This window comes from Malaclemys terrapin, chromosome 2 (genome assembly GCF_027887155.1).
Source record: "Malaclemys terrapin pileata isolate rMalTer1 chromosome 2, rMalTer1.hap1, whole genome shotgun sequence".
NCBI classification, from domain to species: Eukaryota; Metazoa; Chordata; order Testudines; family Emydidae; genus Malaclemys; species Malaclemys terrapin.
Window position 1 is genome coordinate 229,202,097 of NC_071506.1, and position 144,179 is coordinate 229,346,275.

At 44.7% G+C, this 144,179-nt stretch overlaps 1 pseudogene; it reads right to left on the bottom strand.

Moving 5' to 3' along the window:
- Positions 1-24,262: 24,262 nt before the first annotated feature.
- On the bottom strand, positions 24,263-119,271 carry LOC128831327 (ATP-dependent translocase ABCB1-like; annotated as a pseudogene).
- Positions 119,272-144,179: the final 24,908 nt, after the last annotated feature.

A 144,179-nucleotide genomic window follows, 5' to 3' on the forward strand; every position in this document is an offset into this window, starting at 1 on the left:
CTTCCTGTTCTTCTTTTTGCCTCATGGTGATTGCTCTGGTTTGATGCAGCTGGACACTTCCCATAACTGTGGACTATGGCTAACAGGCATGATATGGTCCAAAATGAAACATAACAAAACATTTAAGTTTAGGTTTTGTAATGACCCAACCACTCCCAGTCTTTATTCAGGCCTAATCTGATGGTATCGAGTTTGCAAATTAATTCCAGTTCTGCAGTTTCACGTTGGAGTCCATTTTCTAAGTGAAGCTGCAGAACTGGAATTGATTTGCAAACTCGATACCATCAGATTAGGCCTGAATCCAAAGTGAACTTAATTTCCCGAATACTAATCTAAACTTAATTTCCCCAATACTAATTTCTCCCTATTGTTATTCACACCTTCTTGTCAATTGTCTGTAATGGGCCACTCTCTTACCACTTCAAAAGTTATTTTTCCTCCCTTGGTATCCTGCTGTTAATTGAGTTATCTCGTTAGATTGACCTCACACTTGGTAAAGCAACCCCCATCCTTCCATGTATTTATACCTGCTCCTGTATTTTTCACTCCATGCATCTGATGATGTGAATTCTAGCTCAGGAAAGCTTATGCCCAAATAAATCTGTTAGTCTCTAAGGTGCCACAAGAACTCCTTGTTGTTTTTGCTAATACGGACTAACATGGCTACCACCCTAAAACCAGTTCATATTTGTCTTTACTCATACTATATGGAGTAGTAAGGACTTTATTTAAATCTGATCTGATTAAACAGCGTATCAGAAACTATGACAATAAGATTACGCTGAGACAAAAACGACATTAAGATGGGGTTAAGGTTGAGTGTTCATAGCAGTAATTTAGGGTAAAATACTTTACAGGGATGTTGTAATTGTCCTCAAAACAAGCAATAGAAACTCAAGAAAGTCATAGTTAAAGTTCCATTTAAAAAAAATCAAAACCTGTTCAAAATGTGGAAATCCTCAGGTAAGGCACTCAAGCAATCTTACTTTGTCCTGATTAAACTGATTATTAAAGACATTAGATTTTTCTTTATTTTGAACTCATGGGATATGGTGGTCCTAAGCAGCTCCTGTAGAGAGAGAATCCTCCCATAGCCAGTTGTGGTTCCTTTATGTCCCCTATATGCCACTAGAGTGGCGTACAGGAGCTGGGATCGGAATTGGGCTTCATGTTTTTGTTGAGTACTTTATAGGTGCTATGTGTTTGTGGGATGGCTGAGTGGAGAATGAAAATATGCGACTTTCTAGGCAAAGCTGTATTTTTTTTTGGAAGAAGGAAAGTCTGTGGGCAAAGAAATGAGACCACACGAGAGGCTCTGATTTTGTGGCTGGAAATGCTTTCTGAAGATTTAGGGTTGAATTCTGCAGCCTTTTATTATGCAATTTCCCATTAAAGCCAAGGGACAAATTCGGGGCGCCTTACATTTCCTCCATCCTCATCATGAAATGAACTAGCTTGGCTATTTAAGTGCAGGGAATAGGACCTTTTCCCAGGAGGACTGGTCATCAGGGCTTACATACAAGAGGTAGCATTGGTTTAACTAATTGTACAATCCCATCCAACCCCCTGGGTACATACTCCGGCAGCTGCCCTGACCATACTGTTAATTTTAGGAGCTAGCTCAAGCACAGCTAGCATGTGTACATCTACCCAAGCTGGGAATCACCCCTCGCATAGATGCGCTCTGTATGGGTAACTAACATCACGTTGGCACGTGTTCACATGACATCTGTGTGTGATGGTTTACGCAACTGACCAGACTGAATAGACAACTTGTAATAACAAAGGTTAATTTCTTTCTTAAGATCCTATGCATGATTAAAAGAATCCACTGAAAAAAAATGTAGGAATTTCCTATGATTCATCAAACCGTTTGCTCCCTTCCCACCTGCTCATCACTAGCCAACTTTTGTTTACTTACAAAACTTTTTCAATGTGTATACCTCTCCAAAAGTGATTATGTCTGCTTCACAAGGATGTATCAGACATTTACTTGTAACAAGCAAGCTCATGGATACATTTATATAGTAGGAACATTTAAAATTATTACTAAAATGTAATTAATTACTATGGATGCAGAAAGATTTTATTAGTGTCAAGTATCACTGCCATGTCATGAAATTGAATGCATGAATGAAAAACAATTGCAAATGTTATTTAAAAGGTGGTGGGGAGGAATGAAAAACATAACATTGGAAAACCCCTAAAAGAATTGGCACACAGGTATGGAAAAAGTTGCTTTAGGTCTCAAAGTGTGTGTGAAATAAGAAAGTGGAAAAAAAATAGGAATGTGAGTCTTAACAGGGAACCCTGTTTATTCCAACTAAAACTACATTACCAAGTATTAAAAGTAAATCACGTTACAGAGGTCTCTTCACTTCACTCTTGCATCATAAAAGTGACCCATTAAAGTTTTGTTTTCATGCTCACTGTTGCCGATGTGTTATGCACTTCATTTATAGTAAATAAAACACTAAGCCCATTAATACTTCATAAATTGATAGTGGTTTGATCCAGTTTCCTCTGAAGCAACAAAAACTAAATTGCCAGGTGTGTTCATACGAATAGCAGATATGAAAATGAAAATTCTACTTATCACCTGAGGGGAAGGTTCATAAGAACGGGCAAGTTGTGGGTAAGAATTGTCACAGAAGTGGTTTGTTTTAAACAGAAGTTTTACTTAAAATTGTTCAAAGATCAAAATAATGTCCCACCAGCACACCCAAGAGAAAAAAAAATCTGTATCCCAGGCTCTCTGGTTATTCACTCAGTCATTCTTGTAAAATGTTCTGGGTGCTACTGCTGCTGTAAACTACAATAACTTTCCCATTTTATATACTCAATAACAATAACTCTGCTTTTCAGAGCTTTACTCCTGCATCTACCCCTCCAAAAGCCAGGGAACTGATTTTTCCTCATCCTAGAAATACTCACCAACAGCATGCCTGTAAAATGTGTGAAACCATTTATTCCCTATTGCCCTTGGGGTCTGAATCCCATTTTTTGTTGTTGTTGTTTTTTTTGTTCCAAGGTGGACCCCAAAGACTATTTCTAGAGGCTGGTATTCTGACTCAGCAATCCCTTCCTGGCATACCAGACATTCAACACCTGCTCCCCTTTTAATGTAGTGCTTCCTCCCATAATTACAGACAGGTACAAAACTTTGCCACCTTGCTATCTACCCTCTTTTCCAGATCATTTATGAATACACCTCTACCCTGATATAACGCGGCCCAATATAACATGAATTTGGATATAACGCGGTAAAGCAGTGCTCTGGGGGGGGGCGGGGCTGTGTGCTCCGGCGGATCAAAGCAAGTTCGATATAACGTGGTGTGACAGACCCAGATCAGTGGGGTACAGAAGTCTGGTAGAGGGCAAATATACTGGTCACTGGATGAGTAGTTTTCTGTTCCCTGAGTGACCAGACTTATTGGGATCCAGGAAGTGGGCGGGCAAAGCCCGCCCACTGCTAAAGGATGCCCCCCAGCCTAAGGGGGGGTCCACAGGACCTGGAGACCAAAAAATTACTGGGGACAACTAATAAAAGAACAGGGACAGGAGTGAGGTCAAAGGGTCAAACGAAGCGAACCAGACGGGGACACCGAGCAGAGAACCCCGGACAGCACCCACTCACTGCTCCTCGAGGGCATCAAGGAAGCCAGTGGACGCCGCCCAGAGGAACTCTGCCCGGATACGTGAAAGAACGGAGGACTTGAAATACGCCCCACAGTCACAGGAAACTCCATCGGCCAACCTCCTCACTCTGGTTTTATAGATGGCCAGTTTTGCTAGGGCCAGAAGGAGGTTGACCAGGAGGTCCCGCGACTTTGTGGGGCGACGGATAGGGAGTGCATAAATAAAAAGGTGAGGAGAAAAGTGCAACCAAAATCTTAACAAAATATCCGTGAGGAGCCGGAATAGGGGCTGCAGCCTGGCGCACTCCAGCTAAACATGTGCCAGGGTCTCCCTCATACCGCAAAAGGGGCAGGTGTCTGGGATAGGGGTAAACCGCGCCAAGTACACGCCCGTGCTCATGGCTCCGTGAAGGAGCCGCCAACTGATGTCCCTGGTGGGCTTCGGGATCAGAGCAGAATAAAGGCTGGCCCACCGGGGCTCCTCACCCTCCAGAGGTGGCAGAAGGTCCTGCCACTTCGTATCAGGGCGGGACGCGAGGGTGAGGACATGAAGAACATGGAGCATGAGCGTGTATAGATGTTTCCTTGGCGCGGTCCGGAACAGAACCGGCTGCAGATGGTGCAGCCGGCTCATGGCGAATGGACGGGGAGGGGGCCGGTTGGGTCCACGGGGCAGTTGCCCGATGAAAAAGTCTGGAGGGCTCGGAGTGGAGGGTGGGCGGGGCGTGCCCTCTCGCAGGACCCGGTCGAGATAATCCTGAGCAGTGGGCGGGAAAGCGGCCCTCACCTCCTGACGTACGCGCCGGGAAGTACGAGGTCTGGAGAGCCCCATGCACTGAGCGAGCGTCAGGGGATCCAGCCAGTCTCCCCGGTCGTAGTCCAGGAGGTCTCCGACTTTGGTGACTTCTGCCAGGACCAACCTCTGGCGCACCATGGGGGACTCCGCCACCTGCACATGAAGCTGGGGGTTGTGTAGCAGGGGCTCCGCGAGGAGATCTGCCCCCACGGACCTGGTCACTGAAAACAGTTTCCAGGTCCAGAGGAGGTCCTGGTAGAAGACCGGCAGCTCGGAGAGGCCTCGCGGAAGACCTCTCGGATGGAGACAAAGGAGCTGCCGGTCATATCGGAGCCCTCGGAAGCGGCGCAGGAAAGCATGCGCCAATACGCTCCATGCCGGACTACCTGCATCATAAAGGAGCCTCTGCAGGACCTGGAGGCGGAAGACGTGGACCTGAGCGTGCAGACACTTCAGGCCCTGCCCTCCCTCCTCCAGGGGTAGATGGAAAACCCCCGCAGAGACCCAGTGCAGTCCTGGGCAGCAGCCTCCGATGTTAGGAAGAAGACGACCTTTCCGTACATCTTGGAGGCCGCCACAATGGCTGTGGGCCCCACCACCCTCGCCAACGCCCGCACGTAGGTCTCCACGTGGGGCGAGGTGGGTACCAGGAGGCAACGGACACCATGCTTCCTGGTCAAGGTGGGGAAGGGGCCCCGGCCACTATAGATGGTAGCAGAGGCGGTGGATGGGGGAGATGACGTAGCGGCAGGCGGGGGGGCCACCGCCACCTGGGCGTATGCCCTGGGAGCTGGGGGTGGGACACCCATGGAGCTGATGGAGGGAACAGCAGGGAGGGAAGCCGCAGCTTGTTGCGGGGCCGTGGCAGTGGGGGCACCCCCTGCCATGGACGGCCTGGCTTTTTTAGCCAGGCCTTTACCCTTCTTCGTGCCCTGGCCCTTCCTGCCGGCTGGGGGGACTCCCCCAGAGTCAGAGGGGGCGAGGGACATGGCAGCAGCGGAGGTCACCTCGTTACCCACCGCTGCCGGCGCTCCAGCAGGGATGGTAGTAGGTGGCTCGGCAGCGGCGGTTGAGGTAGAGGCTAGGGGGGATGATGGTGGGGCGGGTGGAGGAGGGGCAGCAAGGTCTGCCCGAGGGGTCTCACTCTCCTCGTCCCCTGCCATAAGGAGGATGGGGGGAGAGCAAACACTGGAGGGGTGGTAGGGAAAGGGGAAGCAGGTCGACCACTCCTCCCCGCTAGGCTGTAGGCAGGGGAGGAGGGCGCCAAAAAAGGGGGGGGGTGGATGGGGGGGCTATCAAGGGCTAGGGGTCAGTCACTGACTCAGGGAAGGTTTCCGGCTCCTCTTGTTGCTCCCAATTGACCTGGACTGTGGTTTCTTCCAGAGGGGAAGGTCTCTGGGCTGTTTCCCAACCCACATGGTGAATCTCTGAGGCAAGAAAATCCGCCAATAAGTGCAGGACCCACCAAGATAGAAAGAGGAACTTTGTCACAGTGGTTTCACCTATAATGCAGTAAGATTTTTTTGGCTCCCAAGGACAGCGTTATAGTGGGGTAGAGGTGTATGTTGAACTGCACTGGTACCAGTATAGATCTTTGGGGTACCCTGCTATTCACCTTTCTCCATTGTGAAAACTGACCATTTTTTCCTAAACTTTACTTCCTATCTTTGAACTGATCCATGAGAGGACCGTCTTTCTTATCCCACCATTGCCTATTTTGCTTAAAACCCTTTGCTGAAAGTCCAAATACACTATATGCACTGGATCAACCTTATCCACATGTTTGTTGACCCCCTCAAAGAATTCTAATAGATCGGTGAGATATGATTTCCCCTTAAAGTGCTGTGTTGACTCTTCCCCAACAAATCATGTTCATCTAGGTGTCTGATACTTCTGTTCTTTACTATAATTTCAACTAATTTGCATGGTACTGAAGTTAAGCTTACTGGCCTGTAATTGCCAGGATCATCTCTGGAACCTTTTAAAAAAAAATCAGTGTTACATTAGCTGTCTGCCAGTCACCTAGTACAGAGACTGATTTAAGTGATAGGTTACATACCACAGTTAGTAGGTCTGCAACATCATGTCTGAGTTCCTTCAGGACTTTTAGGTGAATACCATCTGGCCCTGGTGACTTATTAATTTATCAATTTCTTCCAAAACTTCCTCTACTGATACATCAATGTGGGACAGTTCCTCAGATCTGTCACCAAAAAAGAACAGCTCATGTGTGGGAATCTCCTGCACATCCTCTGCACAGAAGATCGGTGCAAAGAATTCATTTAGTTTCTTTGCAATGACCTGGTCTTCCGTAAGTGCTCCTTTAGCTCCTCAATCATCCTGTGGCTCCACTGATTGTCTGGTAGGCTTCCTCCTTCTGGAGTACTTAAAAAAATTGCTGTTAGTTTTTGTGTCTTTTGCTAATTGTGCTTCAAATTATTTTTTGGCCTTCTAGTTACACTTTCAAAACTTGCCAGATTTTATGCTCCGTTCTATTTTCCTCAGTAGGAGTTGACTTCCATTTTTTAAAAGATGTCTTTTTGTCTCTAACTGTCTCTTTTGCTCTGTTGGTTAGCCATGGTGGCATATCTTTGGTCCTCTTACTGTTTCTTTATTATTATTTGGGTGTATACATGTAGTTTGAGCCTCTATTATGATGTTTTAAAGTTTTCATGAAGCTTGCAGGCATTGCATTCTTGTGATTGTTCCGTTTAATTTCCATTTAACTTGCCTCCTCGTATTTGTATAGTCCCCTTTTAGTGTTGCAGGACTCACCCCTGCGGCGCCTCCTGCTGGTCATCTCAGGAATTAGCTCGCCAGCCTCCGGAGCACCCTCTGCAGGCCGGTGTCCCGCTGCCACTTGGCCCCCCCCCCGTGTCCCTCCATGGACTCCGGTGCCCGTTTTCTGGGGTGTTGTCCCCTGACAGTAACCCCTCACAGCCTCAGGTTCTCCCCCTCCCAGAGGAACCCCCACCCACTATCCCCACTTCGCCTCAGTATTAGGCTACTGCCAGTCCCTGTCTAGCCCCTTGCTCACTGGGGTGGACTGCAATGTAAGCCACTCATCATAGGCAAAGGGGTTCGGACCTGCTGCCTCTGCCTACCCATAGGTTGCCCCCTGCAACCCTGCACCTATTTGGCCTGTCGTCAGGCCTGCAGCCTGGGGCTTTCCAGGCCAGAGCTCCCAGCTTCTCTGGCCCTTCCGCAGCCCTGCTCCAATCTAGGTTCCTTGCTTGGCACCTTGCAGCCAGGCCCTTCTCCCTCTACAGGCAGAGGAAGACTGACTGGGCCCTGGCTCACAGCCTCTTATAGAGGCCAGCTGGGCCTGATTGGGGCATGGCTGCAGCTGAGCCTACTTTCCCCAATCAGCCCAGCCTTCTTCCCCAGCCACAGCCCTCTCCCAGGGCTGATTTTAACCCTGTCAGGGCTGGAGCGGGTAACCACCACGCTACACCCCTTTTTTAACTTAAATGCTACTGTGGTGGGTTTTTTTGGTATTTCTCCCTCTACGAGGATGTTAAATTTAATGATATTATTGTTGCTATTAATTGAGCAATTCTGCTATATCACCTTTTGGACCAGATTCTGTACTCTATTTAGGATTAAACCAAGAATTGCCTCTCCTCTTGTGAGTTCCAGGAGTAGCTGCTCCAAGAAGCTGTCATTAATGGTGTCTAGACATTTTATTTCTGCATCCCATCCTGAGGTGACATGTACCCAGTCAATATGGGGATAGTTGAAATCTCCCATTATTGTTATTGAGTTTTCTGTTTCTGTAGCCTCTCTAATCTCCCTAAGCATTTCACAATCACCATCACAGTCAGGTGCTCAATAGTATATTTTGACTGCTATACTCTTATTATTCAAGCATGAAATTTCTATCCATAGAGATTCTATGGTAGTTTGATTTATTTAAGATTTTTACTATCATAGAACTGAAAGGGACCTCGAGAGGTCATCTAGTCCAGTCCCCTGCAATCAAGTCAGAACTAAGTATTATCTAGACCAGGTGTTGACAACGTTTGGCACACGGCTCGCCAGGGTAAGCACCCTGGTGCGCCAGGCCAGTTTATTTACCTGCTGATGCGGCAGGTTCAGCCGATCGCGGCACCCACTGGCCGCGGTTTGCCGTCCCGGGCCAATGGAGGCGGCGGAAAGAGGCGCGGGTGAGCCGGCCCCTGATCTAGACCATCCCTGACAGGTATTTGTCTAACCTGCTTTTAAAAAGCCCCAATGATGGAGATTCCACCACATCCCTAGGCAGTTTATTCCAGTGCTTAACCACCATGACAGTTAGGAATTTTTTCCTAATGTCCAACCTAAACCACCCTTGCTGCAATTTAAGCCCATTGCTTCTTGTCCTATCCTCAGAGGTTAAGAAGAACAATTTTTCTCCCTCCTCCTTGTAACAACCTTTTATGTACTTGAAAACTGTTATGTCCCCTCTCAGTCTTCTCTTTTCCAGACAAAACAAACCCAATTTTTTCAATCTTCCTTTATAGGTCATGTTTTCTAGACCTTTAATCATTTTTGTTGCTCTTCTCTGGACTTTCTCCAATTTGTCCACATCCTTCCTCAAATGTGGCACCCAGAACTGGACACAATACTCCAGTTGAGGTCTAATCAGCATGGAGTAGAGCAGAAGAATTACTTCTCATGTCTTGCTTACAACACTCCTGCTAATACATCCCAGAATGATATTTGCTTTTTTGGCAACAGTTTTACACTGACTCATATTTAGCTTATGGTCCACTCTGACCCCCAGATACCTTTCTGCAGTACTCCTTCCTAGGAAGTTATTTCCCATTTTGCATGTGTGCAACTGATTGTTCTTTCCTAAATGGAGTACTTTGCATTTGTCCTTATTAAATTTCATCCTATTTATTTCAGACCATTTCTCCAGGTTGTCCAGATCATTTTGAATCCTATCCTCCAAAAAACTTGCAACCCCTCCCAGCTTGGTATTGTCCGCAAACTTTATAAGTGTACTCTCTATGCCATTATCTAAATCATTGATTAAGAAATTGAAAAGAACCGGACCCAGAACTGATCCCTGCGGGACCCCACTTCTTATGCCCATCCAGCATGACTATGAACCACTGATAACTACTCTCTGGGAATGGTTTTCCTACCAGTTATGCACCCACCTTGTAGTAGCTCCATCTAAGTTGTATTTCTCTAGTTTGTTTATGAGAAGTTCATGTGAGACAGTATCAAAAGCTTTACTAAAGCCAAGACATACCACGTCTACAATTCCCCCCCCATCCACAAGGCTTGTTACCCTGTCAAAGAAAACTATCAGGTTGGTTTGATACAATTTGTTCTTGACAAATCCATGTTGACTGTTACTTATCACCTTATTCTCATCTAGACATTTGCAAATTGATTGCTTTATTATTTGCTCCATTATCTTTTGAGGGAGTATCCCTGGCTCACTATCTCTCTGACCCATTTGTCTATGGTTGATGAAAACCATTCCTCCAGGAAATGGGGAATCCTGCCCCCTAGTTTCAGTTTTGGGCAGATGTCTTCAAGATCTTTCTCCAAGTAAATTCTGGGAGAGGGGAAAGGGCTGAGGTCCCTCCAGACTATCCCCTGGACCTCTATTCCACTGTTTTCCTTTGGGGAATCTGTCATACCTTTGCTGGTATCTCTGGGAGGATGAGGTGTGAAAGAAGCATCTCTGTCTGAAGGCAGGTCTACACGCTCTCCAGTGGGCACTTAGTGGGGCAGGAGAGACTGTTTGGTTTTGCCACATTGTCAGCCAGCAGCTTCTCCAGCTTTTCTCCAAAAAGGAGGAAGCCTGTAAACTTAGCCAAGCATAGGACCTGCTTAGAGTTAGAGTCCATCTTCTAGGGTCAGAGCCATAGCTGCCAGCTGGCTACATGGCTTGGGTAGAGAAACTTATTGCATCCATTGAAGCATTAGGTACAAATGCTGTTGCTAAGGACACTTTTGTTAAAGTGGAGCCTGTCATTTAGGCTTGGAGCCCTTCCAGCCAGGAAAGGAACTGCTCTTGCAAAGCAGGTAGCTGCCAGGGACACTCAGAGGGTGGCCTCCATCTTTCTATCCATGGGATCCTTAGGGTAGAACTCCCTTCTGAGAGAATAACCATATCCCTGGCGAGGGATACTACAGTGGCACCAACCTTCAGCATCTCAGCAATAGACCCCCTTTGGTTTCTGAATGTTTAGAGAACCTGAAGACACTATTGTTAATGTGCGTGCCCTGATCCTTCTTGTTCCATTCATCCCTAATCAAAGGAGGAGTGAAGGGGTTTCACAGCCTCAGGGGAGGAATTTGAGGGGAGGAATTTACTCTGAGGCTTGATCTCAGTAGACCACTCAAGCTGGATGTGAATCGTGGAAACAACATTGTTGCACACAGCTTGAAATTTCAAAGGTGGAAAAAAATATTCTGCATTCCCACCCTTTCTGTTTGGATTCAGAACCAGACAGCTCACCTTCCTCAGTGGAGGAAGAGAGTCAGAGGACTCTGTCTCCTGGATTTTTTGTGTGCCTTTTCTTTCCCTTTTTGGAACCTTTTTGGGTGCTTTGGGAGCTTAGACGCTCTGCTGCAGCTTTGGTGACGGCTTTTGCTGCTTGCCTTCCATTGGTTCTGAAGCACTCTTGAGAGGTCTGTCTCAGAATCCTCTCCCGCTGGCACCCATTCCTCTTGGGAGTTGTATGAGTCCTGCTGGTCAGCTTGGGAGGGAGTGGGAGCTGATTAGAAGCCCTGCTTCTTTCTCCAGGGCTCTGAGGATCCACTGTTAGACATGGGGGGGATTTGTGGCCCTCCAAGTTTCCCCTCTTTGTTCTGTTGGGGCCTCTGGGACTTACCCCCTGAGTAGAGTGGTCAGGGAGTATCCTCCTCGCTTATGGAGCCTCTCCCTGCTGTGCACCCAGGTTCCTGGTCCATTTTATCCCTGCTGGGGTTGCGACTGCCTTGGTGGGTGTAATGGGGTTTGCTCACCACTCTGGCACCTCCTGCTGGAGGTCTTTGGAATTAGCTCTGTATGGTAGTGCACCCTCTTCGGGTGGTGCCTCACCACCGTCACTCCTGCTCTAGCATCTACATTTCTCCAAGGACCAGAGCCTCCTCTTCAGTGACACAGCCCTCCGGCCTTGCCACACACTGGGGTTCCCCCTTCTGGGGGACCTGCAGTCCTCTGTTCAGCCACTTCCCTTAGTGGCAACTGGAGCGAATTGTCTGGCCACTTGCTCGTGGCCCCAGCATCCTCTTTGCCCTGGCCTCAGGGCCTCAGCCTGTAAACCCCAGTAGCCAGCCAGGAGCTGTCTCTCGCTCCCCCAGTCCCTGCTCACAGCACTGCTTTGTCCAGGGTGCTGGCAATTCTCTCAGCTCTCCAGAGACAGTCTTTCCTCCCTGGGCTCCCAGGAGAGAACTGCCCTCCTCTGCCCTGCAGCTCCCTTTTTATGTGGGCCTTCTTGGCCATGATTGGCTGCTCCCTTCAGCCCTTTTCTGATAGTCTATGCAGGAGGCAGCCACCCTGGGCTCTATTAACCCCGTAGAGGCCAATATGGGGCAGGCGCCCCATCACACACTCTCCCCCTCAAGCCTACAATTCTTGGGGGTAGGAAGGTCTCATGCTTGTCACTACTCTGAGATGCCCCTTTAGGTTATCCTGCTGTTGCTTGGTTTCCTTCAGCCAGAGACACACATCTTCCTTCTTCTTTATAGTATCCCTAAATTCTTACCTCAGGTTTGCCAGGTCTCCTTCTGCCCTTAGGCTGCCACTGCTAATTGGGATTGTATTTTGGACTCCCCCAGTCCTTTTTCTGTCAGAGTCTAGGTACCCACAGTAGTCTGTTCCACCACTGTGTTTGTTCCTACCTCTCCCTGGGCCCCCTCTGTCCCAGTCATTTTGTCCGTGACCTCCTTACTACCTCCTACTGAGTGTGGGAGATGACTCCCTGGCAGGTCTACAGCCGTCACCGCTGCATCCACCCTGACAGTCTCTGATCCAACCTGGTTCCCGGACACACCTTTCCTATCCTGCCTTCTCTTAAGGGGGCAATACCTTTTTATTTGTATGCCCCCCCCCAATCGCACCAAAAGCAAGCTCCTTGTCTCTTCTTGGCCATGGGTCTCCCATAGTCATTCCCTTGTTCAGCCCCATCCTCTGGACTAGCCATGACCCTGCAACTTATGAAAGGGCACTCCCTCTGTAGGTGCCCCTGTGGCCCACAGACCCAACATGCCCATTCTCTCTTTGTTCTCCTGATGGGGGGGGGGGGATTATTCTGGGCTCTCGATCCTACCCACTCTCTGAGGCTTCAGTCCCCCATCCCAGTAGGGGCAATCTCTTTTCCAGTGTCCTTGCCACCCACAGACATAACAATCAGTCAGCCCAGCCACCGGTCTCCTGGTCCTGGTACCTGGCTTCTCCTCATGGTCTCTGTGGCTTCTATTAAACTTTCTCCATAGGAGCTTTGCCACGGCCTGCTGTTGCTTAACCAGGTTCCCAAATAAGTCTGGAGGTACCACTGTGTCTCCCATTCCTTCTGTTGGTTCTCCTGGATTTCATGCAGCAGGGTCTCGAACCTTCAGTGCTGTCTGTCAGTCCCTTTCTACCAGGGTACTGACCCCAGAGTCCAGCCTGGGATGGCACAACAACCCTCTGCAAAGAAGACCTCTGCATACTCTGGATCCATCGTCCCCACCTTCAATATCTCGCCTTTACTCCTCTCAAACACCCGTGTACCTGGGCAATCATCCCAACAGTCCTCTCTCCTCCCCTTATCTCAGGGGTGACCTTGTGCCCACATTCTCCACCACATGTAATGGGGTTCACTCACCACTCTGGTGCCTCCTGCTGGATGTCTTTGGAATTAGCTCTGCATGGTAGTGTGCCCTCTTCAGGTGGTGCCTCACTGCCATCACTCCTGCTCTAGGACCCACATCTCTCCAAGGACCACAGCATCCTCTTCAATGGCACAGCCCTCTGACCATGCCACACACTGGGTTTCCCCCTTCTGGGGGACCTGCAGTCCTCTGTTAAGCCACTTCCCTTAGTGGCAACTGCAAATTGTCTGGCCACCTGTTCATGGCCCCAGCATCCTCTTTGCCCTTGCCTCGGGGCCTCAGCCTGTAAACCCCAGTAGCCAGCTAGGAGCTGTCTCTCACTCCCCTGGTCCCTGCTTGCAGCACTGCTCTGTCCAGGATGCTGGCAGTTCTCTCAGCCCTCACAAAGGGTATGTCTACACTACGAAATTAGGTCAAATTTATAGAAGTCATTTTTTTAGAAATCGTTTTTATACCGTCGATTGTGTGTCCGCACACAAAATGCTCTAAATGCATTACGTCAGCGGACTGCATCCACAGTACCGAGGCTGGGTTGAGATCCCAATGCCTGATGGGGCAAAAACAGTGTTTTTCCTGGGTTACCTGTGCAAATGCCATACCATGGCAAGCATGGAGCCCGCTCAGCTCACCATCACCATACGTCTCCTGGGTGCTGGCAGACGTGGTACTGCATTGCTACACAGCAGCAGTTCATTGCCTTTTGGCAACAGATGGTGCATTACGATTGGTAGCCATAGTCGTCATACTCCTGGGAGCTCTTTTAGCCGAACTCGGTGAGGTGGGTCGGGGCACCTGGGCAGACATGGGAGTGACTCAGCCAGGTCATTCCCTTTTCAAGTTTCATCTCATGGAGACTCAGTCCTGCCAGCAGTCGTACTGCACCATCTTCTGGCGAGCAACCAGGAGATGATGATGGCTAGCAGTCGTACTGCACCGTCTGCTGCCAGCCTAAGATGAATAAGATAGATGGAGTGGATCAAAACAAGAAATAGACCAGATTTTTTTGGTATTCATTTGCTTCCCCCACCCCACCCTCTGTGAAATCAACGGCCTGCTAAACCTACGGTTTTGAGTTCAATCCTTGAGGGGGCCATTCTGTGTGACAGTTGTTTGTGTTTCTCCTTGATGCAAAGCCACCCCGTTTGTTGATTTTAATTCCCTGTAAGCCAACCCTGAAAGCCACATCGTCAGTCGCCCCTACCACCATCAGAGCAACGGCAATCATTTCGCGCCTTTTTTCAGTGCAGATGCCATAGTACTGGGAACATGGAGCCCGCTCAGATCAACGTGGCAATTATGAGCACTGTAAACACACATTATCCAGCAGGATATGCAGAACCAGAACATGCCAAAGCAAAACCAGGCAAGGAGGCGATGGCAGCGCGGTGACGAGAGTTATGAGGACATGGACATAGACTTCTCACAAAGTATGGGCCCCGGCAATGTGCACATCATGGTGTTAATTGGGCAGGTTCATGGCATGGAATGCTGACTGTGGGCCTGGGAAACAAGCACAGACTGGTGGGACCGCATAGTGTTGCAGATCTAAAATGATTCCCAGTGGCTGTGAAACTTTTGCATACATACGGGCACTTTTATGGAACTTTGTGACTTGCTTTCCCCTGCCTTGAAGCGCCAGGATACCAAGATGAGAGCAGCCCTCACAGTTGAGAAGCGAGTGGCGATACCCTGTCGAAGCTTGCAACGCCAGAGAGCTACCGGTTAGTCAGGGATCAATTTGGAGTGGGCAAATCTACTATGGGGGCTGCTGTGATCCCAGTAGCCAACGCAATCAAAGAACTGCTGATATCAAGGGTAGTGACTCTGGGAAAAGTGCAGGCCATAGTGGATGGCTTTGCTGCAATGGGATTCCCTAAATGTGGTGGGGCGATAGACGGAACCCATATCCCTATCGTGGCACTGGAGTACCAACCCAGCGAGTACATAACCACAAGGGGTACTTTTCCATGGTGCTGCAAGCCCTGGTGGATCACAAGGGACGTTTCACCATCATCAACATGGGATGTTCGGGAAAGGTACATGATGCTCGCATCTTCGGGAACTCTGGTCTGTTTCAAAAGCTGCAGGAAGGGACTTTCTTCCCAGACCAGAAAATAACCGTTGGGGATGTTGAAATGCCTATAGTTATCCTTGGACACAGCCAATGCCATGGCTCATGAAGCCATACAGACAGTCTGGACAGTAGTCAGGATCTGTTCAACTATAGGCTGAGCAAGGGCAGAATGGTGGTAGAATGTGCATTTGGATGTTTAAAAGCGTGCTGGCGCAGTTTACTGACTCAGATAGACCTCAGCGAAACCAATATTCCCATTGTTATTACTGCTTGCTGTGCGCTGCACAATATCTGTGAGAGTAAGGGGGAAACGTTTATGGCAGGGTGGGAGGTCGAGGCAAATCGTCTGGCCGCTGATTATGTGCAGCCAGACACCAGCGTGGTTAGAAGAGTACAGGAGGGCACGGTCCGCATCAAAGAAGCTTTGAAAACCAGTTTCATGACTGGGCAGGCTACGGTGTGACAGTTCTGTTTGTTTCTCCTTGATGAACTCCCCGCGCCCTTGGTTCACTCTACTTCCCTGTAAGCTAACCACCCTCCCCTCCCCCTTTGATCACCACTTTCAGAGGCAATAAAGTCATTGTTGCTTCACATTCATGCATTCTTTACTAATTCATCACACAAATAGGGGGATAACTGCCAAGGTAGCCCGGGAGGGGTGGTGGAGGAGGGAAGCACCGGGTGGGGTGGTGGAGGAGGGAAGGACAAGGCCACACTGCACTTTAAAACGTATTGAATGCCAGCCTTCTGTTGCTTGGGCAATCCTCTGGGGTGGAGTGGCTGGGTGACCGGAGGCCCCCCCACCACATTCTTGAGCATCTGGGTGAGGAGGCTATGGAACTTGGTGAGGAGGATGGTTGGTTACACAGGGGCTGTAGCGGCGGTCTGTGCTCCTGCTGCCTTTCCTGCAGCTCAACCATATGCTGCAGCATATGAGATTGATCCTCCAACAGCCTGAGCATTGACTACTGCCTTCTGTCAGCAATCTGACGCCACCGATCATCTTCAGTCTGCCACTTACTTTCTTTAGCCCACCACCTTTCCTCATGTTCATATTGTGCTTTCCTGCACTCTGACATTGTCTGCCTTCACGCATTGTGCTGTGCTCTGTCAGTGTGGGAGGACAGCATGAGCTCAGAGAACATTTCATCCCAAGTGTGTTTTTTTCGCCTTCTAATCTTCGCTAGCCTCTGCGAAGGAGAAACATATGCAGCTGGTGGAGGAAAAAAAAGGGAGAGTGGTATTTAAAAAGTCACATTTTATAGAACAATGGGTACACTCTTTCATGGTAAACCTTTCTGTTAACATTACATAGCACATGTGCTTTCGTAATAAGGTCGCATTTTGCCTCTTATTGAGGGTATGCCGGTTTGGTGTGAGAGATCACTCATGCAGGACCGGGCAACACAATTCGGCTTGCAGGCAGCCATGGAAAGTCACAATCTTTTGGCTTCTTTAACCTTCATAACATGTGAGAATGGCTTTACCCCACCCCCCACCACGTGGCTAACAGTGGGGAACATTTCTTTTCAGCCACAGGCAAACAGCCCAGCAGGATCGGGCACCTCTGAATGTCCGCTTAATAAAGCCACCCTATTTCAACCAGGTGACCATGAATGATAACACTCTCCTGAGGATAACACATAAAGAATGGATATTGTTTGAATTCCAGCAAACACTGGGACCATACGCTGCAATGCTTTGTTCTGCAATGCTTTGTTCTATGCGCTACTGGACTGGCGTGGTAAAGTGTCCTACCATGGAGGACGGAATAAGGCTGCCCTCCCAAGAAATCATTTGCAAAGGCTTTGGGAGTACATCCAGGAGAGCTTTATGGAGATGTCCCTGGAGGATTTCCGCTCCCTCCCCAGACACGTTAAGAGACTTTTCCAGTAGCTGTCCTGGCCGAGAATGCCAGGACAAATTAATCATTAAACACACTTGCTTTTAAACCATGTCTAATATTTACAAAGGTACACTCACCAGAGGTCCCTTCTCCACCTTCAGGGTCCGGGAGCCCGCCTTGGGTGAGTTCGGGGGGTACTGGCTCCAGATCCACAGTGAGAAACTGTTGGGAAAACTGGTTTCTCAGCTTTCTTGCTGTAAGCTATCATCTTCCTCGTCCCCAAAACCCGCTTCCATGTTGCTTTCTACTCCATTGACGGAGTCAAAGCACAAGGTTGGGGTAGTGGTGGCTGCACCCCTCAGAATGGCATGCAGCTCATCATAGAAGCGGCATGTTTGGGGCCTTGACCCAGAGTGGGCGTTTGCCTCTCTGGTTTTTTTGTAGGCTTGCCTGAGCTCCTTAATTTTCACGCGGCAGTGCTGCGAGTCCCTGTTATAGCCTCTGTCCTTCATGCCCTTGGAAATTTTTTCAAATGTTTTGGCATTTTGTTTACTGGAACAGAGTTCAGCTAGCACAGATTAGTCTACCCATACAGCGATCAAATCCTGTACCTCCCGTTCGGTCCATGCTGGAGCTCTTTTGCGATTCTGGGACTCCATAGTCACCTCTGCTGATGAGCTCTGCATGGTCACCTGTGATGATCAGCTCACAACGCTGGCCAAACAGGAAATAAAATTCAAAAGTTCGTGGGACGTTTCCTGTCTACCTGGCCAGTGCATCTGAGTTGAGAGCGCTGTCCACAGCGGTCACAATGGAGCACTCTGGGGTAGCTTCCGGAGGTCAATACTGTCAAATTGCATCCACACTACCCCAAATTTGACCTGGCAAGGCCGATTTCAGTGCTAATCCCCCCGTCGGGGGTGGAATAAAGAAATCATTTTAAGAGCCCTTTAAGTCGAAAAAAAAAGGGCTTCGTTGTGTGGATGGGTGCAGAATTAAATCGAGGTAATATTGCTAAATTTAACCTAAAATTGTAGTGTAGACCAGGCTAAAGTCTTTCCACCCTGGGCTCGTAGCAGAGAACTGCCCTCCTCTGCCCTGCAGCTCCCTTTTTATATGGGCCTGCTTGGCTGCTTCCTTCACCCTTTCTGTGGTTGGTTGCCTCCTGCACAGCCTTCCTTGGGCTCTATTAACCCCTTAGAGCCCAGTGTGGGGCAGGCACCCCACCACAGTGGGGAAGGGAACCGACCTGCCTGTTTGACTCCTAGCCTCAGGACCTAACAGAGTCAGGGAGGGCAGGAAAGGCTGGAAGCAGGCAGCCTCACCTATAGAGCACTTCTTGGATTAAACCCTGTGCTTTCTTGGCTACTCTGCCATGCCTGCAAGGGGCAGGGGAGCTGGCACTGCAGCAGAGCTCAGAGATGGTTAATCCCCCTAGCGGTTAACTGACCCAGGGAGGAGAGGAATCTTGGAGAGGGAGAACGCTGCTCCCCACTGCCCAAAAGCTGGGCATAAACAGCTCAAATTGCAAAGTACAGGCAGGAGCAACAGAAAATGCCCCAGTCTGGTGCAGTGGAGGCAGAGACTCTGGCAGCAAGCAGGAGCAGAGGAGGTATGGCCAAAGCATGTGGAGTTGATCTGCCTCCACGAAGCTGCAGAGAGAGGAGAGCAGCCTGGATGCCCAGAATTGTGGGAGACACTGGGCTGCAGAAAGTACTCGATACGAGCCCCTTAACCACTGACTTGTACAGTGTGTGTGTTAGTAGTGAAAGGACTGTTTCTACCATTAGGGTTACTATGGCAGTGAGTTCCACATACACTGGCATTTAAGTGGCAGGGGCTGGCACAGTGGTAATCATGCAACAGTTAACTGCTTGAAATAAGTCTAATTGAAATGGTAACTTTAGTGCCTGTGCCCCGTGGGAGGACTTATATGGGTGGACATGAAGTATGTTACAGGTGTGCGAGGCTACAGGGCGAGCAGCCTGATAAATTTCTCTAGTGTAAGCAAAGCCTGTCTTCAAATGGAGACTCTTCCTTTTGAAAAGTTTTTGCTCTGTCATTGTGTCCCTTTTTTCTCCTGGTGTAGGAGAATGAAGCAAGACACTGCCAGATCTCTGTATGTGCCATTTGAACCCCTTTCTCCTTTAGGGTATTTTGTAGCTGTTTTTCAGCACCATTGCATCTATTATCCACGGCGTAGTTCTATGTTATAATGTAGATCAAGAACAGGCATTTTTGTGTCACAAGGGTAGCTATTTTCCTCGTGTAGACAAGGTGTTTGAGAGAGATAAGATGAGTGAAATAAGCGCTCTTATTGGACCATTGTCTGGTGGTGAAAGGGACAAGCTTTCAAGGTTACACAGACCTTACACAGAGATCTTCTTCCTCCTGAAGAAGACCCCTGTCAAAGCTTGAAAGCTTGTCTCTCTCTCACCAAGAGAAGTTGGTCCAATAAGAGAGATTTTCTCATCCCCCTTGGGTCTCTAGCCCAATGTCTACACAGCAATGAAACATCTCCGCAGCCTGAGCCCTGGGATCCTGAGTCGGCTGACATGGGCCAGCTGAGGGTATCTAGTTGCTGTGTAGACATATCCTAATAGCCTGGGACCAACACGTCTACAACAACACGGTGTACAAGGTCTTTGAGAGCACTTTCACGTCAAACCCTCCAGAAATGTCAGGTGAATAGACCTTAATGATTCTGCAGAGTACTTTCATGGTTCCCCTAATTGGGAAAAGTCATATCCCATTAACATTTAACCAGACCAGCTCTTGAGTGACAGGAATTTTCCTAACTACTGGTATGACATAAGACCGAAAAGCTCTCCATTAGCCAGACATATTCACAATTATAAACACATAAGTAAAAAAGTCATTGGTACAATATATGTCTATTACAGCCAAGAATAGACAGATTATTTATTGCCTGTCATGGATTGTGTCACAGAATTTCATAAACTCGCTCAGAATTTAAATTAGACTCATAAAGCTAATCCCTGGAAAATAAAGACACACTGATTTACCATTTCAGCTGAATTGAATAAACTCTTATTATTTTTTCATTTCCCTAAATTATAGCAAATCTGTTTTTAACAGGGAGAAAGTTTCTAAGGATCTGAGGATTGCAAATGGTCATTCCAATGAAATTCTTCCTTATCCCCATAAGGCCATCATGAAGTAGCTTCTGTATGCAGTTATACAATCCTCTGCAGCTTTGAGATTGGTGTGAATAGGAGTTTTATAGACTGTAGAGGAGGTGAAACATTTGGGAAGGAAATGATGCTAAATGTTAAACATAGCTACCACTGTGGAAATTGTTTGGCTGACAACCTGGTGACAGGTAATCCGAAAGTATGGATATCAGGGGAATGGGGAACTTCAGCACCCTTTGGGATTGCCCTACACTCATGCAAATAAGAATACAAGGACATTTAACTCCTTAACACCAGCAGAATTGGCATCTCCTACTGTCAGTTTGTCTAAGTATTTATACTATGCTCCTCACCATGGCTGCAGTTTGAATTAGCATGTATCAGTGTAAATTTGATTCCTGACCCCAAAGAGTTCATCAAATTTGACAGCAACTTATGCTGAATTTACAGGTGAGTTGAATGGTTAATTATGTTTTGGCTGCTCTCCAATATCTTGGTGCACTTTTTCTCTCTCAGGACTTCATACATTAGCAATAACCTAGCATGCTTAGATAAGCACTAACTAGGGTGACCAGATGTCCCTATCAGTCCCAATTTTTGGGTCTTTTTCTATTACCCCTCACCTCCTGTCCCAATTTTTCACATTTGCTGTCTGGTCATCCTAGCACTAATATAACATACGTTGCATCATACATGTTTTATGCCCCTCCCCCTTCTTCAATGGGTTTGAGATGCCATTAGAGTCAGTGAGTAGATGTCGGCTGATGTTTTTCCAGAATGCTGGTGACAACCAGCATTGTGGGCCAGGCTCATGGCCATACTGGTGCAAACTGGCCACATTGGGCAGGGGAGGAATCCTCTTAAGTAGGGGAACCCTCTGGCCGTGCAGCCCAGACAGCCTTCAAACTGGCCAAGACATGCTCTAGTGCTGCAGAGTGGCAAAGATGCTGCCCAGTGTAGCAGCTGTGGCCAGGCAGAAGCGGGTGGGGTTAAAATGCCATTTTAGCCTACAGGTCCTCTGGCGTGGCTCCTATGTCTTGTACCAGGTTGTTGCCTGTCGGTTCCAGAATTTGGCAGCTGCAAAGGTGGCTCAATACCACATTTGCCTCTTCACTGCTGGCCAGTATCTAGACCACTTTGCAGGCTGTCTGGGGCTGTCTCTCCAGCTGATCTGGACTGGAAAATGCAAGTGGGTATCCTTCACTGGTGGGGTAAAACTGGGGTAAATATTAGAGCAGGCTGGTGGGGGGTGATTATGGTGGATTGGGAGAAGCTACCAGAGAATATGGCTGATTATGGGCCCCCCCGACATGAGGGGGAGTGTTTGGCCATCATTTGTTACCATTAATGCTTGCACCACAGAGATCTGGTTAGATTGATGCAGCACAGCTCACATACGTGAACAGGCATTTGACTGTATGGGGTTTCTGTTGGAAATCTGAAGAAGTGAAGAGTTTGTTCTGTTTTCTTGGTCACTGGCTGTTTTATGTCGTCTGGGATTTGCTTTTGTTGTGTTGTGTTGTATTGCTCTGCATTGTAATTATAATGGGAGACTGATATTGGTGTGCTTTATTATATTTACACTGAAAATAAATAAATATTGGTTCTTTTAAGTAGTGGGGGTGCAAAATTGTGGAAGACGAAGTGAACCGACCCATGTTACCTTCATCGTATTTGCCATTTTCCTGTTAAATTTCCTCCTTCGAAATACAAGTGAAGAAGCCAGATGTATACAGTGGGAGGATTTCCAGATTCATTTTTTAAGAAGTGAGGTGCAGCCACAGAGCTGTGTCCTTTCTCCACACAGAAGATCAGCATCATTGAACGCACACTCCAAGCATAGACTAAAATACACTAACTAGCAAGAGCTGGTTGTTCTGGCCCCAGCAACTTCTAATCCCACAATATTTTAAAGAATGATCTGATACTTGATACCTCCAGGCCTTTTATTTCAAAATGATTTTTCCAGCAATACAGACTTGATTGAATTTGGCTGGCTATTGCCACAGAAGAATGCACTGATGAACAACGTTAAGCAACATGCCAAGAATGATGTACGTACAGTCATCTTCCTGTACATCATATGTAATTCTGACACCTTTCTCTAAGATGGCAAAATGATAGGACCACATGTCTAATGGATGTGGCAGCTCATATGTACTGTCGGTTGATCGAAGCAAAGCCCTTTTCTAAAGCTTTGATGTCCAATTGTGCATGTCTCCTCAAATGTTTTGCCCAACTCTATTAAAACAAGTTCAAAGTTATCACATTGGAAACAGATTGAGCATTAAAGCATTTTGGCCTCTACTCTACATTATCTGTGTTGATCTGACTATGAGATCCCATTAACTAGCTACAGATGTTCTATAGTTCATACATTACGTGGCCTTAAAATAAACTTGGGTTAGGGTTAGGCAATTCTCTCTGTGTAATATTTGAATGATTTTCTACATTTTTTATTATAGGCTTCACCTTCACCTTCACTTAACAATTGGTTCCAGTGTAAAAACAAAACCAGACAAAGGGACACATTTGATCCCAGTTTGGATAACGGGGAAATACTTGTGAGAACAGCCATTGATTTCTCTATAACCAGAAGTGAAAACTCACTTTCCTGTACACGTCATGGTGGTGCCAGCAGAAACTGACCAGCCCTTCCCAATGTGTCTACAGAGGATCAATGGCCCATAGTGGGAGTAGCCCTTCCTGGTAGCTGCTGAGAAAAGCTGATTGGGGATGAGGATGAATGGGGAAGAGTATTTTGGCAAGGTTGAGAGCAAAGTTTATATGTTTTTTATATTTTGTTTCCCTCATAGACCTAGAAGCAGGGAAACAAAAGGGGCAAAAGACATTATAATTATTTTTAATTTCTGTCTGTCACAAGTAAGCAGAGGCATCTGAAAGTGTGAAATATTCCAAGCTCCTGTAGGGTGTAAATACTAAACAAAAATCAAAGGTGGTTTTGATTTTGTCCTTGGCAAACCAAAAGGTGAGTTTGCCAGAAGCAAACCCAAAACAGAGCTGCCTGAGTCTGTCTGTCTATCTGTCTCTCTAATAAGTAGATGACATAGGTTCCTCAATTGTTGTTTAAGCATGATGGTTGACTATATTAAGGAAAAACACTCTGATCATAAATAAAATATTATAACAGAGCTGTGTAAACCACTATGACTATACATGGATCAATAAACATTTCTAAAATTCCATTTAAAAAGCTGAAAAAAATGTTTAAATCTAACTTCATAAGGTAAACCTCCCCCCCTCGCCCCCCACACAGTTTTTTGATAAATAGCTATTTACATGGTTGACATTAATCAGCTCCAAAAGGAGCTATCATGGTCATTGGGTGAATAATAATTATTTTTAAGTCTTTTTGAAATACCCTTAATGGTTTCAAAAGAACCAGTAAGTTCTGTGAGGTCAATAATACAGGTTTTAACAATAATTTATAAACAAACATTTTGTGATCTAGTTTGTCAATACACCTCTACTCCCATATAACGCTGTCCTCGGCAGCCAAAAAATCTTACCGCATTATGTGAAACCGTATTATGTTGAACTTGCTTTGATTCGCTGGAGTGCGCAGCCCCGCCCTCACAGAGCACTGCTTTACCGTGTTATATTCGAATTCGTGTTATATCGGGTCACATTATATCGGGATAGAGGTGTATATATTTCCACGAAAGGCTTGTAATCATTAATATAAAAGCAGATTGAAATTAACCAACACGCCCCAAAGGATTTTACCAATAGGATTAAGTAACACTAAAGCTGTGACACAAGTTAAAAATAAATGTCTTGTCTCTGTTTTTTACTACATGCCTGTGTATTGAACCTGCAGACATTTCAGGAATGAGGTGCATCCTTAATATTACTTAGCTGTGGGTTGTGTGTGTATTTATATAAATAGATTAGTTTATAACATTAATGTTAATGAGAAACTTGTGCATTTACAAGTGCATAGTAATGTCCTTCCTTTGCCAGCAGCTGGCTGTGAGTCCCTTGTTCCACTACTTTTCCATTATGAATCACTGCTATGACATCAGCGTTCTGGACGGTCGTCAAGCAGTGAGCAATAATAATGCAGGTTCGACCCTTCCTGGCATTGTCCAAGGCTTTCTGGACAATCTGTGGACAGATGCAGTGAAAAACTTATTAGTTGGAGAATCTTCCCATTCCTAGGTAACACCTTTGCCTTTATAGTTCACATTATCACGTGGGTGTTCCTCACTGGGGTTTAGGAGTCAGTACTTCCCATGCATGAAGGAGGCCTCAAACACAGGGGCCTGATATTACAACCTTTATTTGTGTGAGTAATTCCACTGAAGTCATTGAGACTACTCTCATGAACACAGGCTAGCAGAACGAGCTCCATAAGGATCTAGTTGGACCAACATAAAACTTAGATTAACATGCAACACAACTAATCTGCAGAGGTGTAATGAACTGTCTGTTATATTGGCTGCTTACCAAATGTGTGTGTTATATTTGACATTGCATCCTGTCTGTTTCCAACTACATGCCAAATTTAGAGAAACTAAAACTTGCCCATTCATTGATAGTACCAGCAATGCCAGACACTTCTTGTTGTCCATAAAAATCCAAAGTTCAGGATCCTGACATCTGGCTCACAACTGGATGGCGGTTTGCACGGTGGCATTTTTCACTTCTACTGCGTCCCCACCCAAATGAACAGTTTATTCGTCCCTATGGCGTCTCCCCCTCTCCTGGAGATGGGGGATGCGGTGAGGAAGCTCAGCCAGCTGAGCAGCAGGGGACAGCTTAATTACTCTCTCTTCACTGCACAACATCTCCGGAGAGGTGGCAGGTGTTGCTGAAGCCTTTTTTCCAAGCCAGCTGCTCCTGCCTGTCGCCTCTAACCCTCTGAACACAGGTGGACCAAAGGACTGGGAAGCGGACAGAGGCAGGACAACATTAAACTTCTTCATTGCTCCATTCTGTCCTGACAGCCAGTAGTTCTACTGGCAGAGTGGATCCCTCTGGGTCTCTGTAGCAACACCTGCTCACCCAGACAGAGCAGGAAATAGTGCAGAAAGAGACCCACTTTGCTGCTAGGGCTGCTGGCTGAAGGGAAGAGGATGGAGCTGCTGACTTGCCTTACAAGGCCTCCTCTAGTAGATCACGGTCTACTGTTTGAAGACACCTGTCTCAAACTCAAAGTTGTTAATTATGAATGGGATTTTCCAAAGTGCTCAGCACTGGCCTAACTGTGAACCCATTAAAAGTCCCATTGACTTCATAACTGACTTTGAAGGAACTGAGGCAGGCCAAAACTGAGGAATTCTGAAAATCCCACTTTGTCTCCAGCCCCAAGTGTTGCTGACTACCATCAGCTCCCAATTTAGACACCAGGAGTTGAAGGCACTCTACACCTTGCAAAAGCAGGTCAGACAGAGAGTGAGCTAAGGGTTGTTCTGTGGAACTTTCAAAATTGTATTGTAGATGGGCGCCTGTGTTCTTGCAGTGAAGCGTTTGAACCCCGTAATTTTGTGTATATTACAAATGGTAGAATGCATATTACTAACCTTTTCACTTTCCGTGTCAAGAGCAGATGTGGCTTCATCCAGAAGCAGAACTGCTGGCTTACGAACTAGAGCACGAGCAATTGCAATTCTTTGTTTCTGACCTCCAGAAAGTTGTGCTCCTTTGTCACCCACTCGGGTGTTATACTTCTGTATAAGTAAATATTCATTGTGAAGGAAAGTTAGAAACAGAACGTTATATTTTTAATAGCAGATAATGTACTGTCTTAAGCATTTCCACCATGAAAGTAAAAAGAATAATGTAATGGTTTGTAATAAAAAATAAAATTTTATAAGATTTTATTAACTGTTTGAATCAAAATGCATATCTACAGCTACACGATTGATAACTGCTCTGTAATGAAAATTCATTTCAGCATTAGAAAAAGACTAACTCCCAAGTGGTGCAACCACTGATGTGTCTAGTCAAAGACACTTGTACTTAAGCATATAGAGCTCAAGTGACTTTTATAATTTCCAGGCCCTAGAGACCCACACTCAGGAGGTGATCCTTTATTTCTTACACATCCAAAACTTTCTTCTAAGTATATTTTTATAATCTAGGTGGTAATGAAAAAGAAAAAGTTTTTTTCAACTTTCAATTGTCATTTTCAATTCCATGCAACTCTACAGGAAGCCCGATTTCTTTGCGCTTTTCTAACGTTCTTCTCCACTTTGAGAACTAAGTCCATGGCAAACATGAAGGTTAAGATGTACTTGAAACATTTTACCTTTCAGATAAGACTAAAACTAGAGAAAGTTTCTGCCAAAAAAGAAAAAAGAATTGGCAAAGTTTATGAGGAAATGAAAATAAAGGTTTAGAATCAAATGTCTCTTTTATAGTTGTTATATAACATCACTGTGGTAGCGGAAAACAAGAAAACTGGAGCGCAGATTTTGCATTTAAATTAGCTAATTATGACTGCGTCTGTGTTAATACATATTGCAAGTTACATTTTTAAACATCAGCTTCCTATTTTCCTCTTTGAGAATTGTATACACAAGAAAATAACCTTTTTTTAAAAAAAACAAAAAAAGCATATTGTTTTGCATTAATGGGAGTTGCTTAGATAAGTCACAGTGAATATTTACCCCACACTGAGACTGGAAAGACATTTTCATTTACCTCTGGGAGATTTTCTATGAAGGTGTGAATATTTGCTGCTTTAGCTGCCTCTTCAACTTCCTCCTGACTGACAACCCTACTGTTGTCTCCGTACTGGATATTTTCAGCAATGCTGCAGTCAAACAAAATAGGCTCCTGTGACACAATACCCAATTTGGACCTTAACCATTGCAAATGCAAAGACTTGGTATCGAACCCGTCTGCAAACTAGAAACAGAAAAAGGGAAAAATCATTCCCTGCAGAATGCAATACTCCTCCTCAGACGTACAATGTAAATGTAAAACACCAATCTGTAAAAATCCTCTGACCTGTGTTAGAGTTACAGTAAAAGTAAAGTGGTCAGTGAACCACTTCTGATCAAATAATAGATGATCGGCTCTTTCATCCAAAATTGAACTGAACCAAAACTCTGAAAATTCTAAAGAAGCTCAGATAACCTTTTCCTCTCAGAAGTATTTTTTTTTGTGCACGCCTTCTCTGCTAGCTCCGTAGTAGATGTGGAATTGCCAATCTATAACGAGATCTGCCTACAGAATTTCCATCTTTACTGATGATGGCAGGTACCAGAGATCTCATGAGAAAGTCTGTTCATGAGCTTCTTAGACCTAGACGGTTGAAGAGCTCCAATAAGAATCCACATATTTGGGCATTTATTCAAACATCTTTTGACTCACCATCTCTAGGCTATTCGTCTTGGAGCTCCCATCATCATTAATAGGACTTGCATAAAAGTCCCATCAAGTGATGAATTAGACCTCAAATTGTGTCATGTTAACATGACTACAGGACTAGGGACAAGGGTTACATTATGGGAAGTATATTCTTATGCCCCCTCCAATATATTAAATAAATCAACAAAGAGATGCAATCTAGTGATCTAAAGCCAGGATGGGTAGTCAGAAGATCCAAAGTTCTACTCCTGGCTCTACCTTAAGCAAGTCCCAAGTCTTCTCTACCTACCTGGACCCATAAAAACACTTATCCACCTCAAAGGGGTGTTTTGCAGATGACTTAATGTTTGTAAAATACTTTGAAGAACAGTTCTATAAGCTCTTAGCGTTAACAGCCTCACAAATCTTTTCTTACCACTTGTCCTGCCACAGGGTCATAAAATCTCTCCAGCAGCTGAATGGATGTGCTTTTGCCACAACCACTGCTCCCCACCAAGGCTAGCGTCTGTCCTTTATTAACCTTCATGCTGAGTCCTTGCAAAACTTGAGCTTCTGGTCTTGTAGGGTATACAAAATGGATGTCCCTGAATTAAATGTTGCCATCAAATTGACTCTAGAAACATTAGAAAATATAAATGTATGACCGAAGACCTGACTATCTTGTACAGAAGCATCAAACACAACTCAGTATGGTCATTTAAATGAAGGCATTGACAAGTCAATTAGAAATGGTATGGCACTGTCAAACCCAGAGCATTTCTGTCAGTTTATTATTGCTTAAATATGCGGTGCGATTGGATTGATATCTTCTATGTACAGGACCTCCTTCTTGAGTTGTTCTTTTCTTCATCTCTCTTTCTCATTTATATCATTCCTTTTCAGCCTGGTCCGCAAGGACTATCATTACTTTAGGTAAGTAAACAACCCTAATACCTCTCTTTTATGTCATCATTGCATATAATCCAGACACTATCATTGTGTGAAGAAAACATGCCCCTGGGAGTTCACTCCCTAAATAGTGTAATTTAAACACATAGTCCAGAGGATGAACATAGTACAAGGTGAACATCAGATCTCAGATTAGGTTAAACATTTTTACTTTGGTGGATTATTCATAGTTTTCAAGGACAACTATGTTTTAAGTGTAGGTTTGAATAAGGAAAGTGTAGCTGATTGGCTCTTTTATGTAGGAAGGGAGCTCTGAGTATAAGAGGTAGCAAGGAAGAAGACTTGAAGACAAGGGTGAGTGAAGGAGATGTTAGCAGAGACTGTGGGAGCCTCCCCTGATGCCTAGGGGATGGGACAGCTCCAGGACCACAATACCAGCACTGTGAGTACAGTGGGCTCTTACAGCACCTAGAGAACTGGACTTTCAAGGTTCATACTCTTTGGGGCAAATCTTAACTTCACTGAAGTCGAAGGCAGCTGCTTCACTGGCATCAGGATTTGGCCCAGAGTGGTTTCACTTTCAATTAACATCTTTATCCGCAAGAAGATATTTCCCCTGGAGCATTAGTAGTCTGGGCATGTGGAGCTGATTCAGGAAAGTGGTCAAGCACATGTGTGACTTAAAGTTGTGCACATGAGTTACAGGCATGCTTACAGTATGTGCCTGAGTCCTTTTCTGAATCGAGGTCACTATCCAAAAGCTAGAATTCTAAAGCAATTTCAAGTTTCTGAAAGTCTGGTTCTGCTTGTAAAAGCATTTATGAAAAGCACTGAGAGACAATATGAAATGTGTTCAGTTTACAAATACAAAGATGAGTTTCTAACTGTCAACACTGGACTTTGAGAGACAACCTGGGTTCTTTCCATCTCACGTATAATCACCAGGAACAAAAGATTCTGCAGGTCAAGTTACGTCCTCATTAATACTTGTGCAACCACTTTGACTTGAATGAGGTTACTCAAATGTAGTATGCGGCGTTCTTATAGCCGTGTCGGTCCCAGGATATTAGAGAGTCAAGGTGGGTGAAGTAATATCTTTTATTGGACCAACTTCTGTTGGTGAGAGAGACAAGCTTTCAAGCTTATACAGAACTGAAGAAGAGCTCTGTGTAAGCTCGACAGCTTGTCTCTCTCACCAACAGAATTTGGTCCAATGAAAGATATTAACTCACCCACCTTGACTCTCTGTTACACAGATGTAACAGACTGGAACTTAGCAAACAAGTCTGCTGCTGATGCACAAGAAGGAATAGAATCTAACTCACTCTCCCCCACAGCTGCATAATTTACAGGAGTAAAAAGCAGTGAAAACATACTTGTATTGCTAAAGAAAGCAGTTATAACTCTAGGCTTCTCTTCACTTCCAGGGAGATCGATACTACCACAATTAATTCGCAGGTGTCGATAGCAGAGTGCTCTCTGATTGACTCTGGTACTCCACCGGAACGAGAAGAGTAAGGTAAGTCGATGGGAGAGCATATTCCGTCCACGCAGCACAGTGAAGACACCGCGGTAAGTCGACCTAAGCTACATTGAACCCAATTACATTATTCACGTAGCTGGAGTAGCGTAACTTAGGTTGACTTACCCCAATAGTGTAGACAAGGCCTCAGAATACATCCAACGGACAGAACAGGTGAATGAAATGTCATTCTTCCAGTCATTTTTCAGAACAGAACCACACTTAAAAGTATTCTATTAATTTCTCAAGCAAAAAAGTATTAAATGGCACTGGGCAAATATAAATTTTTTTAGTTACTGCTGTTAAATTTTATCCTACCTGTCTGGTCCTGTCTTCTGTGACATTGCAAAAGGCAATTTAACAAGATTAATACAATTAAGGACAATACAGAACCACCAGGTTTGTTAGTTTCAAGGACTTTCTGAATGACCTTACCAGTTTTGTACCCTCTTCACTATAGCTGTCAATTAAGGGTTTCCAATCCAAAAGCTGAAAGATTCGTTGGGCAGAAACTTTAGCTTGGCCAAAATCTGGTGCCAAAGAAGTGGACAGCCCAACACTTATAACACCATATAGAACTGAAAAAAAGGCTCTGAAAACCAAACAAAAACATCTTTCAGTTCATCTAAAGAGAGACTTTTTTATTATTGTTCATAATTACAAATATTATTTTCCTTTTTTAAAATAAACAGACTTAACACTATCTATAAATCTGAGAATTGTGACATTTTTAGAACTTTATGGCTTAGAAAAATTACACACAAAGGATTAGAAACAGAGGTTTACAGCTACAAATATTTTTATGGGCGACTAATGGTACGTAATTTCTCCACGCAGAAGCATTTCACAAAGCCCGTTGTCTGCAATGAAGTGTCAGCAGTAAAAGTTTCTCCCATAGTAAATAAACTGAGCCAGGCTCTATACATGCCAACACAACTGTTTCAAGCTTCCTCTCCCAGAAATAACCCTTCTGCCTGAATTGAACTCCTGACCAGATTCTAAACTGTTGGACCTCTTGCACTATTGCCTCAGTAACTAGACTGATATACAATTACCATGTGTTGAAATCACTGCCTTTGAACTGATGTATACTCACATAAATACATTTTCAAAGTTTGTATAACAATTAGCAATGAGCCATGCCCCGAATCTGAAGATTGTTGCATTGAGAAAGAAGTTTGCACATTAGGCTATTCCATAGATAAGTCCATATAGTGGGGCTTTTGTTAGAGAGTCCCTGATAAAAGAAAAGATTTATGTTAAAAGAAAAAATTGTCATGAAATGCCAAGAGCAGAGACTGGCTGGAAGAAGATCAGACCTTTGGATTGGAGTGGCAAACCCTATACCTCACTCACTCAACTAAATAATAATAATAATTAATAAAGCTGCACACTAGGGGCTCCATGAAGGTGCCTCTGGAGAGAACTTATGGCAAATGAGATCCCTTCATCCCAACTAGCTGTTTGCTGTATTGGACCTTACGATAAAATTACCTTTAATAGTCATAACATTTTAACACTGGAATGCTGGTTTCTAGAATAAATGTTTATGGATGGCCAAAGCAATCTGACACAAAGCAAATTGATAATTTCCATAAGTCCCTTATGATCTTTGAATGCTTGAATTTTTGGACAATTTGGATAAATGTAGTGGTCACCATAGAAAAGTCAATGTCTACAACACAGCATAACTGAAGCACTGCAGATATTGCCTGTTCTGAGTACAGGAGGGGAAAAACTAGCAACTCAGACCCCACTGTACAGTGGTGACTTTTAAATGGTGACCAATGTTGTTGTGTGGGATGGTAAAACTAGATCACCTTAATTATGTGCAGACCTTGCTGTGACAAAGAAACTGGTTCTAGTTCTGACAAAATGATTTTTCAACAGAAAACGCAATTTCTGCCTATTTGAAAATTTCCATTGGGAAAAAAGTAACAAAATATTTTATTCTGGGTTGGTTTGACCTGAATTGAAATATTTCTGCTTTGCACCCATAGCCATGTGACTCCAATAATGTATTATGCCACTCATTTCAGAGGGGAGACCACACTGCATCATGGGAGATGTAGTCCAACCAGGGAGCCCGGCCCATAAGAGAGGCAATGTTCCAAAACAGGGAAATGCAGTTTGATGTTGAACTAGATAGAAACAAAAACTTTCAGATCAGTTAAACAAAAGAAAAATTTAATATTTCAATTATTTAGGAATATAAAAATATTTTGATTGGAGAAAAAAAAAAGCAAAAATGGAATGATTTGCCATTTCTAAATTGAAATTTTTCTAAAAAAACCTTTTCTTTCCGTGAAAAAAATTGATATATTTTCACATTTTGTCCCACTTCAGAGCAAAAGAGAGGTTGAAATATTACAATTTACCACAGGATGGAAATTCAGATTTTCACTTATCTCTAGTGCTCATATATTTTTTAAATGTTTCCCAAAATAGTTTCTCTATAAATCATAATATTGTGATACAATGATCTGAGAGGACTAGAGACAAGTGGTAAGCTGAGAATCCCATTTCTCCAATGAAATATAGATTTTTTTTCTCATACCGATTACGGTTTATAGAATATTGAATCATTAAACTGTCATTTCTAGAGGACTATCGTTTTCAATCCCTGCTTTTACTTAAAACATATTTAAGGGGAAAGAAACAAAATGGATGGTAGATCATTTCATTTAAATAAAATGGAGACTAGGAAAATGTCTGACATATTTGGATATTAGACATTAGCCCCTGGAGTGATTAACTTGTGGAGTGTGACTGAAAAGGCCAAAGGGGAAAAAGAAATGCACCTTATTTCAAGACCGGCAAGTCCTTACTTGTAGTAGAAGTCATAATACATGGTGATGTTATGTAGTATAAAGTCTTTGCCACTTGACCTATGAAACTCATTCTGCTGCAGTACTTGTGAAGCAAGTAAACATCCCATATTCATGTTAATAAAAACTTTATACCAGGTCATTACATTCTCTCTCACACACAAAATTACATTGCACACAATAGCATCTAAGAACGTATTTTAAAGAAACTGAGTAAAAACATTTTACAGTGCCAAAATCTTTTCAAATTATTTATGTGTTTAATATTTTCAGTCTGCAAATGAATGTAATATGAACAAATCTTGAGTAGTTTTAAATTAAGAAAATATGTATTCGTTGCTTTTAAAAAACAGAATTGTTTGAGAGCAAATCCTACCTGTATGGACCATTCAAACTTGCATTATATCTCTCATAGAATGCATCTTCACTAGTTAATGAAGCCACAGTTCTTATATTTTCAACCGCTTCTGTTGAAATCTAAATTGGGAGACAAGACAGATATGAAGTATTCACTTATGTTTGAGTCTCCTCCTACCACTACGTAGTTAGCACATCTGTAGCACTTTCATCTTTCGCTCTCCAAGTGTTTTTCTGTTTAAAAAAGAGGAAATATCATTCTCAGGGAAACTGAGGCACAACTATTAAATTATTTGCCTAAGGTCACACAGTGGTCTTTCTACTAAGCCAATGTGGCTGCTATGTGATTCCTAAGTACTTCTCCCCCCAGTACATTTTGTTGCACAGCAGCATTAGCTGGCACGATAGAAGTCATTAAAAGGTAAGAAGTTGCTCCTTGCTCTGAGTACACACATCCCAGGCAGCAGCTCACTGGAGGGCTGCATGCTACCTTGGTTATGCAGCCTGAGCGGCACATTGAGCTGGGTGAGCCCCACACTCCTACTACCCACCCCCAGTGGGGACTCCTGCTCCTGCTTCTGCCAGGCTTCCCCAGCCATGTGCCAGGCCATCCCAGTCCACCCCTCCTCCACACCAGGCCCTTCCCCCACACACTTTGGCCAGCACTCCCACAGGGTGACGTGTATCTTAATTTTTCATTTTCTGGATTTCAGATGTTTAAATTTGCATATTCTTTAGCCCTCCTGATCCTGGGTTCATTGGGGGGCAAGGTGAGAGGCTCAGAAACTCCAAGAAGAGCAGGGTCCCTAGATCCCAGCTCACATGGAGGAGCAGGGCTCCCCTAGATCCAAGCACACACAGAAGGGGAGAATTCAGGGCTGACAGCCCACCCCCAAATCCTCAACTTCCTCTGCCACCCCTCACATTCCCCATCCTCTCCCCTCACACTCCAATTCCCACCCTCCCCCTTATTTGAGCCCCCAACCCTTCTTCCCTTCCCCACCACCCATCCTCATTTATCCCCCTCCTCATGTGCCGGCTTCCTCCTTTCCCCAGGGGTGCTCAAACCCCCACTCAGCTCCACGCCCCACCCACTCCACCCCTTCCACCCCAACCCTGCCTCTTCCCACCCTGCTTATTCCCACCCTGTTCCTCCCCCTCTCCCAAGCACACCTCATCCCCACTGCTTCCCCTTTCACCCCAGCACCTCCTGCACACCGCGGAACAGCAGATTGTGGTGGGCAGGAAGCGCTGGGAGGGAGGGGAAAGGAGTTAATCAGCGGGGCCACCGGTGGGTGGGAGGCGCTGGGGGGGATGGGAGGGAGCTGGCTGCCAGTGTGTGTTAAGCATCCACCAATTTTTTTCCACCCACAGAGTCAGCACCTGTGCCCCCATCCCTTGCTCTAGACCCCAAACAGCCCCTTCTTCCCACTTACTCTTACACGGCAATAACCCCTTGTAATTAATTTTCTTTTCAAACACAGTTTGATAGCCTTCTTAATTATCGGCTGTGCTCAGAGTCCATTTCTCCAAATTAAAACAAAAGTTTACACTATTTTCAGATTTCTGCTCAGGGTGGGGTTAGAACTTCAAAGCTGCTAAAATCTGTGAACTCAATTTTTTTCCCCTGAAGGCTGTGGGGAACCCCATACTCAAATGACCCCATCTTTGGATCACTCACCCTACCTGATGCTTTCATGACACATAGCAAATTTCAAGACAATCTGTGTAAACACAGATTTTAGCATACTTAGTAGTCATCCTTTAAACAGGAAGGGCTTCCCCACCTTAGCTAGAGCAGAGCTGGTGCTCAGTTATAATGCTGTATAAAATTAGAAGGCCAATGGGGCAGAGGTGCTCCACACATCCATCAGCATCATCATAGTCTCAGAGAGCTGTGGAGTGGCCCATTCATCTCAATGAGATGTTCTCACCTGAAAGTGAACACCCAGCCTGAATTCAGCCAGAATCTAGTTCTGAGTAGGGTGACCAGACAGCAAGTGTGAAAAATCAGGATGGGGGTGGGGAGTAATAGGCACCTATATAAGACAAAGCCCCCAATATCAGGACAGTCCCTATAAAATTGAGACACCTGGTCACCTAGCTCTGAGACATCTGAACAGCTCCATTCATGCCAGTGGATTTTCCCATTCCCCCTCCCCAATACTGTTTCTCACATGCCCATTCTCAGCTCCTCACCCTTCTCTCAGCAGTGTGTTCTTGGGGCATGCTCTGAGCATGCCTGTTCTAAGCTTCCCCCTCAGAGCACCCGGACTTCCCTGATCCAAGCTCACCTCGGGAGAGGTAGAGAGAAAGGGCCAGACAAAGCACCCCAGATTCCAATTCACGTGAGGAGGTAGGGAGAGGGGCTTAGATATCTCTAGAAAGCAATGCCTACTGCAGATCCTGGCTCACATGAGAGGGGGCATGGAAGGCAGATAGATCCACACGGCTGGGCAAGGCAGCTTCAGAGCCTGGCAAACAGAGGTGGGTCAGGAGCAGGGCTCAGACCCCGCCAGAGAGGCAAGCCCCCCCGCCAAATTCCACCTCACATGCAGAGGTGGGGAGAGGGGCTAAGACTCCCCTAGAGAGCTAGTGGGTCCCCCAGATTCAGGCACACACACAAAAGGGACAGACAGGGAGAATGTGGAGCTGCCCCTATTACCCCCAGACGCTCTGCAAAAAACCCTCATGTCTGCTTCCCAGTATCCATTCCCCAAACCCAACCTCCTCTACCACCCGTTCCCATTTATCTCCCTCCCCATAATCCCGCCTCTTCTCCTTGCAGGCCCAAGCCCCTCTCACCCTATTCCCTTAACTCCTTCCTCCCCTACAATGCTCCTCTCTTGCCAGCAAGCATTTGCACGCCTATTTTTTAAAACAAAAATACTTTGATGACATTACACCCCCCTCCAAAATAGAAGCCTGATAGTAACAGATTTTAGCAACATGCCAGCCAAGCTTTCCCAGGTTTTCAGCAAAGGGGGACCATGAACTGTCACTAGTTGGGGGAGTTCAGGAACAAACACTTACTGTGCATTTCTTCAGTCTATCCAGCTGCTTTGACCATAGTCTATCTGCAAATCCTTTGGAGTTCGCTTTACATACGTGCTCAGTGTAACTTGTGGAGTGCTTGACCTTTACTCAAGAGCCTACGTGGATGGCCAAACTCTTGCTAATAATGTTCTGAATCTTGCTTCCCCCAAAGGGCTAGTGGATGCCATGCATTCTCTGGGGTCACCCTCGAGTGAGACCCTTGTGCCAGGATCAGACCCGTGGTCTGATCTCTAGATGTGGGCAAAAAAACATTACTAGCAGGAACCTTTAGAAAAGCTGATTATTGGGTGGGAAACGGCATCTCGTGAACCCCTTGGTCAAATGACCCCTAATTTGGATCACTACACATATCTTGCACCCCCATAAGGTTCACCAATTTATAGTGGTGCACCTCAGGAGATGGCAGGGTAGGGTTAGTGACCCAAAGCTGACATCTGTTGAGCTAGATGTTCTGGAGATATAAGCCCTAAAACAGCCATTTTTAAAAAAAGGTTCTAGGTGGTCGGTGTTTTAAAAAAAACAAACGTAGAGCTAGAACTCTAGATCTAGAATTCATAGGTAGATACTAAGACCTGGAAGATGAATCACAGACCACTGGATGGCTGTGAACTCACCCTTCAATTAACACTGCTAAAGATAAGTTGATTACAACACCCACCTAAGACAAAAGGAATTTTGAACTGAGTGGCTGGAGATTGCTACAATGTGAGAGTCATAGGTGGTAATTTCATTTTGGGAGAAATGCAATCAAACCGTTTGGGTGGAAAATTGGATGTATAAACTTTCTTGGAATGAGAGTTGACAAACCTCCAGGATTGTCCTGGAGTTTCCAGGAATTAAAGTATCAGAGGAGTAGCCATGTTAGTCTGTAGCCACAGAGCCACCAGGCTCCACGTTGTTTTTCAGGAATTAAAGATTAATATTTAAAGATTGGGTCATTCGATGAAACCTCCAGGAATAGGTTCAACCAAAATTGGCAACCCTGCTGGGAGGGGGCATTGGGGTAAATAGGAATAGGTGGTAGGGGAGGTAAGAGGTTGGAGGTTCAGGTGATGGAGGCATGTGACCCCCCACCTCTGCCAGTGCACCCCAGCCCTGCACTGCAACCCCCTGTGCCCCCTCTGTCAATAAACTCAAGCCATCCTGCACCTCAACCTTCCTGCACCCCAAACCCGAGCTTGGTCTTGACATCCTAACCCCCTGCATCCCACAACTGTCTTTGCACCCCAATCCCCCATGCACCCCACCTTTCCTGCAGCCCGAGCCCTTCCAGTGTACCCCAACCTTCCTATACCCCAGCTCTACCAGTGCACCTGACCCGTTGCACCTCTCAGCTCTGTCAGTGCACCCCAACACTACAGGAAAGCTACTGGACACACATTGATGGGGAAATTGGAGGGTTCATGGCTGACCAGAAACCATTACAAGCTCTGACACTACACTGTTCTTGGAGATGGGATACATCTCTGAGAAAAGGGTCAGAGGATTTCTCTCTCAAACATAAAATTGTCGGTGTTTTGGAACACAAACCCTATCTGTGATTTCTCCCACCAGCCTGCTACAAACCTCACCCTCTAGCCATTCTGAAACATGACCAGGAACGCTATGCCACTGGAACACAGCTGTCCTTCACCCCAGGCACTGCATGTGAGTCAGATTAGAGGAGGGAGGGAGTGACAGCAATAGAAAAGTTAGTACACAGGGAGTGAAAACTTCAGGGAGAGGTGTTCCCTGCTTGCAATAGGGAGGCCTCTGTATGGTAGTGGGGATGGGGGAACGCAGTGACTGGGTCAGAGGTATGGCGGGGGAGGTGTGCTGAAGCAGGGCTGGTGAGGCACAGCTGATGAATGTGTGTGCCAGGGGGTGCAGCTGGCTCAGAATGCTAATTGTGGAACACTAGATGTACAACTGCCTCTATGGCCACTACCTCCTAACGCCACCAGAGCTTTTCCTGTTTAAAAAAAAAAAAAAAAAAAACTTGGAAATTCCATGGCAAAGAACAACGTTAAATGCAGAGTTAAGGTTGGTTGTGGGTATGTCGTACCCCTGCAGAATGCTGTGTGGAACAAAACTCAAACTACTGAAAACCAGGAGATGCACAAGTAAGCGTGTGCATGTAAGATTATTTCTGCCCTCTTTCCACAGTGCCAAGTTAACACACACCTTTGCTCTGCCAACCCTGCAGCTGCTGACATGTACAAGCTCTTCACCTCCTTTTACAGCCCATTCACTGTCACCCACAGGATTCTATCTAACAATATTACAGGACAAGAAAAAAATAAAAAAAGGCTGCCCACCTCATGTTCCATCTGTTCCATAGAGCTGGCAGTAGCCAATGAGAATTGTTTGCATATACTCCAGATGCAATCAGGATGCTACATGTACCTACACTAAAGGGTGGAGACAGTAGTTGGGCCTGCTTCTTAAGTGTGTTGGTGATGTGAGGACATGGGGATCATTCTGAGGTATGTGAGAGAGCAGAGCAGAGCTTAGGACAGGAGGAACTCTGTTTGCCACCCTCCAATGTCTGAACAAAGGGAGGAGCTAGGTATGTACCTTCAGGATCCTGTGTGCATCAGTACAGTGCAGAATTGTGTATATCATTGCAGGGCACAGGGGCTGTATTAGAAAGGGTATTTTCAGTAGCGAGCTGGCATATGAGCAATCTAAGCATTTATTATCTATGCACACTCCAGGCAAAGTGAGTGTGCTCAGTGGCAGATGGAGTTGTGCTGAAGAGCGGAGGAAGTAGTTAGCTCTGCTTGATAGGTGGGTTAGCGAGATCTGTGGATGACTTGGAGATGTGTGACAGAGCAGTGACTGAGATAGGAGATCTATGTGTGTGTGTGGAAAGGCGGGAGGTGCATGTGTACCTTCAGGATGAAGTATGTCTCAGTTCTATGTGGAATTGTGTAGGTTATGTCAGTAACGGGGCACGGGGCTTTAATTACAAAGGATATTGCCAGCTGTGAGGTGGAATTTGAAAGGATTCTAATGCTTTCAGGATGGCTAAGTGAAAGCATAGGTTGAGATGGTATCCTGTATGTAACAGTAGCCCTACACTTAAGCTGGGAGGTGCGAGTCCCAGCTCACATAGATGTACCCACTATGCATAGCTAAGGTGGCACGAGCAGTGGCTTGAGCTACCCGCATGAGTACAAACTCACCCAGACCTCCTGAGCACATACTACTTGTGAGGCTCGCCCAAGCCACCGTCCTGGCTACACTGCTCTCTTTAGTGCACTAGCTCAAGCAGAGCTAGCATGGGTATGTCTATGAGACCTGGGAATCACATCTCCCAGCTGAGATGTACTATCAGGGCACGGGAGCTGTAAAAGGCTGTAAAGTGGTTCTCACATTGTACATGTATGATATTCTTTCTGGGGAGTTGGCTCAGTGTAACAGTGTACGCCACAATCTGGAACTTTCTGAATCTTTATAGTGCCCAGGGCCAGTGAGAGTACGTGCACAGTGAGGCATAGCTGAAAGAGGCTAGAGGGAAGCTAGCATGGTCAACCTTCCCCTACCCATTTTTGTCCTTTCATAGTGTTAGATGGAATCCTGTGGGTGACATTGAATGGACTGTAGAAGAAAGTGAACAGCTTGAACGTTTCAGCAACTATGGGGTCGGTAGAGTAAAGGTATGTGTGTTAACAGGGAGCACTGGGGAATTACTGAAAGAGGGCAGAGTTAAGGCATCATCGGCAAATTTAACTCTGCAATTCCTGATGTTCAGAAGTTTGAGTTTTGCTCAACTCCAGGTTCTCCAAGGGGACGATATGCCATCAAGCAACCTTAACTTTGTGTTAACATAATTGTTTTGCCATTGAATTTCAAGGAAATATGAGTAACTGCGTGGATTTTAAAGCAATAAGAAACGTCCTCCTCAATCTTAACTAGAGTGGAGCTAGCATCCCACTATAATAGAATCTCTCTCTTTAGCACTGTTTTATTTAATATATTTCAGAGTAATTTCTGTAGACAATCATCACTGACAATGTTGTCCTTAGAACAATATAACATTATACCCATTTAGTTTATATTGGAGAGCTTACTCTTCCAGCCTCTTCCAAAGCTTTTTGATCTTTTGATGCCTGACCAGCCACAGAGCTCAGTCGAATAGCATTTGCAGCAATAATGAAAGGAATGCAGGCCAGGATAAGCAAAGTTAATCGCCAGTCATATACAAAAGCAATAATGATGGCGGTCAGAAGGGTAGAGGCAGTTTTAGCAAACAAGCCAAGTCGGCTTCCAGTAGCCTATGAAAAGCAAAAGAGTTCAAAGTTAGAGTTAATTCCTGACACACAAAACAGAGATCAAATGTATGAAATCATTGTTCACTCCTGATCAAATATTCAGAGGGAGAAAAATCATAAATGTTGTGCATTTAAAATCGACAATAATATATACAAAAACCCATATGGACAATTACATATGCAAATACCCCTAGCTGTGGGTGAGGTTCAGGAAGCCTGATGAAAATGTGGCCACATGGGCTCAATTCAACAAAAAATATCAGGGTCCTCCTGTGCCACAACAAGGCACAGAAATCAAGAAAAGCCAACAGCCTCTAATTTGGGGCATGTCAGGTATTGGGTGCCCAGCTTAAGGTACCGAGGTCCTGATTTTCATAGGTGCTGTACATCAGCTGAACATAATGGAAGCTGCAGGTTCCTTTAATTAGACACTTTGTTTTCAGCAGTGTTAGCAGCAGGAAATGAGCGTTCACACCAAAGAGCTCTTCTCTCCCTGAGGATCTGCACATCCATGTCATCAAGAAATGTAAAAGTGATAATTGGCACACCGGATCTGTGTAAACTGTGACAATACTCATGGCTCAGCTGAGCAAATAGTGGATTTTACAGCTGGGGGCCAAATTGGAAAAATCGGGGAAAAAATTGATTCGATTAGATTTGAAACAATTTAAAAAAAATTTTTTTTGTCGAATAAAAAATAATTTCAAATTGACCAAAACATTCTGGTTGACTAAAAACTCCCCTTGCTCCCACACACACACATTTTTTGGTATTGTCTCTCTCTCTCCTCTTTTTTATTTGGACAAATTTGAAAATGAAATGCCATTTCAAAACAAAAGTAGAAATGGCATATTTTTAAATGGTCAAAATGAAACATTTAGACTTAAAACAAATCTCCCTTCCTATCTCTTTTGACTGTCAATTTTTGCCTTAATTCATGAAGAGATTTGGGGTCCCTAAAAATACAGATTTAAGCAAAAATACCATTCACTGAAAACACGTTGGCCAGCTCTACTCATGCCTGCAGATGAAATGGAAAGTTTTGTGGAAACAATCCATCTTTCAAATATCGTACTGTGGACAAACCAAGAAAACCTTGGGTGGGAAGTATGAGTCTTTCTTTGCTAGCCAGAGGCTTTCCTGCCCTCAAGAGACTTGTGTTCAATAAAATTATAAAACCACACCAATGGCAAGATGAATTATTGCCATGTACTCTAGGGGCTTATACATAAAGATCACTTTGAGACTTCAGCTAGCACAACATATGGCTACCCACTTACTTAGCAGTAGCGGTGTTGGTTCCAGGCGATTAGAGAGACAAGGTAGGTGAGGTAATATCTTTTATTGGACCAACTTCTGTTGATGAAGAAAACCTAACGAAGAGTTCTGTGTAAGCTCGAACGCTTGCCTCTCACCAACAGAAGTTGGTCCAATACATATTACCTCACCCACCTTGTCTCTCACTCACTGATATTTCTTTGTTCTCCAGAGCACAGGTTCTCACCCTCTTTCTTTCTGACTGAGCCCCTCACCCCCAACATGCTATAAAAACTTAATGGCTCATCTGTGCCACAATAACTGGTTTTCTGCATATAAAAGCCAGGGCCAGCATTATGGGGTAGCAAGCAGGGCAATTACCTGGGGCCCCATGTCACAGGGCCCCCCGTGAAGCTACATTGTTCAGGCTTTGGCTTCATCCCCATGTGGTGGGGCTCAGGGCCCTGGGCTTCAGCCCCATGAGGTGGAGGCTTTGGCTTTCTGCCCTTGATCCCAGTTTAATCCTGGCCCTGTTTGGCAGACTCCCCGAAAACCTGCTCGCAGCCAGTTGAGAACCACTGCTCCGGAGAATGCAATGTTCTCATGTTCATTTTGATCTATTAAGCTTTTTTATAGTTTGGATCTCATACATCACCTTCTTCCTGTTTTACCTTGACAGCTGGGATGATGGACCTTATCCTCAAGAATTAAGTTGCAGTTTTTAAAGATTCAAGTAATTGTACGTTCCATCAAATATTTGATTGATTCCCCCTCTGTGCTGGCCAGTAAAGAGGAGATGGGAGGGAGTATGAAATCTAGTGAGTCTGAGGATCTAGTGAGTCTAGTGAATCTGGGAGTTAAGGAAGGATTTTTTTTTTTTTTTTAAACAAGTGAAGTAGAAATGTAATGTTATTTTAAACTATTGAATAAATCAGTAAATTTATTACTCTTTGCTCATGAGTGAATTTATTTTTAAAAGTATGGCTGATGCGTCAGAATTTTTTGGATGGGGTCGTGTGGTGGGAAGGAAAGGGGAGATTGGCAAATTCTGCAGAATTTTCCACTTACCTGCAGGGATTGTCAGTGGCTCCTATTCTACACCACTCCCTGAAGTCACACAGTCCCTAGTGCTCCTGCCATCACTGATACTCTGTATTAATGACAACTCACTTCACCCCATAAAGCCCCATACACTCTCTTGTGTATGAAATGCAGTGGACAGAGCTGGGAAGAAGAAATGTACCCATGTCAACATGAGGCCAGGGCATTGTCTGCAATGCAATTCTCCCACAACTACAGCTCCTCCAAGCAACCGAATTTTTTTACTTAGACGCTTACAGCAAGGAAATGGAAGGTGTATGAACATCTGCCGAAGCTTCAATAAATGTCATAATTTGGGAATAGTGAAACTGTTTCCAAGACTATTTAAATATGTCAGACAGCCTCTAGAGTAGATTTACCAATTCGTTTTCCAAAATAACTTAATCGTCCCTTGCCAACACTGTAATTCATATTTGTAAGCAAAATGTAAAACAAAAACTAACATACCCCTTTTATTTGTGAAGCATCTGTAGCTAGTCTGGTTACCAAAACCCCTACGGCATTTTTATGATCGTCGTACCACCCAATCTCCTGCAAGGGAATAGATGGTTCAGTTATTTTTGCTTTTGCAAATGAAATGTTCTTATCGTAACTCAGACTTGTCAGGGTCATTAGTACAATGTATGGACATTTAAAGCTTGACTAGCATGTGTGTGGGGGGAAGAGAGCGAGCCAACATAAGCACTAAGATACTCACTCTTCTTTTGTGATGAATAACATTTGTCAGATATACTGAAAACTATCTTAAAATAAACTATTCTTACCCTCAGAACATTAAACTCTTAATAATCCAGGTGCTAACAACTTCAAAGATTTTAGAATTTAGAGTCAAGAATGTGGCATGCACCATAATGACAGGTTTCAAAGGGCTAGCCGTGTGTCAGTTTCATTGCACCATAATGAGAGTGCCTTCCACACCCATACCAACATCTAATAGGCACAGTGCTCCTCTCCTACACCTTTTATATTACACTGACTTCTGTAGAGCTATTCCTGATCGATATGGGTGCATGTGGGAGAAGAATCAACTTTATTATCTTTAAAGGTAGTGGAAAAGAAGGAGAGGTTTGGGTTTTTTTTGTAATTTTCCCTCTCCTCCCCTATCCCCTTAGAATGCTCCTTTACATATGCAGAACCCTGTGATACCAAGCACTACCAATGGGTGTGCAGTGTGCCTAATCATTCACACACAGAGAATTCTCTGCAAGGAACAAATAGAGGTGTGTCCTTTCCCAGGGATCCATCAGCAAGGAGTATCCAAGGACAGTCGTGTTCCAATAGTATAATTGTAAATCAGTCCTGTTCCAGCTGGTCATCTTCACTAGAGAAACCACTCTAGTGAGCAAAGATAATGCTTTGAGAACATATACCTGTTATGATATGGTCCATTTGCTATGGAGTTTGATGCAAACAGACCTAAACCTATTTATCTAAACATTTATATCATGACCATCAGGGTGAGATAGAGATTTAACTTCTGTTTTGTTAATCTTTGCAAATATACCAATGCACTCAGATACATGCATGTTTTATACACTCTTCAGCATGGTCGATATTGAAAGAGATGGCACCAAAATTAGTCAGCTCTCCTAGCAGCACTGAGTTAATCTGTACATGCTTTTGCTTTATTTTGCTTCGCACGTGTGCTCAGAGACTTGCCGCTTGTGCATTGTTAAAGTTTCACTAAAAGGATGGGTTGTCTCCAAGCTGTATTGGAGGAAGGCTCTACACAGGCTGCATGGAACTAGGAATTTTCATGGTGTTATACAAACATCAGCCCACAAAAGCCATCTGGCTCACATGGCAGGAGTGCTGCATATTTGCTGCCTATCGCTCTGACCCAGAAACATGGCCCATACCTGTTGAAGCAATGCTTTGAATGACAAAGATCGCAATCTCTTGGTCAGAACTTCCCCAGACTTTCCAAACATGAATCCCTGAAAAGGGAGAATGGGAAATAAAACAGTTGAATTGTATGTGCTGGGCTGTACAGTCATATTTAGAACAACCTGCTGTAAATGTGATGATATTTCAACCGTTCAGCCACACAGTTTACAGAACCAACACAGTGTTTTAGTACATGGTTTCAGATGTTAGTTTAAAGCAGGTGAAAGGTACCACACACATTCCTGGAAACTGAAGTTTCCTCGTACTGCCCCCCGACACGCTTCCGCAGCCAGCTGCAGAGGTCAGCAGTGGAGTCACCTTCCCTGCTTACTCATTCCTTAGCCTCACTACTCACTCTGCTATCTAACAGTGCCGACTGGGCCAGTAGTTTTTGTAACATACACACCAATGTAGTGGAACTGGGCTGTGCCCAAACGCATTCCCCCTAGGACACAGAACAGTCGGCAGCACCTTTCAGGCATTGCTGCCCTGGGCTGCTTGGTAACTGGCAATCGGGAAGGGTAAGGCTCTGTATTCCATATCAGCCACTTGAGTCATTCAGTGTCTTGGCTCTGGAACAGTTTATAAGAAACACAATGAATACAAAGTTGCATTATGTCCCCAACATAGCCTCTCAACCAGATCTGAAAATCTTGACCATAATGTATGTGACCAGATACTCAGCTTTGACTTTTCAATGTAGTGACGTTTACCTGGATTATGTGTGTTACTAAGCTGATCACTCCCAGTACAAGAAACATTAGAGAAAGCAATGTGGTGTTTGTGCTCCTTTTTTCAGGATCTGTTTCTTGAAAACCCTATGTAAGAAAAGCACAAAGTGATCACTAGTTACAATAGCTCTGGAAACACTGTAGAAACTATTGAACTTCACCTTCTCTCAGCTCTTCCCCGGCACCTGAACTCTGCCACCTTTCAGCTTTCTGCTGCTGGCCAGGAGGTCACTCCACCTCTCCCAGCTGACCTGCCTCTCATCAGCTGCTCCTTCTCCAACCCTCCACCAGACCCTCTCCTCATTTGTCTGTGAGCTGCAGTGCCACTAAATCCTGCCTCCAGGCTGCCACTTCACCAGCTTTTATCTGCCTTCCACTGAATGCTGTCACTCTGTCAGACCATCCACCTCCCCTCCAGCTGATTACAGCACCCCTCTTCTCTTGCCTGAAGATAAAAGATTCCCTAAACATCTTGTTTGAACCATTCTCCCTGCCTGCTGCTCCAACTCCTAGTAACTTAGAATCATAGAATACCAGGGTTGGAAGGCACCTCAGGAGATGATTTAGTCCAACCCCCTGCTCAAAGCAGGACCAATCCTCAGGCAGATCTTTACTCCAGTTCCCTAAATGGCCCCCTGAAGGATTGAACTCACAACCCTGGTTTTAGCAGGCCAACGCTCAAACCACTGAGCTATCCCCCCCCCCCAACAATCATATGCTAGAATCCAAAGGAAGTCTCCATTTCTTTCTTGCAATGATTCAGGAATCAAGGGGTTAATTATTCAGACAGTCCCATAGATGTCCCTGGTACTTACAAACATGTTGGAATTCAAGGTACCTTGAAGGAGCTTACTGTCTGAAGAGAATGGGTACAATGCAATGAGTAGGGTCAGGTACAAGGCAGGGAGTCTGCACAACAGTGGAGAGTGGTAAAGGAAAACTGAGTTTGATAAGGGAACGTGATTTGCTTCACTGGAAAGGTGAAGTCATTCCACATACGGGGCTAGAAAATAGGCAACAAGTGGGGAGAGGAGATCAAGGGCTTTTTCAAGTTCCTACTGAAGTCAATGGAAAGACTTGTAGAGTCCAGTGACAGAGGGAGTAGAAGGAGGCTCTAAGGCATCACTAGAGACGACTAGCTGGAGGGTCAGGCAGGATTTAAAGTTCTGCATTTGTGCCTGGTTCATTAGTTTACCATACAGTTCTGAACTTACCCCAATGATTTTTCCATATATAACAGAAAATGCAGGGTGGATACCACCAGAGAAGGCAGCAGCAATCACGCCAAAGAATATATGCAGCCACTCAGGTTTGTTCAGAGCCAGAATTCTGGAATAAGGCACAGCCGGGAGATTTTCCTCCTATATAAAAGAGAGAAAATTCAACTATTCACTGAAAGTTGTGGAACATGACAATTTCCTCAGCTGGGGGTAAATCAGTAAACTATCCTAGCAACTGTTCACAGATAATTTGCCCCAGCCTCCAATGTACACACTGAATGAGCAAACATATTGAAGATTTGCCACTCTGTAATTTAAGGTTTTAAAACTGCAACTGCAAGTCAAAAAAATCTGTAGGCATAAATTTAACAAAAGGCTAACTGGGGGGTGGATGGGATGGTGTCTATATAGTTGAGTGAAATGTCAAATAGGGTCAGTGACCATGGATTGCAACACATAAATCGTTATAACAACCTAAAAGTCTCACTGTTCTTTTTGTGCTCAGATGAGTCTAGTTCAGCCTCTGCTAAATGCTAGTAGGTTGGCAGTAATAAAATTGGGTCTACTTATGTCAGTTAGTCTGTTTTGGCTTTTACAAAATACAGACTATGAACAATTACCAGATGCATGGAAAAGGCATATGAAACAGTGATTTAGGCTTCATCTCGCTTGAAAAATTCATGGCAGCTCAGTTCAACTTCACTGAACTATTCAAAAATGTCCATACATTTGTTGAGGAAGTTGTAGAAAATGAAATGAAAACATAGAAACTGGTACAAATTATTAGATGAGGTTCTGAGCCAGTTGCGATGACCTCGCCTGGTTATCTTTGCCTGTGTTTCAGAGACTGGAAAAGCCTGCCCACATTGCAACCATACAAGCATGCTGAACTTCGTGACATAAATAATTTCATGTCTTCCCATCAGATTTCTTCAATTTACTGCAAACAGTATGAATTCTGAAGCCATGTATCTTGCCATCTATTTCCTCTGACAAGGCCCAAATGCAACGGTTATGAATAGATAAAAAGTGTGTTCTGGACTTCTGGGCGATACATTGTAAAAATACATTCAGTTGCTGCTTATTGTTTGCATCGTGTTCTACCAGTAGACTGTACTACAATAAAAAAAGAGCTCTTAGAGCAGGATTTCTTCTCTGGTGGGTGAAGAAAATTAGGTCATCTAAATGTGTTTAAGGATCACAGGGCTGGCTGGGCTCAGCTCCCCCCTCCAGGCCAAACCTGAGCAGTGCTGCAACCTCTGAGGTTGCAACACCCAGAGTAGGGAGCCAAGCCCAGCTAGCCTGCGGAACAGGAGCTAGGGTCTGTCTCAAGAGGCGAGACTGATTTGTTTACACTTGTGTGTTCCCTGAAGATTCCCAATTCAAGTATTCAGATCAATGCTGCATATGACAGAATCATAGCAAAGGTGACATGGCTTAAGACCTTTTTAAAAAAGAAAATAGAATGACCTTTGTTCCTATTCTCACAAGCTATCATTAAACTTTAGGATTAAACTGAATTTTAACACTAACCTCTTTCTCCTTTGTTTTCTTCTTTTCAGATGACCTTTTCTTAGAAGAGGTCTTTCTGCTTTTATGCCTTCTGAATCTCTTAGAAATGCTTCCCATCTCAATGATTCCTGATTCTTCAAAACCACCAAGATCAGTCAGGTCCTACATCTTGAGATCATCTAGATCCTCTTCTTCATAGTCTTTATCTTGTCTCTCTTCATCGCTTTCTGATGTCTCACTTTGAGTATTTCCACCATGACCCTAGTGACAAGCAAGGAATAGTGATACACAGTCAGAGGACAGTTTGCAGCGAGGGGAAGGAACAGTATACTTGGCATGGAAACAAATAAAAACACCACCACTTCGGTTACATGGTCACTTTCACATAGTAATTTATATGTCCCCACCCCCCCCACTATCTATATAGTTCTGTGATGATGTCATCCACCTCTTTTGCTCAGTTATGTTTTTGACTCATTACATTGGGTAAATGTGAAGCACTGTTACTGGTGAAAAACAACCACTTCCAAGTCATAAACAAGATTGACTGATCAACTTTCACTAAACTAGAAAACATGCAGAAACTGCAAAGCGAAAATGGCCCAGCCGTTTGAGTGCAGAACCTGCATGTGTCAGCAACAGTATCAGTGAGATCATGGGCGCCGACACTGTGGGTGCTCTGTGGCTCAAGCAGACACCAAAAAAAATAAGGGGTGTTCAGCACTCGCAGGGCTGGATAATCTTTTGTGGGCCCCAGCACCTGGACTGTGGCCCCACCCCAATGTCCCTCCCACGATTGGCCTCTTCCTCCCCAAGTCGCCACCCGCATTCGACCCACAGGCCCCACTCTTGCTCACCCTCTTCCCAATGAGGCCCGCCTGTGCTCTACCCAGAGGTGCCACCCCTGCTCAGCCTCCCTCCCGCCCCCGAGGCACTGCCCACAGGTCACATGGGAGGGGAAGGGGATGGGGACGGAGAGGAGCACCCACCAGCAAATACATAAATCAGCACCTGTTGAGTGAGATATACAGATAATTTTCTGGAGTAGAGAGATGGCCAGTACATCTGAAGCATTTAGTCAGGAGTGCTCGATCACATCTCATTACCTGCTGCATCACAAGAGAAGAGTAGACACCCTTCTGTGTCATGAGTTCATTGTGTGTTCCCTGTTCAACAACAACACCGTTGTGAAATCCAGCAATAATGTCAGCTGTCCGGATTGTGGAGAGCCGGTGAGCTATCACAATGGTGGTACGTCCAGCCCTAGCCTTACCGGGGGTGGGGGGGGGGAAAATGAGAGATTTACTTTAAAATGTGGTGAAAAAAAACCCCAGAAAATTCCTACCTAACAGCACAGCAATAGTGTGGAAAATACAAGTGTAAAAGCCCTGCTGACCCTTTATAGCTGATGATTATTTCCATGCATGCCGTCTGATTTAACAGCCAAAGGACACTTCTGATTACAAAATCCACATTTATAATAATGACAGGGAAACGTGGATTAATTTTATAGACTGTGCAGGTACCCAATGCCTATAGCTAAGGTTGCCCGATTGTTCCAATTGTAAGACCCGTTGTCAGATGCTTATAACTTTGCCAAGATTTAATTATTTGGGCCGAACCTTTCCATGCTGGTATCTGCCTCAGATGGTTTTTAATTTCAGCAAAAATGGTTCAATGATTTCCCAGAATGAGGTTAGAGAAAAATAATGTTTTTTTGTCCAGATTAAAAAATTCTTATAACTGTTTAATTGAGAAGCGTTATCACCTAAATGCTTGCGAGCAGGGACTTGAAATTTGGAGGAGATGGGCATGTCTCACTGGTACCAGGGATGTGCCTTTTACCATTCCCATGAAAATCTGTCCAAATTTGGCCGAGTTATGAGGCTCTGAAAATGTCAATTTGCATGTGCTCAGTAGAGACTTATTAGAGTTCAGCAGCTAAATTCCCCAAAGACACAGCCTGAGCTCGCTGCATTGTATGACAGGAGTGCACATGCACCATCCCCACAGAGTGACTAAACATGTTCCAGCCCAGGATTATGGGGGCTGAACAGGACTTTGCCTGCAATTTCTCCTCGCCATAGTCAGGGGGAGTTGTGGCCCCAGACACAGGAAACAAGAGTAGGGATAGCAGAAAGAACAGTGATTATGGAAGGAATCAAAGTTATGGAGTAAAGGATGCTCTTGTCTGCAGGAAACCCATCTTATTTGTTGCAGAAGTTGTAAGGTGTGTAGTGAATGAGGAAGGGGATTGCAGGAAAAGAAAGGATGGTCTCATTATTGTTGTAGCAGCTGAGTATTGCCCTAGAGAATTGGATTCTATCCCGATCTCTGTGCTGAGCATTCACGGCTGCAACTGAAGTCAATGGGAGATGTATTTTTAACATATATAGCGCTGTATAATGCAAAATTCTCTGAAATATTGAGTCCTGGGCATCGCAGATCATGCACCCAAAAGTAGTATCAGGGGGTAGCCGTGTTAGTCTGTATCTACAAAAACAACAAGGAGTCTGGTGGCACCTTAAAGACTAACTATCTGTTAGTCTTTAAGGTGCCACCAGACTCCTTGTTGTTTTCCAAAAGTAGTATGCACTTTTAACATTAACATCTCTGTGCTTCAGTTCCCCGTCTGTAATATGGGAGTAATACTACCACACTACCTGTCGGGGGTGTTGTGAAGATAAATTCATTAGTGTTTATGAAGCATTCAGATACTAGAGTGATGAGAGGTATAGAAAAGCCCATGAGGAAGTTAATAATTTTGTTTTCAGAGCAGGGTTTGAATGGCATGGGGGCACACATTGAATGCTGAGGATAAAAAGAAATATTGACTAGCACTGAATGTTGACTAGCACCATCCTGTGCACTGAATGAAGCATGGGTCTTGTGGAAAAAATAGTATGTGATCATGTAACCGAAGACTGTCCCCTAATGCAGATGCACAAGGGGACCAAATTAATGTTGGTACCAGGCAACTTTAATTCTGTCATTCCCTAAATTTTGAGTGCTTGACTTTGGAACCTTAATGTTCTTTTCATGTAGTGTGTGTGAGTAATTCAGTATAAATAATGATATTACCTATACTACCCTCAATTACACCGTGAGCTACCGCTGATATTAGGGTTGCCAACTCTGACTGAAGCTATTCCAGGAGATTTTTTTTTCCCCCCAACACGACAATATCATTTTCTTAAAATATCCTATTAAAATCTCCTGGATTGCTTTCAATGGTCACAGGGAGATCAATGCCAATTCTGGGAGACTCCAAGCCAATCCGGGAGGGTTGGCAACCCTAACTGATATCAATGTGGTCAGATGGGTATAAGTGAAGGCAGAATTTAGGCCCACAGACTTAAAATTTATTGCAGATAAATGCTGTGGGTCATATAGTGCCCTGGAGCCACACACAGAACTTATGCTATTCTGTGTTTACTATTACGGAGTACTAATGGGAGGCTGGCTCTTTTATAGAGTATCAGGGGGTAGCCGTGTTAGTCTGTATCTACAAAAACAACAAAGAGTCTGGTGGCACCTTAAAGACTAACAGATTTATTTGGGCATAAGCTTTCGTGAGTAAAAACCTCACTTCTTCGGATGCATAGCTATGCATCCGAAGAAGTGAGGTTTTTACTCACGAAATCTTATGCCCAAATAAATCTGTTAGTCTTTAAGGTGCCACCAGACTCTTTGTTGTCTTTTATAGAGCTTATTTTTTATGATACACCACTGGTTATATACAAATACACGTCAGAAACTGAAAGCAGTGCTGCAGCCCAGTCCTGTAGGCCTCACTCAGGCGAAGTTCCAGATTCTGTCTCTGACTCACCATGTGTCCACTTAACCTGTCCGTGCCTCAGTTTCCTCATTAGCAAAATGGAAAAAATAATTCCTAACTCCCAGCAGTGTTATGAAGATTATTAAAACACCTCTTTAGCGATTGGAGAAGATACAGTGCTGGATAAGCACAATGTATTTTTATTATTGCCTTGTAGAAATCCATACAATGCTGGCACCTTGCTTTGATAATGTAGGAGTAAAATTCCTGATGCCACATTCACAGTTTACCACCAGGCAAGCAATTGTGATGTGAGGCAGGATGTGGTGGAGACCAGCATTAAAGAAAACTTCTGTCTACATGCAAATATCCTGGCAATCAGGAAACAGAGCCTGTGATTGCTTTAGGGTTGCCCCCTGTCTGGGTTTTATCCGGACAGTCTGTTTTTTGGCTTCTTTGTCCAGGTGCCATTTAGGGTTTCCAGGTGCCCAGTTTTTGGAGACCAAAAGCTCAGTTACTGCAGGGCGGGGAGAAGTGCTGGGTCATTAACGCACACCAGCCTCTGCTCAGCGAGGCCGCCTCCTACCTGCAGGCAAGCTCCTTGAGATGCTCCAGCAAGCAATGGGAGGTGTGGGAAGAGGAACGTGTGATGGAGGCTGGGCCTCAGGGGAAGAGGTGGAAGGGGGGAGGGGTTTCAGGGGTGGCAACCCGAGATTGCTTAATGGAGTTTTGATTAAATATGACAGGGTCATATCCTGACACCAAAATTTGAGCATGCATCCCTACTGATTCCAATGCCCTCCTTGAAACCAGCGGAGAGCTGTGCTTAAAAACGGATGACATGCTATATCCTTTAATGTCATGCTTGCCATACGGTTATTGTGCTTCTTAATACTGATTGATAACTCTAGCAATAGGATTCCTACCTTATCAAGAGCTGCTTGCACAATAGATTCACTCTGAGTGTCCAGAGCAGACGTGGCTTCATCCAGCAGCAGAATCCTGGGATTCCTTGCCAGGGCACGGGCAATAGCAATTCGCTGTTTCTGCCCTCCGCTCAGCTGAGCTCCCCTTTCCCCCACCATGGTGTTAAATTTCTGAGAAAACCAGGGGAGCATAGAGATTGCAGAAGGGGTCAGTTGAAATCCTTTTAAGCTCCCCACTCCCATCATATTGTTACTATCACAAACAGAAATTCCCTCTTTTAAAAGTTTTACGATGGATGCTCCAATAAACGCTTTAAGAATAATGATTTCTAAAAGAACTGTCTTGGCCAATTACGTTCAGTGTTTTTTCCCTTTGAGGCAGAGGCAGTTTAAAATTCTTAATGATCGGTTTACATTTTTGGCTCTGTCTCACCTTCTAGTTGGCCAGGAATTAGTATGTGGTGTGATGGTTTTCTATTAGCTTAAAGAATGTACTCTACAATTAGATTTTTCAATTATTATAAAAAAGAAGCAACTGAAGTGAAAAAACAGACAAAACTAGAAGGAAGGAATCCAGCCATTTGATTGGCTAAGAATACTAACCAGTGACTACTAAGGACTACATCAAAGCAATTTTGTTTGCCAATCTCAACCCAGTTTAAAAAACAAATAACAAAAGATGGGAATATTGGAAGTGGGAAAAGATAGATAGTAGCTAGCAGAAGAAAACAGAATAAAAACAATCTGGTAAATTGAAAAAACTCTCATTGTCCATAGAAATTCTGTATCCACCCTATTAAAAAATGTTGCCACATGACATATAATTAGTATTGTAAATTAAGACCATTGTGGACCAAATTGTCAACTGGAATAAATGACAAAACAGCAGTGAAAAGCTAGTGAAGCACCATTTATTTGTACCAGCAGAGAATTTGGGCCACAAAAATTCAGAAGAACCGAGAGAGAGAGAGAAACCAAAGTATTTGTCATAATTATAAGGTGCTCAAAAGTACATCAACTCACATCAGGCAGTCTGGATATAAAGTCAAAAGCATTGGCTTCTTTAGCTGCTTTCTCAATTTCAGAATCAGTAATACCCACTCTGCCTCAGCGAATGTTCTCAGCTATTGTTGCAGCAAACAAAATAGGCTCCTGGCTTACAAGGCCAATACGTTCTCTTAGCCACTTTATATTAAGTGTCCGAATATCTCGTCCATCTAACGTAACCTGAGTGGAAAGGCATAAATGAAGAGTTTGGGGAAATGTATTATGTTTAAAATAATTAGTTGTTATAATGGTATAATAATAATAAATAATAATAATAATAATAATAAAATAATTGACAAGTATTTGTTTAGCAAATAGTTATTCTCACGTGGAATAAAGCAATAAAATTTAAACAAAATGACCAGGAGGAATTAAAAATATATCTTCACAATCACCTCAGACTAGAAGAATGGAAGGAGCAGGATAAACAAAAAGAATATCCCCAAATATTTAAATCCAAATTTTGACTTCCCTTAATATCAGTAAAGTCCTATCTAGGTTTTTACAATATTCTCATCATCATGGCATACAAGTAATGAAAAATCAGTTTCAGAATTTCGTTGGATGCTACGTATCTTTTGTTCTTTCAAGAATCCAATTTTTTGTAATGTCATTTTAAAGTATAGGTTTAATCTAGTCAGGAAACTAATCTTCATCCTAGTAACCAGGAATATCAACAGTTCATCCAAACTAACCTCTCCTTGGACTGGATCATAGAATCTCTGTAGCAGCTGAATAGCAATACTTTTGCCACAGCCACTGGAGCCAACCAGAGCGATGGTCTTCCCCGATTGAACTTTCAGGTTCAGGCCCTTGAGAATCTGGAAATAGAATCTTTATATGTTAGTCCAATAAATATAGAGCTACTTAAATAAATGGTTTGTTTAGAAAAAGGTCCATTAAGATGCTTGGCATCATGATCAAGCCAATAATGAGAGGTCTGGTCTAACAGTGTACTGAACTCCCAGGCCTGCTTTTAGTCCTTTGTTCCAATCCTGGTTGGAAAGCACTTCGAAGATGACAAGGCACTTTTTATATTGCTAATAACAATCTTGCTTTGTTCTCTTCTTATTCTATAAAGACTGACCTAAGAAAAAAAACTTTGGCTCTGAAAACAAAGTGGGTGTTTTAATATCCCCAATGGAATGAAGAGTCAGGGTTCGACAATCTCTAGAATTTACTAGGGAGGGATTAGTTATGGAGTAATGACACTTTTGTTGCTATGTTCACATTTAGAAACATTTTACCTCAGTCCGTTTATCCCATCTTATAAATGTCTAATATTATTAGTGGCCAAAATATTTGTCTCCTATGGGAACTCTTATGTATATTGATATTTAGGCTGATTTATGACTACACAATTTTTGCAATAGAAGATCAAAACAACAGTAATATTGTTCTTGTCTCCTTATACTATACCAGAAGAGCTCCAGTTTTCCAGTAAGCTAATAGCAGATGAGCTTTGGTGTTTGCTTGATCAAGCAATAACATCATTCTCCACCCCTTTAACATCATTTCTCATCACGACCATCCCATCTCTATCCTGCCTTTTTAGGTAAGGCAGGAAAGGGCATGTCAAGTTAACGCTGACAATAACTAGAATCTTCAGCTCTCTGTGACCCGGTTCATTCCAAATTTAGGTACGAAATGGAGATTGCCTTGATCTTGTATGTTGATCATCTTTGGTTGGTGACTGATGAGAACCAGGTATCCAGGATGATTCTTTTAGCTTTGCCAGCTACCTGAGATACCATTGATAATGAGCCGCTGCTGACACAGGGTGAACTCTGGAAGGGATGGATGGAATCATTCTTGAATGGCTCCATCCCATTCCAGCCACAGACCCAAACTGTGGCTCATCCGGCCCAGGACTTCTCTGCTGTACAGTGATGTGGGATTCTGTCTTGTCACCCTCCTGCTCAGTTTGTATGCAAGACCATTAGGGGAAGACAGTGAGACAGTACAGACTACATTGTCTTCAGTATTCAGATAACATAGCTCTAGGTCTCTGTTTCATCAGACCCAGCTGGGAGAAATTGACTGGCTTAGCCAGCAAGTTACAGGGTGGGTTTGATGCAGGCAAGTCAGCTATGACTCATCTCAGAGATGACTGAATTTATACTTGTAGGTTGGAGGAACCCATCCGAAGAACTGGCACAGCTAACAGCAGCACACTCAGGTGAGTTTGTAACCTGTTGGATCCAGAGCTGCTTTTGCACGCAGGAAGCAGTAGTGGCTAATAGCATTTTGCTTGACTTTTACACTTGGCCAGAAGATTCTGAACTTTCAATTCTGGTACAGATGTCAATCCAGAGAGAAGTATTGGGATTACTGCAAAGTACCATACATGGGACTCTACAATAAGATGACTCTCCTCACAAACTTCAGCTGGTGGAGAGTATGGCAGTCTGTTTCTTAGAGGGCATTTTCTGTAGGGAGAATCTTTCCTCCATGCTCTGTGATCTACACTGGCTTCCATTTCGCTGTCAGGAGTGATTTAGAATAACGGCTTTAACCTTAAAATAGGTTGAGTCCTGGCTATCTCTAAGATTACCTCTCCCCACATGGGATATCACAGCAGCGGAGGTCTTCTGAAGCACTGACATAAACAGCTTTCTGGGTTTAACCACATGAGGGCTGGAGGTGAGGCATTCTTGGTGGGAGAGCTTGAAAGAAGAATTTGCTTCTGATTCAATTCACCAGAGGCCAAATTTACCACCTTCAGGTTATGCTGTAAGCCCCATTTGTTCTCTTTTGCTTTTTCCAGCAGGTAAAAATGAAGAAAAGGTGGATGATGGTGGTGAAGACAGAGCTTTAGTTTTGGAAGTACATTCATCCTGCTTTATTGTTGTATTTTTATAACTATGATAACAACATTTAGCTCTTACATAGTACATTTCATCCATATATCTCAAAGGACTTTAAAGAGGAGGTCAGTATTACTATCCCCATTTTACAGATGGGGAAACTGAGGAAGAAGAGGTGAAGTGACTTGCCAAGTGTTACTTTGCAAGCCAGTGGCAGAGCTGAGAATAGAATCCTGGTCTCCTGAATCCTCACCCAATGTTCTTTCAACTAAACCACACTGTGGTGCATAAATACCCAGAGTACAGGATGGACACTAAAAAAAAAACTGAATTAAAATAAACACATTAAATTGATAAAATATCAGTTTTCTTTTTGGTCACACAGATAATGGCAGCAGCTTTTCACTGCAAAGATGAATTTTAAATGATCACTTACTTTAACATCAGGTCTAGATGGGTAACTGAAATGGATGTTTTTGAATTCAATGTCTCCTTTGAGCTTGTCAGGTCTGTATCCTTCCTTGGCACTGCTATCTAGAAGACGGTGCTGGAGAGAGATTTTGAAAAGGTATTACACATTTCTGTGATTTTACAGTTGTGGCTTTAGAAGGATAAGTTGTTTAGGACAATAAAAGAAACACTGCAACACTACATAGCAGTTTAACTGATTACTGGTTGCTTATTTCACCCCAGAGGATTCTGCATATCAGTGAAATGCAATCCTTCTGTATACCTTGCAAAGCATTTTGGGATAGGGGACAAGGAAAGAACAGGAGGAAATAGAATAATAAAAAATCAACTATACCTTAAATCATCCATCTCCCAACATTTACCATGGGCCCAAATCCCTTAGCTCCCTCCCAGTATCTGCCTAGGCAGAATGTGGGTTGAGAATCAGTTCTTGGAGGAGTGATGCAGCCTGTAATTGTTGGTTGGCTTAAAATGCACAAGCAAAATAAATAAACTGGGGATTTATTACAAAGTCTTCATCCCTAAGAAGATGCCATCATCCTGAGGCTCCCTGGTCTGAATTCCAATGGAAAATTAGCCCGGCACTAAATAGCCTGACCTGGAATTGCTCCTCCACTTCCCAGGTTGCTGCTCTCTGTTGGACTGACACTTTTCAATGACCCAGTAACCACTGGCAGAGTTCAAATCTTCTCTTTGAGTAGGAATGGGTAGTTTAAAGGGGACCTCCTAGGCCCTCTATGCTCCACTCCAAGACCAGCACAACCAAAAATAAAACCAAACCCTTTGTCTCTGAATTCTGATTGGTTCTGGTAGTAGCTTCCAGCTTGTTCCATCTCCATCCAGGACTCTAGGCAATCTGGAAAACAGAGTCCTGAGCCTCTGTAGCCATTGTTGCTGTAGTCCAGGGCGAGTCCCCTAAAGACGTGCTTAGGGTAATAGGTCAGGAACAACCAACTCCAGAGGTGGTTACACAGAGTTTGATCACCCTTAATTTAGTTTCTCTGGGCAAAATTCCGCCCTTTGTTATATCCACACAAGCTCACTGAAACCGATCGGCATTTATGGCCATAACAGAAGACAAAACTCAGCCCTTTGTTCTAACCTAATATGAACCTGAGACTGCAGATATATAACAAACTGCTGTACAAAATTCTAAGAGTTAGTTACTGAAAGTGTGGTATCCCTCTTCCCCAGCAACAGTATTACCATAGCTTTCAACAGCACTGTTAATCTCCAAATCAAAAGCAGTTGAACTGAAATCATGTCTACTCCATATACTTGTGTTTTAAAGAGCAATGTCATTTCACTTAGCTCTTCACCACTTACTCAAATAAATAAAATAATTAAATAAATAAGGGAATGACAAACCTAACAGGAAAGAGGGCCCCAATCTGTAAAGTTGAGCTATAGCTCTGAATTTCCCCCAAGTTTGCAATAAGCACACTTAGGGCTTTGGTTAAGGCTTGTGTCTTCTTAATATGAATAGAAATGTCATCTTATTTTTGTTTTCAGTGGTATGAGTCTATAGAGTTCATCCACTTTTTGAATTTTTTGAGAAATAAATCAGAAATTTCAGACTGCTAGAAAAGCGACTTTAAGTACCTTATTGATAACCTTGTACACTTCATAGGCAGCACCTCGAGCATTGGCAACACTTTCCAAGTATGGGGAACTCTGTCCGAGAAAAAATGCGCTACGGAGCACAGAGAATACTACCTACAGGGAACAAAAACAGGAGCTAGCGTACAGTGGTTCCAGACCTGCAGTTTCCTTAGTGCTAAATGTCATGGTAATCCTGGTGGTTCTGTAAGAGCTTTTCCAGAAAAAAATATAAAAAAAGAAAATCAAAACTAAGATTTCAGGCTGTATTTTTCCAGCTCCCCCAGTTTTTATTCTTTCGCTGGATTTGACACAGGAAGTGGTGAATGTAGCTATTGGGTGCAGCCACAGGCCCTTTAACAGTTGGATTAGCTTTTTTTGTTGCTGTTGCTTTCACTAACTCCCATTAAGAGAATAAATAGTGAAATTAGACATCTCTCCATCTCTTTGCAATATTAAAAACCTCAGTGTCCTCAAAGAGAGTTAATCCAATTTCCTGAGGCCCCAATCCTTCAAAGTGCATGCTTAACATTATGCCTTGTGACTAGTTCCACTGAATTCAAGTTCTCATCAGAAGTCAATGGGGCTACTCATAGTGCATAAAGCACGTACCTAAGTCTTTGCAGGATCAGGGCCTTATTCCTTTCCAAAGGAAAAATAATCTAAACGTATTGGTAAAGTACAATAATCCCTTGCAGGGATTTAAAAAAAAAAAAAAAAAGAAAGATGGTCACATGGCTGTGACACTGGCAGACCAGATGCCAGCTCATGCCAAAGTTCCAGACCTCACTGAATGCTTACAGATGCATAGCTGGAAGCCAGGTCCATTCACTTGTGTATTAGTATAGATCAAAGTGATTGTTAAATGTATCAGAATGTATTTGGCGTTTAAACTTCATGAAAACTAATGGGATGTTAATACATTGTTTTAACTAATGCATTGTTTTCACTATCTGGATCCTGTTATAATGCTGTAGCAAACATTCACATAGTGTATGCCCCTGTCGGTAAATAACCCATCAAATGAGAAAGAAACCTTGTGGAATGCAAATGAAGAACTTTGACAGAAAAGTGTTAATTTCAAAGCAAGTGGTCATTATGTGTGATGATTGAAGGTCAAAGACTCCAAATGTATTCCTTACTCTCTACCATCAAAGGAAAAGCCCACATGGCTATTGACCCCATCAGCTTGTTTTCTGTGGGAAGAAAACTATGAGTATGGATCCAGGGAAAAATCCTTCATCTCTGCACTGTTTGGATTCTAACAGGGCAGAATAAATGAACATGGAGATGGAGACTCCCTGAGTTATTCTGGGTAGCCCTGAAAGACTTTTAGGAAACTGGCAGAACACTACATCTCTGCTACCATTTGGAATTATAGGCTGACTCATCTGTACATATATTTTATCTGCTTTAAGCTCTCAATAACTCTTATTACCTTTTCTTAGCTAATAAACCTTTAGTTAGTTTACTATAGAATTGTCTACTAGCGTTGTCTTTGGTATAAAAATTAGGATAACAATTGATCTGGGGTAAGTGATTAGTCTCTGGGACTGGAAGCAACCTGAATGTGGTGTGATTTTTGGTGTAAATGACCTTTTATCACGAAGTCAAGTTTGTCTGGGTGGCAAGATAGACTGGAGAGTCTGTCTGTGAGTCCATGGTAAGACTGGTATAATGATCCCAGAATTCACATTTGTTACTGGCTTGGTGAAATCTAATTATAGAACACACCACCCGTTCGGGGTGTCTGCCCTGTTTTCTGACAGCCTGCTCTGAGGTAGGCATTCATGGTCGTGAACCACTCCAGACACTGACCAAATGAGATATTTGTTATGGAACTTTGAGGTCTTAAATATGTAGATTCAACATCTCTGTTGATTTATATTAAACATATTTTAACATTTAGTCCTATGGGTACTTTGTGCCCGAGTAGAAATTATAGAGCTTTTTACTCAGTACTTAAACAACAAAGCATTTTCTCTAATGTATAGACCATTTTTAAAAAGTTTGTCTCAGCTAATCGGACTATACTGTGCTATACTTACAATTAACACACATCTGATATCATAATTCTCTTTCTCCTCCACAGTGAGTTTGGTTCCGTACCAAAATGCAAGAGCAAAGGCTCCAAAGGAAATAAACTCTGTGAAAGCCAAAGATGTGTAGGTGGTAATGGATTTTTTTACACCAACTTTCCTAGCATTCTCTAGGCTAACATCGTATCTGAAAAGAGATGATAAATGTTAAATTTGGTATGTACCCAGATGACATTCAGTTCCCTAGCTTCCTTTCATGCTTCCAGGGTTTTCTGCCGTAAAAATCAATTATCTAGATTCTTAGATGGTGTGAATCAACACAGCTTCATTGATTTTACATCAACAGAGGATCTGGCCCAATAATTGTCAACTGTAGGTCTGCCTTCTGGTGTTATTTCACTGAATGTGGCTGCTCTGAGTGAATTATCAGGCACACAGATAAACATGATATGTTGGGGAACAGTCAAGATGGCTTTTGTAAATGGAAATTGTGCCTCACTGATCTATTACAATTCTTTGAGAGTTTCAGCAAGGCTGTGGACAAGGGTGATCCAGTTGATGCAGTGTACTTGGACTTTCAGAAAGCCTTTGACAAGGTCCCACACCAAAGGCTCTTAAGCAAAGACCTGGGATAAGAGTAATAGGAAACCCTTCATGTAACATAAGAACCAGGGGTCACCCAATGAAATTAATAGGTAGTAGTTTTAAAACTTACAAAATGAAGTACTTCTTCACATAATGCAGTCAACAACTCATTGCCAGGCTAAAAGTATAACTGGGTTCAAGAAAGAATAAGATAAGGTCATGGAGGCTAGGTCCATCAATGGCTATTAGCCAAGATGGTTGGGGTGGAACCCTATGCTGTGTATGTCCCTAAATGTCTGAGTGCCAGAATCAGGGACTGGATGACGGGATGGGTCACTCAAAAATTGCCCTGTTCAGTTCATTTACTCTGAAGTATCTGGCACTGGACACTGTCAGAAAACAGGATTCTGGACTAGATGGACCATTGGTCTGATGGCCATTCTTACGTAATATTGGAAAAATTGGCATGAAATCAACAATATGAAATTCAATAAAATCAACTGCAAAGTACTACACTTAGGAAGGAAAAATCAAATGCACAAATACAAAATGGGGAATAACTGGCTTGGCAGTAGTACTGCAGAAAAGGATCTCGGAATTCAAGTACTTCACAAATTGAATATGAACCAACAATGTGATATAGTTGTGAAAAAAGATAATATTCTGGGGTGCACTCAGGGGAGTATCATATTTAAGACATGGGAGGCAACTGTTCCACTCTACTTGTCTCTGGTGAGGCCTCTGCCAGAGTACTGTATCGATTTAGGAAAGGTGTGGACAAACTAGAGGAAGTCTAGAAGAGAGCAACAAAAATGATAAAAAGTTTAGAAAACCTGAGGAAAAAGATGGTTACACATCTTTGTAACTGTTGTTCTTTGAGATGTGTTGCTCATATCGATTCCAGTTAGGTGCGCGCGCCGCAGGCACGATCGTCGGAAGATTTTTACCCTAGCAACACTCGGTGGGTTGGCTGAGGTGCCCCCTGGAGTGGCGCACTTGTGGCACCAGATATATGCCCCTGCCGACCCAGCGCCCCCTCAGTTCCTTCTTGCCGGCTACTCCGACAGAGGGGAAGGAGGGTGGGTTTGGAATGGATATGAGCAACACATCTCGAAGAACAACAGTTACAAAGGTGAGCAACCGTCTTTTCTTCTTCGAGTGCTTGCTCATATCCATTCCAAATAGGTGACTCCCAAGCCTTACCTAGGAGGTGGGGTCAGAGTGAGATGTCGCGGAGTAAAGGACCGCTGAACCAAATGCCCCATCACCCCTGGAATGCTGCACTATGTCATAGTGGGAAGTGAAGGTATGCACGGATGACGAAGTTGCTGCCCTACAGATCTCCTGTATGGGCACATGAGCCAGGAAGGCGGAGGACGAAGCTTGAGCCCGAGTGGAGTGGGCGGTCAGGTGTGTAGCTGGGACATAAGCTAAGTCATAGCACTCATGGATACATGATGTAATCGAGGACGAGATGTGCTGGGTGGAGACCGGGAGGCCCTTCATCCAGTCTGCCACCACTACGAACACCTGGGTCGTCTTTCTAAAAGGTTTCGTTCGCTTGATGTAAAAGGCGAGGGCCCTGCAAACATCTAGGGAGTGCAGCTGTTGCTCCCATCAAGAGGCGTGCGGCTTCGGATAAAAGACTGGAAGGAAGATGTCTTGGTTGACATGGAAGGCAGACACCACCTTAGGAAGGAAGGTGGGGTGTGGTCGCAGCTGTACCTTGTCCTTATGAAACACTGTATACGGTGATTCCGATGTGAGAGCTCTAAGCTCCGATACACATCTCGCCGAGGTTATAGCTACGAGGAAGGCTGTCTTCCAGGAAAGGTACAGGAGTGAGCAGGTCACTATGGGCTCAAAGGGAGCACCCATGAGCCTGGAGAGGACCAGGTTAAGATCCCCTGAGAAATCTAGTGACCATAGGATTGGAGAAGATAGAATGCCTGTCCTCACCCGGGCGGAACGCTGAAATAGCTGCCAGGTGCACTCTGATGGAGGATATAGCCAAGCCCTGCTGTTTTAAGGAGAAGAGATAGTCCAAGATGACAGGAACTGGGGCCCGTAGGGGAGTCTTATGATTCCGGGTGCACCAGTAAGAAAAACGTTTCCACTTGGCTAAGTATGTGGATCTGGTTGAGGGCTTTCTGCTACCCAAAAGTACCTGCTGAACCAAGTGAGAGCAGCACAGTTCAGATTGGTTTAGCCATGCAGCATACACGCTGTGAGGTGGAGAGATTGCAGGTCGGGGTGATGGAGCGGTCCACGATCTTGAGTGATTAGGTCTGGCCACAGTGAGAGTGGAATCGGAGTGTCCACTGACAGTTCGAGGAGAGTGGTATACCAGTGCTGCCTGGGCCACGCCAGGGCGATCAAAATCAGCCAGGCTCTGTCCCTGCAGAGTTTGAGCAGGACCCTGTGGACTAGTGGGAATGGAGGAAAGGCACAGCACAGGTGAGGCTTCCACTGTATTAGGAAGGTGTCCAAGAGAGAGCCCAGGGAGTGACCTTGGAGAGAGCAGAACACCTGGCATTTCCGATTGTCACGGGAGGTGAATAGGTCTATCAGGGGAAATCCCCACCTCCGGAAGACAGAATGGATAACATCCGGGCGAACCGACCACTCGTGAGCCAGGAATGATCTGCTGAGGCAGTCCGCTAAGGTGTTCTGGACTCCCGGAAGAAACGATGCCATCAGATGGATCAAGAGGGCTATGCAGAATTCCCACAGACGAGTGGCCTCCTGACAGAGGGGAGACGATCGGGCTCCCCCTTGCTTGTTGATATAAAACATGGCAGTTATGTTGTGTGTGAGGACTGCAACGCAACGGCCTTGAATGTGTTGTCAGAATGCTTGACATGCCAGGCACACTGCTCTGAGCTCCTGTACATTGATGTGTAGGGATAACTCTGCTGCCGACCATAGTCCCGGTGTACGGAGATTCCTGAGGTGGGCCCCCCATCCCAGGGATGACGCGTCCGTGACCAGGGACACGGAGGGCTGTGGGGCATGAAATGGCACCCCTTCGCACACTACCTTGTGGTCCAACCACCAGTCTAAAGAGGCTAATATTCCTGGTGGAATGGCAACTAACGTGTGCAAACTGTCCTGACTTGGTCGGTAAATTGTTGATAGCCAGGCCTGCAGCGGGCGTAGTCGTAGCCTGGCGTGTCTGGTCACATACGTGCAAGATGCCATGTGTCCCAGGAGGGATAGGCATATTTTCACGGTTGAGGTCGAGAAAGTCTGCAGGCCGCGGATGAAGTTCGCTATGGACTGGAAGCTCACGTCCGGCAGAAGTGCCCGGGCTAGGCCAGAATCTAAGACTGCTCCTACGAATTCTATCCTCTGGGTTGGTACCAGAGTAGAGTTCGCGAGGTTGAACAGTAGGCTTAGTTGATTGAACATGGCTATGGTGGTCTGAACATGAGACTGCACCTGATCTCTGGAGCGACCTCGAATGAGCCAGTAGTCGCAATACGGGAACACTTGGATCCGTTGTCGACGAAGGGAAGCAGCTACAACAGCCATGCACTTTGTAAACACCTTGGGGGCCATGGAGAGACCGAAAGGGAGGACAGTGAATTGGAAGTGCTGTTGGTTGACCACAAAGCGGAGGAAACGCCTGTGGGGCGGGTAAATCGCTATGTGGAAATACGTGTCCTTCATGTTGAGGGCGGCGTACCAGTCTCCAGGAAGGGAATAATGGTCCTCAGGGAAACCATGCGGAACTTCAACTTTACCATGAATTTGTTGAGTCCGCGCAGGTCCAGAATGGGCCGTAGCCCCCCTTTTGCCTTGGGGATTAGGAAGTAACGGGAGTAAAAGCCCCTGCCCCGCAGTTCTCTTGGAACCTCTTCTATCGCCCCGATAGCCAGGAGCAACTGCACCTTCTGTAGGAGGAGTTGCTTGTGAGAGGTGTCCCTGAAGAAGGACGGGGAGGGAGGGTGGGAAGGGGGGGAACAAAACAAATTGGAGACAGTATCCACTTTCCACCATGCGTAGGACCCAGCGGTCTGATGTTATGTGGGACCTCACAGGGAGGAAATAGGAGAGCCGGTTGGAGAAGGGTGGAAAAGGATCCTGAAAGGAGATGGTGCTCCACCCTCGGGCGCACCTTCAAAAGTTTTGCTTGGGCCCCGCCGAAGGTTTGGGGGGGGCCCTGCTTCTGACCCATCTGAGGGCCAGATTGTCTCCTCCTACCACCCCGGCCATGTCTTCTCGAGGAGTCCTGCCTTGGCCAAAGGGGAGGGTAGAATCTCTGGGGCTGCGGCCTGAAGGGCCTTCTCTGAGTTACCGGCGTATGCATGTCCAGTGAACGCATGATGGCCCGGTTGTCCTTCAGACTCTGCAGCCTTGAGTCTCTCTTTTCAGAGAACAGACCCTGGCCCTCGAAGGGTAGGTCCTGGAGCATCTGTTGCAACTCTGGTGGTAATCCAGAGACCTGCAGCCATGAGATGCAGCGTATGGCTATGCCCGAGGCCAGGGTCCTAGCCGCCAAGTGCGCCGCGTCCAGAGAGGCTTGTAAGGAGGTTCTGGCCACCTTCTTGCCCTCCTCTACTAGAGCTCCAAACTCTTCTCTGGACTCCTGTGGGACCAACTCTTTGAATTTGGACATAGACACCCACGAATTATAGTCATAACGTCTCAGGAGTGCCTGTTGGTTGGCCACCCTGAGCTGCAAGCCTCCCGCCGAGTAAACCTTGCGCCCAAACAATTCTAGGCGCCTAGCATCCTTCGACTTAGGCGCAGGGGCCTGTTGGCCGTGGCGTTCCTGCTCATTGACTGAAGCCATGACAAGGGAGCATGGTTGGGGGTGTGTGTAAAGGAACCCATATTCCTGAGAGGGAACAAAGTACTTCCTTTCCACGCCTTTGGCCGTCGGTGGCAACTGCCAGATTGTTCTGGCGGTGGCCTGTATAGTCCGTATGATGGGGAGGGCCACTCAGGACGGTGTCTCCACTGACAGAATGTCCACCACAGGGTCCTCTACCTCCACCACTTTCTCCACTTGGAGGTTCCTATTGCGCGCTACTCTGCGGAGCAGTTCCTGGTGGGCGCGGAGGTCCATAGGGGGAGGACCAGTAACTGTAGTGCCCGCCACCGCCTCATCCGGTGAGGACGAGGAAGATACCCCCAGGGCTAAGGGAGCCTGGGTGAGGTCCTCTTCTGGAGGGTGGTCAAGGTCTGTGACATTAGCAGGGTGGGCCTTCAATGGCACTGAAGCAGTTGCCTCAGCATCCCCTGGGGGGGGAGGGGCGAGATACTGTGGCCTCCAGTACTCGTGGCTCCGAAGGAGTGGAACGAGAGGCCCTCGAAGAAGCCCCTTGGACTTGATGGTATGCCCAAGGGTCCAAAAGGACCACTGTGGGGGTTCCTGGCCTGGGTCCTGGCCTTCTTCCAGCCACGGGCCTGCATCGCCCTTGCCCTAGTACAGGGCATGGAAGCCACCTTGAGAGCGTGACGATGCAGAAGCAGAGCGGGACGGCCAAGACGGTGCCGAGTCCCCGCTCCCTCTCAGAAAGAAACTAATCTAATCTAACTACTACAACTGTTAAACAAAACAACTATTAACAACTACTTATCACTAATGAGAACTATTAACAAGAAGGAAAAACACATGCTAGGGAAAGTGGAGAACAGCTAGCTGTGCTCCACAGTTCCAACGACCGTCACAGGTGGTAAGAAGGAACTGAGGGTGCGCTGGGTCGGCAGGGGCATATATCTGGTGCCATAAGCGCGCCACTCGAGAGGGTGCCTCAGCCGAGCCACCGAGTGTTGCTAGGGTAAAAATCTTCCGACGATTGTGCACGCAGCGCGCGCGCACCTAATTGGAATCAATATGAGCAAACACTTGAAGAAGAAGGTTAAAAGAACAGGGCAAGTTGGTCTTGAAAATTGAAGACTAAGCAGGGACCTGGCTAACAGTCTTCAAATATGCTAAGGAGGGTTACAAAGAGGAGGGTGATCAATTGTTCTCCATAGCCACAGAAGACAGGACAAGAAATAATCAGGGTAATTTGCAGCAAGGGAGGTTTAGGTTAGATATTAGGAAAAACTGTCTAAATATTAGGATAGTTAAGTACTGGAATGTGTTACCAAGGAAGGTTGTGGAATCCCCATTATTGGAGATTTTTAAGAACTGGTTAGACAAACATCTATCAGAGATGGCCTAGGTATACTTGCCCCTGCCTCAGTGCAGGGGGCTGGAACTGATGATCTCTCAAGGTCCCTTCCAGCCCTACATTTCTAGGATTCTATGAATATCAGCTCGCAAAGGTAAGAATTAGTGCTCACTCATTTGTTGAAGAAAAAGTGCTTTAGATAAAAGTAAACAAGTAAACAGAAGCCAGAATCCTCGTTTACTCCACAACCTGGCAGTAGTTCTCTCTTGCTGAACGCTGTTGGAAGCCAGGAACTATTCTCATAAGCTAAGTTACCAAGATATATGCCAATAGCAAGCAATCAAATATAAATTAAGCACCATATTATGCTAGTTAATCTTTGTCCTTGTCTCACAAGGGTTAACAGTTAATGAAAAAAAACACTTTTTGCTTGCGATTCCTTTACAAGCTTATGGTTTTCCATCAATCAATAACAGCTTCTGTTCACTCAGAAGCTAGCTAATCCCCTTTAGCTTCTCAAGGGCATTACAGAAAGCACTGCTCAGCCCAGCAATGTTCTCAGAACTTTTCAGGAGGACGTACATATCATTTTATTGTTCAATGACATGCTCAGAAGCTTTGTACAAACCTCTCGACACATATGTACAAAAATGCCCTGACCAAAAGTGGGAAGGCCCATAACGATGTGCAATTAATTTCTTCCACATGAACCGCTCAGATATTATTGGTGCTGTTCAGATTAGATCAAGAAGAGGATTATTTGCAAAGCACTAAGCATGCACTTAACGTTAAACATGTGGGTAGCCGCCTTGAAGTCGATGACATAGGAAAGTGATAGGCAATTTTACCTAATGTCATGATCCAGTAAAGCATGAGCTTAACTGTAAACACTTTAATCAATGATTTCAGTGGGAGTGTGCATGTGCTTAAAGTATTTGCAGAAGTGCTTTGTTGGACTGAAGCCTTAGATAAGATGGCATTTTCTATAGCTTCAGCTTCCAAATTCAGCTTCAGGTTAGCGTCAGAGGGAAATTGGGCCTTACAATGCCCCTCCATAATGTAGGTCAATTGAGTGATTGCAAATATTCATGGATGACAGAAAACATCTCCCTCCATATGCTCATATTTATCTTCATCTGAACTGCTCAGCTGTCTGGGGGGATAAACTGAGAGATCATCTTTGATTTTTTTAAAATAATCACATCACTTTCCCAAATATTATGTACAATCAATAATTAGTTAAAAACCACTCACTTTGCTAATGCCTTCATCTGTCCATTGAAAGTAACAACTGTTCTGACAGCAGTCAAAATTTCTTCTGCCACAGCTCCTGCTCTAGCATAAGCAGTCAGCTCTTTTGTAGTGAAGGATGCCAGGAACTGGAAAATTTGGAGGTTGGGGGAATGGGAAAGTATTTTATTGCAATCTATTTAAGTGGTGTAAATTATGTACTGATACAAGGGGTGATCAAGCAGTTAGGGAAAGAGCCTGGAATTTAGGAGACTTGAGTTCAAGTCCCCATTCACAGTTTTCCTGTGCACCTTTGGGTAAGTAACTTCTCTCCGTGTTTCACTTCTCCATGTGTAACATGGGAATCCCCTATCTTGCATGGTGTTGTGAGGCTAAATACAGTGAAGCTTGTGTGGCACTCAGAAACTATAGTAATGGAGGCCATGTAAATAACTTAGCTATCTTAATTATAGGTCACAATCCTGTTTCTTCCTCCACCATTTTCAGTGCTTGGGTGGGGAAAAGGGGGAGAGAAAACAAAATACAACCTATAAATGGAAACACTTGGTAAATTTTTCTGTGTATTACAAGCAATATCTACTAATGGGGTCACAGTTGATGAATGCTGATCATCCGCTTCCCATGTGGTGAGTGGTGGTGACTGGAAGCAGTCCAGGCCTCCATGGCATGCCAATGCCTGCCTGCTGATGCTCAGTGTAGACAGAGCTCTGCAAATTTTGGGGCAGGAGCCAGTGAAGTAGGAGAAGGGCTGCTCTCCATGGTCTCCAAACTTTGGGGTCATGTTGCTTTGGGGTTCACTCCCTCTCAATCTGTTTTTAGAAGTAGAATTCTTATTTGTTTTTCCCCAGCACTTACGACTGATCCAACTGCTGCTGCTGCAGAAAGGAGAGGGCTAACTGACAACATCACCAAAGTCAGTTTCCACCCGTAGACAAATCCTATAACAATCCCTGTCAGAAATGTGGCAAAGAATTGTACAAATATACAGAACTTGTCCCCGATGCCTTCCTGGATGGTGTTAATGTCACTGTTAATTAAAAAAAGAGATTTGTTAACTTTGATGAATGCCTCCTCCTCACACATTTTTCTGTTTTGCTGGAGAGAAGCTTGTCAGAAGTTTAAGTGTTCAAATCATTGGTCAGTAGGAATTTTGGACATGGGTACTGAACAGCAGTAATGGCTCTTTGTGGGGCTAGGAACTAGCAGATCACAACTCATTTTCTGTGATGTAACCTCTAGATAGACTTCTGCCATTGCTATCCCAGCTCATTCACATGTGACCCAATACATTTATGTAATATCCAAAAGGAATAATCTATACAAAAACAAAAATTCACCCCCAAAATCTTTACATTACTTTTTCCTCAAAGTTCCCCTATGTATCCTATCTTCTTCAATTTTGATATTAGATTTTAAGATCTTTGAGGCAAGGCATATCTCCATTTTACATCCTATACAGTGACAAGCACAGTGTTAGTAAATTATTATTTAGAAAACCATTGAGTCTCACACTAATTTTCTCTTGCTATTTACATATGTGGGAGCTAGAATTGGTGAAATTCAAGCCTCTCTCATTCCCTTCAGGATTCACATCTTCCAAAAACTGGGCATATCCCTCCCTGCAAAAATTAAAACTGGAGAAACTCTTCATACCCTGATCATACCCTCCTCTGAATCCCTGCACAAGGGACCTGATCCAAAGATTCCTAATGATTTTAATTGGTTTTGGATCAGGTTCAAAATGATAACAGTGCCCATAACTATGAGTGCAGTTTCATTTCATACAATGTCAGGGGTTTCAGTGTTCGTAAACTAGCTGGAGACAGCAGAACTGTTTATCTACAGTAGTTTGCAAAATAGCTCAGACACTACAAAGCCAATGTCAGAGGAGTAAAATATTGCATTTCACAGGATAAGTCCTTGCAATGGAAATGTCACTGAAACTGAAAATGAAGTGAAAAATGATAACAAATCCGTCCCTCAGACAGCAGTAATATTTTGGGACTCAGTTAAAAAGGTTTCCTGGAAATCCCCTGTAGCTAATTCTATAAAGGTAAACATCAGTCTTCTTTTTGGCTCGTGTTCCTGGTGCACAGATAAATAGAGCCTTCTCACTCTGTCAGTCGGGTGTTGAACGTTCCAATCTGGCTGGTATCAAACCAAGCCATCTCCTGATGAAGTATTGTGAAAAAAAACTTTTGTCGGATTCTTGCGGTCTGTCTTGTAGCTGAGGTCAAAAATGTCCAGACTTGGACGGTGCTCAGTATCACTACAGCAAAGCCAATACCCGCATAGTAGTAGGCAAACCTGTAGTAAAACAATAAAAGTCCATAAGGTCAATTGCATCTTGCAAGATAGTTAGACACATCAGGTCATGTTCAACCCTGCTGAAGTAAATGAGATGTAACTGAGGGCCAAATTTGGCTTACAGCCTAATGGACAAAAAAATATAGAAACTACACTGTACTATTCTTATGAAAATAATTGCAGAGGTTCTTACCTGTTCATTTCAGCTTCTATATCCAAACCTGGAATTGCTGGACAAGTAGAGCTACTATTCATCACAGCTGAAAGATTAACTGTAACAAAGAAAAATATTCAGTTTTATTAGAACAGGCATAACACAAATCATGGCGGTTTTAGGCCATAATCTTATGGGTGTTTTGTAGGACACTACACTCCCTGCAACAGCTCTGTAGATTTATAACTTTCATGGTGACCATCATCCTTTCAGTGGAGGATCAAACAGGGCAAACTTCTGAGTCAGCTCAGAGGGTTACTGTAGAGTGATGTCATGGATTTAGCTCACTACATCAGTGGGCACTGGTCAGATCATAGCTTCATCTGATCTGACCTTCGGATTCCAACAGTGGCAAATATCTGATATTTCAGGATTGATAACTCCCCCTTCTACCTCACACAAAGCAAAATTCATTCATGCAGATACCATAAATCCGACTTTTATACACCACTTAGGTTCCACCCAAGTCTCAAAACGGGGCCCAAGTTGGGTCCAAGCAGTGGCTCAGCCTTTTGCTGGCTGTCCGCAAAAAGGTAAATTTCACTAATAATGCACCAAACCAAATGTGCAAAACTGTTCAGACCTGGGAGAAATAGGAAATCCCTTCCAGGTGTCAGCACATATTTTAGGGTAAGTTTTGATTGCCCTTATCATAAGCTTAGCTCATATGGAGGCAAAATAGTATTAATGGTCATATTTTGTTGTTTTAAAAATCCAATCACAAAACTTGATTTGGTGACCTCCTGGGACAGTGAATTCCATGGGATTAACTATAAGCTATAGAAAGTAGTAAATCATTTTACACAGTTACCAAATGTAATTTATCAAGTGTCTATTTTGCTACTGTACTATACAGCAGGGTAAAAAGGAAGGACTGCTCAGAATTCACTATGCTCTTCATTGCTTTTAACACCACAGCAGCACTCCATCCTGAACCTCTGCCAAGCCAGTAAATAAGAGACCCTAACAAATATTTTCAGAAGTTGAACAAACTTTATTTACCTGAAGACAGATTTATTGCTTGGCCAATCGTCACAAAGCTGTTTGTCATCTCTCCAATGACAACGATAATAAGTGGCAGCCCTGTTCCATTTGCAACAGCTGCAATCAAGCCTATTATCATCAAAATGATATCCAGCCAATCGGCATACCCAAACTACATGAATATAAAGAAAAAGGTATTAATTGAAGGTTGACAAATACACATAATTGTCACAATATCCTACAAAGACACACAGAATAGGATTTGTTTTTACATAGCAGCATTCTCAATTTGGGTATCCCAAAGCACTTTATGAAGCAATGAATTAGATAATGTGAAGGCAAACACAACACTTGGGATACACTTTGAAAAAGCTTACACACAGTTTTAGGCCAGTTTTTATTGAGGGAGTTAGGACATGTTGGCAGGATGAATCCCCTAATCTGCAGAAAAAAGAATATATCTTACATTTTTCACAAAGTGATAACATCACCTGTGCAACTCACTGCCTCCCTGTGTGCATTCTACTACATCCCATATTTACTCAGTGCATTTAAAATGTAAACAAGAACAGGTAGTTGACAAACATTTGGCTGTTGCCTACCAATAGAAACGGGTATGCAGCAGTTATCACATTTAAGAAAAACACAGCATTTGTTTCCCTGGATAATTCATGAGACATTATGCACGAATGGTAAAATTATCTCCAGTTGAGAGAGCCAGGGCAAGGCCCTACTTACAGTACATGCTTCACTTCAGTCCTTAACATGGGTGAATTTCACTCCATCATGGTGCTAGTACTGAAACATCGTCAAGCACTGGCAGTTAGCTGTGGGGGGGGGGGATCTTTGCACAACAGGCCATATTTTTAAAGAGGGAAGCCTGAGATCAACGCACAAAAATGGCTGTGCGGCAATACTAAATTTAGCACAGACCTCTTTCCTCTCTTTCGAAATGCAGTAATGTGCAACCACAATAGTCTGTCACCATAACGTACAACAGGCAAAGAAAAGGAACAATGAGAAATATAAATCAAACCAATAAACTATGCACTAACCAATTTCAAAACACCAACCATCTTTTCCTTTGACTTCTCATTTTTCTTTCTAAAGAGATTAATGCAAAATTAATCCAGGCCCTTTCTTGAAAGGCAGGGCAAGAAATTTAACAGCGTATTAAGATCAAGGAACCCCTACTTTTTTTTGTTCTGTAACTGGTCATTTTGCTCAGGTTTTTCATCATGTTGGAAAGTAGGATTGCCATAGCCATTCCTTGCAGATTCTGTGGAGGAGAAAGTAGGTTTTGCTTTCAAAAATAGTAAGGTCTTTTAAGTCAGCTTCTTATGAAGCATATTAAATCCCTTTCTGAATTATCTGAGTACCAAAACAGTTGATTTTTTTAAAGCAGGAAAACTACACTTTTTCTCATGCTCTTGAAACAGCTCAGTAACTTTCAATTTTTTGCTCCCCAAAGATAACACCCAAGCGGAGAACAAACATCATTTTCAGCCCAAAAAATTAATTTTAAGGGAAATCATTAAAGACTAACTTGGGACTCAGTCTTACAAAAACTGAGGGTATGCCTAAGTGTATGTCTACACTAGAAGTGCTATAGTGGCACAGCTGTAGTTATGCTCTCTGTAGCATATACACTTACTACAATGATGGAAGGGATTAGTGAATCCACCTGCTAGATTGATGGAAGAGTTCTTCTGTCAACATAATGGTGTCTACACTGGGGCTTAGGTCGGCTTAGCTATGTCTCGCAAGGGCATGAATTTTTCACACCTCTGAGAAATGTAGCTAGGTGGACCTAACTTTTAGGCGTAGACCAGGCCTTTGTCTTTTCAGGATTGGAGCCTCAGAGTGGAACAGGCATCTTATTATTTGTTGGTATTTCAGTAGTACCTACAGCCCTCAACCCTACTGTGCTATGACTGTACAAACACAAGCAAAAAAAGAGGATCTCCGCCCAAAAGAGTTTATAATCAAGAAATAAGATGAGAAATAACAAGTGGATGAAAGAAACAGGCAGAGGTATCACAACGGAATAGTGAGGTGACTGTGAACTATAGGATAAAAGATGGTCACAATACACCAACTGTCTGTCCTATCTCAACCTGAACTATAACTACTGTGTTTTCCAACACTAGTTTTTAGAACACCTTTGTAGAGACTTATAGGACACTATTATGTTTGTTTTGATTATAGAACAATTCAAATGCAATTAACTGGTTTCTGACTCACATAATGGAGCATTTGCACGCTTAGGCCCCATTGCTGATGCATGTAAATAACTTTAGGCATGTGAGCAGCCACATTGAAACTCAATGGGACTTTTCATGTGCATAAATGTTTGCAGGATGGGAGCCTTAGTTATTGTTAAGTTAGAGTGCCTCACGAGGCACACGAGGGTCACTTAAGTTGGTAGAAAGGCCACACAGAACTACGCCCAGCCAGTGCTGTGATTAAGTTAAAAGAAAAATGCATGTATTCAGTGCTCGCTAAGAATATTTTCTGAATGCTGTTTCCTCCACAGAGATTCCCAAGAAGGTCCATACTCGCTGGGTAAAGACACCACAGAAGAAAGCTTAATACCCAAAGTAGCATGATTTGTGGAGGACGATGGGAGGGCTGATCTGTTTTTCCATAGACAAATCCCTCCTGGCTACTAGACAAGATTCAAAATGTGGCTTAGTTTTGTGGCAATGGAGTACATCCTTCCAACAACTAGCCTAACATTCAAAAGAAGAAACAACTAACCGAAAAACTTACTAGGATCAAGTGGTTCCTTTTCTGTGTAATTTATGAAATCGTCCTTCATTGTGTTATTCTGTTGTATGGTTATTAGACTTGCAGAAGTAAATCACTTTGGGTAAAATCTGCATACACAAGAAAACAGCACAACCTTTCAGAGACAATAGCCATTCAAAGAGTTCACATTAAGATAGGTTTATGTTTCTTTATTGTTTCCTTTCAACAACTTTTCCTAGAGAAGAAAAAATAGTTATCATTACATACTACTTTTACATCAGGGTAAATTACTTTTCTAAAGAACTATGTCCTAATTTTTAACAATGAACAACAATGTGGCCTGCTTCCTGGGAGTACTCAGGGCTGTGGCCACCTGCCCTTAGCACCAGAAAGCCTTGTCTGTGCCTGATGGGGGTCAGCTCCCCAACTCCAGTGGCCACAGGCAACACAAACACTCCCCTCTAGGCCTAGCCAGGCCCTGCTGTCTCTTTACAGGTTAGCGATAGGCACATTCCAACCCCTGAGCTCTCCAAGCATCTCCCTGAAGTGTGAAGCCCCTGCTCCACTGCAAACTCACGGTATTTACAGATTTGCTGTTTGGAAAGGAATAGTACACCCCAGCTTACCAGTTCCAGCTCAGATCACCTCTTTGCTTAACACACGACACTTAGATATGTTTATAGTGAAAACGAGCAAAAGTTTATTTAACAAAAAGTAGAGATGTAACCCCCCTTTCAGTGCTGGCTTAGTACCTGAATGCAGTGCAAACAGGAGTTGGGTACCTCACAGCTTTCGGACAGTTCCAAAGTTTCGGTCACCCTGGGCTCATTTCACTGTGCTGCTGGTAGGTGCCTGCCTCCCCCTCCTGGTATGCTAAAGGATCAAGCTACTTGGCAGTGCTTCCAGTGAGACAAGGGATAACCACACGAACGCTGTGGCTACAGCACTTGAACTCAAACTCACACAAGCAACATTAAAAACAATAACTATACACTTTATGTAAGGATTTGACCAAAGAGAAATAGACAATCAGTGAAAATATTAAATGATTTGAGATCAATAATGCTTTGTAATTACTAAAGGCTCTGCCAAGAGGCATGCTAGGGTCACGTGATCTCACACTCTTTCAATGTTCCTAAACAAAAGTGTCTCTTCTCACGCCCACTCCAAGTTCTGTCTGTTCCCCATGTCTCAGTTGGTGCATGTGGAGACATGTTGCAGGCCTGTAAGGATATGCTGATAGAAACACACTTTATTGTACTAGGAATTAGCAGCGCAGGTCTTGATGATCCAGGTAAATGAAAATCCTTCCGCAAATGCAATGTGCCTTCATGGTGCAAAATTACAACCCAACTGCCCATATAACTCTAAGGGCTTGGCTACACTTGCGAGTTAGAGCACATTAAAGCAGCCACGGGTGCCCTCGCTCACTACCTGTCCACACTGGCAAGGCACGTAGAGCGCTCTGACTCCGCAGCTAGAGCGCTCCTGGTACTCCACCTCGGCGAGTGGAATAACGTTTGATGCGCCCCTGCTGGAGTGCTGCGGCGCCAGTGTGAATGGGGTGTTGCATTACTATACTCTGATCGGCCTCCAGAAATGTCCCATAACCCCCTTAAGTCAAGTGGCCACTCTTGTCATTGTTTTGGAATCACTGCAGGAATTCGGATATGCCCTTTCAAAGCTCCGTTTCTGACAGCCGGCATGCTTATCTGCTCCGAGGCAAAGCAACCATTACAGTGGAATGCTGCGTGCGAGAGAGAGGGGGAGGAAAGGGGGTCTGCTGCTGTCTGAACTTACAAGACAGCATGCTAGCATGCTCTCAGCCCCCCAAAAACCCACTCTCTCTGCCCCCACGTACATACAACACACTCCCTGTCACACTCCACCCCAATGTCACCCCTGTCACACTCCAATGAAATTTAATGTGGATAAAAGTAAAGTAATGCACATTGGGAAAAATAATCCCAACTATACATACAATATGATGGTGGCCAATTTAGCTACAACTAATCAGGAAAAAGATCTTGGAGCCATCGTGGATAGTTCTCTGAAGACAGTCACGCAGTGTGCAGTCAAAAAAGCAAACAGGATGTTAGGAATCATTAAAAAGGGGATAAAGAATAAGACGGAGAATATCTTATTGCCCTTGTATAAATCCATGGTATGCCACATCTTGAATACTGCGTACAGATGTGGTCTCCTCATCTCAAAAAAGATATACTGGCATTAGAAAAGGTTCAGAGAAGAGCAAGTAAAATAATTAGGGGTTTGGAATGGATCCCATATGAGGAGAGATTAAAGAGGCTAGGACTCTTCAGCTTGGAAAAGAGGAGACTAACGGGGGATATGATAGAGGTAAATAAAATCATGAGTGATGTGGAGAAAGTGAATAAGGAAAAGTTATTTACTTGTTCCCATAATATAAGAACGAGGGGCCACCAAATGAAATTAATGGGCAGCAGGTTTAAAACAAATAAAAGGAAGTTCTTCTTCACACAGTGCACAGTCAACTTATGGAACTCCTTGCCTGAGGAGGTTGTGAAGGCTAGGACTATAACAGGGTTTAAAAGAGAACTGGATAAATTCATGGAGGTTAAGTCCATTAATGGCTATTAGCCAGGATGGGTAAGGAATGGTGTCCCTAGCCTCTGTTTGTCAGAGGGTGGTGATGGACGTCATGAGAGATATCACTTGATCATTACCTGTTCGGTTCACTCCCTCTGGGGCACCTGACACTGGCCACTGTCGGTAGACAGATTACTGGGCTGGATGGACCTTTGGTCTGACCCAGTATGGCCATTCTTATGTTCTTATGCTCCGTTAGATGAGGCCAGACAATGTTAGTGGCTTATTGAAGGAATGCACAAACACATAAAGATTACCCCAGGAACTGTGTGCAATAGGAACCTCTGAACGATAGTGCTATACAAAGGCCATCGGATGTAGCTAACTGCCACAGAGAGCAGTCTCACGTCACTACAGTGTGAGAAACTGCTATCTGTAGGAATTAGTTTCATCGGATTGCAGTGTTACAGGTCTCCCATGACAGTCTCATAAACAAACGATGGAAATGCAACCTAAATGGAGCTAAAATAAGATGGGTGCAAAACTAGTTGGAAAACAGTTCCGACAGTTACCAGTGATTCACAGGCTGAAAGGGCTGAGTCAGGCTGAAAGGGCATAACAAATGGGTCTCTCTAAGATTAGTTCTGGATAAGTTTCTATTCAAAATCTGAATCAGTGATTGAGATAATGGCATAGAGTACAAGTATAAAGTTTGTGAATGATAATAAGCTGCACACATACTAAATGGAAAATGACTTCCTAGGAAGGATGACTGTGGAAAGGGGTCTGGGGGTCATAGTGGACCACAAGCTGGATAGGAGTACTGTGGAAAGGGATATTTTCCAAAAAACAGAACATCACTCTGGGATAGCCACTCTACTCTGCGCTGATTAGGTCTCAACTGTAGTAAAAATTGGAGAGAGTCCAAAGAAGGGGGAAAAAATAAGGTCTAGAAAACATGACCTATGAGGGAAGAAGCATCTTTTTACGAAAGCTGTTTCTTACAACCTATACGTATAAATAACTGCTACAGATAGCACATTTCCACACGTAGCAATTTCACATATATTATAGTGCAAGAAACTGCTACCTGTAGGCATTTGCTACATCAGGTATCAGTTTACTACAATAGCAGTTTCTTATAATCCATTTCCTATCGGTAAATGCTACTAGTAACAGTCCTACCCAGAGCAGCTTAATACACTACACCTGTCTGATCCCGCAGGGCGGACAGGATCGGACCCTCTTACTTTCACCCACCCCCATTCCCCCGCAGTGGCCACGGTCCCTTTGCTTTCAGTCCCAGCGGCCAGGGCTCCCTTGGTGCGTGTCCCTCCGATCTGCCATTGGCCATGGAGCGCGCAGCCCCCAGAGACGCGGCCCCGCTCCTGCCGGGGAAGGTGCCCCGCTGCCCGCGTGTGGCGGCCGGGGAGCGCCGCTGAGCCCCCGTGGGAGGAGAGCGAGGAGGGGCTGGGCGGGGGCTTTGCTCGGACACGCCGCTGGCGCCAGGGAGCTTCCCCATCGCTCAGCCCTGGGCCGACCCCAGGCGGCTCCTGCCCGGGGCGGGGGGTGTGACTGTGGAGGCAGCTCGGTAAAGCCTGTCTCGGGGGATGGGAGAGATTCCGCAGCAGGAGACTGTCCCCGTCCCAGCGGTTCTGAGCCTCACCTGCCCGCTGCTCCCTGCGCTGCTCCCAGAGCGGGTGTGACTGCGGAGTGCCCACACCTGCCTTCACTCCCTAACCAAGGCAGAGTCCCCGGTGTGGTGTGTCCCAGACGCTGCTCTTCCGAAATCTCAGTGTCCGCCTTACCCTGCCCCTTATAAACAGCAGGCTGCTTCCCGCTGCCCAGTTTTCAGCTACCTTGTTTCCCTTCCTCCACGTACCGCAGGATCAGGTTTCAAGGTAATGCTCTGGGGCCCCCTTTCCACATCTCCTATCAGTGATTCCTTCCCCACAGTTACCCCCCCGCCCAAAAGAAGAAAACCATTTCTGGTGAGGACATGCCGCTCTGGGGACCAGAAATGGGTAAAAGGACTAAAGCCTCCAATTGTGGTTCTTTCCTGCTTAAATGTCTCCTAAAAAGTTCAGAGAGTTAATTAAGAAAAACACCTCAAAGCTCAGATTCTTCAGCACGCTTGTAGGGATGTCTATCAGTTATAGGGGAAAACTTACGCACATCTTACAGTACCCTGTGGCTCCCCACCCCTTTCCACTGTGCAAAAACAAAATCATCATCCTCATCATGCTGGAATCTGAGTGCCCAAGGATTTTGGAAAGTCAGGGAAACTAGTGGTAGTTTTGCCTGATTAAGGAGTTCAGGCAGGGGCGATGATTCCTCTTTTCTTTCCCCTCCACAAGGTCCAGGGTAAAATGATATAATTCCCTTTGAAAGAAAAGGCAATGTTTCCCATTGCTTTCTTCACCACACCACCACCACCTTTTACTTTCCAGCTGGACTTCAATATTGCTCAAAACTCTACACCTCAAGTATGTTTATTTCTAGGGCCCCATGCTCTCATTACCATTATATTATTTTTTATGCTAGGCATTGTACAAAACACATTGTGACAGGGACTGCCTCTTCCTAAGAGTTTAACAACTCCTTGACTTCTAGATCTCAGAAGTCTGTGTCTGTAGATTAGCAGGGGGAAAAGGTGAGAAGCACAAATACATGATTGTCCCCAGCCCCAAACTGTGTTAATCTCAATGGAATTTTTGTCATTTCAGTGGTAACAGGAACTCCTGCATGCACACTAGGAGTGTTTTGCAGGTGTAGTATACTGGTATAGCTTTACTGGCAAAGACTTTTCAAGAGTAGACCTGGCCATAGGTTTAGTTGTGCTCATGGTTGAGCTCAGATACCATAGCAATGAATGCCATATAAGAATATAAGCAGAATTAAATAGGAATGATTCTGCAATATTAGGCTAAGACTTAGCTTAATATTTGCTGTGGTTTGGATACTTAAATGGCAACTTAACCACCCCCCCTTTTTTTTTTTTTGCTTTTACACTCCCCCCTTTGTGCTTTTTTTTTAGCATAACTAACATTTTTAAATTTTTAATTGCATTAAGCTTTGTATTTTTGTTTTTAGTTTAGGAGGATTAGAATTAGCCCTATACGTTTTAACTGGATATAACCATAATGCATGATTAGTATTGTGATAAAGTTCCTCCTCTAGCTTGGTGGGTCCTGCACTTATTGGTGGATTTGCTCGCTTCAGAGATTCACCCTATGGGTCAGGAAACAGTCCAGAGACCTTCCCCTCTAGTAGAAGCTGTAGTCCAGGTTAATTCCTCCTGTGTTTGATCAGGAATTGAGAGGTATGGGGGGGGGGGGGAGAACCCAGGCCCGCCCTCTACTCTGGGTTCTAGTCCAGGGCCCTGTGGACTGCAGCTGTTTAGAGTGCCTCCTGATACAGTTGCACAACACCTACAACTCCCTGGGCTACTTCCCCATGGCCTCCTCCCAACATCTTCTTTGTCCTCACCACCGCACCTTCCTCCTGATGTCTGATAATGCTTGTACTTCTCAGTCCTCCAGCAGCATGCCTACTCACTCTCAGCTTCTTGCAGGCCTCTTGCTCCCACTTCCCCCAACTCATACTCTCTTCCTCTAGCTCCCCCTGCCTTCACTGGAGTGAGCCCTTTTATAGCATCAGAGGGGCCTTAATTAGAGTCAGGTGCTTAACTGCCTCACCTGAGTCTTAGCAGGTTAATTGGAGTCAGGTGGTCTATTAGCCTGGCACAGCCCCTGCTCACTCAGGGAACAGAAAACTACTTATCCAGTGGCCAGTACATCTCCTTTCTGCTACTCTGCTGTTCCCAACTGGTCTGGGTCTATCACAGTATGAACATGAAAGGCATTTTTGTTATTACATTTATTACAACAACATATTTTTAGACTAAATAAAAGCAATACACCCATTAATGTTTTTATTGTAATAATATGCTGGGGGTGTTTTACTGCCTTAGTTATATAGCACATTACATTATAATTAGTACATAAAATAAACACTTTATAGGCTATATGAAAAGCATGTTTTTTAATTTAATATATATTTTGAAGCACATGGATTTGACCCTGCAAGTTCAAAATTTTTTGAACCTTTAGTAGGAGTAAACACAAATTTTGAAATTTGGTTAGATATTAAAGTGGTTTAATTAAAAATTTGATACCTAAGGTTTGATTGTAGGACTTGTTTGCAGGCTAATAAATAATTTGATTTTTTGTGGTTATAGTGAAATTTTTTTAGATATTATGGTGATTTAATTTTACATGCATTTTTTTTATGGGCTTGGCAGGCTTTGGTATGTGGGAGCCTACACCTCTCCTATCGGCCCATATGCTTGGAAGGAAGGAGCACTGTGAGTACTTGCACATTTATTTTGAAAATTGTTAAGTACGTTTTTATGGCCACAAATTAGATGGCATTTTTGAAGTACTAGTAAGGGCAGTGGGCCACGCTTGATGCTTGAGATTATTGTGAATGGCTATTAGTTGGTCATTTAGGAAATTTTGAATTTTTGAACATGCTAGATTTTATTGCAATTTTTTTTGCCTTAGTGATTTTTAATATTATTTTAGTTTAATAACCCAAAAGCTGTTAACAAAGGGCAGAAATAACATGTAATTTACCAACTGTAGCTTGCACTTGGGTTAGCTGTCCTTTAGTAATAAGACCAGTGGCTTTTTTTAGTTGCTTTAATTTTTTATTATGTTGTTGGTCCTTAAGAATATTTCAAATTGCTGCTGCACTATTTGCACCATTTTATACATGGTTAGCTAAGCTTTTTTTTTTTTTTTTTTTTTTTTAAGAGGAGACCTTGCTGTGCTAGCCAAATAGCAGCCCCTTTGAGCAATTTAGATACATTAAAATCATTTGAAAGCTGTGTAGGGGCAGGGTAAATTTTACAGCTTTCAATGTGGCATTAATTATTGTTATTTGATATTTTAGTATATTTTTGGGGGGATAGCATTATATTATATTTATTGTTTAAATATTTTTAGGTACTTTTGAGAGGCATTAACATTAATAGCATAGGAAGGGGTATTTTGTAATATGGTACAGGTTAAATTATTAGTTACTGCGATTATTTTAGTACATGTAAAATTTTTAGTAGCAGAACATACTCTTTGAGTAGGAGTTTGATTATTTATTAATTGGGTAACCAAAACATTAAGGACTTTTTTTATATATACTATACACTATTTGTTTGGCCATTCTATTAACTGCATTATAAAACTTTAATTTTAAATTTTTGAAGCTTATTTGTAGTGATGTTATATATTTTTATTTGTTTTGATTAGTTTTTTTTCTATTTAATTGTTTGCTTATATGGGATATTTTGAACTTTAGTAATTTATTTAAATATTGTTTACAACAATTATTTTTAAAGTGTGAAGGCTTTGGCCATTGGGTTTTATTAGATATATGGAATTATTTGTATTTGGATGTATTACAGGGGTAATAGTGTAATGGAGGAGATGGCAGGAGTAGTGGCAACAAGGTGTCTTTGGTATTTGTTATTTAAAATTTAATTAGGGAGGGCAATACATGCTGAAGATACTTATTTAAAAACACAGGGCGCAGCCTGTAGAGTAAACCCCAACATTTAATTAATATCACATTCCTAAGCATGGGTTTTACAAGGTTTTTTTTTTTTTTTTTTGCCAGTGTATAATTTTGTGTTTTTTTCTACTATTAGGGTTAGTTAATAATATTTGGGGGAGTTAGGAATTTTTGGACTTTGGCAATTTTAGCGGAGCGAGTATTTTAATTTTTTTTTAAGCAATTGTGGCTTAGCATTATACAGGGGAGAGGTTACCAGCACATTACCCTGTAGTGCTTTGGTTTTTGTAGCAAAATACTGAATTCAGGTTAGCTTTGTCAGTGGACAAGGGAGAGGTTACTAGCACATTACCTTATTTTTCTCTTTTGCTGTTTAGGAGGAAAAGAAATACTAGAAGGAGAGACAGGCTGATTAATACTAGGAGTGGAATTATTTTGAGGCGGAGGGTTTCTTTTTGCAGTGAGAAACATGGGTCCAGGCAGTTAGTTTTTGGCACTTTACAGTGGTGTTGGTCTTTAGCAGGACTTGGTAAGGGCTTTTTTAGTGTGGAGCCAAAGCAGTTTTTTATTGGTGGACCTTTACATAGATCCAATTTTTTGGTTTCAAGGAGTGGCAGAGCTGCTAGGGTTTTTGGGTAGCGCTTTTTTTATTTCTGAGAAAGGAAACCTAACACATTGTATTAATGCTTGGCAGTGTTTTGCAGATTTTACAGCTGCTTGGGCATATTTAAGTCCCCTTTTTTTTTTGGTTAGCCAATTTTTAGCTGTGAGCAGCGTCTTTGAACAGGGCTAGCATTTTATTTTTGGACTAAGCTTGCTAGCTATGGTTTTTTTGTTTTGGTTGGTTCGTTTTGGGGGGAAAGCTTTTTGTTTGTTTGTTGCAGGGGGTTGGCTTTTTTTAATTTATAGGAAATTTCTACTACGATGCATTGGGTTTTTTTCTCTTTTTTTTTTTTAAACCTGAGGGCGTCATCGCAACCCCTTAGTCCGGAATGAACGCACTTGTGTTCTTTTTTGAGGGCGTTACCACAACCCCTCAACTCAATAGGTCTGACCTAAGCCACACATTGTTGCCCCAGGGTAAGCCAACACATTTCCCAGTCCTGCATACGCATATTACTGACCTTACATGGGGCAACCAATTCCCCAACACTGTTCTGCGTCTGATCTTGTTGCATAAACAGGGCCGGCTCCAGGCACCAGCTTAACAAGCAGGTGCTTGGGGTGGCCAAGGGAGAGGGGTGGCAACTGCGGCAATTCGGGGGCGGCAGGTGCCTCACTCCCTCTAGGTGCAAAGGACCTGCCGCTGAACTGCTGCCACCGATCGCGGCTTTTTTTTTTTCCTCCAATTGCCACTGCTGATTGCGGGGGGTTTTTTTTTGTTTTGTTTTTGTTTTTTGCGCTTGGGGCAGCAGAAATGCTGGAGCTGGCCTGTGCATAAGCAAAAGTTCGCATGGCATGAGCCCAAAGGGACAGACGGCCTCACAGTCAGTCCTCCTCTGACACCCCAGCAGAGATTTCAAAAGGTCTCGACGCCTGGGGTTTGTAGGGGAACGGTCCATAGTAGTGGTCACTGCCTCAGCCAGGCGTAGCCATCTGAGTCAGACGGCACCAAATATTGTGGAAGAAACAAACTTTACTTTTAGGTTGGAAGCAATAAAATTAGAGACGGGTTTATTTAGGACATGCAATTGCAAGGGAAGAACACAGCTGACAGAGAGCATCTTTGCCTTAGTTTTTTTAAAGTACAAGCAATATTACACAAGCATTTATACATTTTAGTGGCATGCATTAATTTAACACATTTGCAGTTTATGTTATGTTTTGCTTTTTTTTTAATTTTTGTTTTTAATTATTGCTATTTTAAGGCTGGGTCACACTGACTATTTTGCTGTTTTTATTTGCTTTTGATGTGAGCCCTGCTTTTACAGGCTCCACAATATTAGGCTAAAACTTAGCTTAACAGATGCTTTGTTTTTGATACTTAAATGGCAACTTAAACTTTTTTTTTTTTTTTTGCTTTTACACTGTCATGATCCACAACACTATAGTTTACAATCCTGTCTCTGTCGTATTTTGGGCCATTCCTCTAGAATACTGTAGACTGTTTGGTTTATGATTTAAGGAAGGTGTGCGCTTTGGAAGGAAGAATACCATTTCCCTTTGTAGGTGTTCTATTTTATCAAACCACTCAATTTTAAAAATCATCTTTGGTTAGAAATAGAAAATCTTCAGGCCCAAATGTCAGACTTTGAGGCCAGAAGCGACAACCGGATCATCTAGTCTGACCTGCTGTATATCACAGGCCACCAACACCCAGGCATTTAACCCAACAACTGTAATTAGACCAAAATATTAAATCCCTCAGGAGATTAAACTGTCACAGGCAGAGAATAGGAGGCGCGGAGGTGCACCAGGCATGGCAAGGAATTGAGTTAATAAGATATACCCTGATGATTCTAACACAAGAACTCCACCACATGCTGCAGAGGAAGGCAACCCCCTCCCGCCGCCAGCTCACTGCCAATCTGACCTGGGGAAGATGCCTTCCCAACTCCACATATGGTGGTCAGTTAGACCCTGAGCATGTGAGCAAGAGCCAGCTGGCTAAGCACATAAGAAAATTTTCAGTAACAACTGGGAGCAGGGCCCACCTCATCCAGTGTCCCATCTCCAGCCATGGCCATCTCTGATGCTTTAGAGGAAGGAGATAAACACCAGAATACAATGCGGGGCTGGGGAAAATCCCTGCAGGTGACCAGCTGAGGTCCTTAAGCATGATATTTTAGGAACATAAAACATGAACCAGAAGGGACACTCAGGGCTGTGAAGCCAGCTCCCCGAACCAACCACATCATACAATCCCACTCATAAATTTGTCCAGCTCTCTCTTAAAATTAAGTTGCTTGTCCCAGAAACTCCTATTGTGAGGCTGTTCCAGAACTTCACTGTATTTGATTGCCCTTCCAAGAGGCAGCTGCTAATGGGAAGGGCCTAATCATTACAGTGCAGCATCAGTCAAGTTGAGTTAACTAGCATCAGCCCTAACTGGCTAGACTGGAGAGTGGTATCTGCTTAAAGGAAATACTGGTTACAGCTGGACTATACCCACTATAGCATTCATAAAAAACAACAAGCTACACTTCGTTTTCTTGAAGTGATTGAGCTGAAAATACCCCAATGTGTGGCAACTCTCACATTAATATATCTGCATGTGGCAATGGTAAGATAATAAATACAGTTTTCGGCTTACCACCCCCACCCCTGATATAGTAGGCAAAGACCAGGAAGATAGAATTCCTTAGGTGCCTCTCCCAGCAGTACCCAGACTTAGTTGGTGTTGGACAACTGTTACAGAGTTAAGAGTTTGGTGGCTAAATCCTTCCTTCAGTTACAACCATGCAACCCGTGTGGGGTTAGAGTTGTGTAACTGAGGGCAGAATTTAGCCCATTGTACCAATTCTAGTTGATAGTGTAAGCTACTACATTTTACAGAGACACATAATTAGTACTCCACCACCACAACCAACAAAAATTCCTTCTGCTCCAATATTTGTTAAAAATCAGGAGCTGGGGTGGAAACTGAGGGCACAACACTCTGAAGTTTCGTAAGTCACCTCCACAATCCCAGCATCCCCCACTGTCACACGCACCTTCCCTAGTTCTAGGGCATTATTGTGAAACATAAAATACAACATTTATTATGACTCCAACGAGAGACTGCTGAGCTGGAATTGATATGCAAACTAGATACAATCAACTTAGGTTTGAATAAGGACTGGGAATGGCTGAGCCATTACAAACATTGAATCTCTCTCTCCTTGTAAGTATTCTCACACTTCTTATCAAACTGTCTGTACTGGGCTATCTTGATTATCACTTCAAAAGTTTTTTTCCCCCCACTTACTCAATTGGCCTCTCAGAGTTGGTAAGACAACTCCCTGTTCATGCTCTCTCTCTCTCTCTCTCTCTCTGTGTGTATATTATATATGTTCCACTCTATATGCATCTGAAGAAGTGGGCTGTAGCCCACGAAAATTTATTAGAGCATAAGCTTCTTAGTCTCTAAGGTGCCACAAGTACTCCTGTTCTCTTTGCGGATACAGACTAACATGGCTGCTACTCTGAAACATTTATGACATTTATAGTCTGGATGTAGCACCTCAAGGCCCCAGCAAAGCGAATTCTTATTAACTAAACTAAAATTTATTAAAAAACTAGAGAGAGAGTATGGTTAAAAGATCAATATACATACAGGCATGAATTCAATTCACTGAGGTGCAGATTCATAGCAGAGATGGTGAGCTTTGTAGTTGCAAAGAGTGATTTCAGAAATAGTTCATAGGTTATAGTCCGATGTCCAAATATCATATTCAGGGCGTACCAGCATAACTGGGATCTCGGTCTTGCGACTCAAAATTCTCCTGATGAAGTCCAAGTAGATCTGAAATGACAGAATCAAGACCCAAAGATCTTTTATACAATTTCATGTCTTTTGACAAGTTGGAGTTCCTCAGGGAACAAAAGGTAATTAGGATGACTTTGAAGGAGGTCCATCACTGGTACTTAGCTATACGAATTAACATAAGGCCATTTGCTTGTTCCTCCTCCATTCACAGTACATTTCAAAGAGAGATGAATACCAAGATATCACATGTTTACAATTCATTTAAATGATAGGATGTTCTTTTGACCTCTGAATTATCAGAATACAGCACAGACAGGGACAGTTGATTACATTGTCAACCCTACTCATACATATGTAAACACACAAAATCACAAACATTATCTCCCCACATGTCTTTTAGGGTTATTTATTTTGCAGGATATTTAACCACTTCTAGCAGTGCGTCACAGCACCTATATCCCCACCCCTGAGAAAAAAAGTGTTCCAATTTTTCACACTTGTTATCTGGTTACACTAGCTTCAAGTCCCTTTCATCCAGGGGGGATCCCAGTATAAAATCCAAGCGTGTTTAAGATGTCCTTATGTGCATCATGAATCTCACAATCATGTCACTGAATCAAATTGCTGCCTTGCCAAAAGTGGCAAGAATGGAATGGATTTCTATTTTCTGTGAGGATGTCCACGGGCATTGACTTTCAGTCAATGTCTAATATTTAATCTAGGTAGGGGAATGGCAGAATAAGAGGCTAAAAGTAATAGTACTTGGCATTTCCAGAAAACCTTTCATCAGAGGCTCTCATACTGTTCAAATACAGGAGTGGTAAATTTAACTCAAACATACCTAAGAAACCCAAAGGAAATGTAAAAATAAGTTCACTATCTTGGTAATCCTTATGGGTACTTACTGGCTGTGTTATTCTCTTTGGAGGACAAATGCCTGGGAGGTCGCCTGGCGTGGGGAATCTGCGGGTCGACGGGAGATGAGAGCACGGGTCTGTGATCAGGGCCGAACGACAAACAAAGTTACAGAGCCCAGCCCCTGGTGAGGGCGGGGCAGCAAAGAGTCTCTGACTCAGGCCTGCACTCAGGCTGTGCAGCAACACAGTTGAGCCTCCTAACTGTAGCTGAGGGCCAACAAGTGCAGGCTTCTTGCCTAAGAGAGGGGGAGACTGCCACCCACGGATTCGGGTGGCAGGGGGGACGCAGCCCCATCCACTCCCCTGCGTCCCAGCAGGGCCCTAGCAGTGCCAGAGCGGTCTGCCACTGGGTCAGCGGGGATCCTGAGCGCACCACACTGACTCACTTGCTGACAGTATTGCAGCCAGACAGGGGTCGGCTACCTCTGGGCCACTTCTTAACTCTCCCTCAGGGCATACCTAGCTCTATGGAGGGTCATCCATGTTGTCAGGGAATAGGGTGACCAGATGTCCCAATTTTACAGGGACAGTCCCGATTTTTGGGTCTTTTTCGTATATAGGCTCCTATTACCCCCCACCCCCATCCCGATTTTTCACATTTGCTGTCTGGTCACCCTAATCAGGGAACAAGGCCTCTGTCAGGCTTGCAGCTCCTCCGTGTTTGGGTCTCTAAATGGCCCTGGCCACTCCAGATTTCTCAGGGTCTGTGGCAGCCTCCCAGCTCAGTAGCTTGCCGGAAGCCTCTGGCAGCAGGGCCCCAATTGAGTTTTCTGACCCGACTTTTGTACTTCCTGTCCTGCCCACTGACTTCCAGCAGAAGGGTTGAGTGTGGCGTGGCTCTGCCCACCAGGGTTCAGTGAGGGGCCCCTCCCGCTCCAGGTCTGTGGGCAGCCAATCCGCCTCACTACAGTCAGTCGAAAGTGATGTTTTTGTTTTAGGATATAAATGGTGCAAGATTTCCACTTCAGAAAATTATTTTTAAATCTAAAAAGAGCTGTATTTGCACTGCCAAGGACCTCCTGCAGAGACTGAATAATTTATGAAAAATTAAGAACCTCAGCAAAAAGGAATAGATCTTCAAATTTTGAACAGTGCTTCAGAAGAACTGCAAAATTAAAGCCGGAATTTATCTAGTTCCTTGGAATTAGTAGCAAGCAATACTCCTGCTTCTGAAGAAATGAGATCATCTGAAAGCAAATGGAAGGAGTTATGTGAGGAAGCTGAACACATAGCCAAGGAACCTGAAATTGCCTTTTCCCTCAGGCAGTAGCAAAAGTTGACCTCAGCACTGCAAACCAGCAAGGCCACAAAGAACAAAAAATATACTCCAAGCTGGCACAGCTCTTTGTTTCTTGCACACAGGATCAGTCGTCTGCATATGATGTTCTGAAGAATGGTCAACAATATATAAAAAACGGTTTCTACTGTCCTGTGCTGGATGAATTCTTGCTAAGCTTGTCAAATGATTCACCTCTAACTCTAGTTAGCTCTGATTTTTTTTACATTTTATCCTTCAAAAAGATCCATGAGTTTATAAGGGCCTAAGTAGCTCCTGGGCCCTTGCTCAAAGTTGGGCTCCCCCACCCTTCCACCCGCAAAATCTGAAATATCACCCCTACAGCAGATTGCTTAGAATGGAGTTAATAATGCAGACACTGCCACGGTCTGTAAAGCTGTATTCTAGTCTAAAATCTGGAATATTGATAAAATACATGTTCTGAAAAAGAACTAATTTGACAACAGTTAACCACATATGAACAAAAAGACTATACTTACACTACAGTCAATTCAATTTTTAATCTTTCTGGAATAAAATCACTTTCATTCCAGAATATTACTGCACATCCAAAATGAAGTAAGGAATTTAACTCTAAGGGGTTTGACTCAGCTCCCATTGAAATCTATGTTCAAACTCCATTGCTGAAAGATCAGTCCTTTAGGCTTGGCCTATAAAGCTACTTATGTCAACCTAACGAGGTTAGTGTCTACACTACAGCCTTGCTCCTGCTGATGCAAGTTCCCTACTACACCAACACAATAACTCCACCTCCAGGAGAGGCATAGGGCTGATGTTATTGTAATTAGGGCAAGGCAGTGTCTGTGTAGACACTGCTCCTTATGTCAACTGTTGGCTGTCAGTCTTGTCAATTTCATAGTTCCTCTGGAGCCATGAAATTAACAAGAAAGTCAGCTCCTGGCTCCCCAGCTGGGTGGCTGGTCTCTGCTCCAAGTCAGGCTGCCACCCAGGGTCCCAGCTTGGGCTGCCGCCCAGGTTCCCCACTGGAGCCCTGCTGCCCCCTGAGGTCCTGGCTGCCTGTTCCCCACTGGGAGCATGGTAAGCAAACTCTGGGTGTGGATCTCCCTGCCAGAGGTGAGAAGCCCGGGCTCTCAGCCCCCCACAATGCCCCTCTTCAGTCGGTGGAAGCACTCCTGGTGAGGACATGCACCTTTGACAGAAGGAAGGTAATGTGGACATCAGCCACCACAGTAATTACTGCAGTGGCTGTAAGTCAACGTAACATAGTTATGCTTAAGATTGTAGTGTAGACAGGCCTTTAGTTTCCTGGGTAAAGCTTAGCAGGATAAGTTATGACAATTTATTGCTGGAGTCTACAAATAGATGTTTTTATGTATTGTGCCTGTGATGTCCTGTAATAACTACCCACAAAAGGATATAGGTGGAGAAGAGAGATCCTTAACTCTGAATTTCCCTGAATTTTTTGTTTGTTTGGATCACAGAGTTAAAGGGAATCACCAGTGTTTTTCTATCAAATCCCATATAGATATTTATAAAGAAAGCCATAAAAATAAAAAGTGATGTTCAAACTTGTTTTCTGCTTCAACATTAATTTCAATGGGAAAAATCACTCTACTTTGAACATTGTTTTCAGGTAAGTTTCAAAATGTATTTAAAAGTGGTGGGGGTTTTTTTGGTCAGTAAATTATTTTTTCTTTATATTTGAAATGACACCTCCTTTTCATAGTGAATGTACAATAACATTTTCAAAAATATTGTAACCAGGTGTAATCCAATATGCAGCATAATCCACAAATTCATTCAATAATAATTAGAACTTATTTATTTTAACTGCAAAGTTTGCCCCAAAAATTCCAATATATTTGTTATTAAATATTTAAACCCCTTAATACAGATTTGAATAGAACATGATCTTAGACTACATGGTGATATAACATTAATATCAACCAGACACGTGTCCGTACATTCAACAAAACTAAACTGAGTCTTCCCTACAGAAACCTGGACTGTTCACGTGAGAGACAAGTCAAATTTGAACAATGTTAATGTTTAATGTAATATGTCTTTAGTATTCTATAAATACATTAGGAGTAAGAGGAACACAAAGGAAAGTGTAGGTCCACTGCTTAGCAGGGAAGGAGAGTTAATGAGATGACATCAAGAAGCCTTGATGAGTTTAATGCCTGTGTTGTTTCAGTCTTCACTAAAAAGAGTAACTGTGACCAGAGGCTTAGCACAATTAATATCAACAACCTGGAGAAGGAACGCAAGCCAGAATAGCGAAAGAACAGGTTAAAGAATATTTAGAGAGGTTAGATGTATTCAAGTCAGCAGGGCCTGATGAAATTCACCCTAGGATATACTTAAGGGACTAATTGAAGCAATCTAGGAACCCTGAGCAATGTCTTCAAGAACTCCTGGACGATGGGGGAGTTCCCAGAAGTCTGGAGAGGACAAACCTAGTACCTATCTCTAAAAGGGGAACAAAGAGGATCTGGAGAATTACAGATCAGTGACCCTAACTTTGATAGCTAGAAAAATACTGGAACAAAATATTTAACAATCACTTTGTAAGCACCTGGAAGATAATAGGGTGATAAATAATAGTCTGCATGGATTTGCTAAGAGAACAATGATATCAGGCCAACCTAATTTTCTTTTTTGACAAGATTATTGGCCTACTGAACAGGGATCAAGATAAATTATATTTATTGCTTCATTATAGTAAGGCTTTTGACACTGTCCCATATGACAGTCTCATAAGCAAACTAGGGCAATGTGGGCTATATGACATTACTATAAGGCAGGTGCAGAATTGATTGAAAAACCAAACTCAACAAGTAATTATCAATGGTTCACAGTCAAACAGAGGATTTATCTGTACTGGGGTCAGTACAATTCAACATTTTAGATAACTACATGGATAATGGAATGGAGAGTATGCTTATAACACTTGTGAATGACACCAAGCTGAGAAGGGTTGCAAGCACTTTGAAGGACAAGAATTCAAAACTACCTTGACAAAATTGGAGAACAGGTCTGAAATCAACAAGATGAAATTCAATAGACAAGTGGAAAGTCACTTACGAAGGAAAAATCAAATACACAACTCCACAATGTAAAGACAGCCATACTACGGAAAAGGATCTGAGAGTTATAGTGAATCACAAATTGAATAGGAGTCAACAATGCCTTGCAGTTAGGAAAAAGGCTAACCCCATTCTAGGGTATATTAGCAAGAGTGTCATATGTAAGACATACTTCCACTCTACGTGGCTTTGGTGAGGCCTCAGCTGGAGTAGAGTGTCCAGGCTTGAGTGCTACACTGTACGAAATATGTGCACAAATCGGAGAGAGTTTTGTCGCCAGAGGAGGGCAACAGAAATAATAAAAGGTTTAGGAGACCTGACCCTGAGAAAATGTTAAAAAAATTAGGTTTATTTACTCTTGAGAAAAGACGACTGAGGTGGGACCTGGTAACAGTTTTCAGATATATTAAAGACTGTTATAAAGAGAATGGTCATCAGTTGTTCTCCATGTCCACTGAAGGTAGGACAAGAAGTAACGGGCTTAATCTGCAGCAAGGGAGATTTAGGTTAAATATTAGGACAAACTTTCTAACTATAAGGATAGTTAAGTATTGGAATAGGATACCAAAGGAGGTTGTTGACTCCCTGCCATTGGAGGTTTTTCAGAAGAGGTTGGACTAACACCTGTCAGGGATGGTCTAGATCAGGGGTCTCAAACACACGGCCCGCGGGGCTCTTGCATGTCGCCTGCCAAGCTCCCTGTGCCCCACCCGCCCCTCTGCCTACCCACGGGATTGCCACCTATGGCGCTGCGAGCCCCGCGCAGCTCTCTGAAGCAGCTGGCAGCACGCCCATTCGGGCTGAGGCGGGAGGGGGAAGGAGGCAGAGGGCTCCTGCATTGCCTCCTTCCAGGCACCGCCCCCCGCAGCTCCCATTGGCCGGAAACAGGGAACAGCAGCCAATGGGAGCTTTGTGGGAGGTACCTAGAGCAAGAGCAGTGCATGCACGGAACCCTGAGCCTCCCCCTCCCCCAGGGGCTGCAGGAATATGGTTCTAGCTGCTTCCTGGAATGGAGCGGCGTGGAGCCGGAGGCCAGGGCGGGCAGGCAGGCAGCCTGCCCTGGCCCTGGTGTGCGGTACTGCCACCCCGGAGCCGCTCTAGGTAAGCGGTGCCGGGCTGGAGCTTGCACCCTGCACCCCAACCCCCTGCCCTGAGCCCCTTGCCACATCCCACACCCCTCCTGCACTCCCTGCCCTAAGCCACCTGCCTCACCCCTCACCCTCTTGCACCCCACCCACCAACACCCTTCCCTGAGACTCCTGCTGCTCCCTGCTCACCACCTGCACCTCAACTCCCTGCCCTGAGCCCCCGCTGCACCCTGCACACTTTCTGCACCCCCTGGGTGCAGCGTTGGGGTGGGGACTTCAGGGAAAGGGCCTAATGGAAGGGGTGGAGTGGGGGTGGGGCCAGAGGCAGTGAGGGGGGGTGTCATTGATGTGGCCCTTGTTCAATGCACTAGTCCTCATGTGGCCCTCATGGTCATTTGAGTTTGAGACCCCTAGTCTAGGTATACTTGGTCTTGTCTTTGCACAGGAGATCAGCCTCGATGACCTCTCAAGGTCCTTTCCAGCCCTACATTTTATGATCCTATGAAACAAATCCTACAATGGGAAAGTGTAAACAGGAAGTTAAAATGGAACTCCATATGAAACCTTAAGCATGTCATTTGCTACTGTATCTGTGTAGCCTCTAGGCTTGAATTTACATCTACTGGAGCTTGCCTCTGAATCTTTAAAGTAATATTGGTCTGCCTTCAAAAAATAATTTGTTAGAGAGATTAAATGGTAAAGAGAGAAATGGTGTTTTTGTGTTTGCTGTGTCCATATTTGCCCATTGGAAGATCTCTGTATGGCTTTCAGGAACTCAGAAGTCAACCAGAATTTATTTTAAATTTGAAAGACTAGTTATTTCCAAAACAATGCAATGAAGAGAGGGTTAAAATTGTACACTGTATAGAGAGTGTATTTCTACACCTCAGTAAAAATAATGCTATACCCCAGAAGACTCTTTCAACTAATCTCCATTGATTTCCAATTGAGAACCAATAGCTCCAGGGATTTGGAGATATCAATAGACCCGTTACTCTGTTTCAAATCTAAGGTGACAACTGGAAGCAGCAGTTGGTGATGAGCTGCACAGGCACCAACTTTCTTTGGCACCGGTGGGTGCTTGCGCCCCCCACTCCCGCCCCCAGTCCTGCCCTGCCTCTGCCCCCTCCCTAACCCTAATGGACCCCTCCCCAAATACCCACCCTGGCCTCACCTCTTCCCTGAGTGTGCTGTGTTCCTCCTCCTCCCCCCTCCCAATGCTTGCCGTGCGAAACAGCTGTTTCATGGCACAAGTGCTGGGAGGGGGGGGGGGAGAAGCAGGACGCAGCGGCACGCCCAGGGGAGGCAGTGGAGCGGAGGCGACCTGGTGTGTGGGGGATGGGTCTGGGAGCTGCCGGTGGGTGCAGAACACCCACCAATTTTTCCCCACAGGTGCTCCAGCCCAGGAGCACCCACGGAGTCAGCGCCTATGATCGGCTGTGACTACGAGAGACTATGGATGGTTTAGTGACTAGGAACTCTACCTGGAACTTAGAAGACCTGGGTTCAAGTCCCTGCTCTGTTACAGACTTCCTGTGTGATCTTGGGCAAGGCACTTGGCCTCTCCGTGTTGCAGGTCCCCACTTATAAAATGCAGATAACAACACTTCCCTACCTCACAGAGGTTGTGATGCTAAGCACTGCAGTATTTACACACTGATGTAATAACCTTTGAACAAAGTATGTCTTGTGAGATATCATTTGAAAACTAATTAATCCTGATCATTAACATTCTTGTGTGATGTATGTATGCAATGTGTATTAAGAGTTCTGAATATATGCTGGAATTATGATTAAACTGTATGTAAACCAGGTATGTCAGGGGAGTTTACAGGAAGACAGCAGAGGGAGGAGATGGCAGGAAACCGAACAATTTGTATTTCAGCAAACACAATTGAGGGAAGAAAGAGCATTTACCTCTATGTTGCCTTCCTCACAACTTGAACAAACTTCACTTTGAGGGGTAACCTTCAGAAGAATCTATTTGAAAGGTTTGCATGTATATAAACACAGGCGATTGAACCTCAAGTAATAAGCAATTGAATCAATGGATTGTAAAAAGTATTACTGTATTATAAGAGTGTATAGACCAAGGTCTTTTCTGAAAGCTAATGACACTAGTGATGATATCATTATGAAATGTGTGTATTACCACTATCTGAGGACATATGGATACTTAAGGATGTTATGTTTTAAATTCTGCAGGCAAGCAGGGAGAAACAGGTTCCCTCCCATACAGGAGAGGAGGCAACTATTTACCTGTCTCCTGTGTAAATTAAGCATGATGGAATCAAAACAATGGAAACTCCAGTTACATATAGGGGGCTGGGAAGCCCATAGGAAGCAAACATGAGGTCATCCTGCCTCTTGAAACAAAGTCATTGAACTTTGGAAGATATGAGCATAGACAGAAGGCTTCTTTGGCATCCATCACTAGACACACAAGGGGCCCGAGCTCTTGCAAGCTAAGAAAGATGGGTACTTCAACCAAGGGTGGGGAGGGGGTGAAGTCTTTGGAACTGAATATAGATGTGAAACCTGATTTGGTAAAGATCTTTCAGCCTAAGACAACAAGGAAAACCAGCACCTTGTACTTTTGTGGAAGGTCCTGACTGAAGGAATGTCAGCCGTGGCTGGGAAGAAGAGTGAGAAACTGTCTTGAACAAAGCCTGTAACTTGCTAGATTAAGGTTTAGACTTTTAAAAGCATGTTTTCACTTTGATTTGCTGGTAACCACTTCTAACTTTATTCCTTTTAGTTGGCATCACTTAACCTATGTCCTATTGTTAATAAAATGTATTCTATTTCTATTATAAACCAACTCCATGGTGTGTTAACTAGAGTAAGTACACCCTTCCCTTTAAAGTTAATAGGCTGTGATATGCTTTTGGGTCTTTAGAGGAACAAATGGACCTTTTTATTTCTCTGAACTCTCCAGGAGAGGTCTGGATAATAGAGAACACACTGTTTTGGGAAAATTCAGGACCAGGAGTGTGTTGCAGTCATCTTCTGGTTGTAATCAAGGCTGCTGGGAGTCTGAATGGGGCTGGAGTGTAGTAGACAGGATGCTGCGGTCAGAACTGCAGAGTTAGGATTGCCTAGCGCACAGACCTGCACGCTTGTAGGCTGGTTGTGAGCATCCCAAGATGGGATCTAAGTAGCAAAGCATTGTAAGGTACCCAGGGTTGTAGACCCATGGAGACAACCTCTCTCTGGTCAGCATAGCACCCCCAGATTCCATCTCAGAGGTGTTGTGAAGATAGATACATTAAAGTTTGTGAAGCAATCAAGTACTGTGGTAATGTGGGTCCTGTAAGTATCTTAGACTAGATAGACTATTGTGATTAATAATGTAAAATAACTTGCCTCTACGACTACCTTGTACTTCCCTGTTTCTCTATTTAGTCATCTGCTGTATATTGTCAGACTGCGCTCTCTGGGGCAGGGCCTCTGTGTTATTTGTTAGTACAATGGAGCCCTCATCCCTCTCGGAGGTCCATAGTCTTTACCATATAGAAATAGTAAATAATAACAGGAACCAATTAAAATTTTTCTAGTAGGTCATTGGACTACAGGAGTCTATACATGGCTCATTTAATGGGGTTAATTTAGCCTCGGCTCTCCAGTGAGGTAGCAATACTTTTTGGATGGGGAAACTGAAGCACAGAGATTAATGCCTTGTGAAGGAAGTCAGTGGCGGAAAATGAAATTGAATGTAGATCTCCTGTTTATCAGTCCTGCAGTCACAAGGCTCTCTCAGTAAGCATTTGGTGTATTATGCCTGGAATAGACAGTGAGAGATTGGGGTGTGAGGCTCTTCCCATTATAAGGTCCTGCCCTGTACATGTTCCTATTAAAGTCAATGGCAATTTGAGGTATGCAGGGAATGCATATTTGGGATGATAAAGATGCACAGTTTGACCACTGTATAATATGAGCTTTGCTATTAAATCTCACAAGGTCTCTAGTCAGTGTTACACTTCCCAAAAAAAGTTAGTTAAAATTCTGATGTTGAAACTGTTCATAACAAGGCACAGTGGAACTGAACTGAAAGGAGGCAACACATCATGCTTTCCACGCCATCAAATGCCATGTATAGACTCCAGTAGTTCAATGACCTACTAGACTGAGATGGAGACGATTGGAGATGCTAAGATAAGAGAAACTTCCTTATTGTTCTTAGCTTTTGGATTTTGTGAGCATTACACAACATTGCAGTAGTCCCTTCCTCACCTTCACTCAGCTTTTTTTTATTTTAAATGTCTCCCTAACATTGACTTTATATGACATGTAGCACAGTTTTTCAGTGTCCTTTTGGTGTGTCAGATATTTTGTCCTCGGCTTTATCAAAACTACCTTATCTTGCCAACCACTTCCAGAAATCAAAAGCACTATCTGAATTTCTCAAATGTTGCCTTGAATATTTATAGGTTCATGTTAAATATTTTCAGCAGATAAAAAACCCGTCCACTGGGAATGAGTGGGTTCAAGGACCCACCTGTCTTAGCTTGCAAGAGCTCAGTTCCCTTGTGTGTCTAGTGATTGATGCCAAAGATGGTTTCTGTGTATGCTCATATCTTCCAAAGTTCAATGGGAAGGGGGATAGCTCAGTGGTTTGAGCATTGGCCTGCTAAACCCAGGGTTGTGGGCTCAATCCTTGAGGGGGCCCTTTAGGGATCTAGGGCAAAAAGTCTGTCTGGGGATTAGTTCTGCTTTGAGCAGGGGGTTGGACTAGGTGACCTCCTGAGGTCCCTTCCAACCCTGATATTCTATGAACCTATACCTGGAGGTAATGCAGGAGAACAGAGATTGCATGGGGAAGTGGCTGGCCTCTGTACTCAGAATAAACATCCACAAAACAGAGGTTTGGCCATATGGATAAGAGGACAGCTTTATAATAGTGCAGAGGGTGATATAGCAAACCAGGAGCACAAGATCATTAACACCTAGTGAATAAGGTAGGGGTTGATCCTCATTGCTGAGTAAAGTAACAAAGTTGGAGAATCTACACATTCTATTAGATCTTGTGTGCGGACATGTACTAATAGAAAATATAACATCAGCCCTCCTTACACCATCTTGAACTTCTTGTTATTACTTAGTTTACAAATCAGGATCTCTCTCTTCCCCACTGGCAGCATCCTAACATTTTTACTAACTGATGTAATTTCATCCAAACAATTTCTATAATTTCATGATAAGGGCCAATACCATGTGCCAGGCATTTTAGAAATTTAGCCCGAGAAATTGATCTGGGCAATTTCCAGTGGAGCAATGTGGAAACCTTAAGGGGTGGGGAAACCAAGATTTTTTTATTTCAAATTTTGGAAAATGGTCAGATTTCTTAAACAAAAACCCTCCAAAATAACTGGAATTCTGGCTTTTCCACCTAATCAAAACCACAATCTATTTTCTAAGCAAAACGTGAACGTTTCTGGACATTCAAAATTTATTTCAGACTGTAAAATAAGTTGGCATGGAAATTGGAACATTTCTAACCTCTCAGATTTTCCTATGAAAATCTCTCTTTTGTGGAAAAAAATTAAGTTACTGTCTCACAAAATGACCTAGAACAAAATATGAAATTTTACACAAGAACCCTCATATCTTTCTTTAGTATCTAGTTGCTATAAGGACAAGGTTTATTTATTTTTAAATCTGCTTTATCAAAGTCTCTCTCTACTCCTCTCCCTGAAGCTCTGGATCCACCATTTCTGGGCATCAGGATATCTCCACTGAATTTGTGTCTCCCACTCTCAATTTGCTGTTTCCTATTGTCACTCCAATCTATCTGCCAAAGTTTCCATCTGCTTTGGAAGTACAGCACTTGACATTTTTTCCCATTGATGTGATATTTCAGTGAGACTTTTCCAAGTGACATTAAGTTCCTTTCCCAAAATGTCTAAGTGTCTTGTGTCTGTTTCTTGTAGTTTCCAGGGTCTACCCTAGCAGAGCTGTCTAACCACTGGACTATCAAAACACCTCCAAAGTGATGAGATTTCTAGACAGTAAGTGCTGCTGGCTAAGTTAAACAAGACCAGAAAGATCAAGGATTGATACACTTAGTTTCCTTCATTTTAAAAATTACTTTTGATAAGCACAGAGACTTCATCAGTTCCTTTTCAGACAACACATTTCTCTTCACAGGCATCCAAGATTCAATTTTTTTTAGAGTATATATTTTGTGGCTAAAAAGAAAATAGACAAGTTTTCTGACTTGAATTCAAGAACTCCACTTCATCCACTGGAGTTACAATCCAATCCAATATCTGATCAATAAATTTCATCCTTAACATAGTGCCACCACACACACCTCAATTCCCCTGGTACATAATAATCATAGAATCATAGGAATGGAAGTGACCTCCAGAGGTCATTTAGTCCAGTCCCCTGCACTCATGACAGGACTAAGTATTATCTAGACCAACCTTGACGGGTGTTTGTCTAACCTGCTCTTAAACATCTCCACTGAGGGAGACTCCACAAACTCCCCAGGCAATTTATTCTAGTGCTTAACTCCCCAACAGGAAGTTTTTCCTAATGTCCAACCTAAATTGCCCTTGTGCAATTTAAGCCCATTTCTTCTTCTCCTATCCTGAGGTAAGGAGAACAATTTTCCTCCCTTCTTGTAACAACCTTTTATGTACTTGAAAACTGTTATGTCCCTCCCCACGCCCATTCTTTTCTTCTCCAGATTAAACAAACCCAGTTTTTTTTCAATCTTCCCTCATAGGTCATATTTTCTAGACCTTTAATCATTTTTGTTGCTCTTCTCTGGACTACCTCCAATTTGTCCACATCTTGCCTGAAAAGAATACTTTCCTGGATACAATACTCCAGTTCCTAATCAGCATGGAGTAGAGCTGAAGAGTGACTTCTCGTCTCTTGCTTACAACACTCCTACTAGTACAACCCAGAATTATGTTTGCTTTTTTTGCACCACAGTTGGCTCCTATTTAGCTTGCAATTCACTATGATCCCCACATCTCTTTCCACAGTACTCCTTCCGAGGCAGTCATTTCTGATTTTGTATGCGTGCAACTAATTGTTCCTTCCTAAGGCCAGGTCTACACTACCCCCCTAATTCGAACTAAGGTACGCAACTTCAGCTACGTGAATAACGTAGCTGAAGTTCGAAGTACCTTAGTTCGAACTTACCTTGGTCCACACTCGGCAGGCAGGCTCCCCCGTCGACTCCGCGGTACTCCTCTCGCCGAGCTGGAGTACCGCAGTCGACGGCGAGCACTTCCGGGTTCGACTTATCGCGTCCAGACTAGACGCGATAAGTCGAACCCAGAAGTTCGATCGCTCGCCGCCGAACTACCGGGTAAGTGTAGCCAAGGCCTAAGTGGAGTACTTTGCATTTGTCCTTATTGAATTTCATCCTATTTTATTTCAGACCATTTCTCCAGTTTGTCCAGATCATTTTGAATTATAATCCTCTCCTCCAAAGCACTTGCAACCCCTCCCAGCTTGGTATCAGCTGCAAACTTTATAAGTGTACTCTGTATGCCATTATCTAAATCATTGATGAAGCTATTGAACAGAACCAGACTCAGAACTGATCACTGCAGGACCCCACTTGTTATGCCTTTCTAGCTTCACTGTGAACCACTGATAACTACTCTGGGAATGATTTTGCAACCAGTTATGCACCCACCTTATAGTAGCTCCATCTAGGTCATGCAAGACAGTATCAAAACACTAAAGTCAAGGCATACCACATCTACCGCTTACCCCCCCATCCACAAAACTTGTTACCCTGTCAAAGAAATCTATTTAGTTGGTTTGACACAATTTGTCCTTGACAATTCCATGCTGACGGGTACATATCACCCTTTATCTTCTAACTGTTTGCAATTGATTGCTTAATTATTTGCTCTATCATCTTTCTGGGTACTTACTGGGGGGAGAAAGAGATCAATCAGCTGCCTCTCTGTGTCCTGGCCAATGTGGCCAGCTGCACCCTCAAAGTTACTCCCTTCTTGGCAGTGGGTTGGTGCAGCTCTACTAACTGGAGCAACCTGCCTCCTTCCTCCATTGTCTGGGTCCCCACCGTACACCTCCCTGGTCCTACGTGGGTTCCCACATCCGTTTGGGTTCCCACATCAGCCCTCTCGGCCCCTGTATGGTTCCCTTTGTAAGGTGAGGACTTCCTGCCCCAGCCCCCTTCTCTTTGGGGGCCTCAGCCTGGACTACCCCTTCCTGGCGGCTAGTCCCAGACCAAGCCTTGGCTTCAGGCACTCCCCCTTTCTGCCTCAGGGGGCAATGCCTTTTTTTGTGGCCCTTGGTGTGGCAGTGGAAGCTCCCTTGGCGCCTTCCCCCTGCCACAGCCCTATCCCTACTTGTTTGGGCCCTAGCCCTTCCCTCTGGGCTGGCCCAGGCCTTGGGAGCCCTGTAGGGGCACTCTCTTTAGGTGTCCTGCTCCCCACAGACCCAACAAGCTGGGGACCCCCCTGTTACCCTCCCAGGGGGCACCTTGTCTGGGTGGGACCTCTCTGCCCCCTCCCAGTAGGAAGGCTCCTGCCTGAAGTTACCTTTTCGCCCACAGGCATAACATTTCTTGAGCCCAGGCCCTGGCCTCTCGCCCTTGGCACCTGGTCTCCTATACGGTCTGGGTGCCCACCCGCACAGCAGCCAGAGCACCTCTCTGCGCTGCTCGGCAAGCCAAGCCACCCAGGCCCTCCAGTATAAGTCTTTGTTCTTCACCATTTTGTCTGTCTTAGTCTCTCGCTTTAGCACAAACTGCCTAGTCCTTTGCTCTTCCCCTAGTGTCAGGGGAGGACCGCTATGCCCACATTCTCCACCATGTGTGACGGGGTTGGGACTCACCACCTGATGCCTCCTACTGGTTGTCTGGGGGAATTAGCTCTGTCCAGTGGAGCGCCCCCTCCTGGTGGTTTCCCGTCCATCATCTTGCCCTCAGTTGGCATGTCCAGACCCGCGTTGCTCCCAAGCTCAAGGTGTCCTCTTCAAGCCACTGCTCTCCGGCAGTGCCCCTTAGTCCATCCTCACCCCCTTCCAGGTGTGTGTGTGGGGGAAATCAATCAGCTGCCTCTCTGCGTCCTGGCCAATGTGGCCAGCTGCACCCTCAAAGTCACTCCCTTCTTGGCAGGGGGTTGGTGCAGCTCTAGATGGCTGCTCTGTCAGCCAGGTGCAAGGCAAGGGGGGGGGGGAAAGGGGACTCAAACCCACCCACTACTCTGGATCCCAACCCAGGGACCCTCTAGTGGCAGCCATCCTGCCCTCCTTCTCTTCCTCCATCTGTCCATGTCCCTGGGCCGCTTCCCCTTTGGCCCCTCGCACCAGCTAGGCCCTTCCCTTCAGGGCCTGCAGCCTGACAGACTCCAAGCTGAAGTTACCCTCTGCTCTCCCAGGCCTACCCTGTGCTGTGCTGTGTACTAGTCTCCCAGCCTGGAGACAGACAAACCTTTCCCTGTCAAAGGCCTAGGACAGACTGCCTGCTTCTGTCCTGAGCAGCCTTCTTATAGGGCTGAGCCTGGCCCTGATTGGCTGCCTCCAGTTTAGGCCCCGATTGGCTCCCTATAAGGCCTTCCCTGATTGGCTCCCTGTCTGTACAGCCCAACTGGCCTGCTGCAACCCAAATTCAGGGAGTCGGGTAGCCACCCCACTACAGGGAGCTATACAGCTGATATACTCATTACTTAAGTGCTGTCATCTGAATTTAGCAGTCAGCATTTTGTGCCTATGCTTCAACTTTCCCCTCCCCCATAGGCGCCAACTTTTCCTAGTGCTGGTGGGTGCTCGGCCCCCTTCCTTGCCCCCTGCCCTGCCTCCTCCTGTCCCTGCTCGACCCCCATTCCAACCCCTTCCCCAAAGTTCCTGCCCTAACTCTGCCCCCTCCCGGCCGGTATTGGACCCCTTCCCCAAATCCCTGTCCCGGCCCCACCTCTTTCCTGAGCGCACCGTATTCCTCCTCCTCCCGCCTCCCTCTCAGATCTTGCCACCATGAAACAGCTGTTTTGTCGCGGCAAGCGCTGAGAGCTATGGGGAGAAGCAGGGAGGAGGCGGAGGCGAGCTGGGGTGGATGGGTGGGGAGCTGCCAGTGGGTGCAGAGCACCCACCAATTTTTCCCTTTGGGTGCTCCAGTCACAGAGCATCCATGGAGTTGGCACCTATGGATGGAGTATGTGATAAGAGACATTATGATTGACTTAGGAATGTGGGAGAGTTTTCTCAATTATCCTCTTACCATAAAAGGAAACCAAAGTAAACTCCATCTTTAAAATGTATGCAGATTCTGGAAAACCTGTGGATTCAACTCCTATTGTACTCAATGGTACTTCCTTATGCAGAAGATTTGCAGGTTAGGGTCTATAAAAGGATATTTCTTATTTGTTTTATCATGTAGAGAATCTTTAAATACTGACAGCATGTACCATTTGGGGCTTTTGAAGACACAGAGGTGCACAATGAGTCTGCTTGATGTTAAGCACAAGGCTTCAAGGAAACCTTACTGCATCACTGAGTACTGCAGTGTTATACTAACCAAAAAATGGGAGCTTCTGGGATGTTAAAAGAACATGCAGAATGAACAGTAACCCTGTTTATGAACACGACTGGAAAAAATAGAAAAATGCAGGCAGAGAGAGACTCATGTTCCCAACTGATTTTAGATACAGAACAGGCCCCACTTCAGACCTACCATCAAAGCATCCACACAGGGCCATCCTTAGGCATACACAAAATACGCAGCTGCATAGGGCACCTGAAAATTTGGGGCACCACTGGGTCTTAGTGTCCACCCTTCCAGCTTTCCTATCCCTATTCTGACCCTTCCTGCAGGCTCCCACAGCTGGCTGCTGCAGCCTGGTGACTCTTACTCCAGAAGGGATCTAGTAAGTTAAAAGTGAAAAAGCCTCCAGCCTGCCAGACCTATTAGCACAACATTGAAACTGTTAAAGAGCCATTCAAGGGGTAATGAAGCCATTTAACAGGCATTTGCCAACCCCCAGGTATATACTGTCAGTTTCTGAATTTACTAACAAAAACAGTTGTGCATTACTGTAATATTTACTCAGAACATGTTAGTCTACAGGACCTTAGTTTAAAATTTGCTTTCAACATATTTCATTAGTGAGTTGATGAAGATTATAAAATCACATCTCTAAAAAATCCTTGCATAGATTTTTAGATGCACAATCATCTTTAGCCTTAAATGTTTGGATCTTCAGACATACAGTTTTTTTTAAATAAATCCTTCAAAAACCACCCTTATCTAAAATACACATTTTCATTTTAATTACTATAGTAAAAAAAAAAACTTGCTTCCAAAGTCCTCTCTGTCCATCCCTTTTTCCCTTCACTTAAAAAGAGCCCTTAAAGGGACAACACCCCTTTCCTTCCAGATACCCAGACAAAGAGTTTCCCTTTCCTTCCTTCTGACTATCTGATGAATTAGTTTTAAGAGAACCCTCCAGCAAAATCAGTACCTTAGTAAGATATAAAATCCTTTGTTATGGCTAAAATCTTTGGAAACATACTTTTTAAAGTTGGTGAAATTTCATAAACATGACTATCGTTAGGGAGATCACACAAAGTAAATTAGTGTTCTCTTTTTCTAAAAGCAATGAACATTCTTACGAACACACTAAACTTACGTGACTGATTAATTTAAAATAATGTCTTTATGGAGTTGAATATATAATGATCTGGAATGATTACTTTATGAAGGCTTAAGAGTACATTTAAAATATAAAATCAGTTTAGAAATACTGATTAAGAAAATGTAAAGCAGAGAAGAGCTGCATCATGTATTCCATAATATTTAATATTGTATTCAGGAAGACAGCTGACTCGCCCTTACTACAAAGTTTTTGCAAATAAATGTCTGACAAATTTCAGGGCATATCAAAAAACCTGTGACTGACATTTTTTATTCCCAAGTTTAGTGCTTTTAATTAGGTACCTTCTGCATCTCCATTCTGCATGAGGGAGAGGGTACGGGGGTCTCTGCGGGGAACTGTGACTCCCCTCCGCCGTGAGGTGGGCCAGGCGTCTCGCTATCCTTTGCTGCCTCGTCCACCCCCGCACCGGGCTATGATCCCAGGCTGACGTCAGGCATAGGGGCACTGGTTTAATAATACTGCATAGGGCTCCATAAATCCTAAGGACAGCCCTGCATCCACAGTACATAAAAATGAGTGGGAAGAAATCTCAGCCCTTGTCTACATGACACCACGGTCCAGTCTATGGGAGTGTAGATTGTAGAGAACTCTAAAGTTTTCCCCATATTGTGACAGATTTATGTTACCAATCTGTCTGAGGCGTCAAGTGATTAGGCTGAGGCTGCAGGATTGTTAGGGGAGGAGATGAAGGAGCACACCAAGCGACAAATTTTAAAGCTTAATTAATAAACAACAGCGGTGAGTGCTGGGTTTTTCCCAGGTCACTCAAAGGAAGGAAGAAAGCATTAGTGCCCAAGTCCTCACCCGCTTTCATACTCGCACACACATAACCAAAGGCTGGCCAAGCCCGGGTGTAACATAAGAAGAAGAGGGGGAAGGGTGGACGAGAGTTCTGATCTGTGCACAGGCCATCCAGGGTCCATTGTTGATTTCTGACTTGCTTCAGCTCTTGGATTAAGCCCTGGGTTTTTCCAGGGGCGTTTTCGTCCAGGGATCCTCATCTCCCGTGCTTTCTGTACCAGTCCAAACTGGACTTCTGTGGCTCCCTTAGGTTCCCCAAAATACACTGGCTTCAGGGATGCAAGACTGTTTTTTAACTCACTGGCCTTTGCAATCTTTGTTTTACAGGTCTGTTTTGTTCAGTTCTCCTTTCCCACAGGTTTTTGGCTGTTTGGCAGCAGGCAGCTTGTTTGTGTGCATTGGCCTTGAGCCGCAATTTCACTCCTTATCTTTGAGCCTAGCTGAATCATCAAGTTAACCCATTCCTTACTCCCTTCCTCCTGCTTTGGCCTCTTCCAATCTGCAAAGGAATCTTTCACTCCACACTCACACCTCCAAACCTTCCCCAAATCCTTTCTAATGCATGTAAAAGCATTAGCAATATACAATGCTGGTGCTTACCCAGGGGACCCTGCTTTATTAGTAACATAGCATAACACATTCCCTTGTTGACATAGATGCCCCATCCAAATGGTGGTGGCAAAGGCGGCTTTCTCCACATTGAAGATGTGCTGCAACTCTGTAGAGGAGGAGGCATTTATCTGGAATACGGCGAGTTGCTCCCAGACGTGCATCAATGGGAGAAAAACATTGGGCATAATCCATGAAAAATTAAACACAATATAGTTAGAAATATTAACCTTACTTGTCATAATTGTGGGCCAGTGCATGGAAAAATGTTGCACCTGAGAGTGTAACAGCAAATCAAGGGGCACCCTGGGGTAGGTGGTCCTTCAGACACATGCAGAGGTATTGGTAAACATATGTGCCTTAGTGGGGGCATATCCCGATGCCTCCCCTTTTCAGGGGATGTGTTGACCCACCTCATAAAAGCGGCCTCGCATTGCTTTTTTTTTAAAACACATTATTTGAGAGGGCTTTATAGGCCATAGCTGCCAGGTGTTGCCCTGGTAATACGTGGTGCCACACTTCCAGGATGACGCGCTGCAATTGCCCCCTTGCCAATGGGCAATAGACCTTTTATATCATGGCCAATTTTGGATAATGGTAAAATTAACAAAGGAGGACAAAAACATCGGAAACCCAAGGAATTTTATAAAAATATGCCACCATATATACATTGTAATACAATGAAGGCTTTTGAAGGCTTGAAGCAGCAGGAGCAGCTTTACCACTTTTGTTTGGGGTGTTCCTGGGCTTTCGCTATAACTGCCTGTTCTGTTAACAAAGCAGAGGAAATAAAAAGGACAATGTAAATGCACCTATTGGGAGACAAAAAATTTTTAAGCCATTAGTTGTCCTGTTACAGCCCACCCTGGCTTCTGTTATGGATGTTGTTTGCCTGGTTTAGGAGGTTACAACAATGATATTGCATTTAGGGATTAATACTTGCTATTGCCTTCCAAAGGGCCTTTTATTTTGCTTCAGACCACCACATGAGGAACAGGGTCTGCCCCTTGGGGGTCTGTAATGGGGTTTGGGACTAACCACTGTGGCACCTCCTACTGGTTGTTCCGGGAATTAGCTCAGTCCAGTGGAGTGCCCCCTCGTAGTGGTGTCCCGCCCATCATCTCGCCCTCGGTTGGCGTGTCTGAGCCCACGTCGCTCACCAACTCGCGGCGTCCTCTTGGGGACCACTGCCCTCCGGCAGTGCCCTTCTGTCTTTCCTCAACCCCTTCCGGGGGCGGGGGTCAATCAGTAGTCTCCTCATCCAGCCACCATAGTCAACCACACACCCCAAAGTCTAATCCCTCCCGTCAGGGATCTGGTGTGGTCTGTACTGGCCGCTCCCTACGGCCAATGGCTAGATGTACTGCAAGGGGGTAGTGGGGGGACCCAGGCCAGCCCTCTACTCTGGGTCCCAACCCAGGGACCCTCTGGCGGCAGCCTCGCCGTCCTCCTACTCTCCCCTTGTCTGTCCACTTCCTTGGGCCGCTTCCCCTACGGCCCCTTGCACCCGCTAGGCCCTTCTGCTCAGGGCCTGTAGCCTGGCAGGCCTCAGGCTAGAGCTCCCCTCTGCTCCCTGAGCCTGGCCAGCACTGCGCTGTCCATGGTACTAGTCTCCCAGTTTAAAGATAGACTTTCCCCTCTCAAATGCTTGGAACAGACTGACTGTTCTCTCCCCGTGCAGTCTTTTATAGGGCTGAGCCTGGCCCTGATTGGCTGTCTCCAACCTGGGCCCTGATTGGCTCCCAATAAGTCCTTCTCTCATTGGCTGTGTGTCTGCGCTGGTCCACTGACCTGCTGCAGCCCATAATCTCAGGGAGTGGGGCAGCTGTCCCACTACAGAGTCCACGGGAGGTCCAGGGCCACCCACCAGGTATTTTGCTGTGGCCTTGCTGTATTTATTTGGACTATAAATTGCTTTTATGGCTCCTTCCCTCCAGCCTTATGCCACACTGTGGCTTGGGCCCCATCACTTGCTTGAACCAGCAAGAGGCTTTGGAGGTACTTTCCCTCCTCATAATTATAATTATCCAGATAATCCCATGAGCAGATGGAAACCCGGATAGTCCAGGCAGATGGCAGGTCCACAACCGAGGCCCACGACGCCATGACCGGAAACGTAGGGAGAAGCATATGTTTTGAGCTGATTGGCATGCGTCCATTTTAGTTTACCTAGTAGCTGAAGTTTGTACACTACTGGGGAGATGCGATTTACAATGGAGTACGGACCCACCCTTTTAGTGTTCAGAGTGTAGGCTGCCTTTTTCAGCTTTTGCAACATTACTTTGTTTTTAATTTGCCATTTTTAGATACTTTTAATGATCATTTTTTTTACATGTGGATTTTTTTTAATTTAAAGCAGCCTTTACGGCTTTGCGGGTTTTACATAGCTTTGCCCAATTAAATAAAGCTGAGATTTTTTTGGTTGTGGCAAACAGTAAATGTGATTATTGGTAAACACAGTATTTACATTACATTTACATTTGTTTACTAGCGGGTTACTAACACTAACACTTTTTTTTAGGAATTAACACATACACATTGCCCATTATACAGTAATTTGGTTTTATTCTTTAATTTAGTTTATATACAGGATTTTAGTAAAATGTTTTTACTACAGGGCTTTGGAGCAACAGGCAAGGACAAGCACACCCACTTTGGAGGAGTTTACTTGGTACAACCTCTGGTGTTCAATAGCTTCCCTCCCTCCCCAGCCCACTGGCTCAAGGTCTGGGGTAGCCAGAAGGATTTTATGTGCCATATAAGGAGTGGGCTAACTTTTAATATTTTTCTTTTAGAACTTGTTGGTTATGCATTTTTAATAACATTTTTTTTTAAATTAAAAGGTTTGGCCTTACTATGCTAGAAACACACTGCATTTATTTGTATTGATAATTATTAGACAGTGATTTTTCTTTTTTTGCTTTAGCAAGTGTATTAAAACCTTAGTATTTTTTGATATTACCCAAAACATATTGTGTTTTAAGGTGGACAAAGCAAGTATTTGCATTTTAGTACATTTTATAGCAATAGCAGTATGATTTTTTTATTTTTATTTGTTTTTGTATTAGGCTGTTTTGTAGCTGGGACAGAGAGCTTAATTCATTTTTAATTACCTTTAGGTATACATTATTTATAATTTTTGCTTTAAAACCAATTTCCCCTAATATGGTGTTTACTACCTGAGGATGTTTTTTTGCAGTATTTTTTTTTTTAATACACAATAGTGCTAGCAACAAGACAAACACCACAAGACAAAACATAGAACACAAAACACAATTTTTATTGTGACCGTAGATTTATGGTATCTTGGGTTGCTTTTTTTGCTGGTATTAGCTTTTTTTGATTTTTTTGAAAGACAAAAAGAACATGTTTTTACCCCTTTGAGGGTGGCAGATTATTGCTTAAAATATATATTTTTTTATAAATACCCTTGCTGATTGCAGGCAAAACAGAGGAATTACCCCCATACTTTTTGGGGTTTGTTCTATAGGCAGGCCAGGTTTTAATGGTTTTTACCTTTATTAGTTATGTAATTTGCATTAACCCAGACACTTTTTGGCTTGCTTTTGGATTCAAAGCCATTAGCATCTTAGAGACTTTGTTTTAAAAGGGATACCATTGACTTTTACCAGAGTTTTGATTACTTTTAACTTTTGCTTTTAAAACCTACAAAAATTTGAAAAAGAGAACACAACCTATTGTGGCTTTCTTTGGAGCCCGAATAGGATTTTAATTAAGTAGCATGGTATGTTTGCAATTTTTTTTACCCCTTCTACAATATACACTGCACATGTTCTGGGGAAAATGCACATTTTTTACACTGTTTTGTTTTTATATACCTGTATATGGATTACATTTTTATATATATTTGGGGCAGTTAATTTTTAATAGAAACTCCCTTATATTTTTTTAGCAAATCTGACTAATTTGTTTATAGTTAAATGATTTTAGTTGGATAGTTTTTTTGCCTGGATTATTTACAGTTTTTTTTTTTTTTTTTTTTTTTTTTTGAAAAAGGGCCCATTTTTCTTCTGAATGGCTGCAAAGAAACCAAGAATTTTTTTATAACACTTTTTTAAAAATATTTTTACAAAGTTTCACTGCTTATTTTTTTGTAGCCTTTGCAGAGTTCACTTATTACTTTTTTTTATAATTACTTGCTTATTTTTTAAAATGATACCTTACTTAACTTAGATTTTACCATTTTAAGTACTATTTTAAGGATTTGAATTTTACATGTCTGCACTTACTCCTTTCCTTACTCCTGCCACTATGCCCTCTTGGCTTCCAACCTGTTTTTAATTTTTTGTTGTTGTTGTTGCCTGCCTGCTTGTTTGGGGCGAATTTGGTGGTGGTGTTGTTGTTGAACCGTCCTTTTTCATGGGCTTGGGGTGCCTCCTGGTTAGTAATTTGCCCTTTTAGTTGCTTAATTTTTACTAGCTGTCGGGTACACACTTCTGCTCTTTTCCCCAACTTTTTATTTATTTTGACAACATTTGGTACCACATATCCACTGCAGTTTATATCAATCCCATAGCTGCCCCTAAGTTTTTACCCTTCTGTCTCTCATACTTGGCATACAGGTTTAACTAATTTTGCCAAGTATGCACGCTTTTTTGAAGCTTTGCCACGGAACCCCAGGGATTGTATCCCACCTTGGTGAGGTTCTTGCCCCTCCTTTGAAAGAGGCAACAGAGTCACGTCCCTTCTTGTCACCCCTTCCATGGCACGGGCATCAAGTCCACCAGCCTCCGGTGACACCAGCGGGCCAGGCAGCGGGACTCCCGTGTCCGAGCTCCCTAACGCCCGTCTGTCCAGCCTTGAATCCATTGTTGATACCATCACCCAAGACTGCGGGACTTTCGAGTCCACAGTTGTACCCTTCTGTTTCCTGAACATGTTGTCACAATTTGTTAGTACAACTTTTAAGGTTTTTTTAGTTACTTGAGATTTTACGCTGCCCATGCTGGAACCGGGGCTTACAATGTTAATCCAGCCTGCACTGAGGGAGAAACGCTAAGCCTTCCCCTGTATTACTCAGCCTACCACCACCAAGGGTCCATACACCAAATATAAAGCCCTTCCCGGGCAGAGTGAGAAACCCTAAATTCTTCTTTTATGCTTATTTATGCTACGGCTGAGGGTGTATGCACCAAGGATTTTTTTTTTTGCTTGGAGCGGGGATTTTTACGGTTTTTTTTTTCCCCCCCACACTATTACGACTGGGGGTATACCCACCTGCAACTATGTCCCCTGCCACCCAGAGTGGACCAGGGTGAAGAGAGGAATGCTAAACCATTTTTTGTTTTTTAGCCCTGCAACAACTGAGGGTGGGCATACCTTTAATTATAAAATCCTTAACATGAAATACCAACAGTGCCAGGCAGAGCAAACATGAAATACCAAGGGCAGAACAGTTGGTGCGCTCAATATTTCATTGTATGAAAACAGACCTCCAATCCACTTTCTAAAACATAAGAGTCTAATATTGTCATCAGAGAAGGGATGCCTGTTGAAAACTTATACAGTCTCTTTATCATACCAGCAAACCAACAAAAGGTTACGCCTTGTATAGCGTATGAAAGGTTATTTACTATAAGATTACACATGTTTTTAATGCTCTGTAGTTTGTTTGCTTAGCTCTTCCTCTTTTCTGTCAAACTATATGCTATCCACACAGGAGGAGGAGGAGAATCATCAATCAGTTTTAGAAATACTTATATAAAAATTCCTGAAGTAGATCATCGAGCATGAGATTATGGCTGAGTTATGTCAGGTTGGTTGTGAATGATGTAAACACTTTCTATGACTACCTTAATGTAAATTTGTTTGTCTAGTAGCGTTGCCTCCCTCCCTGGTTATGGTAATGAGAAACGAGGAGTGCATTAGGTACAATAATTGAGACTGAAATATTTCTAGATAAACAAACACTAAAAAGAACTTTGGGAGCTGGATTCTTTTCCCATTTTTTTTCTAATCACTTTAACTTAATTGGAACTGGAAAGGGACTTTTAGCTGCATCCACCATATTATTTGTTATTTAATATAATACTGAAGACTTGCTAAACTACCCCCTTGTTTCAAAAAGCTTACTGATAAATCCTGACTATTAGCTAATGGACTGCTAGACCTAAGTGACTAACATGGAAAACATAATGAGAAATGGAACTACAATAATAAAAAGGACAAAAAATGATGTTACTGTGACATCAAATAGTGAGCAAAAATGAAGTAACATCAGATAGGCCCAGCTCCAGCGAGGAAATGAAAATGAAATATTCCAGCAAAGAGTAAGCGTGCTGTCATCTTCAAATATTCATGCCCTTACCATCAGCTTTTAAAGTTCTGGGAATAAGGGTCTCTATTCATGTGCACAGTCATTACTTGTGCCTAATGAGACACACTACGGTAGGCATCGTACCATTGGCATTCACCACACAGACTGTTAGAGCAATTCATTTCTGAGAGCAATTGGTTTTATAGTGTCAAGTATCAGATGGGTAGCCATGTTAGTCTGGATCTGTAAAAAGTGACAAAGGTGCCACAGGACTCTTTGTCACTGGTTTCATAGTGTTTTGCAAACACTATGCTGCATCGCAGTCAGAGCCAGGAAACAATAGAGACAAGACTACTGACAACATGACACTACAGACAGAACACTATAGACAATGTTTTACATGGCACTTTATCTAGACACTCTGGTGTGGCAGGCCAAAAGATAAATCATTTCAGCCCGGTAAAGATAATTCTCCTGAAGGGTCAGATTCAACTGTTCTGCCTTCCACTGTGTGTGTGGGGTGGGGAAGTATGGGGGCAGGGGATACCACCACATGGTGCAGTTTTGTAGCAAATACACATAAAATACCATGGAGCAGAGGTCTCTATATGCTTTACTGGGTTAGACCTGTGTAAACTGGACTAATACAAGAGTGAATCAAGCTCTCTAACTGATAGGAATTTTCTTGCATTTACATCTCTGAGAGTTTTGCCTGCAAGGACATCTGACTCTAGAAAGGCAAAAAAAAAAAAGAAGGAGAAACTTCATTGGGTGAGACCTGTAGACACAATACATTACATAAAGCCAATGAGATATGCTAGCGAGGTGTGTACAGACCTCACTGATAATCTGCCTCCAATAATTGCCATTGTTCTTCAACTCCAGCCTGTAGTTGCTTTGAAAGGCTTTTGGCTACAGCCAGTTAGAAATGCGGGACAGCAACATTGCTTTGCTTTCACTCATATGCAGAACTACTGAGCCATTGTCACAATCTAACGTACATACAATGTAGCTCTACATCTGATCACTCATAGTCTTTAATGGGGATAGTATGAGACTGCCTACAATGGCATGTAGCCGATTTGCGACTGCTAGCAGCAAATATCTCCAACGGCTAGTGATGGGACACTAGATGGAGAGAGCTCTGAGTCACTACAGAGAATTCTTTCCCAGGTGTCTGGCTGCTGGGTCTTGCCCACAAGCTCAGGGTCTAACTGATGGCCATATTTGGGGTCAGGAAGGAATTTCCCCCTGAATCAGATTGGCAAAGACCCTACGTTTTTTTGCCTTCCTCTGCAGCCTGGGGCACGGGCCACTTGCAGGGTTAAACTAGTGTAAATGGTGAATTCTTTGTAACGCAAAGTTTTTAAATTATGATTTCAGTAACTGATCAGAGGTTCGGGGTCTATTACAGGAATGGGTGGGTGAGGTTCTGTGGCCTGTAGTGTGCAGGAGGTCATACTAGATGGTCATGATGTGTCCTTCTAGCCTTAAAGTCTATGAGTCTAATTCATTTATCCTCACAATGCACCTGTGAGGTGGGGAAGTGCTGTCATCCATATTTTACAGAGGGGGAACAGCAGCACAGGGAGACCAAGTGACTTGCCCAAGGTGAGACAGGAAGTTTCTGATGGAGCAGAGAATGGAATCCCTGTCTGTAGAGGTCCAGGCTAATGCCCTAACTGCTTGACCATACTTCCTACCAGGGAACAGAGGATACTTCCTGTACCATGTCTCACTGAATACATAATTATTAATAAACATATCAGTTTAGAGAATCTGTGATATCTGTGATGTCATTGCTGACTCACACGATGTGGTGTTCCATCCTTCTTTCATATGATTTGTCCCTATGAAACTTGCCTCTGATTTTCACCTAAATCACTCCATCAACCTACCTAATCTTTTCCCCAAGCCCCATTCAATACCTGGGCAGCCAGGCTGCAATGGTTAGAAACTAAGCTTAGTAGGCCTTGCCATCTCATAAATCACACAGAGACATTGTTGCTCATGGGGATGATGTTAGAAGGCCACCCAGACACTGTCCAAGGTAGCAGTGAAGATGTCCTGATGCTGAGTATTCTCTGGTTGTCCCAACCTTGCACCTTCTCTGCAACCAGAGTTATAGCTGGGCTCCTGCTCACCCAGGTGCTCACTAAACTACATGGGGAGATTTTCAAAAAAATAGGAAATGTAGGAGCTCAAGTTCCACTGGGACTTGGTAAAATTTTCAAAAACATCTAAGCAATGCAGGAGCCTAAGTCCAATTCAAAGTCCCACACAGTTACTCCTGGTTAATAAAAACTGTGGAGGAGATATTCAAAAGCACCTGGGTTTCCAAATCCTTTAGCTGCTTTTGAAAATCTATCTCATGGTATTTACTGAGTAGGAGTGTTAACTGAAGAAATATTATATTAGGCCAAAAGTCCTAAGTCATAGCATCAGCAATCCAATTTCCTTCATTTAAAGTTCACTCTGAAAACATACCTTCTTTTGGGACCCAATTCAACTCCCATCAAAACCAATGAAAAGATGCCTAGACTTAAAGGGAATTAAATCGGGGGCCTTAATTAACAGTTAACTAAATTCATAGGATTCAATGTTTGTTAATAGAACAATATATATTATTTTAAAATCTAAACCATTATTTCTCTAAGATAAAGCATGCTTCACATAATACTAAATACCATTTCTCATACTTTGCCCATTTGATTTGGGTTGATTCTAGACAACTTGAGATGAATGAGATTCTGATGACTTCACTACCATCCCTTTTTCAAACACAGGCATTTTATTTTAATTTTAGGGAATATCTCTTTCCTTCCCAGTCAGCACAGTTGGAGCACCCGGGCCTTTTAAGGGGGAACTGAAAAGGTTTTGTAAATGAACAATGATAGAATGATCCCTCAATACGAGTCAATTATAACAAATACTGAATATTGTCTTTAAAAGCCACCTTTGAATTCAAACACCAAGATCTTCATGTAACTAAATGGAGTACCTGTGTGATCTTATTGTTGTAATCTTCATCTTTCCTTGCCCCTTCACCATCTACTGTTTGTTATCCTATACATGGTGTCTGTTCTTATATTATATTTTATGCTCCTCAGGGAAGGGACAATGTCTTTCTCTCTGTGTTGTACAGTGCATAGTATATTTGGCACTAACATAATAAATGACATCGCAGGAAAGACTGGTGTATTGTCAGTGGGTGTGACAGAATTCTGTTGCGAGGTTTAACAACATGTCTTCAAATTTCAGTGGCACAAAGGAATAGTTAAATAAATATTAAACAAAAATGGGGAGAATGTGGTTGCAAATTACATGCAAATGAGTTCAAAGAAAATTATTTATGGACAAGTAAGAATGGACATTATAAATTAGAGACATTTAAGTAGGTTATGGATTAGCCAGGCTTACCAATCTAAATAGCAACATGTTCCTCACATTCAATTAGTTATTTCAAATACTTCCCAGGTGTGAGAGTGTGAAGTTTAATATTTTATAGTATATCCAAAATATTTATTAAAATTTACTTGGGCAGGGCACAAAATTAAGACAAACTAGGACTTTTTATACTCATCCAAATAAAGGATAACCTGCTTTCCTGTAAAATCCATGATATTTCTTTCAAGCATAGAGGTTTTGCTAACAGTGATGTTTTTTCTTGCAAAATACTAAGGTGATTTTTCATACTTTGCCCATTTGATTTGGGTTGATTCTGGACAACTTGAGATGAATGAGATTCTGATGACTTCACTACCATCCCTTTTTCAAACATGCATTTTATTTTAATTTTAGGCAATGTCTCTTTCCTTCCCAGTCAGCACAGTTGGAGCACACGGGGCCTTTTAAGGGTGAACTGAAAAGGTTTTGTAAATGAAAAATGAATGAATGATCCCCCAATACGTGAGTCAATTTTAACGAATACTGAGTGTTGTCTTTAAAAGCCACCTTTGAATTCAAACACCAAGATGTGCATATAACTAAATGGAGTACCCGTGTGATCTTCCTGTTGTAATCCTCATCTTTCCTTGCCCCTTCACCTTCTACTGTTTGTTATCTTATACATAGTGTCTTTTCTTATATTATATTTTATGCTTATCAGAGAAGGGATGCCTGTTGGAAAAAGACAGTTACCTTTTCCGTAACTGGTATTCTTCGAGATGTGTTGCTCATGTCTATTCCACAGCAGGTAGGCATGCTCGCCATGTGCACCTGTGCCGGAAGTTTTTCCCCTAGCAGTACCCATAGTGGGGGAGTGCCCCCCCAACCTCTGGAGTGGCACTTGCCTGGAGCGGTATAAGGGGAGCTGCGTGCTCCCCCCACCCTCAGTTCCTTCTTGCCAGACAACTCTGGCAGTGGGGAAGGAGGGCGGGATGTGGAATAGACATGAGCAACACATCTCGAAGAACACCAATTACGGAAATGGTAAATGTCTTTTCTTCTTCGAGTGATTGCTCATGTGTATTCCACAGTAGGTGATTCCAAGCTGTATCTGCTGGAGGTGAGTAGGAGTTCACAAGTTCTCGGGATGGAGTACCGCCCTGCTGAACCCAGGGTCATCCCTGGTTTGGGAAACTATTGCCTAGTGCGAGGTGAATGTGTGAACCGCAGACCACATGGCGGCCCTACAGATGTCCTGAATGGGGAGGTGGGCCACAAAGGCAGCCAACGAGGCCTGCATCCACATCAAGTGTGCCTTAACAATAGGCGGCGGGGAAACACCTGCCAACTCGTAACAGGAGTTAAGTGATCCAGTTGGACAGCCACTGAGTGGAAATTGGCTGGCCTTTCGCACACTCAGCTGAGGCGACAAACAACTGTGAGGACTTTCTAAACGGCTTGGTTCACTCTAGGTAGAAAGCCAGAGCCTGCCTCACATCGAGCGTGTGGAGGTGGTGTTCCTCATTAGTCATGTGAGGTTTGGGGCAAAGGACGGGTAGAAAAACGTCCTGACCCATGTGGTAGGCAGAGACCGCCTTCGGGAGGAATGCAGGGTGTGGGTGGAGCTAGACCTTATCCTTATGAAACACAGTATACAGTGGCTCGGAGGTCAGGGTCCTGAGACCCGTCTGGCCGACATGATAGCAACCAAGAAGGCCACCTTCCATAAGAGGTGAGACCAGGAGAACATGGACAGCGGCTCAAACAGGGGCCCCGTAAGCCGAGCCAGCACCAGATTCAGGTCCCACTGTGGGACCAGGGGCTTAGAATATGGGTAAAGGCAGTCCAACTCCTTAAGGAACCGGCCAGTCATAGCATGGGAGAACACCGTGTGTTCTTGCACTGGGGGATGGAAAGCCGATATGGCTGCCAAATGCACCCTGACTGACGAGGGTGCCAGGCTCTGGGCCCTCAGGTGGAGGAGGTAATCAAGGATAAGTTGGATCAGGGCGGCCGGATACACCTTGGTCCATTGCTTACCTAGCAAAACGAGATCACTTTGCGATGTAGGAACGGTGAGTGGAGGGTCCCACTCTCAAGGAGGACGCACTGAACCGGAGCTGAACATGTCCTCTCCTCGCCACCTAGCCACTGAGCAGCCATACCGTGAGGTGAGGAGCTGCCAGGTTGGGGTGGAGGAGACGGCCCTGGTCCTGCGAGAGCAGATCCAGGCAGAGCAGCAACAGCCACGGCAGAGCCACCGCCAGGTTTAAGCGGGTCCCATACCAATGCTGCCTGGGCCACACCGGGGCAATGAAGAGGACCTTGGCCTTGTCTGTCTTTATTTTCTCTAGGACCCTGCTGATCAGCAGGAACGGAGGGAAGCCATAAAGGAGGTGGCCTGACATGGGCAGGATAAAGCCATCAGAGATAGCACCCTTCACCAGGCCCCCCCGGATCAGAACCAGGGGCATTGTTCGTTCTGTTGGGTTGTGAATAGGTCCACCTGGGGAGTTCCCCACCTCTGGAAAAGCTGGAGGGCCACTTCCGGGTGTAGGAACCACTCGTGCTGAGAGGAAAAGTCCCTGCTCAAGTGATCCGCCCTCACATTCCGGGCACCCGGTAGGTGAAAGGCTTTTAGGTGGATGTTGTGGACTATACAGAAGTCCCACAGGCTAAGGGCTTCATGGAAGAGGGCGGAGGATCAGGCCCCACCTTGCGTGTTGATATAGAACATCGAGGCCGTGTTGTCCATGAGAACCTTGACTCCCTTGCCCTTCAGGTGTGAGCGGAAAACTGTACATGCCAGCCGCACCGCCCTGAGTTCCTTGACGTTTATATGAAGGGTCAGATCTTGCGGAGACCACAGGCCTTGGATCTGAAAATTCCCCACATGGGCTCCCCAGCCCAGGTCCGATGCATCGGACACCAGCTCCACGGATGGGGCTCTGTCCCTGAATGGGACCCCTTGGAGCATGTTGCGTGGTGTGGACCACCACCGTAGGGAGGTGGCCACCGAGTTTGGCACAGTGAGGACCTTGTCCAACCTGTCTGTGGCTTGGGAGAACTGTGAGGCCAGCCAGAGTTGTAGGGGCCTCATCCTGAGCCTGGCGTGACAGACCACATACGTGCACGCCAACATGTGACCTAGCAGCTGCAGGCAGGACCTGGCTGTCATCACTGGGAACCTTACGATCGAGTCGATGAGCGCTTTCAGGGTCTCGAACCTGTCTGGGGGGAGAGAGGCCCTGGCCAATAAACTCTATGCGTTAGACCAGGACTCATATTTCAGGAGGGCAGTCTGGGCGGAAGCCTGCTGTGGCTTAAACTTGGGTTTTGCCAGAGCAGGGACATAGAGGCCCAAGGTCTGGAGGGTCATGCGGGAGTCTTTCATGCCGTGCAGCCTTGTGTCAGTTTCCTCTGCAAACAGCACCTTCCCATCAAAAGGGAGATCCTGCATCGACGATTGCGCTTCGCTGGATAGCCCAGAGCAGAAGCCAGGATGCCCATTTCATGGATAGCGCCGAGGCCATTGACCATGCGGCCGTGTCCACTGCATCCAAAGAGGTCTGCAGAGATGCCCTTGCAGTGACTGCCCCTTCCTCCACAAGTGCCTTAAACTCCTTTCTATCACGCTCCCAGAGGGAGTCCTCGAACTTGGGGAGGGATCCCCAGAGGTTAAACTTGTAGCAACCCAAGAGAGCCTGATGGTTTGCTACTCTCAGCTAGAAGCTTGACGACAAATAAATTTTTCTCCCCAAAGCATTCAGCTTCTGAGAGTCTTTGTTCTTTGGAGTCGGGGCTGGCTGGCCCGTCGCTCCCTGTGGTTGACTGACTCAACCACGAAGGAGTTGGGCTCCGGGTGGGTATACAGCTACTCGTGCACCTTAGTGGGTACGAAGTACTTGCATGCTGCCTTTTTAGAGATGGGAACCAACGAGGCTGGTGCTTACCACAGGGCATTTGAAATTTTCGCCACCCCTTCATGGAGCAGCAAGGTCACCTTGCCCGGTGCCGAGGGGGACAGCACATTGAACAGGGAGCCTGAGGGCTCTTCCATTTCCTCAGCCTGGAGATGGAGGCTCGCTGCCACCCTTTTTAGTAAGTCCTGATGGGCCCGGTAGTCCTCCTGCAGGACAGAGGGGGGCGAGCTGCAATCAGCTCCTCAGGACAGGGTAAGGAGGTCGGTGCGGTGCTTTGGGTGTCGGCAGGCACCAGAGGGTCCACCACCTTGTCGGACTTTGGGAATGGCACCAAGGAAGCGGGGCCCATCGACCCTTTTCTTGGCGGCCTTGGGATGGAGGCCGATGGTGCTTCCGATGCCCCGGCCACCGAGCAAGCCCCCACCGGGGGCTGCACTGGAGTCCACGGTACCCACTGGTACCACTGGGCCGGCCACGACGCACGGTGCCATTGCACTTGCTGAGGCACCAGCGGGGCCTGCCAATCAGGCTGGCTAGCCTTGCCTGTAGACGGGCGACTGTGAGCTGAGGACGGGCTGGCATACGACACGCTGCTGCCTCCAGACCAGGAGTAGCAGGGGTGACCTCAAAGTAGGAGAATGGGACTGACGGTAGTGGGTGCTCCGCGACTGATCTCGACAGGTGGACCCACGACGGCAAGGAGCCAGTGATCAATGTCCGGCACTACAGTGCCTTGGCGGAGACTTTGAGCAGGATTCCAAGTGGGAAAGGCATCAATGGTCATGCCACGACGACTGTGGTACCGCCTTTGAGACGAGGACTGTTGGTGACGTCCGCCGTGGTCCTGTCTGTGCTTGCTCTATGAAGATGAGTTGTGCTGGGAGTCTCGATCAGATGGCACCCATACAGACAGTCTGGCCAGCGTTGAGGGTGATCCACAAGGACTGAGCCCTGAACGGTCCTTGGGCAGCAAGCAGTGTCAGGAACATTCCCTCAACCGAGACTGGTACCGGGTCGGTGGTGACTGCGGCGATCCCAGCGGCGGCTTGCCTCTGGAGTGTGGGGCCGACATCGGTGGCACTCCCGGCACCGGCATGGACATGACGTCCTTAGCCGCCTGGAGGGCTTCGGGCATAGATGGCATCCAGACATCCAGAGAGGCCTGCTCCGAAGGGGCCGGGCTACTCACTCCGCGTGAGTTGGAGGCCTAGGGCCCAATGGGGACCGAGGACTACCCGACATGTGTCTAGTCTCTGTTCCAGACTTCCCAGACTTCCCTCAGTGCTGTTGCACAGAGGGAGTCTTTCTGGTCCTCTTGGCATGCCCTGTGGAAGGGGAGCAGTGCTCACTAGTTGAAGGTACTGGAGGGTCTCCGTGCACCGACGCCGCGGTGCCAGGTACCAGATCGGAGTGGCGTGCAGGGTCGGGTCCAGCGCCGACTCCATCAGGATGACCCAGAGTCTAATGTCCCTTTCTTTTTTAATCCGGGGCTTGAACAACTTGTAAATCTTACACCTTTCCCTGATATGGATTTCTCCCAAACAGCGCAGACAGTCTGTGTGCAGGTCACTCCTTGGCATAGAACGTCTAGAGGAGCCGCACAACTTAAATCCCGGAGCACGGGGCATGCCCCGGCCCGGGCTCACTAACTTACTAAACTTCGCTGAAAGCTAAACTGACTACAGGTACTACTGAACTAACAGTTCTGGGGACAATCTGTAGCAAGGCTGGAGATGAGCAGTTCCGACTCACCTTCACTGGCGGCAAGAAGGAACTGAGGGTGGGGGGAGCGTGTAGCTCCCCTTAAACCGCGCCAGGCAGGTGCCACACCAGGGGTCGCGGGGGGCGCTCCCCCACTACAGGTACTGCTAGGGGAAAAACGTCCGGAACCAGTGCACGTGGCGAGCACGCACAACTACTGTGGAATACACATGAGCAATCCCTCGAAGAAGAACTTTTATTGTCTCTGTATCATACCAACAAACCAACAAAAGTATAGCGTATGAAAGGTATTTACTTTCTGTAGTTTGTTTGCCTAGCCTTTCCTCTTTTCTGTCAAACTATATGCTATCAACACAGGAGGAGAAGAATCATCAATCAGTTTTAGAAATACTTATATAAAAGTTCCTGAAGTAGATCATCGATCATGAGATTATGGCTGAGTTATGTCAGGTCAGCTGTGAATAATGTAAACACTTTCCATGACTACCCTTAATGTAAATTTGTTTGTCTAGTAGCGTTGCCTCCCTCCCTGGTTATGGTAATGAGAAACGAGGAGTGCATTAGGTACAGTAATTGAGACTGAAATATTTCTAGATAGACAAAAACTAAAAAGAACCTGGGGAAAAAATCCAGTTCCCATTTTTTTTTCTAATCACTTTAACTTAATTGGAACTGGAAAGGGACTTTTAGCTGCATCTACCATATTATTTTTTATTAAACATAATACTGAAGACTTGCTAAACTACCCCCTTCTTTCAAAAAGCTGACTTATAAATCCTGACTATTAGCTAATGGACTGTTAGACCTAAGCGACTAACTTGGAAAACATAATGAGGAATGGAACAACAAAGGAGGAAAAATGATGTTACTGTGCCCTCGACTGGTGAGCAAAAATGACGTAACATCAGATAGGCCCAGCTCCAGCGAGAAAATGAAAATTAAATATTCCAGCAAAGAGTAAATGTGCTGTAATCTTCAAATATTCATGCCCTTACCATCAGCTTTTAAAGTTCTGTGAATAAGGGTCTCTATTCATGTGCACAGTCATTACTTGTGCCTAATGAGACACAGCTACGGTAGTCATCGTACCATTGGCATTCACCACACAGACTGTTAGAGCAATTAATTTCCAAGAGCAATTGGTTTCATAGTGTTTTGCAAACACTATGCTGCATCGCAGTCAGAGCCAGGAAACAATAGACACAACACTACTGACAACATGACACTACAGACAGAACACTATAGACAACATTTTACATGGCACTTTATCTAGACACTCTGGTGTGGCAGGCCAAAAGATAAATCATTTCAGCCAGGTAAAGATAATTCTCCTGAAGGGTCAGATTCAACTGTTCTGCCTTCCGCTGTGTGTGGGGGGTGGGGAAGTGTGGGGGCAGGGGCTACCACCACATGGTGCAGTTTTGTAGCAAATACACATAAAATACCATGGAGCAGAGGTCTCAATATGCTTTACTGGGTTAGACCTGTGTAAACTGGACTAATACAAGAGTGAATCAAGCTCTCTAACTGATAGGAATTTTCTTGCATTTACATCTCTGAGAGTTTTGCCTGCAAGGACAGCTGGCTCTAGAAAGGCAAAAAAAGAAGGAGAAACTTCATTGGGTGAGACCTGTAGACTCAGTACATTACATAAAGCCAATGAGATATGCTAGAGAGGAGTGTACAGACCTCACTGAAAATCTGCCTCCAATGAATGCCATTGTTCTTCAACTCCAGCCTGTAGTTGCTTTGAAAGGCTTTTGGCTACAGCCAGTTAGAAATGCGAGACAGCAACATTGCTATCCTTTCACTCATACGCAGAACTACTGAGCCACTGTCACAATCTAAGGTACATACAATGTAGCTCTACATCTGATCACCTCATAGTCTTTAATGGGGATAGTATGAGACTGCCTACAATGGCATGTAGCCGATTTGCGACTGCTAGCAGCAAATATCTCCAACGGCTAGTGATGGGACACTAGATGGAGAGAGCTCTGAGTCACTACAGAGAATTCTTTCCCAGGTGTCTGGCTGCTGGGTCTTGCCCACAAGCTCAGGGTCTAACTGATGGCCATATTTGGGGTCAGGAAGGAATTTCCCCCTGAATCAGATTGGCAAAGACCCTACGTTTTTTTGCCTTCCTCTGCAGCCTGGGGCACGGGCCATTTGCAGGGTTAAACTAGTGTAAATGGTGAATTCTTTGTACCTCAAAGTCTTTAAATTATGATTTCAGTAACTGATCAGAGGTTCGGGGTCTATTACAGGAATGGGTGGGTGAGGTTCTGTGGCCTGTAGTTTGCAGGAGGTCATGCAAGAGAGGGGAGGGATAGCTCAGTGGTTTGAGCATTGGCCTGCTAAACCCAAAGTTGTGAGTTCAGTCCTTGAGGGGGCCAATTGGGGATCTGGGGCAAATCAGTACTTGGTCCTACTAGTGAAGGCAGGGGGCTGGACTCAATGACCTTTCAAGGTCCCTTCCAGTTCTAGGAGATGGGATATCTCCATTAATTATTATAGTAGATGGTCATGATGTGTCCTTAAAGTCTATAAGTCTAATTCATTTATGCTCACAAATGCACCTGTGAGGTGGGGAAGTGCTGTCATCCATATTTTACAGAGGGGGAACAGCAGCACAGGGAGACCAAGTGACTTGCCCAAGGTGAGACAAGAAGTTTGTGGTGGAGCAGAGAATGGAATCCCTGTCTGTAGAGGTCCAGGCTAATGCCCTAACTATGTGACCATACTTCCTACCAGGGAACCGAGCATACTTCCTGCACCATGTTTCACTGAATACATAATTATTAATAAACATATCAGTTTAGAGAATCTGTGATATCTGTGATGTCATTGCTGACTCACACGATGTGGTGTTCCATCCTTCTTTCATATCCTCGGTCCCTATAAAACTTGCCTCTGATTTTCACCTAAATCACTCCATCAACCTACCTAATCTTTTCCCCAAGCCCCATTCAATACCTGGGCAGCCAGGCTGCAATGGTTAGAAACTAAGCTTAGTAGGCCTTGCCATCTAATAAATCACACAGAGACATTGTTGCTCATGGGGACGATGTTAGAAGGCCACCCAGACACTGTCCAAGGTAGCAGTGAAGATGTCCTGATGCTGAGTATTCTCTGGTTGTCCCAGCCTTGCCCCATCTCTGCAACCAGAGGATAGGTGGGTTCCTGCTCACCCAGGTGCTCACTAAACTACATGGGGAGATTTTCAAAAACTAGGAAATGTAGGAGCTCAAGTTCCACTGGGACTTGGTAAAATTGCCAAACGCATCTAAGGGTATGTCTACACTACGAAATTAGGTTGAATTTATAGAAGCCGGTTTTATAGATATCAGTTGTATACAGCCGATTGTGTCCCCCCCCACATAAAATGCTCTAAGTGCATGAAGTCGGCGGACCGCGTCCACAGTACCGAGGCTAGCGTCGACTTCCGGAGCGTTGCACTATGGGTAGCTATCCCACAGTTCCCGCAGTCTCCACTGCCAATTGGAATTCTGGGTTGAGATCCCAATGCCTGAATGATGCAAAACAGTGTCACAGGGGGTTCTGGGTATATGTCGTCAGCACCTCCCCCTCCGTCAGAGCAACGGCAGACAATCGATTCATGCGTTTTTACCCTAGTTACGTGTGCAGACAACATACCACGCCAAGCATGGAGCCCGCTCAGCTCAGCTCAGCTCACCGTCACCATATGTCCTCTGGGTGCCAGCAGACGTGGTACTGCATTGCAACACAGCAGCAGCTAATTGCCTTTTGGCAGTAGACGGTTCAGTATGACTGGTAGCCTTCATCAGCCATCTGGGTGCTGGCAGACGTGGGGCTGGCAGATGTGGGGCTGCATTGCACACAGCAGCAGCCCCTTGCCTTTTGGTAGAAGATGGTATATTACGATTGATATCCGTCGTCGTCATACTGCAGTGGCTGTCAATCATGGGCACCTGGGCAAACATGCTCAGTCCTATCGAACAGTCTCGACGATGATGACTATCGGTCATAGTATGCTATTTTCTGCCAAGCGCCCAGTATTTTCTGCCAAGCACCCAGAAGATGCCAAGGGCTATCAGTCATGCTGCACCGTCGTCTGCCAGCTTAAGATGTAAAAAATAGATTTGTTCTGTATTCATTTGCTTCCCCCTCCCTCCGTGATATCAACGGCCTGCTAAACCCAGGGTTTTTAGTTCAATCTTTGTGGGGGGCCATTCTGTGTGACAGTTGTTTGTGTTTCTCCCTGATGCACAACCACCTTTGTTGATTTTAATTCCCTGTACCTGTACGCCATGTCATCACTCGCCCCTCCCTTCATCCCTCCCTCCGTCCGTCAGGTACTAGTTTCGCGCCTTTTTTCAGACCAGACGCCATAGCACTGGGATCATGGAGCCCGCTCAGATCACCACGGCAATTATGAGCACTATGAACACCACGCGCATTGTCCTGGAGTATATGCAGAGCCAGGACATGCCAAAGCAAAACCAGGACCAGCCGAGGAGGCAATTGCAGCGCGGCGACGAGAGTGATGAGGAAATTGACATGGACATAGACCTCTCAAAAGGCACAGGCCCCAGCAATGTGCAAATCATGGTGTTACGGGGGCAGGTTTATGCCGTGGAACGCTGATTCTGGGCCCGGGAAACAAGCACAGACTGGTGGGACCGCATTGTGCTGCAGGTGTGGGACAATTCCCAGTGGCTGCGAAACTTTCGCATGCATAAGGGCACTTTCATGGAACTTTGTGACTTGCTTTCCCCTGCCCTGAAGCACCAGAATACCAGGAGGAGAGCAGCCCTCACAGTTGAGAAGCGAGTGGCGATAGTCCTGTGGAAGCTTGCAACGCCAGACAGCTACCCGTCAGTCGGGCATCAATTTGGAGTGGGCAAATCTACTGTGGGGGCTGCTGTGATCCAAGTTGCCAGGGCAATGAAAGACCTGGTGATATCAAGGGTACTGACTCTGGGAAACGTGCAGGCCATAGTGGATGGCTTTGCTGCAATGGGATTCCCAAACTGTGGTGGGGCGATAGATGGAACCCATATCCCTATCTTGGCACCGGAGCACCAAGCCACCGAGTACATAAACCGTAAGTGGTACTTTTCAATGCTGCTGCAAGCCCTGGTGGATCACAAGGGACGTTTCACCAACATCAACGTGGGATGGCTGGGAAAGGTACATGATGCTCGCGTCTTCAGGCACTCTGGTCTGTTTCGAAAGCTGGAGGAAGGGACTTTCTTCCCGGACCAGAAAATAACCGTTGTGGATGTTGAAATGCCTATAGTTATCCTTGGGGACCCAGCCTACCCTTAATGCCCTGGCTCATGAAGCCGTACACAGGCAGCCTGGACAGGAGTCAGGACCTGTTCAACTACAGGCTGAGCAAGTGCTGAATAGTGGTGGAATGTGCATTTGGACGTTTAAAAGCTCGCTGGCGCAGCTTACTGACTCGCTCAGACCTCAGCAAAAAGAATATCCCCATTGTTATTGCTGCTTGCTGTGTGCTCCACAATATCTGTGAGAGTAAGGGGGAGACATTTATGGCGGGGTGGAAGGTTGAGGCACATCGCCTGGCCGCTGATTATGCGCAGCCAGACACCAGGGCGGTTAGAAGAGCACAGCAGGGCACGGTGCGCATCAGAGAAGCTTTGAAAACGAGTTTTGTGACTGGCCAGGCTACGGTGTGAAACTTCTGTTTGTTTCTCCTTGATGAACCCTCTGCCCCACCCTCCCATCCGGTTCACTCTACTTCCCTATAAACCAACCACCCCACCCCCTTCAAGCACTGCTTGCAGAGGCAATAAAGTCATTGTTACTTCACATTCATGCATTCTTTATTAATTCATCACACAACTAGGGGGATAATTGCCAAGGTAGCCCGGGATGGGTGGTGGAGGAGGGAAGGAAAAGGATACACTGCAGTTTAAAACTTTAACTCTTATTGAAGGCCAGCCTTCTGATGCTCGGGCAATCATCTGGGGTCGAGTGACTGGGTGGCCAGAGGCCCCCCCATCGTGTTCTTGGGCGTCTGGGTGAGGAGGCTATGGAACTTGGGGAGGAGCGCTGTTGGTTACACAGGGGCTGTAGCGGCGGTCTCTGCTCCTCCTGCCTTTCCTGCAGCTCAACCATACGCTGGAGCATATCAGTTTGATGCTCCAGCAGCCGGAGCATCGACTCTTGCCTTCTGTCTGCAAGCTGACGCCACCTATCATCTTCAGCCCGCCACTTGCTCTGTTCATTCCGCGATTCAGCCCGCCACCTCTCCTCTCGTTCATAATGTGCTTTTCTGTAGTCTGACATTGACTGCCTCCATGCATTCTGCTGTGCTCTTTCAACGTGGGAGGACATCTGGAGCTCCGTGAACATGTCATCCCAAGTCCGCCGTTTTCTCCTTCTAATCTTCACTAGCCTCTGTGAAGGAGAAACATTTGCAGCTGGTGGAGGAGAAGGGAGAGGTGGTTAAAAAAGACACATTTTAGAGAACAATGGGTACACTCTTTCACGTTAAATTTTGCTGTTCACATTACACAGCACATGTGCTTTCATTACAAGGTTGCATTTTTCCTCTTATATTGAGGGCCTGCCGGTTTGGTGTGAGAGATCACTCAAGCAGTGCCAGGCAACAGATTTCGGCTTGCAGGCAGCCATGGTAAGCCACAGTCTTTTGGCTTTTTTAACCTTCTTAACATGTGGGAATGGTTTCAAACAGTAGTGCCCTCATTTCCCATACCAAGCACCCATTGGGTTGGCCATTTAAAATGGGTTTGCAATGTAAAAGGAGGGGCTGCGGTTCCCGGGTGAACATGCAGCACAAACCCAACTAACCCTCCTACCCCCCACATACCCAATTCTCTGGGATGATCACTTCACCCCTCCCCCCCCCACCACGTTGCTAACAGCGGGGAACAGTTCTGTTCAGCCGAGCGGGAATGGGCACCTCTGAATGTCCCCTTAATAAAATCACCCCATTTCAACTAGGTGACCGTGAATGATATCACTCTCCTGAGGATAACAAAGAGAGATAAGGAATGGATGTTGTCTGCATGCCAGCAAACACCGGGACCATACGCTGCCATGCTTTGTTATGCAATGATTCCAGACTACATGCTACTGGCCTGGCGTGGTAAAGTGTCCTACCATGGCGGATGGGATAAGGCAGCCCTCCCCAGAAACCTTTTGCAAAGGCTTTGGGAGTACATGAAGGAGAGCTTTCTGGAGATGTCCCTGGAGGATTTCCGCTCCATCCCCAGACACGTTAACAGACTTTTCCAGTAGCTGTACTGGCTGCGATTGCCAGGGCAAATTAATCATTAATCATTAAACACGCTTGCTTTTAAACCATGTGTAATATTTACAAAGGTACACTCACCAGAGGTCCCCTGTGTGCCCTCAGGGTCTGGGAACACGCCTTGGGTGAGTTCGGGGGTTACTGGCTCCAGGTCCAGGGTGATAAACATATCCTGGCTGTTGGGGAAACCGGTTTCTCCGCTTCCTTGCTGCTGTGAGCTCCTACATTATCTTCATCCTCCTCTTCCTTGTACCCCGAACCCTCTTCCCTGTGTGTTTCTCCAGTGACGGAGTCATAGCACACGGTTGGAGTAGTGGTGGCTGCACCCCCTAGCATGGCATGCAGCTCCGCGTAGAAGCGGCATGTTTGCGGCTCTGCCCCGGACCTTCCGTTTGCCTCTCTGGCTTTGTGGTAGGCTTGCCTTAGTTCCTTAATTTTCATGTGGCACTGCTGTGCGTCCCTGTTATGGCCTCTGTCCTTCATGGCCTTGGAGACCTTTTCTAATATTTTGCCATTTCGTTTACTGCTACGGAGTTCAGCTAGCACTGATTCATCTCCCCATATGGCGAGCAGATCCCGTACCTCCCGTTCGGTCCATGCTGGAGCTCTTTTGCAATCCTGGGACTCCATCACGGTTACCTGTGCTGATGAGCTCTGCGTGGTCACCTGTGCTCTCCACGCTGGGCAAACAGGAAATGAAATTCAAACGTTCGCGGGGCTTTTCCTGTCTACCTGGTCAGTGCATCTGAGTTGAGAGTGCTGTCCAGAGTGGTCACAATGAAGCACTGTGGGATAGCTCCCGTAGGCTAATAACGTCAAATTCTGTCCACATTACCCCAATTCCGACCCACTAAGGCTGATTTTATCGCTAATCCCCTCGTCGGAGGTGGAGTAAAGAAATCGGTTTAAAGGGCCCCTTAAGTCGAAAGAAAGGGCTTCGTTGTGTGAACGTGTCCAGGCTTAATTCGATTTAACGCTGCTAAATTCGACCTAAACTCATACTGTAGACCAGGCCTAAGCAATGCAGGAGCCTAAGTCCAATTCAAAGTCCCACACAGTTACTCCTGGTTAATAAAAAATGTGAAGGAGATATTGAAAAGCACCTGGGCTTCTAAATCCTTTAGCTGCTTGTGAAAATCTATCTCATGGTATTTACTGAGCAGGAGTGTTAACTGGAGAAATATTATGGTAAGTGGAGAAAGAAGAGCTTGCTGTTTCTACTTACACATTTTTGTCTTATCTCCTTTTTACTCAGAACTGAGTCAATGAAGCTGTGGGAAGCTCAATGAGTCAGAGAAGCTGTGGGCTTGTCTCTGGTGGAATTGGGGGAGTAGCATCTTGAACAACTGGACAGGGAAAGAGGGGAAAAAACCTCCCTCCAAAGTCCTCTCTCTTTCCTTGGGCCATTATTAGTCATGTGCACATGGTATTAACATGTCCAAGTATTGTAAATTAAAAATGTTAATGTAGCCTCATTATTTAATACCAAATATAGGGACAAAAATGTACAGTGGGAAATAATGAATAATAAACCAATAATCTTTTAGGCCTTAAAACTAATTAAAACTGTTCCAGATCATATTAGGCACAAAGTCATAAGTCATAGCATCAGCAATCCAGTTTCCTTCATTTGAAGCTCACTCTAAAAACGTACCTTCTTTTGGGACCCAATCCAACTCCCACTAAAACCAATGGAAAGATGCCCAGACTTAAAGGGGAATTAAATCGGGGGCCTTAATTAACTCTTAACTAAATCTATAGGATTCAATGTGTGTTAATAGAACAATATATATTATCTTAAAATCTAAACCATTATTTCTCTAAGATAAAGCATGCTTCACATAATACTAAATACAGTTTCTCAGACTTTGCCCATTTGATTTGGGTTGATTCTAGACAACTTGAGATGAATGAGATTCTGATGACTTCACTACCATCCCTTTTTCAAACACAGGCATTTTATTTTAATTTTAGGCAATGTCTCTTTCCTTCCCAGTCAGCACAGTTGGAGCACCCGGGCTTTTTGAGCATGAACTGAAAAGGTTTTGTAAATGAAAAATGAATGAATGATCCCCCAATACAAGAGTCAATTTTAACGAATACTGAGTATTGTCTTTAAAAGCCACCTTTGAATTCAAACACCAAGATGTGCATGTAACTAAATGGAGTACCTGTGTGATCTTACTTTTGTAATCCTCATCTTTCCTTGCCCCTTCACTTTCTACTGTTTGTTATCCTATACATGGTGTTGGTTCTTATATTATATTTTATGCGCCTCAGAGAAGGGACAATATAATTACTCTTTGCCTGTAATGAGTGGCTGATACTGCAGTCTGCCTTAGTGAATGGGGCTAGATGGAGAGTAGGTAGTAGCCAAGACTGAGGCAAAGTCGGGGTAGTGGGTGAGGGCTCCTCTGGGAGGGGAGACCCTAAGAATGAGGAGTTATAGCTAGGAGGCAGCACCCCAGGTACAAGGGCACTGAGTCCAGGGAGGGACACAGGGGCCAGAGGACAGGCGGATCACCAGCCTGCAGAGGGCGTTCCTGAGCTGGAACGAGTTAATTCCCGGAAGTCACCAGCAGGAAGCGCCGCAGGGGTGAGTCCACACTGTTACAGATACCATAGCTATGCGTGGAGTTTTGCTGCCAAGTACAAAGCTCAGTGCGGAGTATGCAGTCTAAATAAGCTAAAAACTCATGATGGGATGAGAACTTAAATATGTGGGTGGAGGTATGGGTACACAACATAAAGAAAGAATGAGGTATGCTTCTTGTTACTTAAGTTGCACCATGCAAAATTTATGCAAGCATTGATGCAGGCCCAATATTTCACATGTACACACGTGTTAGAACAGCTTAGATGCCTGCCTTTGAAAAGATAGCCCTTACATAGCAGAGATGAGATCTTTGGTATGAATCTGTATCTGCTTGCAGAAGTCTCACTGATTTCACTTGTGGGTTCTATGTGTTGTACACTTATAGGATACCCAGCAGAGACTTGCACTGCAGATAATAATGTTGTTGGAGTGCAGTGTAAGAATACCTATTAGCACTTTCCTTCTTCAAAGGACCTCACAAAGGTTAATCCAAGATCCAGTTCTAAACAGCTTGCCCGATATCGAAGAGGCCCTGGATCCTACTCCTAGTGAAGTCAAAAAAAGTTTTATCATTGACCTTAAAGTTGTCAACGTCCCGTCTCCCAAATGGAATTGCATTAATGAAGAGTTAAATGGAACCTTGAGTGAGAAGCTCTTGTCAGCTAATCAGGACTTGATTTCCCTTGGGGACCAAGGACAGGTGGCTCCAGTCAACCTTAACTTCTCCTCATTACATTTTATCAGTGGGAACTAGGTCCAGGCCAAGCTTACATGTTTTTAACAAGCCTTGGTCTTCAACAATAAGGAAAATAATAAGAACTGAGAAAAATTTGAATTGAATGAAATACAAACAAAAAAACAATTGTGCAATTTTTGAGTTATCTAAGGACAAATAAGTATCTGATTATTTAAGAATGAAAAATTGGGCTTTCCTTGAAAGAAGAACTCAAAAATAAACCAATGTAAAGTTACTAAATTTACCAAAAATTTCACCCTCAGCTTGAGACCAAATATGAGATTTCAGGGCAATGGATTTTTTTCATGAAAGTTGGCAGTGTCTGAAAATAAAGGTTAATGATAAAAGTGCCTTTTTCAGCCTCAGTGCTACAATATAAAATAACACATACCAAAGCTTTTTTACAGATGCGGATATTTTTAGGGGGACCCGGGCATCTCAGACTACATTCTAATAAATGACTAGTGATTTTGGATGCCTTACTTTTTGTGTGTCCAAAGTGACATGTCTTGGAGGGGCCTGATTTTGAAAAAGGGGCTGAGCTTCCACCATCTGAAAACAAAGCCATTTTAAGGTGTCTTAAATTGGACACCAAAAATCCCAAACACCCCAACTAACTAGCCATTTAAAAAAAAATTAGGCCAAAATATAATTTTGAGTAGCTCAAAGCACTTCCCCTCAAGAGACATATACTGTTTCCATAAGAAGAAAGTTACAACTGGGTCAACTATTCTTTCCTATCAAACTGCAAATTACAAAATACAGTGAGAATCCACAGCAAGTCAAGTCTTTCAGGGGCATTATCACACTACAATGTTACCAGGAGATTTCATGTAAACTCTCAGCTGCTGCCTGTGCAGTTATTATCCCTTGTCATACAGAAAATACATACCCAGTTCCCAGGGAAACATTTAATTCTTTATGGACAATATCATGATTCATTAAGCCATGGTCCATGTTAGGGCTGTGTGGAGAAAGAGAACCGTGACTCCCTGATAGTGGTGGTTCTAAGAGTTGATATGGCTGATTCACTCAGAATTCCTCTGGGGGAGCACACATCAAAGTGGGAGCTGCAAAACAGGGTGCAACGTATGCCTTACGATGGGAGCTCTGTTCTCCCTTGCTTCCACTCCTTTCCAGTCCCTTTAGGTAGTCTTTGTACTTGAACCTGGGGAGCACAAGGCCTGTGACAAGCCCAAGCAGAAGTGCAGTGGGATGGAAAAGGCTCCTTGCATTCTTCTCTACCCTGCAAACTCTCTTGCAGGAGCAGCAACAATACAGCCCTTTACTTGTACTGTAACTTTGCATATTTCCGATCTTACCATACACAGTGTATTGCACTATGAAACAGGGCTGGGTTGGGCACTTCTGGTGTTGAGTAATACATGATCCACAACTTAGCAATCTAACATCCTTGTAATGATGGACTCTTTCTCCAAACATTGACTCATGGAGTGGTGCCTCTTACTGTGTACAGTGTCATTAATGTCTATATACGGAAGAGAGTGGCTATTACATTGAATTTCTCAAGCCTGGAATTTCTCAAGCATGTGACAGCACCAGCACAATCCATAGGAATACTCATCTCATTCACATTTTTCTTTCTCAAATATCTATTTTTAGAAAATGTATTAAGTGGGTTCTTACACATCCACACATCCAGTCTCTTACTCTAGTCACATTGTAGTCATTCACCTTAAAAAATCCATGTTAATTAAATCTATCCTTAAATAAGAAACTACCTGAATGATCACACTAAAACAGTTCTTATGAGTTCATCTAGCCAGCCACTGGATGGCACAATTGCTCTACTTCAATAATACTAAACCAGTTTTTCTTTTACTGAATAAATAACTTGAACAAATAACATGAACAGTCTCAATTTGAACTACTTCTCTTAAAAACAATGTAATAAATGTAAATGCAAATCCAACAAGGTACTGCAAGGAAGAAGCACAGTGTTTGAATCCATAAATGTATAAAATTAGTAGTTTTTGCAGAATGTTAACAAATAAAAAAAATCAATTATTTGAGCAAGAGACAAATGGCAGAACTCTGCTGTCATTTACACCCGTGCAACTTCATTAACTTCAAGGAAGTGAACAAAGGCAGAAACAAAGGCAGGTAAGTTTTCAGTAGCAATACAGAAGTTTAACAGAATGAAATTTGGCCTGTTTATTATATAAAAAAAAATTATATTCATAGGACCTAATTCCACTCTCATTGAAGTCAATGGGAATTTCACAGTTGAGTTTACTGGGACTACGATTTGGCTCCTCATGTTTCCAGGACATTATTTATTATGCAATACACAACACAAACTATTGTATCTAGCTGCATAGGTATTGGGGGTGCTACCGCAGCCTCCTGGCTTGAAGTAGTGTCTATCATACACAGGGATTACAGTTTGGTTCAGTGGCTTTCAGCATCCCCACTCTACAAATTGTTCCAGTGCCCTGCCTTGCTGTGGTTCCTTTTTTTAAAAAAAAGTAAGAAAGATGTGAAATCGATTTTACATATGCAGTGGTATGGAGGGTTCAGATTATAGGCTGCTACAATCTGGTGGGCTATTGTGTTATTAGGAATGGAAAATTCTATAAGGGTGACAATTCATCCTTGTGTTGCACAATGCCTATGCACCACAAATTTAACAAATTTAAGATCTCAGGTTTAAGTCTAATTAAAGAGGGGCACAGTCCTTATGTTGAACCTCTGCACCAGGGTGAATTTTGCCGTCAGGCCCTGCTGTAGGAAGTTGTATCTAATGGGTGTATTACTGACTTCAGTAAGGTGCATGAGAACAGGTGTCTCCTCACACAAAACCGCATGCTGACCTTCGGGAGCAGCGCCTCCATTCCCTTGTTTATGACTTTAAATTAATTGGTTTTAAAATTTGTTAGGCACCTAGAATCCCAGACAGGCCCTGTAAAAACGAACGGAAATAAATATAACCATGAAGTTGTAAAAACACAAAGCAACTATGGAGATTGAGAATAACTTGGAGTTTACATGTGGAAACAATGGCACATGGCCAGTTTAGAATCCCAGAGTCTCCCAAGCTGTAACAAAGCAGATTTTGAATAGGCATAATTCAGAAACAGATGAATAAACAGTAGTTATATAAATATCTGACCAATCCAAGTGTGGAGGAGGGATTCTTTGATGAGGAAAGGAGTGTTCCCTTGAGATTTGAAACCACTGGATAGAACTGAAAAAGCCCATGTTAAATACTACCAAATACTCCTTCAGAGATCCAAGACATCACTGTAAAGTAATAGCTTGTCATCATGAAAACCATCCTTTTTAATAGAAATACTGATATTATTAGAATACAACAATTGCTGCACTAGTTGATGCTGTTATAAAAGGCGTATTGGCCATACTTCATTATAGATTTTTGCTGTGAGTTTACAATTTAGAATCAGATTCTATATTTAGTTCATAAAACAATGCTCATCTTTAAATGAATAGAATCATTTTTTTTTTAAATTACCTCTCTCTCTCTCAAAAAAAAAAATCAATTTCTTGCAATTTCCCTGCTCCACTGGCACAAATTGAACCTGAAGCTGGCAGTGCTGGCTAGTGGACGATTACTCTAAAGTAGGAGGCTCCTCGGGTGGCATAGATCCAATGCATTGTAGAGGACGATGTAGCAACTTTGCAGTGTCACTGGGTCACTGTATAAATCACTGTGTTGATTTACAGTACTTGTACAACAATTGAGAAGATAATAGTTGATACAGAATCAATATACTAATTTAGTCTCAGGGCTTTGCTGATGCCACAATCTGCAACCGATTCCTTAGCGTGAATTAAAGTGCATGGTTACTTACAGACAGCTCTTTACAATGCGTATTATTTTGGGCCTGATTCAACCATGGCATTACTCCAGCTTTATAAATAGGGGTCAATCAAATTTGCAGCCGTGAAAATCATGTCACAGACTGTGAAATTTGGTCTCCCCCATGAAATCTGGCCTTTGGCTGCCAGCTCTGAAGGCAAAGTGGAGATCAGTGGCTGATGGACAGTCACCTAGCTCTGAAGGGAGCACTGCTGCCAGCAGCAGCAAAGAAGTAAGGGTGGCAGTACCACTACCCCAGTAGACCTGTGACCCCCTTTTGGGTCGGGGCCCCAAGTTTGAGAAATGCAGCTGAGAAATCACACGTTTTTGTGGCTTGGTCACGGCATAAATAACAAATTTCATGGACGTGTTCCACAGCCACAAAATTTGCTATTTATGCTGTGACCCCCCAACTCATGAAAAATGTGGGAATTCTCTGAAATTTAAGTAGACCCTTATTTATCAATGGAATTCACACTGATATAACACTGAAGTAATGCTGTTATGATTCTGCTATTTAACTTTACTCTTTAAGTGTTTATCTTTCTAAACATTCACAATTATTAACTATTCAAAGAGTTAAGGATTTTCACTGACTCCACTCTACATTGCCAGGGAAAATGAATTGCAGATTTTGTCTTTCCTACTGCTGTCTAAGAAATAAACTTACTGGCATATTTTACAAAACACAAATACTGAGCAATATATTTGGGACTTATCATCTCTCTCAGTGTGCCAGTACAGCAAGTGAACATTCTCATTATCCAGCAAATGAACTTAGTGTCCACAGTTACCCTTATATGAGCTTCCCCCTAATATGGCTACACCATTCAGGCTCCTGTGCTGAATTAAGCCCATTATAAATCTTGGGTGAAATCCTGACGTCATTGCAAGTCAATGAGAGATATGCCATTGACTTTAATGGGAGCTGGGACAACACTCTAATACAAAGTGTTAGATGACTTTAGGACATGCACCTCATCAATACAAAGAATGTTGCGTTCCCAAAAACAAAAATTAGGCCTGGATCCAACAACTGATGGCATGGACTGGGCACACCTCTGCACCCAATTGCAGGATTGGGGCTTTAAAAGGAGATATACTTTTTTTCAGCAATCAGTTTGTGAAAAGGATTCTATTTCTGAGAAGTTTCATCACAAGACCAGAAATTTCACCTGCGATCTTGAATTCTATCATGTCCCCATATCAAGTAATTCAATAAAGCAAATGCCATGGTCTGATGGCTTCTTGTAGTGAATCAAATGTCCAAAGATGGAACGTGGGCCTCACCCTTTAAAATGTGGCCATGAAAAGGAAATACACTTGACACCTGCAGTCCATGGGATCCCACACCTACTGTAGCTACCCAGGAGTACATGCAGGAGCAATTTTTGGCAGGTGTGGCCATTGCATCCGTGTTTGGAAATTTGGTCCAATTCATTTTAAAATACAAAGAGGAAGGTTCAACTTAATATACAAATCGGGCTAATAATACACATTTCCAGGATACGTTCAGCTTGTGCACTAATTTTGGACTCCTAGCTTCTTCCTTTGTCATAACATTTCCTCTCCCTACAGTATTTGTCAAATGGATTTATGAACAAATGAACAAATAAATCCCTAAGTAAAACACAGACACCGAGAAATTAAACACAATTAAAAATCTTTTCCCATCTCACCGTACCCAGTGTTAGTATTATACATTATGAAATAAACATTAAACTGAGGACTCCTCCACTGTACTGCATTGACATATGTTATTCACTGAGTTCTTTACTTTTTTCAAAATACGGAATTAAAATTAGTCCAGTTTCAGTTTAAATTGTCCATCAGCCGCTCACTTTAAAACAAACTATATTAATTTTGTAAAATATATCCACTTCATGTTCTGTTTGTCTGTTGAGGGAATTATACCACCGTCCTTGCTGTTATATCTGAGTGCCTCGTTGTTTAACACTACTGTAAGCAGTACTATATTTTACACAGTTTATTGAAAAAACAGTTACTCACCTTTCTGTAACTGTTGTTCTTCGAGATGTATTGCTCATATCGATTCCAGTTAGGTGTGTGCGTGCGCCGCGTGCACGGATGTCGGAAACTTTTTCCCTAGCAGCTACCCATCAGGCCGGCTGGGGAGCCCCCTGGAGTGGCGCCGATATGGCGTTCTATATACGACCCCGCCAGCCCAACCCCCCTTCAGTTCCTTCTTGCTGGCTACTCCGACAGAGGGGAAGGTGGCCGGGAGTGGAATAGATATGAGCAACACATCTCGAAGAACAACAGTTACAGAAAGGTAAGTAACCGTTTTTTCTTCTTCAAGTGATTGCTCATATCAATTCCAGTTAGGTGACTCCCAAGCCTTACCTCGGAGGTGGGGTTGGAGTTAAGGAACCACAGATTGGAGGATCGCTCTTCCAAAGGCCGCATCATCCCGAGAGTGCTGGACAATGGCATAGTGGGATGTAAACGTGTGTACCAAGGCCCACGTGGCAGCTCTGCAGATTTCCTGGAGAGGAATGTGTGCCAGGAAGGCAGCTGATGACGCCTGAGCTCTCGTAGAGTGAGCTGTAACAGCAGGTGTAGGGACATTTGCCAGCTTATAGCAAGCACGAATGCACCCGGTGATCCACGAAGATACTCGTTGAGAGGAAACAGGGGCGCCTTTCATCCGCTCCACAATGGTGACAAACAACTGGGTTATTTTACGAAAGGGCTTCGTCCGGTCTATATAGAAGGCAAGCGCCTTTCTAACATCCAGGGAATGGAGGCACTGCTCCCGAAGGTCAGCATGCGGTTTTGAGTAGAAAACTGGTAGGAAGATATCCCGGCTCACATGGAAGCGGGACACCACTTTTGGTAGAAAGGCCGGATGAGGTCTTAGTTGAACTTTATCTTTATGAAAGATGGTATAGGGCAGCTCACACGTGAGAGCCCGTAGTGCGGAGACCCGACGTGCAGAAGTGATGGCCACTAGGAAGGCGACCTTCCAGGAGAGATAGAGAAGAGAGCAGGTGGCCAGCGGCTCGAAAGGAGGGCCCATAAGGCAGGAGAGGACCAAGTTAAGGTCCCATGCAGGCACGTATCAGAGGGGTAGCTGTGTTAGTCTGAATCTGTAAAAAGCAACAGAGGGTCCTGTGGCACCTTTGAGACTAACAGAAGTACTGGGAGCATAAGCTTTCGTGGGTAAGAACCTCACTTCTTGCATCTGAAGAAGTGAGGTTCTTACCCACGAAAGCTTACGCAGGCACGGGCAGCTTCGTAGGACGATGGATTTTCTCTAGGCCTTTGAGGAAACACCGCACAACCGGGTGTGCAAACACCGTGTGCCCTGCCACGCCTGGGTGAAAAGCGGAGATGGCCATGAGGTGGACCTTAAGGGATCCAAAGGCTAGATGCTGGTCCTCTAGGAACATCAGGTAGTCCAAGATGCATGGAATTGGAGCCTGAAGCGGGGACACCTCTTCCGCTTGGCTTCATAGGTAAGCCTGGTCAATGGCTTGCAACTCTCAAGGAGCACCCACCTTACCGAGTCCGAACAGGCGTGTTCAGCATGGTTCAACCATGGATCCTCCAGGCTGTGAGGTGGAGCGACTGAAGGTCCGCGTGCAGGAGACGACCGTGGTTCTGAGAGATGAGGTTGGCGCTGAGAGGGAGACGCAGGGGAGCCTGGATTGACAGGTCCAGCAGAGTCGGGTACCAACACTGACGTGGCCAGGCAGGGGCTACCAGTATGACATCTTCCTTGTCCCTGCGGACCTTGAGGAGCACCTTGTGAACCAGCGGGAATGGTGGGAAGGCATACAGCAACTGGCCTGACCATGTGATCTGGAAGGCGTCCGCTATCGAGCCCAGGCTGTGACTCTGGAAGGAACAGAAAGTTGGGCACTTTCTGTTTGTCCACAAAGCAAACAAGTCGATTCAGGGAAACCCCCAGGTGCAGAAAACAGAATGAATGATATCCGGGCGTATCAACCATTCGTGAGTAAGAAAACACCTGCTCAAGCTGTCCGCCAGAACGTTTTGGACACCTGGCAGGTATGAGGCCTGAAGGTCGATGGAGTGGGCTAAGCAGAAGTCCCACAGAAAGAGGGCTTCTTGGCAGAGCGGCAATGACCGGGCTCTGCCTTGCTTGTTCAGGTAGAACATGGCCGTGGTGTTGTCCGTTAGGACTGCTATGCAGTGGCCCCACAAGTGGGGAAGAAAGGCTTGGCAAGCAAGGTGGATCGCCCTGAGCTCTCTGATGTTGATGTGCAATGACAGCTCGCTTTCATGCCATAAGCCCTGCATTGTCAGGCTGCCGAGGTGGACTCCCCATCCCAGGGCAGATGCGTCTGTAACCAGAGTCAAGGTGGGTTGAGGGGGATGGAACGGGACCCCGGCACCCCCCATCCGAGGATCCAGACACCATTGTTGGGAGTCGAGTGTGAGCTTTGGGACCATGAGGACCATTTCTAGGCAGTCATGTCCCAGACGGTAGGCAGACACCAACCATGCCTGAAGCGGCCTGAGCCTGGTGTGTTGCACGACGTATGTGCAGGACGCCATGTGACCCAGCAACCTGAGCCACTGCCTTGCTGTGGTGGTGGGAAACTTGCAGAGGCTGGTGATTATGTTTGCTATAGCCAGGCGTTGTGCTTCTGGAAGGAAAGCCCTCGCTTGGTTTGCGTCCAGGACTGCCCCATAAACTCTATTGTTTGAGTAGGGGCGAGGATGGAGATGCTTGTGTTTACCATGATACCCAAACGAGTGAACGTGTCCATGAGTAGATGTACTTGAGGCTGGACATGATGGTGAGACCGGCTCCGTATAAGCCAGTCGTCGAGGTATGGGAAGACGTGCATGTGGTGTTGGAGAAGAAAGGCTGCCACGACCACCATGCACTTGGTAAAGACGCGAGGGGCTGTGCACAAGCCGAATGGGAGGGCTGTGAATTGATAGTGCATCTTGCCCACCACGAAATGGAGGAAACGTCTGTGAGGCAGGATAATTGAAATGTGAAAGTATGCATCTTTCATATCGAGGGTGGCATACCAGTCTCCCAGATCCAGTGAGGGAATGATAGTGGCTAAGGAAACCATGCGGAACTTCAGGTTGACAATGTACTTGTTGAGCTCCCTGAGGTCCAGAATAGGTCTTAGGCCTCTCTTTGCCTTGGGAACCAGGAATAGAAACCCTTGCCCCTGAGCTCCTGAGGAACTTCCTCCACTGCGCCTAGGGCAAGGAGGGATTGAACCTCCTGGATGAGGAGTTGCTCTTGAGAAGGGTCCCTGAAGAGGGACGGGGAAAGGGGGTGGGAAGGTGGGATGGTATGGAAATGGATAGAATATCCCATCTCCACCGTGCGTAGGACCCAACGGGCTGATGTGATACGGGACCAGGCATGGTAGAAACGGGATAGACGGTTCAGAAAGGGATGACTGTCCGGGGTAAGAATTGGTAGTCTGTCCTCTGGCGCACCTTCAAAATGGGCGCTTAGGGCCCGGGGGTGGCTTGGACTGTCCTTGACCTTGCCCAGAGACGGTCTATGCCAAGAGTATCTACTCCTGTGACGAGAAAAATCCTGCCTCGGTCTAGGAGGGAAAGGACGTTGCTGGGTGGTCTGAGGTTTAAATGATTACCTCTGATTAGCCGGGTATGCGTACCCAAGGATTTAATAGTGTTTCTCGTATCCTTTAAGGTATGCAGACAGGAGTCAGTTTGTTCCGCAAACCCTGGCCATCAAATGGGAGGTCCTGGATGGTATGCTGAACTTCAGGCAGGAGGCCGGAAGACTGAAGCCAGGCGTTGTGCCACATGGCAATACCTGATGCCAGAGTGCATGCAGCTGCATCCGCAGCATCAAGGGAACCTTGGAGGGAGGTCCAAGCAACCAATTTACCCTCCTCAGCAATGGCCCCAAGTTCTGTACGAGCCTCTGCTGGGAGAAGATCTTGACATTTGAGGACAGACCAAGAGTTAAAATTGTACCTACTGAGGATCACTAGCTGATTAGCGATCCACAGTGAGAGACCCCCAGTAGAATAATTTTTTATCCCCAAAAGGTCTAGCCGCTTAGCGTCCTTTGATTTGGGAGCCTGCCCTTGTTGACCCTGTTTTTCCTTGGCATTCACCACGTCCACCACAAGTGAGCATGGGGCGGGGTGGGTAAAAAGGTATTCATAACCCCGGGTGGGTACAAAGTACTTTCTTTCCACCCCCTTAGCTGTGGGAGGGATGGAGGCCGGGGTTTGCCAGAGAGACTTGGCATTGTTCTGGATGGTCCTATTCATGGGGAGGGCCACCTTTGAAGGACCCTCTGGGCCTAGAATGTCCTCCTCCACAACCTCTTCAATTTGGAGGTTCATATTGAGGGCCACGCACCTCAATAGTTCTTGAAGGACCCTAAAGTCCATCGGGGGTGGACCAGACGTGGATGTGCCAGCCACAGCCTCATCAGGGGAGGATGGAGACGAATCCACTGGCAGGGCCGGTGTGGAGATACCTGCGGTTGACCAAGAGGCTATCTCCTCTTGTGCCCCCGGGGTAGCCCCTACCACGGGTGTTGGCTCCGCAGGTTGGTCCGGGTCTGGAGGGGGGCGGCTGAGTGTTGCCTCAGGGGGCCGGGCGCTCAACCCTGATGGCGGCAGAGCAACTGGGGGAGCGCCCTGGCCTTGGTGGTATGCCGAGGGGATCCAAAATTGCCACTGGGGCTGGCAGTTGGATGCTGGGGGGTCTTGGCCCAGGCTCCCTGGGCCTGACTGGGGGATGTCAGAGGCCCCAACGCTCTCTCCGACCTGCCAGGTCCAAGAGCGTGACGGCCAAGGGGGAGCGGTGCGGGAGTGGACCAGAGGAGGCACAGAGTCTCTTGGTAGGCGTGGGTCACTCGAGGATCGGTGCCGGGAGGCTGATCGCGACAGGTGCCACGGCAGTGAGCGGTGCCGCGATGATGAGCGGTACCAGGCAGTAGAGCAGTGGCGTGATGATGAACGGCGCCAGGCTGATAAGCGGTGCTGTGATGGCGAGCGGTGCCGGGTTGATGAGCGGTGCCGCAATGAAGAGCGCCTTCCAGGTGACAGGCGCCACGACTGGGAGTGGTACCGCGATGGGGAGCGGTGCCGAGATGTCGATTGATAGCGGGCCGCGGAGAGGTGCCGTGGCGATTGTTGATGCGGGGATCGGAGACCCACACCATGTCAGTGCAAACGGTGCCGCGAGGTCGCTGATCTTGACCTGGACCTCGAGCAGGACCATGACCTAGCAGTCGAACGCAACTGGAAGTGGGAACGGCTCTGAGGAT